Source organism: Eucyclogobius newberryi, unplaced genomic scaffold, assembly GCF_026437365.1.
Source record: "Eucyclogobius newberryi isolate DKJ021-1_F unplaced genomic scaffold, fEucNew1.0.hap1 SCAF_13, whole genome shotgun sequence".
Classification (NCBI taxonomy): Eukaryota; Metazoa; Chordata; class Actinopteri; order Gobiiformes; family Gobiidae; genus Eucyclogobius; species Eucyclogobius newberryi.
Window position 1 is genome coordinate 6,638,652 of NW_027315757.1, and position 143,917 is coordinate 6,782,568.

The window sequence follows — 143,917 nt, forward strand, 5'->3', positions numbered from 1 at the left end:
AGTGGCATTATTTTATTCATCGCAACGATTGTTCCATAATTTAACTCCTTTACTAGACAAACAATGTTCCCTCAGCGTGGTTCTCACATAAAGTCTGTCAAACATACACGCTCCTCTTAAATTATATTTACTTTCCCTCTGGGTAAACTTTATCCACAATAATTTCGGGATTTCTACGTGAATTTTAAAAGCTTCACAGCAAAAACAATATTGCTGCAACCAAAACCACAAATCCCATGCTTCTTTGCGGTTTCATTTCCGTTTCCGCACATGCGCAGATCACACTCGTGCACACGTTTGGAGCGAAAAGCATGGCGGACGACGGTGAGAGAAGCGTGAGTCCAAACACAGCTGATCCAGACCTGGGTTCGAGCAGCGAGGACGAGAATAGTAATGGGACCGGCAACGGGACCGAGCAGATCGAGAAGACCTTCAAAGATCTGGTAGGGTTTGTTTACACGGACTGTGAGCTAACGCTAAAGCTAACGCTAACAGCGTCTGACCATCATCTGCCCGTCTCTATGTAACACAACAGTATTATTATATAAGCACACATGATAGAGAAGCCTGACACTTTTCCCAAAAGTAAACCATAACATCTGCAAATAATGACTGAAGTTGAGGTTCCAAGAAAGACCAAACTTGCACACAAAAAAATCCAGAATGGAGACAAAGTGAAGTAGACCATGGTAAATTTACTATAAAAAATGACTAAATACAAATGATTTTAAGTCTTTCTAACAAAAATAAGTAACATTTATAATTTCAAGTGTGGAAATGCCTGTTTTTTGTTTTACTGTATATACGTTTGAACAAGGCTCTGACATCACTTGCATGTATCTGAGCTGTTTCATTAGACAAAACCACATTGACTTTTCATATTCTGTGATGTTCTGAAGTTAATCCCAGTTTCTCCATTTTAAATACATTATGTTCAACTTTTGCCTGCAGTCCAGAATGTTTTTGTTTACATATTGTTAAAGGATCTGTCTCTAATGTCAGCATAATCTTTGATCCCTCATATACTCAGTCTTGTAAATTAGTACTTCATATGAATGTTCCTGCTGTACAAGTGACAGTATTCTGTGCTTTGTCCCTGACAGGGGGTCACTGAGGTGCTGTGTGAGGCGTGTGATCAGCTGGGATGGAAAACTCCCACAAAGATCCAGATAGAGGCCATCCCAGTGGCTCTGCAAGGTGAGTTACTAACATGGATTATCTCTAGCGTATTTGTAGTCATGGGCTCATTTCTATACATTGTCCAACATTCACTCTTACAAATGCACTCTCATTCATTCACCAGTGGACATGGACACTGGAGGCAAGGCATGGTGGCTGAAGTGTCTTGCCCAAGGACACAACAGTACAGTTATGGTCTCCCCATTTGTATCAAAGGAAGTAGCAGCTCCTACTCAACAAACTTCAAACTAGGATGCCTTTAGCTGCCTTATATTTAGGACACCAATACACGTTTGTTATAGTTTTAGACTCTGGGAACTTCAAGCAAAGATCTTACTGAGCTTTCTGTTTGAAACATCAGATGAGGTGAAATGTAATGTTTACATTGTGAGGAACATACTGCATGTGTGATTATGAATAAAATCAGCACTACATTACATTACATTGTCAGTAAAAAACAACATACCTGTCTGAGAACACAGATTAAATATATTTATAAAACTCTTACATATTCCACTTAATGTTATCATGTCCTGCAAGTCTCCCTCTCAAAATGTATTTTCTCTCCTTCAGGCAAAGATGTGATTGGCCTGGCAGAGACTGGCTCAGGAAAGACTGGAGCGTTTGCTTTGCCCATCCTCCAGAGCCTGCTGGACACTCCACAGAGGCTGCACACACTGGTGCTCACCCCTACTAGAGAGCTCGCCTTCCAGATCTCTGAGCAGTTTGAGGCCCTGGGCTCCAGCATCGGGGTGAAGTGTGGTCAGTGTCACTATGTTCCCTCCACTAGGGCAGGATTTTAGCTAAGTAGGGCTGGTCCATAGATTGAAGCCCTTTCCCCTCAGGCTTCAGTGTTCTTGCTGAGGGGGTCTGGCATGCCCCCGCCATGCCCAAAATATGCCGTCTGGCGTAGATTACAGCGCTCGTTTACGGCACACAGCGTAACGTCAGACAGCGCACAGCGCTTTATTTTTTTAAAAGCGTCGGAAAATGCGCTGCGATATGCCGCTCCTAAGTGGCGGAGTATGATCATGTTGGCTTTCCATATCGATCAAGTACTTTTTTTGAGCGCCGCCTACGGCCACCATCCTCCAACCTCAGCCCAGCGAGAACACTGGGCTTTATAAATGGAAGTCTTATTAAAATGTTATGAGCAGGAGTCAGCAATAACTTTAAATTGTAATAAACAAAAGTGTGGAAAAAAAAAGGATTTCCTTCCAGATCAGAACAAACTTTAAGTATTGTGACAATGCCAGCCTCCACCTACTGCAAAGAGTTCACCAATGTAATTCTTTTTAATGTGCATTTTTCTATAAAATTATGTCTATTGAATTATTATCAAGACGAGAAAGAAGTGTAAAGAAATGAGTAAATATGACCATCCTTTGAATTGACCCAAGTATTCCCTTGACTCATAATATATCAATATCTTTTGGGTTATCACACTTAAGCTTATAATATTGTTGTAGTTCTTCCTAAATGTGTGGTTTAAGTATGGTGCAAATGTGAACAGACTACTTAGATCAGATTTATAGTTTTGTCTATAGATGTGTTCATTACATCTATCCACACTCCTCTCCTCCAGAGTAAAAACTGATAGTTCTATTTTATTTCTGCAGCTGTCGTCGTTGGAGGAATTGACATGATGTCCCAGTCTTTAGTTTTGGCCAAAAAACCTCACATTGTTATAGGTATGTATAATATTTATCTATTTATAAATGCCACTGACAACCTGATTCAAATCTTGCCGATGTTTGCAGCTACTCCTGGACGCTTGATAGACCATTTAGAAAACACAAAAGGCTTTTCCTTACGAGCGCTCAAGTTTTTGGTCATGGATGAAGCTGACAGGATTCTCAACATGGACTTTGAGACTGAGGTGCTGGAAACATCCTTTTCATAAAACGTAACAAGATTTTAAATATTTTATATGTCTTTTTGTTTGACAGGTGGATAAAATCTTGAAAGTTATTCCTAGAGACAGACGCACCTTTTTATTTTCAGCAACAATGACAAAAAAGGTAAAATATCTTTTTGGAAAATTAAATGTGTATATATGTATTATTTTATTGTAATAAAAGTGATTGAATTGTCTCACAGGTTCAGAAACTGGAGAGAGCAGCACTAAAAGATCCAGTGAAGTGTGCCGTGTCCACCAAGTATTCCACAGTAGAAAAACTGCAGCAGTACTACGTCTTTATTCCAGCAAAGTACAAGGTAGGACAGAAATGAAAATGTTTTCAAACTGATACAAAAACTTGTATCAAAACTAGACTTGCTCTTTTGAGCAAAATGTATTTAAAAAAATGTATCTGCACAGGATTTGATTAAGAAAGAAAGAAAAGGATAAGTATTAGTGTTCAATCAAGTTTTAGTATAATCAATTCAATAATACAACTTTCTGTTTTTAATCTTATTGTCTTTATTTATCTTTGCGTACAACTTCTGTTTTATTTTGTCCTTGAATACCATCTGTTTGTTTTTCAAGGACTGTTATTTGGTCTCCATTCTGAACGATTTGGCCGGCAACTCCTTCATGATCTTCTGTAGCACGTGTAACACTGCCCAGCGGGTGGCGCTGTTGTTGAGGAATCTGGGCATCACTGCTATTCCTCTGCATGGACAGATGGGCCAGGTAGAGATTCATCTCTCCCTCACACTTACTACTGCACATGTAGTATATAATACATTCTTGTTGTTTTCTCAGAATAAACGTTTGGGGGCTTTGAACAAGTTCAAGTCGAAATCTCGCTCGGTGCTGCTGGCGACAGACGTGGCGTCTCGAGGCCTGGACATCCCTCATGTGGACTGTGTCATCAACTACGACATCCCCACACACTCCAAGGTACTCAGAGTTACTTAAAGTTAAATGTTTGTTCAGTCACATGGACTCTTCATCTTAATACACAAAGGTTGTACTCTTTAGGCCCCAAACTCACACACATTATGCCTGTGGCTCATTCTTTTTGTCTTTTTGAGAGACCAAAATCAAACCTGAACAATATCTGAGCTATTGTAAATGGTTTATTTTGTGCAAGAAAATATTGAACTTTCTCCCCTTCTGATTCATGTAATAATCCAAAATAAGTCAAAGAAGTTATGCTAAATATTTAGTTTGTATCAGACATTTAAAATAAGAAAATCAAGATGCAGAAAAGCCGATAAACGGAAATAAATCACTGATTCAGACTTTAGGATCACACACAGTTGAACTCATTACATTTCTGTCTTTAAATATGATCCAAGTGTTGAGGACATATTTTTTTGTTCTAGTATTCCAACTGCTGTTAGCAGATAAGTTAGCGAAGCTATGCACAGTCGTAGCCCAAAAGAAAAGACTGCTTTCACTTTCCATTTTGCTGTGTAAAGTTAATGAGAGCAAAACAAACAACAACAAATTATATCTCTATTTTAATACGGATCAATATCAGTCTGGTCATTGTGGATACCTGCACTCAATGAGCAAAGCAAAAAAAAGCTGTTAAAGTGAGATGAGAGAGGTTTTATGAACATGTCGCCTGTGTCGCGGTAATAAACAAGTCTGATTGCACAGTACGTTTTGAGTTTTTTACTCGGTGTGTGAGTGTGATGGAGGGCCAGACCTGGATCCCAGGCAACAAAAACAAGAGCTCGAAATGTACAAAAACCTGGCCAGAAAAAGCTTAGAAACCCATTGGATCATGGACAGAATGTTGGTGCATAACCTTTTATTACAGAGATGAGAGGTTTTACAAATGAACCACGCAAATCCACTCTTACACTGCTTATTTTACCATAGACTTTACAAGTGGCACAACTGCTCATGTCTCCGCCCACACTGTAACCAACTCCAACCACAGCCTCTTTAAAATGTTATGACGCCACATTAAGGACATTTGTAGTGACTTTGAAATGGAACTTGTCTTGCAGGACTACATTCACAGAGTGGGCCGAACAGCCAGAGCGGGCCGGGCTGGAAAATCCATCACTTTTGTCACACAGTACGTCACGACTTCTGTTTTTGTCATCGTTCAGCTAGATAAAGTTTGAATGTAATAACGTTCATCCTGTGCGGCAGATATGACGTGGAACTGTTCCAGAGGATAGAAAGCCTGATCGGAAAGAAGCTGCCCGCCTTCCCCACGCAGGAGGAGGAGGTGATGATGCTGGTGGAGCGGGTCAGTGAAGCGCAGAGGTTCGCCAGACTGGTAAGAGCCATACGACGGGCAAAATGTGTGTTCGTACGAGATCTAAGACATCTTCAACCACTTTTCTGATGGAGAAAATGAATTGGAATATGCAGTCTTTTTTAAAAAAAAATATGAAAAAAATACATTTTTCTGACCGTTTGGAAAGATTGTATGATTTTATGTAGATTTTGGCTCTTCTTTACAATATGGTTGTTAGGTAACAGTGGTGGAATTACTTCTTCCTACATCACATCTGCTCATGTCCAACCAGGAACATTATAAACTTCTCAAATTGGGAAAAATGACCAAACGTTTTAGTAAAAATGTACACATAATAATCTCTACTTTGGTCAAATGTGTGACCAAATGTCTAACCTGTCGTAATCTTAATAGACACAAACTAATGTGGTTTTAAAACTTGTTCAAGAGTAAAATTTTGAATTCTCTAATGGGCTTCCTGAAAATGATATAAATATGATGTATGATATGTGTTTTGCCAATACTTTTTAATGTTAGAGTAGTAGTTTATGTATTACCGGTACATACATACACTTGCTGCTTTGCAAGGTGGCCTCTAGTGGGCGCTCCTGCTCTGTCCATATTAGACCGCCAGAGAGTTATTGTAAATCATGTACATCACACATTTTAGACTGGGAGCTGTTCGGGCCCCACACAATCACACCAGAAATACCATATAATAGATGCACATAATTTTTTATGAACGTTATACAACTTTCCAATGGGTTGTAAAATATCTGCAAATATCTGTTATCAGCCTCAACAGTAAGACAAACGTGAGATATTTGAGCAGTAGCACTGTATACTTGAATACTTTTATGTGCCTTTTATGAGCAGCTGATACAGATCCATTTTCATCTTCTCAGGAAATGAAGGAACAAGGCGAGAAGCGCAAGCGACCCCGAGGGGCCGACGGAGACGCCGACGACACGGAGCAGGCCAGTGGCGTGAGGAATAAAGTCAAAGGTGGTCCTGGTGGTGGGGGCAAGAAGAGGGGGGGTGCAGCCTGGAGAGGAGGCCGCTAACGCCACAGCCACAAACAGACTGTTCACAACCACAACTGAGAACTTTCCCTCTAACTTACACAGCAATGAGCTTTAACCTCCACCGGCTGAAATGAGCTGACTGCAGAATGTTCAGCTCAAGCATTGGCTCAGGTAGATCGTTCTTTTCTTTGCCTGGAAGGTTGGCAGTTTGACGCCTACTTAACTGTTTGTGTCACGGGTAAGACATTTTCACGATCACCTGAACTAATGTATAAGCCTGAATCTGTCAGCCACACCGAGTGCATTTCACTCTATGTAGAGTGTGTGCAGTATTTAACAAGATTCTACCAAGTATAATATCATTATCAAACATCTGACCATTCATCTTTTGTATTACAAAAGCATTTGTAAAACAATTGTTTTCTGGCATTGTTGATGACTGTATTCTATGTGAATAAATTGTTCTACTTAAGTTAAATGTTTTGTTTTTTCTGATGGATTCTTCATGAGTAGAGATGACATTAGAGGTGGCAGCTTCATTGCTGAAGTGAGGAGATCATTCTAATTGTAAAGAAGTTTTACAACGCACGTGCTTCTTCATAAAAGAATAAATACTTGTATTTGAATGTGTTACTACTGTACATCGTCTGACTACTCGTTTCCTGTCTGGGTGTGTGTAATGCATGCGATACATGTTTTTGGCACGGATGTAATAAAGTGCATTACTGCAAAATGACAGGATCCGTGCCCGGAAAACTCCAGCTATGCATTTCACCACAACTTGGAATCTCACCGGCCTAGCTTTTATTTATTTTTTTTGGAGGTGAAATATGTTTGGTTCCAGAGTGGCGCATTGATCCGGCTCTGGCTGGTCCTCATGTATGTGGGCACCTCGTGGGCGGGGAGCAGCGGTCAAGTTAGCCCGCGCGCGTTTAGCTTTAGGAGGGGCCCCAGAGCAGAGGCAGCGGCGCTCTGCCTGTGGTGCACTGCATACCAGAGCCGAACACATGCCTGCGTTTCAATTGTGTGGCGGAGCAGTCGAGCAGCACGCCACCACGGCTCTCTCCAGCGGGACTCCGGACTTTTCAGAGAGGACTAGGAACCAGGACTAGGAACCAGGACTAGGAACCAGGACTAGGAACCAGGACTAAGAACCAGGCTCTGACCGCCACTTCCCCCGCGTGACACCAGGTAAAGCGCCCGCGAGGACCTGGATGGTGGCGCGTGCGTGAAGGGCCAATCATTTCACAGCGCGAGCCAGCGGAGCGGACTCGAGGACAGTTTGCGGTACAACTATTACAATTGTGTTTTAATGGCGGTTTATGCACTTTTACCAACCGGCTTTTGTAATTTTGCTAAACGGACCTTATATCTACAATTACATCTTGGGCTTACACATGTAAATGCTTAGAAACACCTAATTAGTTGGTCATTAATACACCAATAAGATAAACTTTGCCGTGTTTTGCTAGCAGTGCGGGGGACTATATTGCACCCAAGTTAGCTGTACAGTGTTATGTTTATTTGATATATATAGTCGGTCTTTTTTGTGCTTTAATGCCATCTCGCGTTACTGTGTGTCCATTTCATTATAGGCAAAGCACCTGTTTGTTGCGCAGTTATATTCACTGCCAAAAATTATTCTGTAGTTCAGCACCAAGTTTTGACGCTGTTTCGAGCCCTTCTCTTTTGGGGACTCGCCAAATGCTCTGTCACGGTGCGAATCTCCATTTTTCTGCGCGTGTTGCCACCATCAAATCGTTGTGGATTTCGTATAAGAGACACGAGATGCCTTTTTTTATCGCGTTTGATGCAGTGTCTGGGGCTCCTAGGGGACGGGACGATGTGGGACGGTGCGGAGCCTGCGCATTATCCGCATTGGCGTGATCAAGTGGTCAGACTGTCCAAATACTGCCCCAGTGCAACCAAAAGTATCTGTTATTATCCTTAAAGCTGCATTACGTAACTTTTCTGGTCACCTACTTGTCTCCATGGAGGTGTTATCGCTCTACCTTACATTGATCCAATTCTTACTTTCAAAAACAGTCTTATCCTGTAACTTGTGCTCATGACGTCACTGGCTTTCCTAATGATATTGTTTGGGTAAAAATACAAAGTAGTGGCCCTAGAAATAAAGCCTAAAGAATAAAGTCTAAAGAATAAAGCCTAGAGATTATAGTATAAAGAATAAAGCCTAAAGATTATAGTCTAAAGAATAAAGCCTAAAGAATAATAATTCTAACGCTAATGATAAGATAAGATAATCCTTTATTGTCCACACATGGGGAAATTTCATTGTTAGATGAAGACCGCGCGCGGCACGAGAGGAAATGTCCCATCAAAATAAAAGAAGAAGCGAAGTTATTAATTGCGCCCCTGCTGGCCAATTGTGAAAAAGACACAATATCTGCAATGCACTTTTTTTCAAAACAAATCAGACCATGTTGAGTTTTTCACACAATGGGTAGGGGACCCATTGTGTGAAAAACTCAACATGGTCTGATAGAGTAAATTTGTTACATGGTATTAATTATTTCCACTCAGATCATAAAAACGCATTAGTGAGTGAAATATGAGCTCTGTAGATCAATACCATTAGGCGTGACTTGTTCTTGAAAAAACAGAAAATTAAGCCTTTTTTGAGGGCGTGTTACTCGGAGATGGTCAGGAATATCAACATTCTTTTGAATATTTATTAAATTTCAATGTCTCTAGATGCAAAAAGTGTTGTTTTGAGCTCGATCGAAGGAAAAACCTAGGACAAGTACAATTTTGAAAAAAAAAAGTCAAACGTGGCGGTGCCACTTTGATTCAACATGGCTGACTTCCTGTTTATCATAGAGCGATGCTGACAGGTGCGTTTTACTCGTCAAAGGTCAGAGGTCAAAGGTAGCTCTATCACTGTCCCACGTCTCATGTGCCTAGGCCAAAGATTAAGAGTTTCATGGTTTTTCTTTTTTGAACTAGTCGGCACTTTGCAACGGGCGTTCTCACAACCTCCATTTTATTGCAGTTCGGGCCGAGCCGATCGCGTCTATGACCCCAGGTGTGACATTCATCAATGTTAGGGGGTCAAAAATGCATCGGTGTTCAGGGGGTCAAAATGCCCGAGTTGTGGCAAAATGACCATGAATAATAAGAAGAAGAAGAACAAAGACTTGTCGCATTCCATTCCATTCCATGGAATGGCTCGAGCCAATTACATCTGATCTGATTTAAATGGGTATTTGCTAACGGCAATCACTTTGCCCACTAGCTCTATTTATATATTATTGAGGTATTGAGGGAAAACTTGATGTCACTGCTCTTCCATGACTCGGACAATGGGCCATAAGATAAATATAATCATGTGCAGAAGACTCTGAAGCGTGCTAGTGCCTCCTGAGGTCTCTCATCATTGGCGCGCTCAGCATCATCATATGAGGATACAGAGGTATGACTGGTGCCTGTTTATAGAGTTATCTCACACTGTGGTCTGGTAATGCACCTCTTATAGCAGCGCTCTCCAATCATACTTGGGTTAGGTCGGGCCGGACGACAAAATCACACCACATTGTTATGTTTTATCTCTGTAAGATCCACACAATTCAACAACAGAAATCAACTTAGGACTTCATTTTCAGAGAAGTATAAATATAACAAAAAAAGTATAAATATAACCAAAACTCAGTGTTTACCGGAAACCTGACTTGACTAGTGCAAAACAGATCTAGACCAAGGTTTAAACCAAGACTAAACAAACCATATCCACCTGAAAAACATGGGTAAACTATAAAGCAGGACGAAAGCAAGACTAAAACGGGACTAAAGGAGGACTAAAACAGGACTACAGCAGGACTAAAGCAGGACGAAAGCAGGACTAAAACAGGATTAAAGCAGGTCTAAAGGAGGACTAAAGCAGGACTTAAGCAGGACCAAAACAGGACCAAATCAGGACTAAAGAAGGACTAAAGGAGAACTAAAGTTGGACTAAAGTTGGACTAAAGTTGGACTAAAGCAGGACTAAAACCGGCTAAAGCAGGACTAAAGCAGGTTTAAAGCAGGACTAAAGCAGGACTAAAGCAGGACTTAGCAGGACCAAAGCAGGTTTAAAACAGGACTAAAGCAGGACTAAAACAGGCTAAAGCAGGACTTAAGCAGGACCAAAGCAGGTTTAAAACAGGACTAAAGCAGGACTAAAACAGGACTAAAGCAGGACTAAAGGAGGACTAAAGCAGGCTAAAGCCAGGACTAAAATAGGCTTAAACAGGCTAAAGCAGGACTAAAACAGGACTAAAGCAGGACTAATGCAGGTCTAAAGCAGGACTAAAGAAAGACTACGATATTTTAAAAATAAATCTCATTAGAACATTTGGTTCAAATTATATTAAAAACATTGTAGCCTACGTTAGCTGCCAAAAAAAGCTCACTTTGCTGTTTAGTGCATAAGAACAAACGCAGCTGTCGCTAGGCCACATGCACAGTATCATGCATGTTTTTGGAATTCTGTGACCTGCTGCCGCCCCCACGACCTCTATTTGTTCAATCCGCTTCAGGTCTATTAAAAGTAGCCCATACTGAGCATTGAAATACTGTAAATGGCAACATAATGAAATAGACAACGGGAAAAGGTTCTAAACCACAGAAATAATGTATTTTTTTATCTTTCCTTCCTTAAGGTGTAATATGATGTGTGTTTTATTACAATCTGACACATACTCACTGAGAAATTGGCTTCTGAAAGTGCACATGTCCCGGGACACGGTCCACCTTTCATAACCCAACCTGTGAGACAATCTGTACATCACACAGCGGTCTGACATACCTTGCACTCACACAGGCCTTTCAATCCAACCACGAAGCCCGGAAAACCCGTTGTTGGTGCCTCGCCGCATAATGTTCCTCGTTGTCGATCAGACTTCTAAACACGCGGAGCACATGGTCCTTACGCATGTTACTTTTACACCATATCATCAATGACATCCGTTATTTACCGTTATCACACGTTTTTGCTCTGTGTCGGACTTGGCCTGTTTTATAGTTTGTGTCATGGCAACATTTCTACAATTGTTGGACCGCATTTTTGGTTTGGATTTGGGTACATTTTATTGATAACAACCAGACTTAAACTGAACTAACCATTTTGTGCTGGAACTTTGTGCCAGTTTTTGTTTCATGTGAGGAGCAAACATACAGAGGTTTTAATGCAAAGCAGGATACAATCTCAGAGATTTAAAGGACTAATTCAATCATATAATTTTTAGCCTGGCCTCCTCCATCTCAGTGTTAAACTGTGGAGTGTTTCCAGTGAAATGACAATACAAGGACACCACCTATTTTTAGACTAAGGACACATTGGATGCAGTAATTGCAACGGTCAAGCCTGGATTCAAAGCTTGTTCTCTGACCTTCTATATTTGGAGAATTGCTAATGCTCAATCACAGGACAATTGTCTTCTGATATTTAGGACAGTTACAAACATGAATTTCTAATGTATTTTGACGTTCTACTTAATCAAAACATAATCGTAGTAAAATTTTAACACCGGTTTTAAGGGCTATCCATGTATCAGGACGCGTATTGTATCAAGTTTTGAGTATTGTACGTACGTATTGTATCGTGAGGTACTAGGAAATACCCAGCTCTGACTGACCGTTGATCGAAGTCAAAAGAGATGAAGCTTGAGAACATCTTTGTAGAGTAAACAGTATTAACAAAACAAATATTAAAACATTGAATTACATGTTTCTTTTGGCTGTTCTGAGTCACAAAACCTCTTCTCTCAGCTCATGTTTTGGGTCTGTGTACAGTTCAGAAAATGATTATGCAATTATTTGTTTACAATTATTACAGTAATAGACGAGTCACAAATAATCAATCAGCTAGTTTCAGCCCAAATAGTATTTTAACATGAAAAAGCAGTTTTGACTGAATACTGTAGTTCAATGTTTGACATAGCCTGTTGTCTCTTGCAGGTGTCCTCGTTGCCCTGTAGAGAACCCCCACCAGGTCAAACATGTCTCAGCGCAACGGCCAGGAAGACCCCGAGCGGTACCTTTTCGTGGACCGGGCCGTGGTCTACAACCCAGCCACGCAGGCCGACTGGACCGCCAAGAAGCTGGTGTGGGTGCCCTCTGAGCGCCACGGGTTCGAGGCCGCCGGCATCCGCGAGGAGCGGGGCGAGGAGGTGATGGTGGAGCTGTCGGAGAACAGCAAGAAGGTCCTCATCAGCAAGGACGACATCCAGAAGATGAACCCGCCCAAGTTTAGCAAAGTGGAAGACATGGCCGAGCTGACCTGCCTGAACGAGGCGTCGGTGCTGTACAACCTGAAGGACCGCTACTACTCCGGTCTCATCTATGTGAGTAATGTGCTGACAGCGAGCTCGAGAGAATGTGGACGTGCCGAGTGCAAGATGTCAGTCAAGGAGAACACTGTAATCTGAAAGGTCTGCGTAAAAAAGAGAGTTTGTATTTTAATTCGAGCAACATCAGTATAAGAGTTCATTTGATTATACAGATACATTAGTTTGAAATAATGTGGTGTGTTTTGTTTGTCAAAATATCCCCACATTGCATGAAGAACAATCATTTATTTTGCATATTCTATTTGTCAAACATGCCTTTCCAGTAAGTACACATGTCAACGTCTGCTGCTTAGGGACGGACACAGAGACACAGAAATATGACCTTGACAAGCCTCTACTGTCACACACACTCACTCTACTTTTCTTAGACACTGTATTTTGATTGTTGTGTATGCATTGTTAAGCTAAGTCCAGATGTCCTCACTGTTCCTCACTCATGGCACAGTTTAGAGGTCCTGCCGTGTTTCGAGCTGACCAAATGTCCAGCAGCTGAACAAGTGTGTGCAGCCCAGAAGTGGGCAATAGATCTAAATTTAGATAATATCGTGATTATTGTTTTGACAAAATGCGGAAGTTGAATAGAAGTTAAAAGGAAGTTGAAAGAGTAGATAGTTAATCAAAAAAACTGCAAAAAAAATAAAATTAACAACAACAACAATAAAAATTTATCAAAAATAAAAATGCTAAAAATGGCTCTGCACTTTGGTTATAGACATTTTACATTTTTTTGATGATTAACTTTTTGATAATTAACCAAAACATTTAAAGACATGTTTTAACAAAATGTTGTCTGACTATTGGTATCAGGAAACTTCTGATCTATGTAGAGATCATTTTGGTGAATATGGCCCAGTCCTACTCCAGTGCTGTGGCCCTATGGAGTCTGATATTATACTTTACTGACTTCTGAACATGATGGACATTCTAATCTGATTTATTTTCAGTTCTATTAATTTTAGATAATGCAAACATAAATACAAACAGAACAAGACACAGAGAGCAAAAAGACAAAAAGAGTAGGAGCTTTTTCATCATATTTCATGGCATCAGTGGAAAGTAGAGATGCACCGATTCCAAAATTCTTGGCCGACACCGTTTTCCGGTTTTTAAGGAGGTCGGACCTGCCAAAACCATTTTTTCCGATACAGATTTTCTATCTAGCCACTGATTTTTCCACAAACTACCCAGTAAGTTGCATGTATACAGGACACACATTTTATAATATAAAATGTAATTTATTTTGTGGAAAAATAGAAAAATGAATAACTATATATAAAAATAATATATATATACAGAACTATATACTAACTAATATATGGAGGAAAAAGGAGTCTATTTCTCCTGCAGAAGATGCAGCTCATTCATCTCATCTTCAGCTCCAGTGGTTCCAGATTGAACTCAAATAAACTATTTTCATATAGTAATTTATACATTTGTAATTTTACACATTCTTTTGAATGAGCTGGAACCCTCTGCAGGAGAGGAAGCAGATGGAACATGAGGAGAAGATCAGTTCTAGAGCGCTGCCAGCACCTCCCTCTCAAAGCTGGAGGACTCTGGCTCCAGGACCTCTTCCTCGTGGGCCTACAAAAAAACACACATTGCAATTTAGATGACACAGGCTAAAAAACAAATTGTAATCCAACCAAATGCTTTTACACCTGTGGGTGCAGCAGAAGGGCCAGCATCCCCTGAAGGAGCAGGAGCAGGAGCAGGAGCAGGAGCAGGAGCAGGAGCAGCAGGAGCAGGAGCAACAGGGAGGGCTGAAGGCAAATCCAGATCTTAAAGAACATTGTACCGCAGTTATATTTGAGCCCAGTACATTTACTGCAATATTATTCCAACTTTTACTATTATAATACAGCATATTTAATGAGGCATAAATATGTTGCCAATATCATTTTCCAATTTCATCAGCTCTTTGATGACTTCATAAACTCACTGGAAGCACAATCAGCTGTGCACTATAGATTCTAGAGCACAGCTGATTGTGTAAACATTTCTTTGAGGCTGTGGGACAATTAAATAGGCTTGACATTAGATTGTAGTCACTTATTTCGTTGTCCAAGTCAGTAATTTAAGTTTTGTATCTATTTAATGTTATCTCCAATGCATAAAAGTATTTTAAAGTGGATGAGATCTCTTGTTAGCATTAGCTCGTAGCCTGGCTCTCTGCTAGTTGAGCAGAACAACTAACTCTTCAGACAGCCCTGCTGCTGCTTCTTCTGGCCCCTTCATGTGTCCCTACTCTTCTACAGATTCCTTAACACATGAACTCGTCAAACACAAACCAGCGCAAATTATTTTGAGCGCATCAACTGTCAACACGTAGATTTTAATCGTCTCAAAGTTGTAATAACTGACCCCACAGTCCAGTCTCCTCTGATCTTCCTCCAGGCTCGGTCCTTCTTTTGTTCCACCAAAGTTGAACAAATCTGAACTTTTCTGCGACGAACGATTTTAACGCTTTGAAGTTTATGCGCCTGTCAAAGCGTCTAGAGCGGAAAACAGCAAAACGCACCCTCCGCGCCGCGCTCCACGGCGAAAAAGCAGGAATCGCGCCGCGGAAAACGCAGGAGGTGTTCGACGCGCGTTTACATAGACTTGAATGTAAACTGGACGCTTTGGCCGCCGCGCTCTGAAAGAGTCTTGTTAGTTTTTAGCTGTTTTGCTCTGGACGCGCTGAGCTGCTGCACACCGCGCATGCGCGCATGGTCAGTTTGATCGGCCGAAAACCGGCAATTACGACATGGACCGACCGGTCACCGATTCTGGCCGATTCAGCATAAAACCGGCTTTTTAAATCGGCGGCCGATTGATCGGTGCATCTCTAGTGGAAAGTGCAATGGCTCATATCAAAATCAACACTTTACAAAGGCTAAATTTGTACTAAAATATCCCAAATATTGTGAATAAATGGTTACAACATACAGTATTTCTGGACGATATGAACGAACAATTATTTTACAATTGACTTTGCAGCTTTTGCCACCCGGCAACTTAAAATAATCCCCTTGATTATTATTTCTTTCTGTCCTCGTCTGGACCGATTGAGAACACTTTGGCCTTTATACTTTGTTGTTCCACTGCTTGTGACCACACACAGGCAGACGTGTGGGCCGAGTGAATGAGTGACAGAGCTCTCTACAGATCCATAAGCAGAACCAGACTCTCTACTCCCCCCAAAGTCATTTCACCTCTGGTTTGTCCCCTTTCACCTTCCCCATACTTCCCCCTCTCACCTCTGCTCACGCCGGGGGAACACAGTCTGTTCATTTAGGGATTTATGTCAGGGATTGTCTTACAATTTAGACTAAGTGCCACCTCAGGGTTCTCAGTGACTCCGAAGTAAACCCGAGCAAAGGCAGGACTAAAGCAGGCATAAATCAAATCAAAACCTGGACAAAAATGGGACCAAAAAATAACACAAACTGGTCCAAACCAAAGCCAACGCAGGACTGAAGCAGACATAAATCTGATCAGAACCTGAACTAAAATGGGACTGAAAACAGGACAAAAACAGAGTTAAACCACAGCTACAGCTTAAACTAAAACAGGACTAAACAAGGTCAAAAACTGCTTAAACTCAGGACTGAAACAGGACTAAAACATCAACTGGGCTAAACTAGGTAAAAGTCTGGACTGAAACAAGACGTTTATGTCTACTCGTCCTGGTTTGAGCCCAGTAGACTTGATTTGGTCCTGGTTTAGTCCTGATCTAGTCCAGGTTTTGTGGAAGTGTGAATGCACAATAAAATAGGTCCAAAATGGTTCTACATCAGGTATAAACCAAAGCTAAATATTAGACTATATCAGGTCTAAACCAGGATTACAAGAGACTTTGAATACTAAACTAAATACAGTCACAATCAAGACCAAACCAGATTTAAGTGATAATCATGTCACTGCTTTAGATTAAACAGAACTATTAAATTAATACACATTTACAAAAGCAAGAAGAAAGTAAGTTGGTTAATCTTATTTCTCGTGCCTGTCCTCCTGATCTAATTGGACTACGGCAGGATCCACTCTCTGATGTTCCACTTGTTGTGATCTTGACCCATTTAGTGACACGCTTTCCAGGAATAGAATGTGGGCTGGCAATCACCTCCGAGACAGATCCGGAGACACAACCGGGTCCGGCTTATCTCTATTATTTTGTCATTCACTGTATCCACCCGCTCAACATGACCCGGGGCCAGACTACGTCCTCCTGTTGGACTCAGAATACACCTGTTGAATGACGACAGCGAGGAGCAACAGGCTCTGACGCCGCCTGTGTTTTTAAACCCGCTGTCGAAAGGACGTGCTGCTCATTCCTCGCCAGAGATGTGACAGTTTGCTCACATTTCTCAGAGCTCGGACAGATTGAAAACACATGCAGCTCTGTTGTTTTGATCAGAAAGCCCATTTTCCCATTGAGCGGTTCCCCAGTGTCTGAGGCCCGGTTTATTTGCCTTACCCCCTGTGCATGTGCTATGTCTGCTGCAGATAGCTCCACTCCAGGGAAGGATTACACTCCAGGTTTGACAATGTGCAGCGTATCATCAAAGTATTTTTATTTAGCTCTGTACTATTGACCTTTACAACTGAAGCATTAACTGTGGGTATGTATTAGTTTATTTATGTTCTGATGTTCTGATCAGAGTGATACAACTCTTAACCGACTCCTGCTCCGAACAAATTTGACGTGACCGATTAGAGTTTATGTTTTAATCTTCCTTCAAGTTCCTTCAAGTTCTTCAGAAATGAAAATGCTGTGTTCCACCAGCTGTTGTCCAGTAGTGGTGCATCTTTCTCTTGTTTTCAGAATCCCTTCATCTTCACTTTTTCAGATCATGTGAAGTCTTTGTAGCTTTAATAAACCTGATTCAGACCAGTCCATGGGTCCTCTGCTTAAAATAGTGGTTTTGTTTTAATTACTTTGATTATCTATCTAATCTACAAAGCTCCTACATACTGTGCTAAACATGTCCAAAACATCTTTGGTAAACTGACGGCATTTAATCGTATTTTTGAAAGAGAAAAGTAAAAGAAAGAAAAGGTAGCACTTGTACAGAGATTTGATGTAGTGAGGTTCGTAGGTTGTAGATTTTTTCCTATTTACATCTTTCTAATGAAGAGTGCTGCTGTGTAAAGAGAGTGTAAAGCAGCTCGATGTGTACTATATATTATGTCATTTTGAGGACATAATCAAAAGCGTTTATATTGGTTCAAAACATCTGTCATTGGTTGATCTGGACCAAAGTAAAAGAACACATCCGTCTCCCTCTGGTTGATTACCACTGTATCGCCTCATGATTATTGGTCTGGGCAAGTCCGTGTGGAGCTCTCGGGTCATTTTTCTTCTGCCCAGTGTTTGCTTTTGGCTTGACTCTTAATTATTAGATACAAAACTGGAAAATCGGTTTAAATCTCTAGTTTGCCCAGCCCATGTCAGTGGCTGTACAAATCATCAACAGTGAATTAAGATTCTATTGTAATTGTCTTGATTAGACAGCTAGTCGTCTGTCAGTAAAAGCATGTGGTTTGGAGCAGAGTTCAGACTTTGGAAAGACTGTTTTTGGTCAAAATGGAAAAGAATAGGGTCTGTATTTTTTATGTTCAGGAAGTGAAGATTGAAGAGATTTTATTTGATCTAAATCTAAAACAGTGTCAAAGATGTAAAACTCCCATAATGGTGTGCATCGTTGGTGGTGCAGTGTATAAGGGTTTTATTTCATTTATTAATGAATGTATTTATTTGGCAGGGACAGTGCATCATACATAGTTACAAAACAAAGCTTGCAGCTGATGCGATGCATACAAAGTTGATTGCAAGTGCTAATTTTCCACTCCTTGCTACTACCGCTGTGTCATGGGTTCAATTCTCGACCATGACTATTTGTTGATTGTCTCTCCCCTCTCTCCCACATTCACACTACAACTACCCAGTCAAATAAAGGCTTTGGGCCAAATGAAACATAAAAAACAAGATAAAAAACATTCCACTAATGGAAATGATGGATGCATAAATGAGTCTGAGGAAGGTACTTTTGAGGACTGAAATAATATTGGATATTTACAAAACGGAAGAAAGCTTTTATTTTGAATTTGAACTGGACTGACTTGCCAGACATTGGGAGACATATGCCAGACTGACTTTCATTAGACTACTCTTAATTTATTTTTTATGAATTGGATTTATTTAGAGCAGACTGAGAGAAGTAAAATGAGATAAGCCTTTATTTGTCCCACAATGGGGAAATTCCAGTGTTGCAACACAAAGTAGGTACAGAAGTAAACAACAAAGAACAGATAACTTATACAAAACTTTAAAAAACACTCTTAATAGAAAAGCTCTCATAAAAACTCTTATAAAAAAGTGATTGAGGCTGCCAATCTGTGCCATCAGTCTCCAAGTCGAGAAATAGATTTTCAAAGTTAGGGGCCAGGGGGGCCCCCTACCTAAAAAAGTTAGGGGCCCCCCAGCAATTTCAGGGGTCCACAAGCGCGCGCGGCATCACGGCGTCATAAGAACAAGATACATTTGTTGTTTTAAACCTCGTTATTAGCATGTAAAACAATTTAAAGTACTTTTATCTTTTATTTGATATGAAGAGCACAAATACTAAATTCCTATAAACCAGAGATCATGATCTTTAAAACTGTTTAATTTAATATAATAATGTTTCTTAGATACAAAATAAATACTGTATACGGCATTTGAGGGAGATCTTGTGGAATATGTAAAATCACAGCCTACAAAATAAACTACAAACATATATACATTGCCCCGATGCCAACAAGTCCAAAGTGGGGGGCCCTTGGGGCCCTTGGATACTTCCACATTGACACAGCTTTTGTTGCAAACAACTTTAAAAAGACTGAATTGTGGACTGAGTAGATTGACGCCCGCCAACCTAGATATCACGTTTGGGGCAAAATTAAACCTGGCATTAGCGAGTACATCCGAACAAGACCGAACGCAGCGGCCAATCAGATGCCCGTTTTCATCGAAATTAGATCACGGACACCTCTCGGCCAATGAGAAGCGAGAAGACTGCGAAGTGGCATGTCTGTCAAAACGAAACTTAAGCGATGAAAATGCCCCGAGTATCGCCAAATTACTAGTTAAATCTTGATTTTTTTTTCGAGGAATTTAGATACAGGGGCACAGCGGGCCCCCTCCTAATTCAAACCGCGGGTCCGCCGGAGATTTGACTGCTCCCCGTCTATTTCGCGGCCTGGTCTCTTCAATCACCACCATGTACACATCACATTCATACTAAGCAATGTGGATGAAGTGTCTTGCCTAAGGACACAATGACAGCTTGCTCCAGCGCCCCCTGTGGCACCTGGTGTTCCAGTGGTCTCCCACCCAAGTACTAACCAGGCCTTGTCCTGCTTAGCTTCTGAGATCTGAGATCAGGCAGTGACATTGGGCTTTTTGGTCATAAATATGGCTCAGTCAGCGTTGATTGTTGGCTGTGCTGTATCTGAGCAGTGCCTGCCCCTCAGCACACATCTCCTCCTCAGCTTCACAGGCAGGTCTTTGTGCAGTCAGACCTGCTCCAGCTGTCACAAAGCCTCAGCATTCTGCCTGCATATCGGTCTGTCTGTCTGTGGGCGCCCGCTCCATATCATTCAGCCTTTTCCCACACTGCCCTGCGCTGAGGCATGAGTCATACAACAATGTCACTGATTTCATTCAGACTTTGATGATCAACTCAAACCTCTGCCTTGTGGCTTTGTTGTGGAACATCTAGGCAAATCCAACTTTCCTCTTGTTCCAGGCCAGTTCTTTTATAATGAGGGAACGACTACAGAGAATGTTGCTTTGGAAAAATGCTTCGAGTAAACGTCGGGTGATATTATGGTTTGTATCGGAATGACAGGAAATCAAACCCCACGTACATATGACATGCCATCTAGTAACCACGCCGCCACATGAAACCCACTTCTGGATTGTGGTGCCAAAAGTCCAAATGCTTCAGGGTCAAATCTTTGGCAGTCAAGACGAGAAGTGGGTATTTTCAACTCTTATTTTGCTCAACCTCTGGTCTACTTTTCACTGTAGCGCCTTTCACAAGATTGTAGATTCCTTTGTATAATCTTTACATTTAGTGTACGCCACAAACTATGTAATTAGTAGTTGAAAACGATGGTCTGGAATACTGGAATATGTCTACTTCAACAAGAGGTACAGTAGTAGTAGTTAAAAATCTAGAGATTTTTAACTCTAGATTTTGGCCAAATGAAACATAGGTTGATAGTTTGTATTTCTAGAATCTTCCTGTGGGCCTTAACACAAGTTTGTTTCAAGCCAAACACAGTTGATGCTCCGTGTGAACACATTAAGCGTCATTATACTTTATGCTCCAAACGGATACACATGGAAGCTCCTGTCGGTCCTCTGCGTTGTTCTGTCCGTCCATGTCCTGACCTCTGTGTACACAGCACAACAGTGGAGTCTGAACTTTGAAAAATGTTTCTGGAACAAGCTGCAAAAGAATTAAATGCCACTTTTACATGTTTGTTTCTGCCATTACTCTTTATATTTGTCTTGGTCAATCCTCTCTGGTGGTCATTTAACAGAACACAGCTTTATGTTTGAAACGCTTAGAGTATAAACGTATTGACGGTTACTACGCTTGAACGCACAGATCTTTTTACCTTCAAAATAGAGCATGAATGAACTTCAGTCCATCAGAAGAGGCTCTGGATGTGGCTACACAACTGAGGTTTGTAGCTTGAAGATTGTTTCCTATTCATACATTTCTAATCAAAATTAAATGCAGCAATTGAATTTGATGTCAGTTTAGTATTTGTTTTTGGCACGACTAATCATCTGCAGGTATTATAAATCCTGTGTCGGTCAGGATCACCCAAACCAAGTCCAAAATAATGAGCCAAAAGCAGTGACCTGGTCCAGTCTGACACGAGCTTACTCAAGGGCAAGACCATAACAGCACAAAACCAAGGCCCTCATCCATAACTGAGAAGGGCCATGTTCGTTGATGAGGAACAGTTTACTTGAAATGAGATGGATATTTCAAAGTCGGTACTACTTTGTCACTACAACTCAATTTCAAAGTTAAAGTAAAACTAAAATCCAATTTCAATGCCATAATTCAAAAACAGAGAACTTCTGTACCATTTCCGTAGTGCTGTCATTATATGAAATTAAATTAAATTGAAAAGAAATCAGTAGATTGTATCATACACATTCAGAAATTCAGAAATGAATTTGACAAACAAAATCCTTTACCTTATTTCTTTACTTTTGTGAATAGATTTTATATATTAACATTCCTCAAGTGTGTGACAGCTTTATCAAAGCAAACTTTCTGAATAATAAAGTAAAGTTACTGTGACTGTGACTGTCTCTTTCCTCTGACCTGAAACTACAGACGGAAATGAACATTTAACCGTTAAAAGTCAGTTAAAGTCAAGCCAGAGCTGCTAACATACTGGTAATTGTTATCTGGACTAAACACACACTAACAATTGTAAACAATTTGGGATTTTGTTCAATACACTTCATTCGTAAATATTCTTTAATTTAGAAGGCTTCCATCATATTTCAAGATGCATTTGGTTGAAATTGCATTTAAAAAGTTTCAAGGTGCAATAGAAATAATAGTTTGACTGTCGACAACTAAAACAATTTGTTATTTGCCCTAATCTCAATTCAAATCCGATTCATTGCACAGCTCTACTTCTTATTAACATAGAGTTGGTCTGGTCTAGAATGACACTGGAGTTTCTCTGTTGTGTCTGCCCCGTCCTGTGTTGTTCAGCTGTTACCAGGCCGCCCACACCTCCTCCACACCACCTCCACTCCTCCTCCACTCCTCCCCACTCCTCTCCTCGCGCTCGCACCCCTCTGGATCGCATTACACAGTGGAAATATCACCTTCTGGTTCCTGGTTGGGCCCTGCGCTGTGGCTTCGCCTGCTGCCAGCTGTACTTTGTCCTGCTGTTGATGGATACACTACGTTTTTGTTCTCCAGGATTCCCTCCACCATTTAGCACTGACACAGGTTTAGAGTAGTCCAAAGAATGAACCAGGAGATAACAAAGTCAGTCAGGCTCATGTCGCTCGGTGTATCAGTCCCTTCTGCCCCAGTGTCAAAGTAAAAGTCCAATTTGACCATTTTGTACCTGCCCAAAGTGATTTCAGTCCAGTGCTTGACAGTCGGCTCAGTCCCTGCCATCCATTTCCTTTTTATTGCTCCTTTTGCAGCAGCCAAAAGCATATTCCACTGGTATCCACCAATCCTTTCCATTGCTGGAGTTTTACAATGAAATACATTGTTTTAAGGCACACGTATAATGCAAAAGTGAGTTTTTGTGCTTTTAACCATGTTCTAACTTTTTTACCTCATCAAAAACATACCTGGAGTAGCATTTAGCTTCATTCATGCTAGTTTGGTGAATCCTGGTTAGAAAATCTCCCCCGTCGACCATTAAAAACACAATAACTGACGTTTTTTTTGTCGATCTGTGACGTCCTTTTGATCCTTTAAAGTGTGGAGATGGTTTGCAGTGCTTCATTCATCTCAGTCCAGTATTAACTGAACAGAACAGTCCCAAAACACATGATAGTGATGAGCCACTTCACAGCCACAGTTTCTCCAAAAAACTCTATTTCCCTGTGAGTAATGTGAGTTTTGGGGATTTTGTGCTTCTCCATTGAGCTGGGCATAGATGTACCCTTACTTCATCTGTTATAACTAATCACAATGTCATTAGTTTTCCCCATTTACTTTTGATATACTAAATGGTCAAGATTATTCTGATAATGGATAAACAGGATTTTTTTGGGTCACTAATAAGGACTAACCCTCCAGTCACAGTATCAGATTTGAGTGTTCAGAAGTTTAGACTTTAGTGAGAAGAAACGTCACGATTTTACAATGATTCACTATTATTGAATTAATGACCACCAAACAACAGTGAAATTAAATCCTTAATTTACTTTCTTTCACATCATATACTCTAGCTCTCCCTTCTTCTAGTATGTGAGCAGCTTAATGAAATCAAAAGTAAAGTTAATCTGACATAAACAGTAACGTAATAAGAAACATTCTATATCGGTTTACATTTTTTGTGGTATAGTTTGACTTGAAATGACAAAATTTTTCTTCAAACATTCATAAAATTATTATTTTCAGTTCTTACGAATATATTGTTACCAAATAATCTTCTTGTCCTTCTATAATCTATAATTTAATTCCAACCTATTTAGATAAATGGTCAGTAAGCGCTTGTCCACTGACCACTTGGTTGCAGGTTCAAAGCTTTTTTTCTCTTTCCTAAAAGTCTTCAAACATGTATTTTAAGATAGTGTAGATTTTAGTTTTTACAATGTTAACCACCCCAAGCCTCTTGATGTTGCTGCTCTCGCTCACCACCTGCCTCTGAACAGCCTGTGTTTATATCCTCTGCTCCGATCGCACAGATAAAACCACATCTATTTTTCATCAGCGCTGAAAACAAGAGTGCAGTTGCAATTTCACTCCGGCCCTTCAGGTACCTCGTGTGCGCCTGGGAACGTTTCACCTGGGGTCTCCTGCATGCTTCAAACAGGGTGCTCACATAATGGCCCTCATATGTCCGCAGCGGGGTCTTCACGTTCATGACCCGCTGGACATGTTGTCGGACGCTCATCTCGGTGCCGTAAACCATCAGGACACGGGACAGAGACATGTGCGTGAAACCAGAGCCGTGTGTTTGATCGCGCTGCTGCTCCATGAAAACGTCGCTGTAATTTATGGTGGAATAGAGAAAACAGCAGCTGGAAGTACATTATGTGTTACAGTATGTGTTACACGTTCGGTCTCAAACCACCGGTCGGTCAGAGCAATTGACCAATCACAGGGCAGTGGTTTGGTGGAAGCCAAAGGCGAAGTGCCCAAACAAACCTGGTTGAGCCGACGGACATGAAGAGGCAGAGTTGAGCAGAAATACAGACTGTTAATGCTGTGTGGAGGAGCGTTCAGTGCATTTGTGTGTGGGAGAAATGTCTGAACCTTTCCCTTCACTGGATTGAACTAAAGCTGTATTTCTCTGCTGAAGCTGAAAGTATTTATCTGCAGTTTCTGCCTGTCGATTGCTTTCAACAGGACCTGTCCCAAATTGATACCGACCAAGCAGATACCATGACCAACTCCAGCACCTTCATGGTCAGACTAGCTGGAGGATTCACTTACATTTGTGCTCAGGCCACAGTTATTTTATTACTTTGTTTACAGATCCGCCGCACTTAAATTATTTATTTTTACAATACAAATAAAATAAATTATTATAATTTTTTTTTTAGAAAGTACCGCCGTCAACGCTAAATAGCTTTAAATTAAATATAAATAGCGATATTAAGTCAAAAGATAAGAGCGCGTGAAGCAATTTTTCATCAAAATCCTGCGGCATTCAAAAATCCGTAAACCAAGTAATAAAATAACTGTGGCCTCATTTTAGGAAACAAGAGCACCCAGACACAGGAAAAATGTCATGCATACTCTAGAGAGAAGAGCCATGAGAGTCTGGGAATTGAACCTAGAACCTTTTCACTGTGAGGCATCAATGAATCGATAGAAAAAAGTGAAGACCAGAAATGTATGTTTGAAATGACACTGCTAAACGCTGCAGAGAAAGGTGACCTTGGTCTTGTGTTATGTCTAGAAGGCTTATGGGAATCCCCCGCGGACTCCTCAGAAGGAAAAGGGGCCTCAGTCTCTCCTTTACTCCTCTTTCTTGGCATCTCAACCATTCATAGCTCTTATATCACTGCGACTCCTTCTGCATTCTGCTGTTGTGTCACTGGGAGAACAACTTGTGAATGAATAATGTCCTGTACACTTTGTAAAGCCAAATCTAAGTTCTTCCTTTCCCCTTGGGCTAAGACCTAACTTGTTGCTCTGCATGTTGTGTTTCCTGACAGACGTACTCGGGCCTGTTCTGCGTGGTCATCAACCCCTACAAGAACCTGCCCATCTACTCAGAGAACATCGTTGAGATGTACCGAGGCAAGAAGCGCCACGAGATCCCCCCTCACATCTACGCCATCTCTGAGGCCGCCTACCGCTGCATGCTGCAAGGTAACACCGCCGCAACACCGTGCTCATGCTGCCGTGGGAACCAGCCTGTCATGTCCGAGAGGAAGCTGTGGACGTTCTAGCTGTTGACTTTAAATGTAAAAAGTGATATTGATATGCACCACAGCAGACAGAAGAAAACATGGTGTGAGTTATCTGGAGTTCTGGACAGTTGAATCTGTCTTTTCACTTATGACGATGCTGTTTGCTCCTTCTTTTCCCGCAAGATCCTAATCATTTGGAGAGTTTTTACCAGAGCTATGCCTTGGTCCCTTTTAAGTCAATTTACGGATGCAAAGGGTAAACTACTACCTACTACTGAATCCTAAAAATAATCCGTACAAAAAGGCTTGATACCAATTTCATGAATGACTATAATATTTGTTTCTTTGATATTACCCGCTCTTAAGGTCATTAAGGATATGACACTGAGATATCACTATTTTTAAAGCTGCTCTATGTAACTTTTCTGGTCTCTAAAAGTATGTTACTGCATTGCCTCAAATGTTATATATACACTGTAGTATGATATTACAGTTGTCTATCTTACATTGATTCAATTACAGCTGTTTTACACTTGAAAAACATGCATTTACTCTGATGGACCCTACAATAACATTTATATTACAATTGCGTTTGAAAGAACAATATCATAAAAGACATTGCTATTAATAAAAAGCAGATTGAAACATGTCAGTAGTAACTAAGGCCAGGCACTTTTTGTAGAGCACAATAGATTTCAAGTGCTCTCCATAACAGGAAAGGTGCATTCACATCACAAAACAGATACAAACAGAAACAATCCTTTTTAAAATGACTTTTAACGGTCAAAGTGCTTATAAAATCCTTCCAGCCGCATGCACAGCTACACAGAGGCCTGACTCATGTCTTCAGGACAATTGTTCCAGATTTTAGATCCATAAAACTAAAAATTAATGGTTAGTATCAATAATAAGTCAAAGATGTTCATTATTCTACAACTCAGATGTTATGGAACTACAACTTACGATAAATATTGATCCCAAAAAGAATAAATGCTGCAGCTTTTTTTTAATGGAAGGAGAAGTGAAATGTTCCAGAAGCTCTTCACAAACGTTCATGTTCAGCCTCAGCCGGCTCAGATACAGAGCACTAGCTTATTTATACACACATCAGAGGTGATACTTCCATGTGTAGGTCCATGTGCAGGTCCATGTGCAGGTCCATGTGCAGGTCCATGTGCAGGTCCATGTGCAGGTCCATGTGCAGGTCCATGTGCAGGTCCATGTGCAGGTCCATGTGCAGGTCCATGTGCAGGTCCATGTGCAGGTCCACGTGCAGGTCCACGTGCAGGTCCCATGTGCAGGTCCGTGTGCAGGTCCGTGTGCAGGTCCATGTGCAGGTCCATGTGCAGGTCCATGTGCAGGTCCATGTGCAGGTCCATGTGCAGGTCCATGTGCAGGCCCATGTGCTGGTCCATGTGCAGGTCCATGTGCAGGTCCATGTGCAGGTCCATGTGCAGGTCCATGTGCAGGTCCATGTGCAGGTCCATGTGCAGGTCCATGTGCAGGTCCCTGTGCAGGTCCACGTGCAGGTCCACGTGCAGGTCCGTGTGCAGGTCCGTGTGCAGGTCCGTGTGCAGGTCCGTGTGCAGGTCCGTGTGCAGGTCCGTGTGCAGGTCCGTGTGCAGGTCCGTGTGCAGGTCCGTGTGCAGTCCCGTGTGCAGGTCCGTGTGCAGGTCCGTGTGCAGGTCCGTGTGCAGGTCCGTGTGCAGTCCCGTGTGCAGGTCCGTGTGCAGGTCCCATGTGCAGTCCCATGTGCAGGTCCATGTGCAGGTCCATGTGCAGGTCCATGTGCAGGTCCATGTGCAGGTCCATGTGCAGGTCCATGTGCAGTCCCATGTGCAGGTCCATGTGCAGGTCCATGTGCAGGTCCATGTGCAGGTCCATGTGCAGGTCCATGTGCAGGTCCATGTGCAGTCCCATGTGCAGTCCCATGTGCAGTCCCATGTGCAGTCCCATGTGCAGTCCCCTGTGCAGTCCCATGTGCAGGTCCATGTGCAGGTCCATGTGCAGTCCCATGTGCAGGTCCATGTGCAGGTCCATGTGCAGTCCCATGTGCAGTCCCATGTGCAGTCCCATGTGCAGTCCCCTGTGCAGTCCCATGTGCAGTCCCATGTGCAGTCCCCTGTGCAGTCCCATGTGCAGGTCCATGTGCAGGTCCATGTGCAGTCCCATGTGCAGTCCCATGTGCAGTCCCATGTGCAGTCCCATGTGCAGTCCCCTGTGCAGTCCCATGTGCAGGTCCATGTGCAGGTCCATGTGCAGTCCCATGTGCAGGTCCATGTGCAGGTCCATGTGCAGGTCCATGTGCAGGTCCATGTGCAGTCCCATGTGCAGTCCCATGTGCAGTCCCATGTGCAGTCCCCTGTGCAGTCCCATGTGCAGGTCCATGTGCAGTCCCATGTGCAGTCCCATGTGCAGTCCCATGTGCAGTCCCCTGTGCAGTCCCATGTGCAGGTCCATGTGCAGTCCCATGTGCAGTCCCATGTGCAGTCCCATGTGCAGTCCCATGTGCAGTCCCATGTGCAGTCCCCTGTGCAGTCCCATGTGCAGTCCCATGTGCAGTCCCCTCTGGTGCCACTGGCCAGGGTAAGAGGGCCTGCTTTTGTTTCACTTTTCTTTATTTAGTCAAGTGAGGAGATAAAGTATTATCTTCTTTTTTCTTTTCTGTACTAGCTCTGAGAAGTTAGCTGTGGCTCTGGTTTGTCATCATGGCTGTTTTACATGACTCTCCCCACGTCATACAGAAGTACTGCACAGTGCACTTAGTCTGAAATATACTATGTGCATGAGAAGTTACAGCTGCCCTTTTATCTTGTGCACAGTGTCACTTCCACCTTAGAACCACAAGAGCTTGTAATGTGCTTCTAATTTAAAGTCCTTTATTCCGCACTATCTGTGTTTCGACAGCCTTGGTCCTTATCTCCAGACTGGCTTGTTACTAGGACATCACTCAAATCCCTGTTTCACTCCCTGTTCTTCCGTTCTGTTCAGAATCTGCTTTCATTTTGTGCTGCTCCATACACAAGCCCAAAGATTGATTGATTTATTCTATTCTCTGATTTACTGTTTTTAAGTAGCTTTGTTTTAAAGAAATTGAGTTTTCATACACTTCTACTTGAGTAATACATTACTTGACAGTGTAACTCCCTTTTCTTCTTACTTACTGTCTGACTTCTTACTTGACCCGTACGAATGATTTGCTCGTACAAATCTCACACGTCGTACAAAACTAGGAGCAGAGTTTCTCACAGCTTTCTTAATATGATGTTTATAAGTCTGACTTTCAGTTCCCAGTGACAAGTTGAGGTGTTCTTGAGAAAAGGAAGCCGTACGATGGTTGTGAAGTTGGGCTTTTTCTATCTCTTCTTTAGTGCTACAGAGCTGCTGCAGAAGTCGTGGCGCTCCGGTGTCCCCCATCAACCCAAAACATGCTCCATACATAAAAATCCTCCAGCTACAGTCCTGACCCAGCAATATGTTTCTCTGTTGCGTCATCATAGTCCAGCATCTACCTGCACCAAACTACAAACTTGAATTGATCATAAAAACATCTTACTGCTGTCGTAAGAGCGATAAGGGGCACTGACCCACAGAAACAAGCGATCAACAATACTGTAATAACTTAATGTGTCTTGAGAATTTTTAGGGCCTGTGTAGGAACATTGGGTCTCTGGGGGTTTGTAGGAAGATGGGCATTGTAGGCCAGCGAAGTGCCTACAAACTTAAAGATGGGGAAATGAGCAATCATGGACTGTTCACAGCTGCTCATATGGGTCATACTGGAGTAAAAGTGTGGGTTTCTCTTCCCTCTGTGAGCAAAGTGACAACAGCGTATCCCCTACTTTTTAAATCACCATTCTACTCTCCGTATTCGTTCCCTAGTACATTTTTTGGCTCCTCTTCCCACCTTTGTCAATTGGTGAGATTCCCACATTGAAAGACATGTTGGACCAGCTCCTGTCGGCCTGGACACGACTGATTCTTCTCTCACAAAAGCCCAACAGTGACAAATGCTGTGGAATGAGGTCAGCGCTGTCCCAGGTCATGCCACACCAGGCTAAATTCTGTGCCTGAGTCAGTGTCACGCGTCATCACAGTGGTGGGACAACCCCCCCCCCCCCCCCCCCCTCGCTCCTCTTCTCCATGGAGACCTCACAGAACTGCCCACCTTCTCCAACACAAGAGCCAACTCATGCTGTTCAAACCAGTCCAGAATCTCTGAAAAACCCCTTTACAAGACTGATTATTACAGCGCATCACTATGGCTGGTTTTTGTTCACTTCCAATTCCCACAGCTGGAGTTTATGTGCCCTCTGCTGGTGCATTCAAAGTGAATCATGCACAATACCACTCCGCTGGTTCATGTTGACTCAATTGTCCAGGAATCTCACTCTGAGGTCCGAGTTCTGAGGACGACTGGAAGGCAGTATACATGTCCCCTTAGTGAGCATTAGCCCTGAGGCTCAAACACCAACTCTAACAAACATAAATCCTCCGCTGAATATTTACATGGTACGTTAAGTGACTCACTGTCTGCCACGTCATTTAGATATTCTTTTATTGTTGGATTCATTTAGTTTTTTCATAAATAGGACTGAAGGGAATTACAAGACATGCGTTGACTTGATTTAGCGCCATGATATCGCACAAAAGCTAACATTTCTAAACCGATAAAAGCCCTATATATACATAATTCTTACTTAGCGTTTGTTAGCGTCATGTCGTAGCAGTGCTGCTTTTGTCTTTTTCAATACGGTTCAATCACTCCCCACATGCGTGCCACTGGATTATAACTTAAACAAGTTTTTGTATTAACTTATACAAAAAAATTTAAGTAGTTTAAAAAGTCCCAAAAAATAGGTCTAATGTAATTGGTGTATTTCATTCACTGTGTTCACCACTTTCTTTCTTTGGTTGTTTGTCTTGAACCAAATTTTGAATCCATCGAAAAAGCTGAATGTGAACATGAACAGTGCAGCCGCAGCTCTGCGGGCGGATCCTTTCTGCTGCTCTGCTCCAGACCACAGCGGGACCACTGTGTGTGGAGTGGCCCGTGAAATGTAGAACATGAGAACCATGGCCAAGTGTCTTCATCAAACTACTATTTCTGAATATTTTAGATACTTTACTTATTCCTAATGTGTCAGATTTGTGACAGATGAAACACTAAACACAAAATTTTCACAATGTTATGATGACCCATTGTCGATTGTCAAGAGGGTTTAAGTCCATGTGACGGACACAAATCCAGCCCATTCTTCCGGGTATCGCCCATAATGAGATAAAACATTAAAACAGTGAAAACATTGCAATCTTTTTCTGTTTGAATTCACTTGAAGATATAACTACAGTAAGGTTTCAATCAAGTTGTAATAATAAAAATACAATGCAGACATTACACAGCTGTGTAAATTGGTTCTGTCATAACATAGACAAAAATGTTTGTATGACTTAATTAAAGAAGACATATTATGCCTTTTCTGCTGTATACAGACACCCATGGATTATTATTTTGTATTTTGGACATTTTAAATCACAGTATTGATTGGCAGGACCCTGCTGACGGCCCTGACTATAGAGAGATGCTGATCACGACAGATCGCTGTGGGAAAACTGGGATTTTTGGTCCAATGTTGAATGCAGTAGAATAAAGATTACTCAAACATACATAAATCACTGGAAGTACAGTTTCGAGAGGGGAATTGAGAAGAGCTAACAATAATAACACAGTTGAAGTGTTACAAATCAAGACAAACAAAATAATTGAAAGAAATCTTTAAAATACTTTACTGAAACATACTGACCATAAAGATAAAATATGAGCCCTATAAAATGTTGTCTAAGAGACAGAGGAAGTCATGCCCAAACTCGGGTTTATTCTGGGGGGAAACAGAGCGGAGGGTCCCGTCAGAGGCTGGAGGGGGGTGGGCCCGGCCAGTATTGTGCCTTACAATAGGAGCTTTGTGCTGCAGTATGAGGGGGCTGTGACCAGGGGCTGGTTCCAGGGGGCTGTGCGAGGGGTGCTCTGGGGGAAATGAGGCCTTCGGTTGGGGCAGAGGGGAGGGCACACCCAGGGTCTGAGTGACAGGACAGGTGTAGGGGTGAGTGCGTGGGTGAAGGGGGTGAGTGAGTCTGTCGGCACGCGCACAGCCCAGTAGAGGGGCACCAGGCTGGGGCAGGTGTGCGGGGCAGCTGTGGAGCTCAGCATATCTGGGTTATGGAGTCATGGGTCAGCACTGAGATGACCGTCTACTCATGCACACAGCATGGCACAGTTATGTGGAGGCGGGGCTATGGCAGAAATGGGTAACATCATATTGATTTTTTTGGAGATATGCAAATAGTATTATGGAGTGTAGTCTTAAAAAAGAAGAGAAACAACTTTAAAAAGAGCTCTGATAAAATAAAAACGATCTGCTTGTCTACATGTACATTTTACTGTTTACCTGTTGTGTTTTTTTCCCCTCAAAAATACTTTTAAAAACAGAAATATTTTGGTTGTTTGGACACAAAGCCACATTATGAAACGCAGTAGTTGAAAGAGGTGGTGTCCGCGTTGTGGTGTGATGGTGGCTGAAGGTAAAACCAGTGGGAATTGCATGTAAAAAGTGCTTGAATAATAGTTTATTTAATGGAATCATCAAACGAGGCAAATTGGATCTATTAAATGTCAGCGAGAGACACTTCTGCTCCTGCCTCTGTCTGCACCTCTCAGAAAACCTTCTCTCTGCTGCCTCCAGTGTATCACCTTCAGGGTAAGTGAGCCACAGGTGACAGAAAAGCTCCAGAGAACCAAACATGTGTGCTCCAAGCCAGTTGTCATGGAAACAACGTCTTTGGTCAGGCTCAGCTCATGCGTCTGAGGGGGCTCATGGCGTTTGTGGTGAATAATGCACGTGAACAGGACCGCCTCTCCGTAGATATGACCTGTAACTACGTCTTGTCGAAGTTTAGTCTATAACAGACTGCGGGAGGCGAGGATTGTTCTCAAGTTCTTTATTTGATGAAAACATGGAGGTAGAAAAGTTTAATACCAAACTGTGGAACATTCCTAAGGACTAACATCTCCATGGTGACAAGCACTTTATCAGAAAGGTTACGCAATTTACCTTTACAGAAGACATACTTTATGTGAGGAACTATAAAATATAACCGATTTTAGTTCACATTTTGTTCAGTTAAAACCACAAGATTGATCTGAAACATGTTCAGATGATTTTTATTATAAGTCATATGCCTGATACATATTTTGCAAATCTTCCCTCTTTTATCAATAATTGATTACATCGCCCCTTTGATCTCCTTGACAATATCCAAAGTTTATGCTCAGCTTAATTCCGTCTCATTTCACAGTGATGAACAGCACATTCTGCAGCCTTATCGGCAGACCAGTTCAATTTTTGACCTCAAATCTCCTCTGATAAGCCTTTCCTCCGGGGAGTCTGGATTCCTCTGGCGCTCGCACAGCTCAGAAGGTGCCACGGTAAACACGCACGTCCCGAACACATCACAAAGAGCCTGTGTGGAGCCAACATCTGTGAGCCATTAGCCCGCCGCCGCTGCATACTTTGGCCCTATCTCCCACTGCGTTCTCTGCCTGCTCATTGGTCCACAGGCTCCACCCAGCATGCCAGACCAGCGACTGCTTTATCCTCAATGGAGGCGACCGTTGTTTAGGTCTGTGGCAGTGTAAGCAAAAACAAAGTGGCTTTCCAGACGACAGGTTGTCCTTTATTGTGGCTTTGAGAAAAAGTACGGACACATTTGAGTTGGTACTTCTTGTTGTGTAACAAGATAATGCTTGGGAAAGTTGAAAGTTGTGGTTTCACTTTCTTTTTGAACACTTGGAGTAGTTGTGTGAGTTTGCAGACAACGGTAAAGACAGAAGAATAGAGGAAATAAGTGGTAATTGTCCACTTCCTTTCCTCCATGGCAATTGTCAACATAACGCTAACAGATAGAGACGCTATTTAGAATTATTCACAACTTTTTGGAGACTTTTGGATTAATTTATCATGTTTTGAATTACCTAAAATAATAGATGGATATAGAAAAAGAGTAATTGAGCACTTCCTGGAAAAGGCCTGCACCACATCATGACATCAGCAGGTGGAACAGACTTTTGAGCTCTCAAGAACAGGATTTCTCAAACATACAGTATGTGAACACAATATGTTTTTGATGTGGGAACAGCATCACATCATGGTTAATAATTAATATAGCATAAAATGGAACCTTTAAGTAGTATTGAATTCAAATTACATTGATTTTTATTTTTGTTTTGCTGCCAAACAGTGCAATACTCAAAACATAAGGTGATCCTATGCAATATTGTGGTTTATAACTTATAACTGTTTATCTATGTGCAGCCTTGGCTCTGCACCAGAAGTCACTGTGCCCACCCGGGCTGTATCCTGTCTCACTATCAAAGCAAACGTTTAATATGAAGTGGAACTTCATCGGGAACAGCTGTGAATAGCTCTCTGCGCTGATGGAGCTCATGGAACAAGTGATGGACAGGATGGACCAATTACAGCGGTCATAAGCGCTTTGAAAACGGGCTTCACTCAACCGTTTCTGCTGCCAGAGGTTTTACAAGTTTTTTCAAGGTGATCATTAAGTTAAACAATAGTTTGATTTTGGAGTGATTGAAATCTAGCACTGTTGTTGATAATGGTGTCGCTATACAAACATTTCAAACTGGAGTTCGATACTCAGGAAAAGGCCTGATTTTGATACCACAACTAGTTCAAATTAGTTTTTGTTTCAATAAAAGTGAAATAACTGACTTTGCAATTTGCTAGTGGTGACCATTGAAATTGCACAGGGTAACATTAAGTTTCTAGAACGATACGATGCATTTTGATGTAAGATCGTAATACTGTGTTTATACCTGATCTAGTCAGATTTTGGAATAAGCTAAGCAGGGCTGGGACCATGGGGAAAGCCAGGTGCCACAGTGATGGTTGCAACGGCCATAAACAAATACAAATAAATACATTAAATGACTTAAGACTACGCCATACAATCACAAAATCTTTTTTTTACTTTATTGGAATAATTCAGTTTGGTTTGATACAGCTCCTTTAGAAACAATATTGCAATTCAGAACTATAATTTGTGTGTGTGATTAAAACCAATATGGAGACCCTGCTTGATTTTAGAGAGATACATTGTACCAGGTTGTAGCCAATATCCACCTGTCGTCCCTGGGCAGCTGATGTTATTCATTCCCACTGACATGGGGAGAACATGCAAACTCCACACAGAAAGGCCTGATCGGGAATCGATCACAGGACCTTCTTGCAAGTTGACCATTGCTTCATAAAGACTCTTATTGACTTGTTTGCTATGGACAGTTTTAAGAGTTTGATCTTATTTCCAAGAGTCTCCCAGTCTGCCCATGCGCCTCACACTTGTCCATGAGGACCACGTCTGTCCTCTGATACCTCCGTGCAGGACCAGCGTTACGGTACAGGGCATCAGAGGCATGTGCACAATGTGCTTCAGTCACAGATGGAGACACTATAAAGGCCTCTGTGGATGAAGATCAGACATTATAAAAGACGTCCCAGGCCCGACACCAACCACATGAGGAGCGCACTATGGAAAAGGATTTACACATGACCAAACACTGTTAAAGATGCAGACTGCTGTTAAAATTATGTTGTTGTTATGCTATTTAAGAAACAACGTTAGTGAGCTTAAGCAGTATTTACTTTTCTCGCCGTCTTCTTTGGAACATGTCGTTGATTGTTTGGTTGTTTTTTTATATATTTTCTTTGTTGAAGGTTCATTCTGTCTTCTATATTTAGCAGTTTTAGTCAGTTGCTTTATATGTGATGGTGTTGTGATGTGTCTTGTAGCCTGCTTTACATGGTTTTGTCAGACACTAGGGGAAGCTTCTGCCCTTCTGTGAGTCTGTCTGACGTCTTCTCCAGGACTGCATCCCGGGTGTGTGATAAGGTGGAGGCTCCTTGGACCTCGCTCGCTTTATGGCCAGCGGTGGTATTTGTTTCTTTCCACATGGCAGACCCTTGATGTGGTTTTATCACTTGCAGTGGTCGGATAGAGCTCTCCGACTAAAATATTGTTTACCTGGTAGATATTTGTCTCAGGCCAAAGTCTGAGGTTCCCTTACTTCAGTGTCATGGAACACAGATAGCTAATTGGTCTATTATTTAGAACAAAACCACACTTCTCCCACCCCAGATTAACAGTGTTTAGCCGCACTCGTTGAGAAAATCTGTGAATGTTGTTCATCTACGTACACACTTTTTCCCTTGAACATATAAAGCACATAAAATAAATTATTGGTGTGCATAAACCTTAACCGTAGTGTGATCTCATTCCACATCCGTCACCATGTCACCAGCCCACATCTGTAGTGGTTCAGTCTATTCTGAGCTGCTGGGACATGACATCATCCACAGTGTTTAATGCTTCCCTCATGTACGAACTTTATCTGCTCTGTCTTTATCAGGGCTGTCCCACCGCACCCTCTCCAGGCTCTGCTACTGTACCACTGTCAGGGAATGGCCCTCAATAGTACTACCAGGTCCAAATTACCCCGCTAATTCAGCAGTGGGTTACCTTTGTTAAATGGTGCTGCACAAATGAATACCGGTAATTGCATGCTTAAAAGAACAAATATCCACCAAATTTATTGTTGCATCACAAGTAAAAATCCAGACTTGCCCTGTATAGTGTTTAAGTACTACATAAACCATTACCAGATTCATTCTGCAGTCAAAACAATCTCATGGCTCTATTAGGCCTCAGACCTCAGGACAGAAATGGGTCAAATGATGGCCCTCAGTATTTCACAGTATGTTCCCTGTGCCAGTAACACAGCCAGCCAGACTCCACGCCCCTGATCCCCTGGTCCCGGAGCAGAAGGGGTAAACCAGGGGGCATCTGGATTCCTCTCTTTACTGGACTGCCCAATGGCACGTCAGCTCAGCACACAGGCCTCCTCTGACTCTTCAGCAGCTGTTATGTCGGGAGCCTGGATACGCAGAAACAAACTGCATACTATAGATTAAGCCAGTAACTGCATGCTAAAATAACGCCTTTCTTGTCTAGACACTCAAAGTTGCATTTTAATATCACACAATAAAGTAAAAGCTCTTGCCCCAGTAAAGAGATATTGTAAAAGCAGTTCTTAGGGTGAAAATGAGACTTCTGTATTGTCTGCATTTAATTACATATTGTTTTATTCTCAGCTTTTTCTTAAAGTTTACCGTACTTTTTTCTACTCTGCTACTATTTTTTATTTTTTTTGCCAGCTGTTCTTGAAAAGTCTTGCCAAGGAGCCAAAAATCAAATATGCTTAGGATTCAAACTACCAATTCTGTGGTTTGTTGTTTCACCCCTTCATTGCTGCCGTCATTAACTATGTCAATTTAACACAAAAAGTTATAAAACAGTCTCTTCTTGCATAGCCAATCTCCTTTTCTCTGTAGTCCCTCCATCCCTCCATCCCTCCCTCTCGCTCCTTCACCCTTTCTCTCTGTCTTATCGTAAGTGCCCGGAAGTGTTGGGGTGACAGCTACACAGAGCAGGTACCCTCGAGCCCACACCTCCACACCCCTCCTCTGTGTGGGAATGTCAATGAGGCTTCCTGTTCTCAAGATCCTCAAGCTTTGCTACCCAGGGCTGGCTAGTTTTGATGAATTACTCCTGGATAATAGGGCTAAAGGCCTTTTAGTCTATTAGTCGACCAGTATTTTCTTTCGTCGACTCATTATTTTATTTGAATTATAAGGGTTAAAATGGATGACTGGATGACTAGTTTGAGATTTGAACGTGAATTGTGATTTCAAGATGCGTCTTTTTACATAAATAGACTGCGTACTAGTTGTGTTCTGTATAAATATTTGTAATAGCGCACTTTGGGTCAGATATGAGGTCGGATCAGAGTGCACAAGGTGTCACCCCCTTTTTGTTGATTCATCAAGTATGTGTTTAGTTCTTTAGTCAACTATAGCCCTATTGGATTTAACCACTCAAACTAAGCTTCCAGAGCCTTTTGAATTTCTTCTTTTTTAACACCACTCTTACTTAAGGCTTGGAATCAACCAAAAAGCTCCCGGAAGTATTGGGACAGAAAAAATATTATTTCAATGCCAACTTTTCGTTTCTTGGTTTTAAGTATCCGTGAACACAGCACAAACAAGGCAACCTGTGCAACGAATACACACATCAACTATCGGTACAAACAGTACGTTTTATCATAGTTCCCCATGTTCAAACAAAGCTCTGTGTATCATTTTATCTGTAAGAAGTAACAGCCGGTGCAAAGTTGCTCCTATATTAGCCTGAAATGACCGTTTTCAGTGCAGAGCCTTGTGTAAAAAGTCTGCGTGTGGTGCTTCATAAGGAATCCACATCCAGTCACAGTCTGCATCTTCCAAACTTCCCCATAATCCTGGTCTAGGCAAGAGCGTAATCTCACAGTATGTAGTGTAGTCACAATCCAGCATGGAGTGCGTCTATTAAAGATGTGTCTGCGTGAAGTTGCAGGCAAAAGGAAAATATGATCAAATCCTCTTCCACAGCCAGGTAAACACGCAATAAAAGCATAAATGTATCAAAAGCATGTGCGGTGCAGCGCTGACTGACACAATGTCATGTACAGAGAAAACAAAAGTGAAGTTTAAAGGCATGAGACACACACGTGAGCTGCTGCGATCAGCTGTGTGTCTCTCTTTCATTTGTTTGCACATTGGTTTTGAGTTATAACTGAACAGACGTCATACAAGTATGTTTTAAACACATGGACTGGCCTCCTGCTGGTGCCCAGAGTCAGGACTAAACATGGACCGGCCTCCTGCTGGTGCCCAGAGTCAGGACTAAACATGGACCGGCCTCCTGCTGGTGCCAGAGTCAGGACTAAACATGGACCGGCCTCCTGCTGGTGCCAGAGTCAGGACTAAACATGGACCGGCCTCCTGCTGGTGCCAGAGTCAGGACTAAACATGGACCGGCCTCCTGCTGGTGCCAGAGTCAGGACTAAACATGGACCGGCCTCCTGCTAGTGCCCAGAGTCAGGACTAAACATGGACCGGCCTCCTGCTGGTGCCAGAGTCAGGACTAAACATGGACCGGCCTCCTGCTGGTGCCAGAGTCAGGACTAAACATGGACCGGCCTCCTGCTGGTGCCAGAGTCAGGACTAAACATGGACCAGCCTCCTGCTGGTGCCAGAGTCAGGACTAAACATGGACCGGCCTCCTGCTGGTGCCAGAGTCAGGACTAAACATGGACCGACCTCCTGCTGGTGCCAGAGTCAGGACTGAACATGGACCGTCCTCCTGCTGGTGCCAGAGTCAGGACTAAACATGGACCGACCTCCTGCTGGTGCCAGAGTCAGGACTGAACATGGACCGGCCTCCTGCTGGTGCCAGAGTCAGGACTAAACATGGACCAGCCTCCTGCTGGTGCCAGAGTCAGGACTGAACATGGACCGGCCTCCTGCTGGTGCCAGAGTCAGGACTAAACATGGACCGGCCTCCTGCTGGTGCCAGAGTCAGGACTAAACATGGACCGGCCTCCTGCTGGTGCCAGAGTCAGGACTGAACATGGACCGGCCTCCTGCTGGTGCCAGAGTCAGGACTAAACATGGACCGGCCTCCTGCTGGTGCCAGAGTCAGGACTAAACATGGAGCGGCCTCCTGCTGGTGCCAGAGTCAGGACTAAACATGGACCGGCCTCCTGCTGGTGCCAGAGTCAGGACTAAACATGGACCGGCCTCCTGCTGGTGCCAGAGTCAGGACTGAACATGGACCGGCCTCCTGCTGGTGCCAGAGTCAGGACTGAACATGGACCGGCCTCCTGCTGGTGCCAGAGTCAGGACTAAACATGGACCGGCCTCCTGCTGGTGCCAGAGTCAGGACTGAACATGGGGAATCTGTGTTTCAGTTTTATGCAGCTCAAATCTGAAACAGTCTTCCTGAAGATGTGAGACAGGTTCTACTCTGACAATGTCATGTCTTTGTGATTCTAATGAATTATTTTCTGTTGTGTGAAGCACTTTGAGTTGCCTTGTGCTCTACAAATAAACTTGCCTTGTCTTAAGCTGCAGATACATTCAACATTTTCCATGTTTCGGGCGAATCAAGCGAGGCAAAAAATGGAAAGGGCGCGAATGACTTTTGAATAATGAACGAGGCGTTTAGCGTATAGGAATCACAGAGCAATCAATGTGAACACAGTGTTCAACATGCGACTGGACAAAATTAGTGTTTCATAATCATAAGCCAAAACTCTCTTCAAAGTCCAAGTTTGCAAGTGAATCCTGAGCTGTAAAATATCACTAATGTGCCCAGACCCACAATTTATCCATGCCATTATAAATATTTTGAATATAGCATTTACACTTAAAGGTGGTATGGACGATTTTTTTCAGCAATTTTTTTTGATCATATTTCCTCGTGGTGTGGATAAATCATTAGTCCTGCCACGTATCAATCATAAAACGCACCTACCGCTCACCTGCAGCCACGTGCGGTTTGTCCCCACGTTTCCGCGTGCCTAAGCGCATGGATCTATCATAATATAGTTCCCTCAGTGTACGGGGCAAAATGAAGACGGAGAAAGACAGTTCGAGCTGACGCAGAAGTGGACAGAAATCTACGGGAGACGAGAGATGCGATGCGCTCAGTTGCGCTAATAAACAAATGCACGTGTGTGTTGTATCAGTCCGCACGGGGGAGTGACATGTGCACTTCCGCCTGAGTTCTCAAATCGCCGAAAAATCGTCCATTGCGCCTTTAATGCATGAATTGTTTCACACATAATAATAAAAGAACATGAAATATGCATGATACAATTACAATTTTAGAGTCAGTAGAGACGAAAACATCATCGTATATATCCACAAAAGAGCCTAGATTTAATCCTCCTCTCTGTGTGTCCATTGGACCAGGAGAACTTTCACGTAATTCCATCTGTTTAGATTCTGCTCCAAGATCTTTTCCATATAGAAGCCTATCTTTGGCAGACAGTGTGTGTGCTTTTATACCTTGCGTCGATAAAACAAAAAACACATGTCTTCTTCAGGATCTCCTGAATATGAGCCAGGTGCCCTTACCCTCCACGCCACAGATATAACTCATCTCTGATTCTAGGTTTATAGATCTACGGCCAAACGTGGTCATCAGGATAAAATAAGGAGCATGTTCCATAAGTAATAACGGTATCATCCTGTGGAGTGTAAATACTGCAGCGACCAGGTAGTAAGTGCAGGTAGTAAGTGCAGGGAGTAAGTGCAGGTAGTAAGTGCGTCAAAGAAGCATGGAAGGCCTGGCATCTGGCATGTTTTGACGCATTGAGGCAAGAAAGATTTTACATTATTTCATTAAAAAAATGTTACAGTCCCTTTTAAGTTAGAATATTGTTACTTCAAAATAAAATTACTCAAGTAGAAGTACACTGGTGGTCTAAGAAATTACGTAAGAGTATGGAAACTACTACTCAAGTAAAACTCAAGTAAATGTAACTGAGTACTACCCACCTCTGCTCAGGATTTCAATGGGAGTTTTCAGTCGGTGCGTGGGTCTGGATTTCCCATGCTGCTTAAGTGGTTGCTTGGCACTCGGTAGTTTCACTGTGGATCTTTAAAAGCGTTTTTATAGAGCTAATTGTGCGAAGTGAAGTGTGGAAAAACATGTGTTACATCCTGTCGGAGACCCCAAAAGCCCGGCCAATTTTCATTTCTAACACGTTTTTGTCCCTGGCTTGAAAGTAGTGAGTCAAAGTGTTATGTAAATAGTCTGCTTCGGAGTGCTATGGGGTTAAGAGTCTTTTTCAAGACTTGATTAGTTTGCCAGATGTGTTACGTGTGCATTTAATCATGGTCTATTTGAAAGAGTTTATACTCAGTCAGAATTAAGAAGAACCATTTGGAAACAGTGGTGGATGTTTTAGACATCAAGAAAAGGCATTCTTTCATTCATTCACACATGCAGACCAAGAACATAGAAATAACAGGTTAGTGTCATGTTGACAATAGCCATGCTGCCAAGTCTTCATTTCAACATTCTTCACTCCCCACTGTCACCTGCAGAGGGCGGTAGACATCCAATCCAAGTTGTTTCTGAAGCTGAACTTTTTCTCATATGGTTTTAAGATGTGAAAAATCATATTTTTACATTTTGTTCATCGTAAATCGCAATATTATAAGACATTTCATTGTAGCAAGCCACATATCGTCATTTACATGCTTTTATTTTGGGACTGTGGCTATGGGATATTTTTAAACTATCGCTGGAGCCTCAGTTGCAGGACAATACAGGATTAACTCAAAGATGCAGGAAGGTTAAACACTCATATAAGTCAATTTTGGCATAGGGTTTTTGATCCTACTCCAAAGGATCAAATCAGTTTTACTTCTCCCTTTTGAACTCTAACCCTTTTGTCAGTTGTTTAATTGACCTAGCATTAGCTTCATGTGGCAGGTTAGATCTGTGGACAGGCAAGCGTTGTCACATGCCCAGGCAAAGCAATATGCTCTAGAAAAGTTACATGGCACCTTTGATGTTTTTCATGTAAAATTTGAATAATGGGTGCAATGTTGAGGTACAGCTGGAGGTAAAATTAGGTCATAATTATGGGGCTAACAGCAGCAGTGGAGGAGCAGAGGAGGTGGTGGAATGTGAAGAATGAGCCTGGTTTAATCCGTGTGGGGAGAAATGATTAGCAGCAGAAGGAACCCTGTGGAGAGCAGACCTTCATGACCTGCTGTACTGGACAGGACTGTGCTTTAAACATAAATAAATACAAGCCCACAGGAATAATATGTTTTTGGCCCCTAACTTTTTTCTCTCCATTTGCTCCAGTAGTATTAACATGACAAAATTAATTTAAAACAATCAAAAATGCAATGATGTTGAATAGTGTAAATGTGTTATTATTTTTTTTTAACTATTATTTTGACTTGGAATACAAATTTTAGAAAAGACAAAAATGAAACAGTCTGAAGCCGCAATTATAAGTCAGATGGACCGCAGCAGAGTTAGGAAGAAACAGTAGGTGTTGGTATGGTTGTACAAAAAAGATGAGAGCGCATTTATATGAATAAATTGATTTGCTATTGGTTGAGAGGCAAAGGTCGGCTGTGATTGGCTGACACTAGTAATAGGTAGGAAAATGTAGGAACACTGTTCTCATGTCTGGCAGACTTTACAGTGGCAAAAATTGTCTTGCCCCAGTGCAAATACTATTATACAAGCAGCTTATATAGTCAGAATGAGACAGGTGTGTGTGTGCTGTCTGCATATAAAGTGTTTTTATGTCCACGAACCAGGAAGTACACTGTTAACATGCTAGTTGTTGTTAGCTTTACTGTGATGGTAAAATTCAGCTCTGTTTGTGCAAAACGCGTATAAACTCATCAGTAATTAGGATGAAATGTGTAAGGAATGTGATGAATAATGTTTAAATGCAGTAAAAATCAGCTTGTGCCTTTAAGCTTGATGTGTATATGTCCTATTGTTGGTTTTTCTGCTGTTTGTGACTCATCTTCTTGTTATCATATATTTTGGTTTCTGCTTTCTTCTTAGACCAAATCTCGACATTATCCTTATCTTATTTATCAGGCAGTAGTTCTCAGACTCAGTCCTGAAGGCCGTGTTGTTGGGTGTCATTTGGATGTTTTGCTGGTATCATTTATCATGTGACCTGTTACAATGACCACCAAATGAATGTGTTTGTATTTCCTGGCTACATAAGCTGTGTTTGATCCTGTTGGAATGACATTTGGATTTGGTGAGGAGAACACAATGTCTGCAGATGACTCTCTCCCCATGTGCATCTGCATCATCATTTTTGTCACTGTTTGAAGAAAGAAAACTTGTTATGCGGTTTGTTGGCCATAATGTGCATCGTATCGTTTATTGTAATATTACCCATATGTCATTTAATTTAATTATACATCAGGCTGATATTTGTAAATTTTTAGACAAGTTATTGGATGTCTGCCTCATTATTCAAGCCTAGCAAAGTATTATTGATATAAGAACTAGAAGTGGGTGACAAAAATGAATAGGTCAATATCCCAATAACTGCAGTTAACTCAGAAATTTGTTAAAACATGTCTTTAAACGTATTGGTTGAGGTTTAATAATCAGACAAATGTGGAATGTCTGTACAAAAGTGCAGAAATATCACATTATTGCCCTTATTTGAAAGTTCAAACTTCGAAACAACATTCATGATATTATAGGATTTTCAATATATTGCCCACCTCTAACAAGAACTCTTTGGCGCAAGTCTGCAGAATATTTTAGACCTTAAACTGGTCCATAAAAGCCAGTTTACAGCTATACATTGGGTCACCCCCTGTGGGCAGTGGGTCTTGTAGTCCTTTGTAGTTGTTTGTAGTCCACAGGAGGCCTCTGGAGCGTAGAGGTCAGTCCCCTCAGTGGTCCAGGCTAATCCTCTGGTGATGAGAGGTGAACGAGCTCATGTTACTGCAGTAATTACACACTGCATGGATCAGGAGGAGATAGGCTGCAGACCCACACCTCAGGACTGCTCTGAGAATGTGCACGCTCAGAGACTACAACAAGAGGAGACACTGTAGTGACAGGACAGTTTCCAGTTTGCTCTCTCAACTTAAGAGATTTCGCAAAAGAACTGTCCAATCTGAACCTAAAGATATTTTATCATTTAATTAATCCATTTGCATCCATAGTTTGATATGGGATCATTGTAAGATTTAATTCAAAAAATTTCAAGTCAAATTTTGCTCCTGATATTCTACATAAGATTTCCAAAATCCCTTCTGTTTTTTTGTGTGTGTCTAATATTTCAACAAAATTAAGCAAGATATTTAAACCTGGCTCAGTTCATTTTTCACATTTACTGTATATGTTCCAAATGTGTGCAATTTTGGCCATTTTTACACATAAAATGGTAAATGGTCACATTTATACTCCGCGTTTCTGCATTACCGGGTTAATGATAATTCAGAGCTTTACAAATCAAAACAAAGTATTACATCTTTTGAATGGGAAAAAGTATTCATTCATTTATTTATTGACCTTTATTTAACCTGGCTTCTTTCACATTATTATTATGGGGTATTGTTTATAGAATGTTGAGGCAAATAATGAATTAAATCACTTTTTAGATAAGGCTGTAACAACAAAATGTGTAAAAAAGTGAAGGGATATGAATACATTCCGGATGCACTGTATATAAAGGGTTAGCTTTTTACTTTTTGAGCTTTTAGCCACATTATAATTTAGTTTCCTCAGTAAAAAAATAGAATCAAACATACCGGGATGGGATTTGCCTTTTGTTTCATCCAACATATCAAGCTGAGTTTATTACACTCTCTCTTTCTTAACTCCCAGCACCACCTCTTGATGTCATCTGGTGATAATCTCGGCTTCGGCTCTGTCTTTTAAAAGTCCATTCACCTTCTTTAGTTTTTGAAGTTGAAGAAAAACATTCCAATCATTTCAAATTCGACGTTACATTAAACATAGCTGAAATTCCACTAGTCTGTTCCTAATTGGACATAATGCATGTGTATCCATTCATTCTGTTCTGTTTTGAAGTGGACACAACAGACACATGAGCTCAGAATAAACAGACAGGATTTATTTATGATTCTCTCGTGCTAAAACCAGGAAACGTGCTGACCATATGTTTGTGCTCTCTCCACAGATCGCGAGGACCAGTCCATCCTCTGCACGTAAGTCTCACACACACCTCTACCTTTCACTTCACTCTCACTGATCACATCCATGTTTAGTTTGTTTGTTAGTCTGTTCTTTTACTTTTAAACAATTATACTGATCGTGTTGTAATTATTTGGACTACATTTTTAAATAATTTGGTCCTTGAGACATTGAAAAGTCAAAACAGCACAACACGGTGACTTCCACATCATCTTTAAGTCAAAATGGAAAAATAAAGAGCATTTTTGGAGCCCCAGAAAGACTTGATAAATTGTTTCTGACCTTTGCGCGCAGAGCTGTGGGTCGCTCAGCATGATCCGTTTCCCATAATTCACTTGTGTTGTGTTAAAACACTGGTTCCAACTACCTCTTTTTAATGTGTGTTACGAGTGTGGTCTGAGGACTGCAGCTTGTACGGCTTAAAGTAATTAGCCTCCACACGTCAGGCCCTTATTACACATTCAACAAGTCGCTTCCCGAGAATAGAGCTATTATAATGGTCTCCTTTTTCTCTCTCTCAGGAATGAACACAACAAGTAACTCTGTTTGGTTTATTTTCCAACCTTCCACTCATCTGGAATTTTGAATGTTTTTAAAGTCATAAAGCATTGCAGTTTGTCAGCAGAGGGAGTCAGACCCCTAGTCCAAGTGTTCTCAGTCAAAGCCAGACTCTGAAATAGTGACACCTTTTGCTCACATACATTATTTTGTTCTCGTAAAACATGATGCACCAGCGACCAGTCCGTGGAGAACTTTCTGGATTTTAGCCACAAGCCCGATAAAACTGCAGAATCATAATATTAAAATGTTCATTCTAAAACACAACTAAACGTAGAAAGCTTTGTGAGTGTCCAGATATAACTGTGCCTGGCCGCTTGCCTCGCCCTCTTCGTTTCGCCGCTGCATCCAAAAGCGCTCGGAGTGATGTCGTTGTAATAAGCAGCTTGGATAAAGCCACTGGCATGTGGACTAGATGCACTGTCCCTGGCCTCTTTTCAGCCCTGCTTTTCCTCCACATATGGGAGTGAACACAGCTATCATTAGATAAGTGCCCCAAAAACACAGTCAGGAAATGTGGGAGACCTGCCCAACAAACCTCAACGGACCTGCAATCTACACAGGGAAACTGGAAATGTGGACAAATGCATCTGCTTTGGACTTTTTGCTAATAGTAGTGAATTAGATCACTCAAGTTAGATGGCTTGGTTGTACACTCAATTTAAATATAATTGTCAACTAATTAAGGCAAATCATGCAAAAAGTGTGGTCACCATTCCCTTTTTGTCACAATCTCACAAAAACAGATTTCTGATGATTCTATTATGGTTACTTCTCCGAAAACTAAACGGATCTAAAAAGTGATGGCGTTTGCTGAAGTGGTCTCCTAATGAATAGTATTGGGTCTCATCAGAAGTGATCAGGTCTAATTGTTTAGGTGCACTGTGCAACTTTTCTAGAGGATGGTCTGTCACCTGCTTGATATTAAACAAGCGTGCTCATGTTCAGGTTTCGGTGCACTTTATTGTGCCCGTAGGGACATTTTTCCTCTACATTTGACCCATCCTTCAGTGCCGATGGGGCATATCATATGGAACAGGGACCCATCTCCAGATCCTGAGTTAGGCTTGGTCAGAACAACCTGGAGGATTTAACTTGTTGTGCATGTTTTGTGTTGATGGGAGAAACTAAAGGGCCCAGAGACGGGGAGAAACATGCATGTTCAAAAAGACAAATGGGATGCACTGAGCACACACTGAGGAGGACACACTGAGAATGACACAAGGGCCGCACGGTGGCAGAGAGGATAGTAGTGATGCTCAGGTCGGGTTTTTCAATGTTGGCGTTCTCTGACCCGCCCCCGCCTGCCTCAACCACACCACGGTATCTATTTTTCAACCCGCCCCGCGTGTTGTCACATATATATAAATATTGGTTATCAGCCTCAGCCGCAAGACAAATATCGGATATTATATTGGCTGCAATATCCGTATCATCTGCAAGTAGGGATGTCAGGAATATTGACTTATTTAATCGTGGTTATTTGGGTACGGACAAAAACATAATAATCATGACCTTTTTCGAAGAAAGTAATGCCTGGTCTGAACTGTGCCTCTCTCTCTCTCTCTGCTTTATTCCAGGGGGGAATCGGGTGCTGGCAAAACGGAGAACACAAAGAAAGTCATCCAGTACCTGGCCTACGTGGCCTCCTCGCACAAGGGCCGCAAGGACCACAACATTCCTGTGAGACTCCCTCTTTCAGATCTACTACTGTTTACCAACAAGTTTCTTTAATTCCACTATTCAAGTGCAACTGACCACATCTTCACTCCCAAAGCTGTGCCCTTCCACATGTTCAGATCATTTACATATTAGCTTTTTTAATCCCGCTATGATACAACTGCGCCTGCCCTATAGTTTCTCTAAAGTCTCCTACAGCAGATTATATTGTGCTGTTGCTTGTGGCTGACACGAGCTGTGCCCATCTCTAACACTTGCATTTGTTTATCCATAACAAACAGCCCGAATCTCCCAAAGCATTCAAACTGCAGGCAAGTGGATCTCCGACTCCTGTCATCTGTGTGTGTGTGTGTGTGCGTGTGTGTGTGTGTGTGTGTGTGTGTGCGTGCGTGCGCGGTGTGTGTGTGTGTGTGTGTGTGTGCGCGGTGTGTGTGTGTGTGTGTGTGTGTGCGTGCGTGCGCGGTGTGTGTGTGTGTGTGTGTGTGTGTGTGTGTGAGAAGAATGTGCACTTTTGGATAGGATATTGCATGCTTGTTTTCGCTGGCTTACTCTTCTCGCATCATGAAATTCCTATAATTCTCTCATAAACAGCTTTGGATCGTGAACGTTTTATTGGATCTTTATCTTTGCAGAAATAAAATATATTCACATTACTCCAGGTCTAGATACAGACAAGAGTGAGGTGAGATGGAGAGTTTATTGAAAATATTCACACATAATAGACCCCGACAAGTGAAGGAAAACAGTTCCTTTAAGGTCATATAAGACATAGGGTTCATAAAATGTTGTTTGTTGTGGAAGAAGTTTGAATATTATTTAAAAATGCAATATTATTATTATTAACAAAAGGATAAATTGTCTTCTTTAAGCAAGTCATTTCCACAGATAACGCATCGAATTTGTCTAGTAAAACTTACTTTATAGTCTTAATTTAACTGTGCTTTGTTATAATATTTCAAATATCCGATCATTCTTGTAATTGAAATAATTCCCATTAAAGTTGTAAAAAAAATTTCATTTAGTGCAGCTTTATTTTGACTAATTTGCGATATCTTCAATCTTACAGTTTTGCGTGAACTCGTGCTTTCTTTCAGCATGTCACTTTTAACTTGCACACATAGGACCATATGGCGCTAGACTTATTTTGGTCTGATTGCGTCATGCCGTGCAGACTGGAGGTTTTCCAGACTCAGGGAAACCAGCAGTGCCAGTCTGAAGCGACCCTCATTGCCACGCCTCTATACAGTACACAGGAATAGCATTACCACCAATGGAATGTGCAGGCACCAAAATGCTCCGGCTTCTCCTTTTTACCTATTAAACCGCTCTCTGCTGTTTGAAATTCATTTCATTTTCTTTTGCTTGTCAGAATGTCAGTTTTCTGTAACACATCTGAATTATACTTGTGTTGATTTTATTAAAGCTGAAATAATTGAGTTTCGGGAGTATAGAGTTGGAAAGTGGATCATTTTTCAGCTAAAATGTCTCAAAACAGTTCATTTCGCTGCAGTGTTGACAGTAACTTGGCTCCTGGTGTGTACTTTTGTTGACAGGGGGAGTTGGAGCGCCAGTTGCTGCAGGCGAACCCCATCCTCGAGTCGTTTGGAAATGCTAAGACAGTCAAGAACGACAACTCGTCTCGCTTTGTGGGTTTTCGACATTCTCTTTTCACTGTTTGTATCTAGATGTGGTCCAAGATAAATATACGTAGTACGTAGGTGTGTGTGTGTCCAACCTGTTAAACTCATTTGAATATGTTGAAATCTTTGAAAGAGAATTGGTGTCTGTATAAATCACTAGAAAATGTCAGCTGATGTCAGGTGACATTTTCTATAGATTTATAGCAAGCTTGGATGCAAAATAACTTCTTAGTGTAACGTCATTAAACTGATTTTGTGTTGATGGATATTAATTACATCAATCAGTTTTTAGTATAATAAGCTACTTTTTTGAGATTTTGCTAATGTTATAATGGTGTTCCCTCATAATTTGTTATTCAAAGTTATATTTTATTATGATGTAATGATCTATGTAGTTTAATACTTAAAAAAACAGAAAATCATAATAAGGTCTTCTTGAAATAAACAAAAATAGATATACAGGGAAGGACATTTTTTGTTGGATTTGTCTGGGTCAATTACATGACTGTACAGCTGATCTAGAAGAAACTCACTGACTTAAACTGTTGTTGTGATTTTTGGCCTTACAAAAATAAATTGATTTGATTTGATTTGATTAAATCTGGCCTAAAAAAATACTGGTAATTAAATGTAGTAAAATTTACTACATTTAATTACCAGTATTTTTCAGGCCAGATTTAATTTCAGAATATTTTTATGGGCCAAGAAAAAAATGTAAAAACCCAATCTCAAGGTCAGTTTGAGAAACAAAATACTGGCAGGTTTTAATTCACAAGCAATAAGCTGACCAAGATAAACAAATCTTCTTTGCATAATAAACCCTTTTGCAGAAATAAATCCCAAATATTCAGGTAGTGACTTCTCGGACATTCCCTTTCCTCTGTAAACTTTAGTAGCGGCCGTGTTTATTTACTGTAGCTCCAGTGAGGTGATAGTTTCCTGGCTCTAATTAAAAGATAGTTTAGAGCTCCACATTTTTGTGGCGCTAAAATCACCCTCAGCGTGTCGGGGTGTGACCACAGAGCTGGTCAGGAAGCCACAGCATGCCACAGATTCCTCCTGTAACCTGCCACATCCTAATATAGACATTTCTCTTCAGCAGTTTTCACCACATAAAAGACACTATGGAAGGAAGGACAGGGCATGACTGGGTTTCAGATGACCTCACAACGGCCTGAAGGTTTTAATGGATTTTAATAGGTTTTGGTTGATTTAAAATGGCAGAGGAGGGGCTACTATAGAGGTTCTACATCACACCATTTGGAATTTTAGCTGTGAGTGGCAAAGTTGTTTGAGTATTCAATTCAATTTATTTTTGTAACCCTCAAAATCACGGTTGCCTCTGAGGGCGACAGTGAAAAACGGATTAAAATGTCCAAAATACATCTGTGAGGACTTTTCGAGGACTTTGCCCCAAAATGGCAGATTAGAGATGGGCCGATAATGACTCAGTACTGCGGCATCAAGACTGCTCTTCTTTAGGAGAGGCTTTATGACCGCAGTTTTCAAAGACATTGGGAATGTTCCAGATTAAAGCGACACTATGTGAGTGAGTGGTGCTTATAAACTGTTCATCACAGACTTTAGAAATCATGTGAGTAACACATCGAATGTAGATGAATAGGTGCTGATCTCCTGGACAGTTTTGTCAGGTGCAAAGTGAGTACCAGTAAGTGTCTTGGGGGTTGTCAGTTTATTACTTGTGTTGTGGAATTTATAGCATTTTGAATGTCCTGAACTGTCAAAGACTTCAAAAATAGGAGAAAGTAAATAAATTAACTTGCCTTGGGACTTTGCTCACAGGAGCAAGCATTCTTTCTGTACTTATGTGGGTCATTTATTTTTTGTGCAATACTTTAAATCTTGACATTTTTCTCATGAATATATTAATCATAGCTTTTTAAAATAAGACGTATGCAAAAATAAAATCCACAAACTTGTATTAAAATATATGATTTATACAAGATCGCATGAATGTCAAACTAGAAAATCTGAAAATAGTGCAGTTGCTTTTGAGTAGTTCTAATCTGGTTTTCTGTTGTGTTTTTGCAGGGCAAGTTCATCAGGATTAACTTTGACGTGGCCGGATACATTGTTGGGGCCAATATTGAAACTTGTATCCTAAACTTGTATATTACTTTTAATGCATTTTCTAGACAAACTAGACATATATTTATACAAGATGTAAGGTGGATGAAGTGTCTTGCCCAAAGATATAACAATAGTATGCATTACTGCTGTCTTGCATTAGGCCTTAACCTGTGCTCAGACCTGTTGGAGAAGTCCCGTGCGATCAGACAGGCCAAAGATGAGAGGACTTTCCACATCTTCTACAGACTGCTGTCTGGAGCTGGAGAGCATCTACGAAGTCAGTCAACCTTTTCAATACGTTTCAGAAACACAATACAAGCACTTAACGAGAATAAATACTTTTCATATTTGTTTCAAATCTATATGACAATACCTCTTAAATATTTGAGCTTTTTAAAAAATATTTTGTTTTGTTATCATTTATGGAAATCAGTCACGTTTTCATAAAAGGTTTCTCACAAACACCTTCCTGCCAAGTCAAATGGTACAACAGACTGGATTAAAATCTAGTGCAATCTTCTCTATAATTTCTACCCAAATGGGTTTGTTAACACATTGTTAGGTAATGCTCCGTGGCACACAAACAAATGAACACATTTTTGACTTGGACTGTAATGGAAACATGTGCCCACCATTTGTGTTCTGCACTGTGCACTTCTACAGTGTGTGATAAATGTCTTTATTATTGTCAGCGGATCTGCTCCTGGAAGGCTTTAACAACTACCGCTTCCTGTCCAATGGGAACCTAACCATCCCGGGGCAGCAGGAAAAAGAGAACTTCCAGGAGACCATGGAGGCCATGCACATCATGGGCTTCTCCCACGAGGAGATCATCTGTGAGTGTGATGCTTACAGACCGCAATACATGTGTTAAATCTCCTCAGGGTCTCATTAAGTGTATCTCATCCTCCAGATATGCTGAAGGTGGTCTCTGCTGTGCTGCAGTTTGGAAACATCGTATTTAAGAAAGAAAGGAACACGGACCAGGCATCTATGCCCGAAAACACTGGTAACTGTCCCAGAGCGGGCACGCACACAGACAAAGGGATTACTGCTTTGCATATTTACAGACTTTAGATTTGAGAACATTTTAGATGTCTTTTTTCAGCAGAAGTGAGTATTTCCAAACTCAAGGTACATTATGTTTATGAAATTATCAATCATGTATGCTTGAAAAAATAGTACTTTGGAATTACGTACTACTTCAATTGATGGTCTACATTTATTTTAAAATGTGTGCTCAAATAAAGCCCAGATCTTTTACGGAAATTCAAATAAAAGCTTGTATTTTGGCGATATGGGTTTGAAAATTACTACTATGAGGCATAATAAAGTATTTTCCCACAGCAAAGATAGAATATCTGTAGTGTCATGTGACAGTGGCCGCCTCAGACGGCCCCATGCCTGGTATTGGGCTTTATTAGAAATGTGACCCTGTTTGGACTGTGCTTCTTTTCAGATGTCAGTGTTTGTCTCTGATCAGTCAGCATCTTATTAAACCGTCAGCTCCATCAGTGTCTCCTGCTCTGGACCACATTACAATTACATAACACACATACCACGCACTTCTCAGACATGTAGAGATGCTCGGACTGATGCTGTTTCAATGGACATTTACAAAAGCTGACATTAAAGTCGTCTTGAAATGAAATATATTAAATTCATTTTATTTGGTCTGTTCAGTGGCCCAAAAGCTGTGTCATTTGCTGGGACTGAATGTGATGGAGTTCACCCGGGCGATCCTCACGCCCAGGATCAAAGTGGGCCGGGACTATGTTCAGAAAGCACAGACCAAAGAGCAGGTGAGTCAGAAACAGCTGATTAAAAGCAATTCTTTAATTTAGTCTTCATAGAAAATATCTAAGAAAACATATGCTGAATCAAGCTTTGAATCATGTCATAATTTTAATTGATGTTCAAATACGGCTCCAATCAGTTACAAAATGGTGTAAATGACAAAAGTATAAAATAAAAGATAGCTACAAACTTCAACATAAACACAGATGATTATTAATACCTATTTTCTACCGGTTAACTTTTGACAATACATGAAAAAAAGATTTCACGTAAACCTGTCTACAATATAATATATACAATACCCAATATACAACCCAACCTAATATACAATACCCAATAACCCAACCCAATATACAACCCAACCCAACAATATAATATATACAATACCCAATATACACTACCCAATATACAATACCCAATTTACAATACCCAAATAACTAATTTATGATTTTTGTCCACATAATTGGTGCCACCTCCAAAACATCAAGTTGTATTGGTTTCTATTACTCATGCTGTTCATTTCTCAATACAAAACAGCCATTCCACCTTTTAGCACCAGAGGGCATCACCAGTCTTTGGTACGTGTAACAAAGGCACACACACTCTCCCTGATCGGTTGTTGTTCCCCTCAGGTGGACTTTGCAGTGGAGGCCCTGGCTAAAGCAACATACGAGCGCCTGTTCCGCTGGCTGGTCCACCGCATCAACAAGGCTCTAGACCGCACAAAACGCCAGGGCGCCTCCTTCATCGGGATCCTGGACATCGCCGGCTTCGAGATCTTTGAAGTATGTCACAACATTTGGGCAAACCTCTTCCAGGTTCAATCAGTTTTGAGTATTGAAGGACATAGAGCTGGGTTGAAAAAAACTATTTTCCAATTTTTAATCGATTCGCATATTAATGACCGATTATCGATTCGTACGTCCAAAGATCGCTTTTTTTTTTTTATTTAAAAAAATAAATAAATAAATACATTTTTTGAAAAATGCTCAACGTTTACATTTTATACTTCCAGTTTCAGTACTGGCAGTGTGTGAGCAGTTTTAAAATAAAAAACATTCTTAATTATTTTCAAGCATAATAATGCACTGGTTAGTGTCCCAGTAGAATCCACTGTTGCAGATGGTGACTACATCTGTATGATGTCCTCCATTTATTGTCCTGAATTATCTTTCTTGAAGGTAGATTGACCCTTAACCTTTTCATCAGTCTTCCAGCCATCAGTAACTACCAATACTTGTAAGATTTGCTGTTTAATATTGATATAATACTAGTTTGAATATGTTGCTTCTCTACACAGTCATGAAGTGAAGGAAACGGTTCAAATACATTTTTAATTTTTAATAACATTAACCCCGGATCGAATCGAAATCGGATCGAATCGGAAATCAGATCAAAATTGGATGGAATCGGATGGAATCTGAGAAAATCGGAAAAAATAGATTTTGAAACGTAAAAATCGGAATCAAATCGATTCTTGAAATTTGAATCGAAACCCAGCTCTAGAAGGACACGTATTATCCGAGCTTCGGCGATCCAGAAGTCTCCTGTTTCTTTTATTTTTTTAGTTTATTCTGGATCCACATAAGTTATTACCACAGCAATATTCATTTTCCCAGGGTCCACATAATCCTGTGATGTCTTTCATTCATCATCTCCAGACTCATTCTGAGCAATTTTGCCATTAGAAAGTTAGGCCAAGCAATCTTTTTTAATGGTAATTCTCTCTGCTGCCAGTAGATGGAGTGCTATTACCAAATCCTGATGAGAAATCACCTGACTGAAAGTAATGTGTAATTTACTTCTTGGTACTGTAAAAGATGGCCTATAAGCAGCAAAGTTTTTCACACTCTTCGAACCCTGCGGCTTTTTTATAGATTTGCATGGGGTAACGGCCTCTAGGGGGCGCTGTAGCAGGAAGCGCTCTCTCTCTCTCTTTCTCTTGCTCACATGCTACATGCACAGGAGCAGAGACAAATGTGGTAAATCAGCTCACGCAGAGAAATCAAGGACATAGGAGACAGTAGGGGGACTGTTTGGACGTGTTCTCTGCATGTGAAGCTTCAAAATGCTGTGTGTTTCATTACAATCCAACTCACATTCACTGAGAAATTAGTCTAATGAGGAACTGACACCTGGCGCATCACTGCACAGAAAGGCCCGGTCCGGCCCAGTAGTCAAACCCGTGACGTTCTTGCTGTGAGACTAGCAAGAAGGTCACCCTAATCCCTCTACAAACTGCACCATGTAATAGGTAGAGCTCAGAAGTCTCCTGTGCTGTTTTTAACTCCATAAATCATCATATTTAACTGGTATGTGCAGAATTCTCTTTTTTCCTAGAACTGATTATGTTTAAATGTTGCTGAATGATTTGGCTTTTTATCTCAAACAATGCAGCTTGATCTCTTGAGGAATGTTCTGGAAGAGGTCGTGAATGCCATGCAGAGTATAACAGACTATATTGACAATTTTGTTTCAATATTCAAGCAAATAAATGTTACCGGTAATTTAAAAAAAAAAAAAATCATGCAAATAAGACAGATTTGCTGACTCTCTTGCTGATTTTGAATATATATTCAAAACTATAACTTGCTGATTTGATAAAAAAAAAAAAAATATTAAAACAACATAAAAACTTGTTGGGGACATTTGAACCTTTCTGACCATCACTGTTTGTTCTGTTTTTAGCTGAACTCGTTCGAGCAGATGTGCATCAACTACACCAATGAGAAGCTGCAGCAGCTGTTCAACCACACCATGTTTGTGCTGGAGCAGGAGGAGTACCAGAGGGAGGGCATCGAGTGGAGCTTCATCGACTTCGGCCTGGACCTGCAGCCCTGCATCGAGCTCATCGAGAAGCCCGTCAGTCACATCTGCCTCATCTGCACTACATTATACACATTATGAAGAAGGAGTGGCCAAACCTTTTCTTTTTTTTTGAGGGCCACATTGTTCATATGATATTTTGGCAGATCATCACAGAAAGTCACATTACAGAGAACTACACAATTCAACATTTTATTTGGATTTGGAATAACTTTGATTTTTGACTCTTTTTTTTCATTCATGTTTGGGTCCTTAGCTAATGATGGTGTTTTTGGCCTAATGTCACTTGTTCCTTTGATGTGGAGTAAATGATACAGAGCTTTATGATTGAGAGGCAATACATCCGATTCAAACTGTTGCATTAGGAGCCTCTTGTCCCCTTTCTCCCATTCTAACATGAATGATAGAATGCAGTAGTCTCATATACTCACATTCATGTACAATTTGATGTAAAGCAGTTTCAGTAGGTTAAGCAAGGTCAAGGTAAAGTGTTTGCCTCAACATCTTGCACGATAAAATTGCGACAAGATTGTGCACATACCGGTAATGCTTTTTTAATCTTTCTGCCCTAAAGTCAGAGACAGACATCCAGCCCATACTAGAGTGAGTGATTGTGTGTGTGTCTCTCTGGCTCTCTGTCCTCAGAACAACCCACCAGGCATCCTGGCCCTGCTGGACGAGGAGTGCTGGTTTCCTAAGGCCACAGACAAGACATTTGTGGACAAAGTTCTCCAGGAGCAGGGAACGCACTCCAAGTTCCAGAAGCCCCGGCAGCTCAAGGACAAGGCCGACTTCTGCATCATCCACTACGCTGGCAAGGTGCGCCCGCTTCACTGTGGATCCTCCTGGGAAAGCATGTAGTCACTGGAGGCCAAATACAGCCTGAGAAAAGACGCTAATAGAATAGGGCCAAAATTATGATCGAAAAAATAATGAGACACTTACAAACTCATTGCAGTAAATAATTAGGATCCCAACATATTTTCTAGGAAAGTGAGGAATAAGTTTGGACCACTGCAAACCGTTTAAAATGAACAGTTAAAATAGTTGTTTTTAAGAACATTTACTGTTCGTAAAACCATTATTAGCCATTCTTTATCTTTAAATTAAATGACCAGGAGTAGAGCTTTGCACACCACGCTCATTCACACACTCCAATGCTCTTTAACAACAAAAGCTTTATGTTGGCCAGTGACTTCATTCTCCCCGTTCAAAGCCGTGAACACATATATTCTGCGTTCTTGAGTGTCCTGTGTTTATGGAGCGTGAGCAGGTTTTATACAGAATAAGACCCCATGGAGACTGAAAAATGTTGTTTTCTGTACAAGACCCTTTAACACTTAAATAATTGTTGTCTTTGTATGTAAGTATATTATTGGAAGCCAATGAAACCGCACTGGTGTGGGACGTTCCAGGGTAGGGGTACTTATAGATCCCATAGGCCCCATTTTGAGTAGTTTGTGAAGGGATTTTCAAAACATACCTACATTTAGTAGTCTGTTTTGATTTGTCACTTTCCAAATGCATTACAAGCATTTGCCCTATCAAATGCTTGTTGCAAGTCTGATCTGTGGATCCAGCTGCCTGTGGGTAAGAGATGAAATGCGGTTATGTAGTCTATGTTTCATGCTTAACTTTTATTCCCCTCATGGCACTTTAGTGCTTTCTTTTCTGTAGACCCGCACAAATCTCCTCTTTCACTGCAGTCACTTCTCTGAGCACTTCTTTGAGGAGTCACCTCTCCTTTTTCTCTTTTCTATAGGGCGCAGGCAGTGGGCTTGGTTAGGTTTAGAATCAGGGCCACTGGGAAAAATGACCATGCATCCTTGTACAAAATGTTGTTTATTTGATCTTAATGGTCTTCACGCAGCTGACACCCGGAAGCAGACACCGTCTGCAAAAAGACAAGCGTTTTAATTTACCTACATCATAAAACATAAGTTTAATAGTCCTGAGAAAAACTTTTGCAGCTTTTCAGTCCACAGTGCAGCGGCAGAGGGAAAGAGGAGAGGAAAGAGATGAAGATGTGAAGGGCAGACCACATCATGCAACCAAGTGAATTCACCAGAATACAGGGAATCACTTATGATTTCTTCAAAGTTTTCTCCCCGGACCACACTACCTGTTTTGTGCCTCTGTCTTTTTAGGCAAATAGCTTTGATTTTGAAGCATGTGCTGTAAATTTGTTTGTATTATATGTTCAGTCAAGAAAAAAATACAGTTTGGCCAAAATAAGCTATGAAATAGCATGAATAGCTCACAGTAGCTGACAGAGACTGGAGGCCCCTGTTCCACGGGTTCCTATCAATGCACTATTTGAAGTTTGTTAAGTCTTATTAAACCATGAACAAAAAAATTACAGTAGTTTGCAGTTAGAAGTGAGAGTTATATTAAAAATATATATCTATCGATTTTGTAGAAATGTAAAATTAGAATATCGAGATATCGAGAATATTGTCGATAACTAAAACTAACTATTGAAAATGTCTTCAAAAAGAGTCGTTTTGTGGTTCATTCACGTCACATTGAGATATTCCTAGTTGTCAATATTGCCAATCCTTACAATACAAGTACAAAGCCAAAACGTTGTGGTAAAATATTGGCAATGATTGCTAAGAGTGAAAATCAGCACTAAATATAGAGGTAAAATAAGAATTGCTATATCAAAAATGCAGTTTTTGTTGTAAATCGAATTTTGAACCCAATTTTACACTACAATTGAAAAAGGATGAATACATTTGAGGTCCGCAGACGTGCCCAGTTTGGGAGTCAGCCCTGTTAATCAGGTCAGTGGCTGGAAACAATAGTGCGGTTGTGCGCGGCCCCACATCTGCTTCTCATCACTCCACTTCAGAGCTGCTCTGCCAGTTACATAACGTACTGTAACGCTCTTCAACTTTCACCTCTGGATCCCGCTCTGCCTTCTGTACGGAGAACACCAGCCAAATTCCACATATCCCACCTGTCAATCAAAGTTGGCTAATGTTCACTTCAAACACACAAGGATTTAAGCAATGACATCCAGGTATAAAACATAGGGTGAGCAAATGTTGAAAGAGACATATTACTCCAATTAAACAATAATGAACCTGTTATAAATTCCCTGTTTAAGTTTCCATTATCAAAAGCACTAAATCCCAAATAGAGTTGTAAAAAAAAAAAATTGCGACTTTTGTTTCATAGTGATATTTACTTTATTATTGTTATCGTGATTAATGACAAATGCTTAAATAAAAACTTTTTTCTTCAAGTGCTTCCCGTTATCAAAAACAATTTATTTCAATTGAAACAAATTGTAAAAACAAAATAAAACAGAAGTGCCCCTCCTTCATTAAAATGCAAGGCTGAACTAGCTTTGCAGGTTTTCCACACAATATTCTCAGATATAATACAGTCAATTTAAGAATGGGCAGAGCTTTAGAATATGTCTTTCAACCCTCAAAAGCCTTATTCATCTCAGGCAAAAATGATAGACCCTCTCATCACTCAAACATCATGGAGTTTGGATTAGTGATGATCTAAAGCACGACAAACAGGAAGACCAAGTCCGTCTGCTGTCATGTTTCAAGCAGATCTTTTTGCTCCATAGATTATGCTTTTAAATGACCTGCTGGTCAAAATCTATAAATCCTATATTTGTCCCTACTTTGAATATGCTTCTACTTCCTGGTCTTCCAATCAAATCAAACTCCTGGAAAAGCTGCAGAGACGTGCTATACATATCATTTTCAGATACAGCTACACAAAAACCCTTAAAATATTGGACTATGCAGTTTTGTCACTCGTGCCACTCAAACATAGGAGACGTTTTCCTCTTGTCTGTGGATACAAATGACTTCACTGTGCATTGCCAAGAGATCTGGTTCAGTTCTGCCCCACTCTTCATCCAGGGCATATTTGTGAATGCAAAAGCTGGAACTGCCTGGACTCTCGTGCCCACACACTTTTGACCGATCACCTATTCTTTTTACAATTAAACTATTGAATCAGATCCCACTCTTGTGGAACTCAACATCAACTGAAGTCTTCAAAGCTTTTAGCAATGACTTTGCGGGTTACAACATTTAAATAAAGATTAATTCAAAACTACCACTGCAAAAGAATCCAAAAGAATTTTAAAATGGTGAAAACATTTTTTTCTCTTAGAACACATATTATTTTTTATAATTTTAACCATATTATATTGTTGTCCCCATAGCTGGACTTGTTTATTTTGCACCATTCTCACTCAGTTTTACATTCTCCCTGATAATTATGTCACAGATCAGTAACCCAGGTTTCAAGTTCATAAACTATCACCGGGCTCGTTTATGTGGTCAAATGTATTTATTTTTATTAACTTTTTTTTAACCAGGAAAGTCCCACTGAGATTAAGAATCTCTTTTGCAGAGGGGAGGAGCTTATTGTACATGTTTTTAGTGGTAGGGGAAACTAGAGCACCCAGAGTATGCAGACATGGCGAGAACATGCAAACTCCACACAGAAAGGCCCCATGCGCAGACGACGTTGTATTTAGCAGGAGAGGTCCCGGATCGGTTACCCCTAAATAACATAGGTGTGTTTTCCAAATGTAGACATTATTTTAAGTTAGAAAATGTGAAATGCTAACTTCCAGAAACATATTTAAAGGCCAATTAAAGCCTTAAGAATATAGAATATGTCCTGTCTAAGATTGATTTGAAGGTAATCAGATAACGTTTGATGAACTCCACATGTGGCTTGTACTGTGCTCTGCTCTCAGACTGAAGAGTTTGTCAGTCATTGATAGAGTGAGGGTCTGTTGGTCCAAAGGGCTCTCTGTACAGGGCCCGTTGGTCATGTTACCCTGCAGCACAACGTGGGGTCTCCACTGGGCCGCGCTGTCACTCAAATACAGGGGGAAGTCGGATCAAGTGTCTTCAGCTGTGGAGGAGACAGCGCTGCACTCTCATTATTACCGGCAGCTGTTCAACGCTTCACTGTGGTGGAGGGTTCGCCACCTGCTTGTCTCCATGGGGATGTTAGTGGTTTGTCTAGAATGTCTACATCTCCATCGAGGCAAACAGGTGACAAGTTACAGGTAAACTCTGTTGAGAGGCGACCCCGTTCCCAGTACAAATGTATGTTTTTCAAATATGACGTCTTATTCTGTATAAAACCTCTAATCCTGCAGTTTGAAATGTTCAGAAATGCATTGGATTCTTGGCTTAGCTCAGAAGTTGAATGTTTATGCTCCTGGGAAATGTGAACTTGGAACAGAATCCTATTAAAAACTAATTTACAACTCTAATCCTAGTCCCAATGAATATCCCCCTAAAAAAGTCTGAATGACATTGTTTTCCAAATTTGCTCTGCCTCATTTTGATTTTCTGCCTTGGATTGCCTTTTTCTCCACACACTGACCTCACATTTGGAAACTAAAGCCCATTCTTCTGCCCAAAAGCTGTCTGGAAATACCATTACAACCAGAACCAGGCCGTTTGGACACACTGACTGAATTTGTCAAAGCGAGACGCCTGGAACATTCTGTGGAACTGGAGACGCGCACTGACAGAAAGATGCATTAGCATATGAAATTGAAATAGAGAACTCGGTATAATCTCACACATGTAATGTCCTGTCTCTTGTGTCCTGTCTCTTGTGTGCTGTAGGTGGACTATAAAGCAGACGAGTGGCTTATGAAGAACATGGATCCTCTAAATGACAACGTGGCCACGCTTCTGCACCAGTCTACGGACAAGTTTGTGGCCGAGCTCTGGAAAGATGGTGAGGAAGTGTATTTAGATGTATCCATCATATTAGCCTGTTAGTGGACATGGTTTAGAGCAGATGACATCACACTATTCAGTATTCCCTGTAAGAGCTCAAAACTAAAAGGTGAAAAAGCTGCTACAGTATAATCACAAATACAAATGTCTACAACTATGCTATATATGTGTTTTGTATCCGACATCTAAGATTACATTTTTCTCTTTATGTAACATGTTTCTGAGTTTGCTTGTCGCGGAAATTAATGGACGTGGGACAAGTTGAAGTGTCCTTTATCTCCCCCCTACCGGTGCAACAATGGAGAAGCTTTGTTCAGTTTACATTTTATTATACAAAGTTAATTTTATCAAAGCAAAGATAACACTGAAAAGTTTCATGAGGATTTAAAGATTTTACAATGCAAAATATGATCAACTTAGCATTTGTTTATCAGCATTCAGTATAGTGTGATACCTGTACTGTATTTACTAGTGTGATACATGTACTGTATTTACTAGTGTGATACATGTACTGTATTTACCAGTGTGATACATGTACACTGTTCAGGAAGTAATGCGGAACTAAAAAACTTTTTTGGAACCATGCGCCAATGAGCAGCTCCATAGGTTTCAATGGCGGCCATCTTGGCTTCCGGGGGCTTGGGCTAACCTGAACGTGGTGTTCACGAAATAAATGAACCAAATCAAAGTGGAGTTATTATTTGGACTAACATTGGTAGCAGAGGATGGTTAGTAACTACAGAGTCCCGCCATCGTTTGAAGGGGAAAAACCCTATGAAAGCTGGAAGAATGAAGTCGGCATGTGGATTAGAGTCACCGATTTGGAGAAAAAAAAACAAGCTCTTGCCATGGCGTTGGCGCTATCTGGACGAGCACGGGAGACGGCTATGGAAATTCCGGTTGATGATTTAAACAAAGACACGGGAATTGCCACTCTTTTTGGGAAACTTGATAGTTTGTTCCTAAAAGAAGAAAAAGATCGGATCTATGAAGCGTACACGAACTTTGACCGGATGATGAAAAGCGGAAACGTGTCCATGGTGGACTATATTATTGATTTCGAACAGCGATATTCGCGTATGCGCAATTACAACATGGAGCTTCCCGATGCAGTTTTGGCTTTTAAACTGCCGAACACCGCGTGCTTGGATACGACGGACAGACAGCTGGCTCTAACTGCGTGCACGGATTTGACATTTGCCTCTATGAAGTCCGCTTTGAAGAGAATATTTAGCGGGAAAACGATTGCAACTACAGAGGGAATTAGTCAAGAATCTGTTTTTGCAACGGAGCAGCGACGTCAAAACAGGCCCTGGCAACAGGGTTCCAGAGCGAAAACTCCACTGCCCGGTACGAACCCGCTGGACAAGTTCGGACGGCGGTCAAAGTGTGCTGTATGCCAAAGTACGTTTCATTGGGCAAAACACTGTCCACACAAAGGTGAGAGTGTTCAAATAATTGAAGAAAAGACAAACGTGGAAGAGTGTAACATTACACTGTATACAAAAGAATCGCCAACAGATGCAGAAATATTCATGACTGAATGTTTTGGCTCCGCTATAATAGACACTGCTTGCACTAGGACAGTGTGTGGACAACAGTGGCTTGACGACTACATTAATGTGTCTGGAAAGAAAAACATAAAGTCTATGATAAAAACTGAAACACAAAGTCATAGGCCCTTCAAGTTTGGAGATGGAAAAGTGGTGCACTCTGTCAAAAAGGTTACGATACCAGCTAAGATTGGCACCACAAAGTGTAATATAGAAACTGAAGTTGTCCCTGTTAATATCCCCTTGCTTTTGAGCAAGACATCTCTAAAAAGGGCAGGAACAGTTCTGGACATGGAAAATGACAGTGCTGTGACGTTCAATCAACCCATCAAACTGGACTTTACAAGCTTGGGACATTACTGTGTGAACATAATCGACAGTGAAGATAAATGTTTTGTAAATGCTGATCAGATATTAACAACTACTGAGGAAGAAGTGCTGACAAGCACAGACAAAATGGACACAAGCGAGAAGACAAAAGTTTTAGAGAAACTTCATAAGCAGTTTGGGCATGCTTCTGCTGACAAACTACAAAGGCTTTTAAGTAGTTCTGGAAACAAAGACACAGAATGCATTGGCTTACTACAAAAGGTTGTAAGTCAGTGTGAAGCATCTCAAAAGTACTGTAAGACCAAACCCAAACCTGCGGCTGGCCTACCACTGGCTTCAACGTATAATGAGACTGTAGCTGTAGATCTGCACGAGCTTGAGCCAGGGGTGTGGTACCTACATATCATTGACCAGTTCACTCGATTTAGTGCAGGAAGTGTTTTGACCACCAAGAAATCCTCTGAGATCGTTAAACATTTTATTCATGATTGGATCAGTGTGCACGGCCCACCACGAAAGTTGTTCAGTGACAATGGTGGGGAGTTTAATAATGAAGAAGTAAGAGACATGGCTGAAAAGTTTAATATTGAAGTAAAGACCACACCAGCATACAGCCCCTGGAGTAATGGGCTGTTAGAACGGCACAACCAAACTTTAACAGAGATCATACTCAAAGTGAAAACTACTACTAGATGTGACTGGAGCACTGCCATGGACTGGGCTCTTATGGCAAAGAACTGTATGCAAAGTGTCCATGGTTACAGCCCACATCAGCTTGTGTTTGGGCAAAATCCTAACCTACCTTCGGTGTTGATTGACAGACCACCTGCTCTAGAGGGCACCACTAAAAGTGAGTGGGTTGCCAAACACATTTCAGCTCTGCACACTGCAAGGAAGGCCTTTACAGAAGCAGAATGCTCCGAACGAATACGGAGAGCGCTAAAGAAACAGATACGTCACAACGATGAGAGGTATGAACAGGGAGACAAAGTGTTTTACAAACGTGTGGACTGTCCAGAGTGGAAAGGGCCTGCGGTGGTCATTGGGCAGGACGGTGCTGTTGTTTTTGTTAGACACGGTGGCACCTGTGTCAGAGTTCACCGACTTAGGCTGAGGAAAGCCAATCAGGAACATGAGGAACCTCAGACCAGCTGTGATAAAGAAAACAATGAGGACGAACAACACTCATATGACATAAATGAGGATACCGAAGAGACAAATGCTGAAAACAATGACAATGATCCTCCACCCGCTCATGAATATGCTGGGGCAGAGAGACGGGGTGCTGGAAATATAAAGACTGGCCAAATTGTTACATTCAGAAACGCAGAGAGTGGTGTTTCACGTACTGCTAAAGTGTTAGGACGTGCTGGAAAAGCCACCGGAAAATTTAAGTACTGGTATAACTTTGAGCTGCTTGAGCCTGCTGAGGTGGCGGGAAACAATGAAGCAGTGGATCTGTTACAGCTGGAAGATCTTCAAGTCCAGGTTCAGGCTCCTGGTGGTGACACATGCGAGGATGTTTTTGTCACTAAGGATTTGTCATTTGATGAAGCCAAGTCCAATGAAATAAAAAGTTGGATACAAAACGACGTGTTTGAGGAAGTTGAGGACAAAGGAGAAAAGTGCATTCCCACTCGGTGGGTGTGCACTCTAAAAGAGACTGAGAACGGATTAGTACCAAAAGCCAGGCTTGTTGCACGAGGATTTGAGGAGCTACAAGTTTTCTGAGCTACAAAAGGACTCTCCAACCTGTGCTTCAGAGTCCCTGAGGCTCTTAGTGGCAGTCAGTTGTCAGAAACAATGGCAACTTCGTTCAATGGACATAAAATCTGCCTTCTTACAAGGACTGGAACTATCTAGAGACATTTTCATCAGACCTCCTCCAGAGGCTAATAGCACTGGTGTACTTTGGAAACTGCGAAAATGTGTGTATGGTCAAGCTGATGCCTCACTCTATTGGTATAACCGAGTGAAAAGCATAATGATTGAAGCAGGAGCTGTCATATCTAAAGCTGACCCTGCAGTTTTCTACTGGTTAGATGAGAACAAAAATGTAACTGGTGTACTAGCTTGTCATGTTGATGATTTCATTTGGGGAGGTACACAAATGTTTTCTATGACTGTCATGCCTCATCTCAGATCAAAGTTCAATGTTGGTCGTGAAGCTCAGGATAGCTTTTCTTATGTGGGTGTGGAGTTGGTTACTTTGGGTAAAAAGGTACAAATACACCAAGAGACATACATTCAACATTTACATCCCATACCTCTCACACCCTCACGTGCAGCAGAGCCAGGCTCACCCCTCACTGAAGCAGAACAAGATCAGCTCAGATCTAAGATAGGGCAACTTCTGTGGGTTGCCAGACAGAGCAGACCTGATGCCATGTTTGATGCAAGTAACTTAGCATCAAATCTTAAACAGGCTACTGTACAGACTATTAATGAAGCAAACAGAGTTGTGTGCAAACTGAAGGCTAAGTCTGTTGAGTTGAATTTCCAGCATCTTGGTAAAGACAGTAACTTAAAATTGGTTACTTTCACTGAATTGGTTACTTTCACAGATTTGGTAATCTGTCAGATGGAGGAACTCAAGGTGGGCACTTTATTGTTTTGATGGGTGACAATGGATGTTTTTCTCCTATCTCATGGCAGTCAAAGAGAATCAAGAGAATTGTTAGAAGTACACTTGCAGGTGAAACTCTAGCAATGTCAGAGGGAATTGACAATGCAATTTTTCTTTCAACATTGTTCTCTGAACTTAATGCAGGTAGCACTGAACATCCTGTACCAATAATCTGTGTCACTGATAACTTTTCTCTTGTTGATGCACTGAAGTCTACCAAGTTTGTCACAGAAAAACGACTGCGTTTAGAAATCAGTTCAATCAAAGAACTAATTCAAACTGAAAAGGTCCTTCAAGTGTTGTGGTCTGAAACTAAAGAGCAGCTTGCAGACTGCCTTACTAAAAAGGGAGCTTCCTCGGCCATGCTTCTTAAGGCTCTCCATGAAGGACATTGGACTGTTAAATAACTGTTCAACAACAACACTTACACTCATGTTATGTTGTGTTTTTTTGTTTTAAAAAGAGAGTGAGTTTGTTAGTTTCTTAAGTTTCACTTCTCTAAGTTTCACGTCACATGCCTGACAGCTAGGGGGCGATACTGTTCTGTTTACCTGTTATACGTGTCTGGGTGGGACCGAGGGAGACTTTGTTGTGTGGCTAACCTGAACGTGGTGTTCACGAAATAAATGAACCAAATCAAAGTGGAGTTATTATTTGGACTAACATGTACTGTATTTACCAGCGTGATACATGTACTGTATTTACCAGTGTGATACATGTACTGTATTTACCACTGTGATACATATACTGTATTTACCAGTGTGATATACTGTATTTACCAGTGTGATACATGTACTGTATTTACCAGTGTGATATACTGTATTTACCAGTGTGATACATGTACTGTATTTACCAGTGTGATACATGTACTGTATTTACCAGTGTGATACATGTACTGTATTTACCAGTGTGATATACTGTATTTACCAGTGTGATACATGTACTGTATTTACCAGTGTGATACATGTACTGTATTTACCAGTGTGATATACTGTATTTACCAGTGTGATACATGTACTGTATTTACCAGTGTGATACATGTACTGTATTTACCAGTGTGATATACTGTATTTACCAGTGTGATACATGTACTGTATTTACCAGTGTGATACATGTACTGTATTTACCAGTGTGATATACTGTATTTACCAGTGTGATACATGTACTGTATTTACCAGTGTGATACATGTACTGTATTTACCAGTGTGATATACTGTATTTACCAGTGTGATACATGTACTGTATTTACCAGTGTGATACATGTACTGTATTTACCAGTGTGATACATGTACTGTATTTACCAGTGTGATACATGTACTGTATTTACCAGTGTGATACATGTACTGTATTTACCAGTGTGATATACTGTATTTACCAGTGTGATACATGTACTGTATTTACCAGTGTGATACATGTACTGTATTTACCAGTGTGATACATGTACTGTATTTACCAGTGTGATATACTGTATTTACCAGTGTGACCCAACAGTTGTTACACCGCTTTACTTTTTTACATTGTTTTGGCTTATGCATTATTCAAAACCCCCTTCCTGTATCATTCATGTGTGTAAACATTCTGGTCTGGAGGTGCAGCAGATGTCTCAGGCCTGAAATAAATCAGGAGGAGCAATGTTCCCTCTAACTGTTCATGTGTCTGAGCAGACACACAAACTCCCTGAGCGGCCCCTTGACTCCCTGAGCGGCCCCTTGGACCACTGTGAGCAACCTCAGACGTGTGCACTGTGGTCACGCCAGTATCACATCTGTTCAAGCTTTAATCCACTTACAATGAAAAAGACAAACATCTTGTTCATGACCTGTGTAGCAGGAGCAGGCTGGGTGTAAAAAGTGGCCCTGGAGTTGAAGTCATATTTACACCTGGGAGTCCTGCAGGGGATCAGGAAAAATCAGGGAGGGCTATATAATGTCCTTTTAACTAGATAAATGAAAGATGAGTTTATATCATACTGTGGAACATTCTAGACAAAGCAAGAACAATTTTATGAGACAATCAGGTGAAGGACCTTCAAGTGTAGCTTAAACATCAAACATTTCACCTGAGGAGCCTATAGTTCTATGGCCTATAGTCCACTCTCTGTTTGAGAACCACTGCTTTAAACCAACTTTAACATACACAATGCAGAGTACAATTTCAAATAGGCCTAGTAATTGAGGGTTATGGCTCTCATTACTGCAATGAGACAGTTTGTGAATGGCCCATGTTTAGACAGCTCTGAGCTATAGAGACCCGCACGGGACTGTCTTTAAAAAAAATAAACTGAATTGAACTAATCCCACTGAAACAGAGGGAGAAATGTATGACTCTGAAAAGCTCCTTCACAGTCACGCCTCTCACATCGCACTCAGCCTCATTCATAAAGTTTCCCCAGCGTTGTTCTACTCACATGGTGGAAGTGTCCTGTGATAATACATCCACCTGATGCAGAGCTCTCCTCCTCCCGTCTCCACCTGCGAGTGGTCATGCACTGACACGCAATTCCTCCTGATCCTGCAGCATTTGACCCGTGGGTAATCCCGCCTGCCACAGGTCTCTAGTCAGGGCCGACACAGCTAAGGCAGGGGCCCGACAGGGCCCGCCAGTCCAGTCCAGTCCTTGCCTGTCACTGAATCACAATGTATACATTTTTATGTGTTTAGTTTATTTTCAATTCAGGGTGGATTTTTTATTTTGTGCGCAGTGCAGATTTTCTTTGCGCAGAGACCTTTGGAGCCGTGCGCGATTGCGCTCGCTCACAGCTTAGAGGGAACATTGGACTGGAGTACATTCTTTTCCTGCTGGAGTCATTGGCTCACTGCATTACATGTTTTATGGAGTGTTAATAACCACACTGAGGCTGCATTTAATCACATGGGGTTTTATTAACCCAAAGTCACTTTATTTTCCATATTCTATCATATATATAATGATCTCATTGGGGACGACTACGGTAATCGGGAAAAAATTGCTAATCGACTATTAAAATTATCATTAGTATCAGCCCTATTGTTTGTTCAGCAATGGGAGCCACGTCATATCTCCAAATGCTTAGCTACCATAGATACCATTTACCATAGATACCATTTACAATAAATAAAATGGTCCTGAGTAAAAAAACAACTTAATAGGATGACATTTAACTATATTTTGTCTGTAAACAGCTACTTGCCTAATGGTTTCCTGTAATCTTCTGTATTTCTCTTTTATTTCCTTTTAACTGTACTGTCTTAACCTATTAACCCTGTACTAACGTGTGCTGTCTGTGCTGTCTCTCTCTCTCTCTCTCTCTGTGCTTCTGCGTGCGGCTGCGTGTGGCTGCGTGCTTCTGCGTGTGGCTGCGTGCTTCTGCGTGTGGCTGCGTGCTTCTGCGTGTGGCTGCGTGCTTCTGCGTGTGGCTGCGTGCTTCTGCGTGTGGCTGCGTGCTTCTGCGTGTGGCTGCGTGCTTCTGCGTGTGGCTGCGTGCTTGGCTGCGTGCTTCTGCGTGTGGCTGCGTGCTTCTGCGTGTGGCTGCGTGCTTCTGCGTGTGGCTGCGTGCTTGGCGGCGTGCTTCTGCGTGTGGCTGCGTGCTTCTGCGTGTGGCTGCGTGCTTGGCGGCGTGCTTCTGCGTGTGGCTGCGTGCTTCTGCGTGTGGCTGCGTGCTTCTGCGTGTGGCTGCGTGCTTGGCTGCGTGCTTCTGCGTGTGGCTGCGTGCTTCTGCGTGTGGCTGCGTGCTTGGCTGCGTGCTTCTGTGTGTGGCTGCGTGCTTCTGCGTGTGGCTGCGTGCTTCTGCGTGTGGCTGCGTGCTTCTGCGTGTGGCTGCGTGCTTGGCGGCGTGCTTCTGCGTGTGGCTGCGTGCTTCTGCGTGTGGCTGCGTGCTTGGCTGCGTGCTTCTGCGTGTGGCTGCGTGCTTCTGCGTGTGGCTGCGTGCTTCTGCGTGTGGCTGCGTGCTTGGCGGCGTGCTTCTGCGTGTGGCTGCGTGCTTCTGCGTGTGGCTGCGTGCTTGGCTGCGTGCTTCTGCGTGTGGCTGCGTGCTTCTGCGTGTGGCTGCGTGCTTGGCTGCGTGCTTCTGTGTGTGGCTGCGTGCTTCTGCGTGTGGCTGCGTGCTTGGCTGCGTGCTTCTGCGTGTGGCTGCGTGCTTCTGCGTGTGCCTGCGTGCGGCTGCGTGTGGCTGCGTGCTTCTGCGTGCGGCTGCGTGTGGCTGCGTGCTTCTGCGTGTGGCTGCGTGCTTCTGCGTGTGGCTGCGTGCTTCTGCGTGTGGCTGCGTGCTTCTGCGTGTGGCTGCGTGCTTCTGCGTGTGGCTGCGTGCTTCTGCGTGTGGCTGCGTGCTTCTGCGTGTGGCTGCGTGCTTCTGCGTGTGGCTGCGTGCTTCTGCTTGTGGCTGCGTGCTTCTGCGTGTGGCTGCGTGCATCTGCGTGCGGCTGTAGACATTCAGACGTTTCAGAGAGCCTCTTTCTATGACAATGTTTCTGGGCTGCCGGAAGCTCCAGGTGAACCATAGGACCTTAAGTATGTGCTCAGTGCATTTGATGCTATCACTAATATGTTCCAATATTTCGGAAAAGTAAAATAGAAATGCATCTGTAAATTGGTACTTGATGTTTGATGGTGTACTGTCTTTTTTTCTGTCCTGCACTTTGGTAGAAAAACACAAAAATAATACATTACAAAAAGCCCATCAGTTCTACAACAACTGTCAATATGGTTTGTCACAAGCATTTTTTTTGTGACTAACTCTTTTAATTGTAGTTATTTTAACATCTAACATAATTCTGTCACTTGCAGCACATTCTTTCAAAATGTATAAAATTAAAAGATTTATCATAATTTACCAAATATGCCTATAGTACTAGTTAAATCATTATGTAACTGTCCCTTCCTAATTACAATTGTTGTCACGCCCCAAGACATCAAACTACACTATTTACATTTTTTTTTTTTTAAAGGCAAGGCAAGGCAAGTTTATTTGTAGAGCACATTTCATACACAAGGCAATTCAAAGTGCTTCACAGCAGGAAAAATGCATTCAAATCACAAATAAATTACAGAAACAGAAATACAATAAAATTAACTAAATTAAAAATTATCAATCCAACTGATTTTCTAAACTAATAAAATCACAAACAAAAGAGTGGATTTTCTCAATTACAAGTAGTAATAATTATTTATTTTGACCTGTAGCTTAGATCTTTAACCCCAGAGCTTGTCCTGGATAAACTGTGATCATTCATGTCACACTTCAGAATGCAGCATTAAACTTCGTCTATCTTTTTTTAATTTAAAGTATAGACACACCTATAGAATGTATACAGTACATATATTTGTGCTATGTCTTATGTCGTACTAAAGTAACTCTTGGGTCAGTGGCAATTTTTGAAAAAAAGTCACACAGTGACAAAAAAATTTAAACACAACTTTATGTGTAATTGTTAGAAACATTTTTGTGCACTATTGAGCTTAATTATGGAGGAAGAAATCATTATTTAAAGTCTTTAAAAGCCAAATATAGAAAACTACTGGCTAAAATTAGATTAAAACTTGATTTAGTAATCTGATATATAATTTGTGTAGATAATTTGTTATCAGTTCACATGATAATCCCTTTGGGCTTAGAAATAACATAGACAAAGACACATACAGCCACCACAATTATGAAATGTTGCTTAGAATTGTTAAATGCACTTATCTTTGCAAATGAATACAACGCTTGATACTGTAAGTGAACCTGTGCATTCTTCCCTCAGTGGACCGGATCGTGGGTCTGGACCAGGTGGCAGGCATGAACGAGACCGCCTTCGGAGCGGCGTACAAGACCAAGAAGGGCATGTTCCGTACTGTGGGGCAGCTGTACAAGGAGCAGCTGTCCAAGCTGATGGCCACACTGAGGAACACCAACCCCAACTTTGTGCGCTGCATCATCCCCAACCATGAGAAGAGGGTAAAGGCATAAGGACATAGTAAAACCTTGAGAAGTGGGTAAAGTAGCTAGAATTGTGCATAAGCAAGAATATAGATACTTCAAAATACACTCAAGTAGAGGTACAAAAGTATTGGATCAAGAAATGACCTCAAACTACTACTCAAGAGTGATTTGTTGTGTGCAAATTGCAATTGTCAAAGGACTAAACCATTTCGAAAGGGCCAGTGCAAGAAACACAAATGCCCAAATTTAACATAAAGCTTGTGTCACTCGTAGATCGAGGTGGGAATTATATCAAAGTTTATATAGTATTGTGAAACTTGTTTTGAAGACATTTTATAGTAAATAATGCAAAAAGAGCTGAAAAAAGGTTGTAAACTTTCAATTAAAGGCATATAGTGATATTTATGCACTTTTGTGATCAATTTCACATTTGTCTGATAATTAAACCTCAACTAATACTGTAAGTTTAAAGATGTTTGAACCCATTTCTGTTTGATTGACATCATATAAAAAATTATTACCGGGATCTAGTCAGCCGTTACTGACTAGACTTACCGGTACTCACACTGGTCAAGAGTGACTAAAACCTTTACTCAAGTAAAAGTGCTGGTACTTCTCGGATGGATTACATTTTATTACATCTATGTGTCTCATCTTATGTTGTCTAACTTTAACCTTATTTTTGTGTTTGTTCCGATAGGCTGGAAAACTGGACCCTCACCTGGTTCTGGACCAGCTCCGATGTAATGGAGTGTTGGAGGGCATTCGCATCTGCAGACAGGGCTTTCCCAACCGCATCGTCTTCCAGGAGTTCAGACAGAGGTGAAGCGCTCAAATGTATTTCAACTGTCCAAACGTTATAGTCACTACAAGTGTGTACACAAATGAATTACAATAAAGCATCATATATAGTCATTTATTGTTAATTATTTTAATGAATAATGAACATATGGTCATTAAGACATGTCACATTAGACATTTGTTTATGTTATGATTATAGTGATTCACTTAATAATCCTGACATCTCTTTCCTGTAAAAAATATAAATTAAATATGAAACAATTCCTGTTGAAATTTTAATAGGCAAAAGTCTATAAGTTGATGATAAAATGAGCAGTATTTTACGTAAATGTCCCAAATTAATGTTCCCCCATATGGAATGTTTATTTTTATTGAATGTATTGGACGAAGAGATGATAACGTTATTATTGTAACAGGCCCTATTATTCAAACATGTTTATTTCTGTGTGTGCTGCAGATATGAGATTCTTACTCCCAATGCCATTCCCAAAGGCTTCATGGATGGAAAACAGGCCTGTGAGAGGATGGTAGGTCACTTCTGTACTCACTAGCGCTGCAAGGCTCTCCAACTTACACATGACTTTACACAAGATTTTACCCTTTTATATTGCTAAAACAATTAGCTGAATCAGTCTGAATTTTAAATTTGGATTTAATTTTTGTTTTATTTTGGAAAAAGTTTTTTTCCCCCCTTGTAATTCAGTGAGTTAAAAAGGCCCTGTGGCCCCTGTGCTCCTATGCTCTTGTAGTTCATGGGGTGACCACTAGAGGCGCTCCGGCACCACAGGGTGTCTTATGACATCCCTGCATTCCACCCTTTACTCTTTCTCTTTACTCTTTAAAATAAAGCTACCAAAAGTGCGTCGTATCTTCTCGTCCTTTCCGATCATCCTTCCTGGCCTTAAGTAGTGCTCTGGCAGGCACTCCCGAGCAGTGACTTCTACAAACCCAGAACTAGCACCTTACAGTCGGAGTTATCTCTCCAACATTTAAGGTCAAAAACATTATCTTCATAATATAATGAACGCTTTTTTTTTTTTTTTTTTTTCAACCCTGGTCTAGTCGTTTGCTATTTAATATGTTAATAATACATTGATACCCTTGTTCCCCTATGAAAAAGCCCCTGTTCCCTGGTGTTGTAGATCCGAGCTCTGGAACTGGACTGTAACCTGTTCCGCATCGGTCAGAGTAAGATTTTCTTCAGAGCTGGAGTCTTGGCTCACCTGGAGGAGGAGAGGGACCTCAAGATCACTGACATCATCATTTACTTCCAGGCAGCGTGTCGGGGATACCTGGCCCGCAAGTACGACTACCACAGTCCCATTTGAACAGTGTGTTAGTGCGAACTGCCGGGTCATGATTTGTGTGTTCTTCAGGTCGTTTGCCAAGAAGCAGCAGCAGCTGAGTGCACTCAAAGTTCTCCAGAGGAACTGTGCGGCCTACCTGAAACTGCGCCACTGGCAGTGGTGGAGACTCTTCACTAAGGTACAGCTAAGTGTTCTCCACGTCCTCCACCTCAGCTGTGAAGCAGAGCAAGTCACCGACATTAAATAGTAAAATGTTACACAATTGTTCCAAAGCTATAACCAAGCACTGACACCTTTTGTGCCCTGAGGGGGCGTTTGCAAAACTGATACTGCTACTGACCTTTGATGATGTTGGGGTGTCCTTGGGCAAGATACTTTAAATGCATAGTTGAATTGGCATAGATCAGCAGCCTCTTCTGTTGCCCCCAGACAGCTGTAGCTACAGAAATATAGACGCTTTCCCACACTGAGTATGTTTGAGAAGCAACAAACTAATCCACAGTGGTGGAAAGAGTACTAAAGTACACATGAAAAATACTACTCAGAATGCTTATTGACATATTCTCTGAACTCTGTCCAATCAGAGCAAGCAATGTTGTGGTGTTTGTGACTGTAGGTGTCCATGCTTTAGGGCGACTTGCAACTATTCAGTACCCACTATGATTTTAAATGTAACTAATTACAATTGCATAGCTAGAATTATGCTCAATTACATAATAAGTACCAGCTTAAAAATCAACCCCCAAAAAAGTACAATGAACCGCTAACTTTATCACTGTGTGTTCCAGGTGAAGCCCCTGCTGCAGGTGACCCGGCAGGAGGAGGAGATGCAGGCCAAAGACGAGGAGCTGGTCAAAGTCAAGGAGAAGCAGACCAAAGTGGAAGGAGAGCTTGTGGAAATGGAGCAGAAGCACCAGCAGGTCTGTCTGTCTTCTGCCTCGTCTATCTCAGACCCAATGCAAACTAACGTGTGTGTGTGTTTGCGTGTGTGCGTGTGTGCAGCTGGTGGAGGAGAAGAACATCCTGGCTGAGCAGCTCCAGGCAGAGACAGAGCTGTTCGCAGAGGCAGAGGAGATGAGATCGCGATTGTCCATCAAGAAGCAGGAGCTGGAGGAGATCCTTCACGACCTGGAGTCCAGACTGGAGGAGGAGGAGGAGAGGAGCCAGGGCCTGCAGAACGAGAAGAAAAAGATGCAGACGCACATCCAGGTCTGTGAGGGACCAGGGAGGATGTTTTTTACTCCAAAAAAACCTAGGTTATTTTCAAAAACAATAAGTTGTACGCGATGTAATTACCTTGTTGACATTTTTGCTTTTAGCAGTCAAAACACGTAAACAAGGTAATTAAATCTTCTAACTTATTATATTTTAGAAGACAAAAAGAACGTTTCTGGAGTGTAGGCACATATTCTCTGGAGCCCTGAACACACTACATGATCTTTTCCCTGATTTCTCCTCGTCTTCAAGGAGGCATGACCTGACTTTGCAGCAATCTAAAGCTGCTGTGCACCTCTTGTGTGTGGTGTCTGTGCGACTCCTGAGTTACTCTAACTTGAAGTGTTGTATCGTAACCATAAAACATCACAGCTACTGCAACAGCCAATAAAACAGAGCAACAGGAGCAGATGGAACGACAGATGCGCAGAAACATGGCAAATAGCAAAAGGACAATAATTACTTGTTATACTTTTGTAAAAGCAGACACTTTTATTATTTGTATAGCATTAATGTGATATCTGTGGTGGTTGATGTAAAAACAAAACGTCATTGAACTTTACTGTATGTGGTTGTGTATGTAGGACCTGGAGGAGCAGTTAGACGAGGAGGAGGGAGCCAGGCAGAAGCTACAGCTGGAGAAAGTCACAACCGAGGCCAAAATGAAGAAGTTTGAGGAGGACATCCTGCTGCTGGAGGACCAGAACTCCAAATTCATCAAGGTTAGCGACATGGAATCTGATCGAATAAGTCTTAAGCCACGTTTTGACTGGTTTGCTTTGGAGCGGATCTGTATGGTCCAAAAGTGAACCGGCCCATTTAAGTGATCCAAAATTGGCCATGAGAGGTTTAGCTTCCAAAGTGATCTGGCTCTCTTTTGGCTCGCTTTTAAGCAAGATGATTGGACAAGAGAGAACGCAGACTGAGGTAAGAACAAGATGAGAGAAAAACAGATATAAAGAGGAAATAATCATCTTTCACCAAACCCTAACTTGATCTTGTGATAAGCCCATCAAAACAAAGCTAGCACACGTTAGCATCAGCTGTTTCCTGTTTATTTCAAAATATAGTTCTAATGCACAATATATATAACATTATCAAACCCCATGACAAAGATACATTAAACACTGTGTTGAGGCTTTGCAGAGAAGTGAATCAATGCAGAAAAAGTTGAGGAGAAAGGAGGAAGTTGTTTACTCTAGCTTTAGCCACGTCTCACAGCGAAAAACAAACTTGGAAACATTAAACGTCTTTTTGTAAATAACTGAGGTCGGTCTTATGATTAAAATGTATAATTCAGGTATGATTTCGATTTTATTTATGAAGTAAACATGTGTTATGTTTGGGTGACAGAGCCAGTACCTGAGCACGCTATTAACAGAACCATTCATAAGAACCTTCTCGTTGTAGGTGTGTGAGACGTCCACAGATCGTATTCTTGCTCAAATGTCATTTACTGGTGTTTAGGAAAAGAAGCTTCTGGAGGATCGCATCAATGAAGTGACGTCCATGTTGACAGAAGAGGAGGACAAGGCCAAGAACCTGGGGAAGGCCCGCAACAAGCAGGAGATGATGATGGCAGAGCTCGAAGGTAACTTTTAACAGCCAAATACTAGCAACTGCTTCAACAGCTTTCAACAATGTATTATGTCTTTATCACAAGACATTTGGATGTAAATTATATATTTGTGCTGCTGTATCAAGTTAATACATTTATTTTATTACCTGGAAACAAAATATTATGCATTACCAAGGCTTGATCATGTTCATGTTCATGTACGTAGAGCGTCTGAAAAAGGAGGAGAAGACTCGACAGGAGCTGGAGAAGGCCAAGAGGAAACTGGATGGAGAGACCTCGGACTTCCAGGACCAGATCGGAGAGCTCCAGACCCAGATAGACGAGCTCAAAGGACAGCTGGGCAAGAAGGAGGAGGAGCAGCAGATGATCCACGCCAGGTATGTGAAGCCACTGAGCTAGCAGAGGACTGGAGAAGGACGGGAAGATGAAGCATTTAAATATGACATCATCTGTCATATTTAAATGCTTAAACTTAGCAAATTGCTGGCAGTAATGGGCGTAAGTGATAGATAACCTGCTCATCCTGTAGTTTAGACCTCTACAAGTTACTAGTTTTGCAGTTAATGTTTAAAATGATGCTTCTTTATAGCGACTTCTTTTTTAGGAAAGTTGTTTGCAATTTTTGACAGGATCAGGCCCAAGAAAACCACAACCCCCTTTTGTCAGTTCTGTTTCACGATAACATAACTTGGGGATGGGCAATGATGACAAAAATGATTAGCACAATGTGTAATTATATATAACTATGGTCATGTAACATTATGTAATATCCAACAGAAAAGCATATTAATTAAGGTTTAATTATTAGACGACTGTGTAATGTTTGTCAAATGAATTTCTAAAGTGCAGAAACTATCCCCTTATACCCCTATTATATATATTTTTTATTTTTAATCAGCTGTTTTGTAGCATTTTTCATTATAAACAATATACTCGATATTCAGATTTTGCATAGCTTCAAAACAGCATTCACAATATTATCTGCATTTTGAACTTTGACCTCTAATAGACCCAGTAAACAGTTCATTAACGTTTTAAAGCTGTTAACTAATTTAAAATATGCGCATCTCATTAGCATTTCTTCCGGAGCAACACACAGCGTTAAACTAGTTGAAACAAGCGCTCAAATATTGCTGTGCAGCCAGTTGTTTCTACTGTTCTGAACCTTACAAATATTCACACTTGCACTTGAAAGCAGCATGTGCCTGGGCTCAGTGTGGCCTGTGTGCAGTGAGTCAGAGTGAGGTAAGTGACACATCGCAGAAGCTCTGAGTCACAGTCACACCTGCGGCAGATGGTGCATTCACCAGACGGAGCCAAGAACAGGAACTGGACAACTGGTCAGGACACCGCAATACAAGCACGTGATGGTGAAGACTGTCAAACTGTTATGTGTGGTCATAAATAATACTCACAGATGCAATACTAGTTTTCAGAAGCAAACCAAAAAAAAGACTGCCAAATTTGATTACATCCAATACTGTCCATCAAATACTACTATTACTGAATATATTTTTCAACCACCATTATAATCCATAATGTAATTAAAAGATCAGTTGCTGTGAACTAGTGCTGCCCTCTAGTGGGAAACATAAGCGCTGGAAAGCAACATTTCTGTACCTCTACACCTGGGGTGGGCAATTATTTTCCTCCGAGGGCCATATTCGAATCCAGGGAATCCAGGCAATGGTAGCGGAGGAAAAAAAATAATATCTAGAAAATTAAATTTCAAATAAAATATCACTTTTCTGTCAAATATAGGCTATTGAATCTATTATTTAATAGACAGGACACAAGTGCAGACAGATGCCTGAGGGCAAAAAAAGAAAAAAAAAAGATTTTTTATTTATTTATTTTTAAAAAAAATGTAATATTACTTGACATGTTTGGCGGGCCGGATTATAAAGACAAACGGACCACATGTGGCCCGCGGGCTGTAGTTTGCCCACCCCTGCTCTACGCCATGGTTTGACAATTACATAAACTCTTTTCTACTGGCAGATTAAATAATACATTATTTGATTCTATAAGTTACATCATAATCAATCATAAGTAAGCAAGACTTTTTTTAATAGAGCACATTTCACAGATCAAAATAACACTGCAATAATAAAAGAAAACATAGACATTTTGCCATAAAAAATAGTCTTCCATATGGTGGACCAGGGGCAGGGTGTTGCAGCTGCCTGAAAGTAGATAGTGTTTCAGGCGTTCTGAGCTGCTATGTGTGTTGCAGAGGTGAGGAGGAGGTGAGCCACAAGAACAACGCTCTGAAGCAGGTGAGGGAGCTCCAGTCCCAGCTGTCGGAGCTTCAGGAGGACCTGGAAACGGAGAGACAGGCCCGGGGCAAGGCAGAGAAGCTGAAGAGAGACCTGAGCGAGGAGCTGGAGGCACTGAAGACTGAGCTGGAGGATACGCTGGATACGACCGCAGCACAGCAGGAGCTCAGGTACTGCACTCACGGATCATACCTGTCTGGAGTACTACACAACTGTAAACTAGAGCTCATCATTAGAAATTGACCAAGGTTTTTTCATAAATCCAGTGCAACCGATGGCAGATAAGCTCCAACGCGCCGATACCCAATACGCTTAAAAGTGCAATTATCAGCACGATGTATAGTCCCAACCGATAATCGTCACCCCTCTACTCATCTTTTGATATTGATGTCACGAGCACAAGCAAAAACAATATCTGTAGTTAAGGGACCACTCATTAATAGTTAACAAAATTTGAAATGCTGTGCGAGTTTGTGGTTATTCAGCTATTAGTTTGTATTTATGAAACACTTATTAATGTTTATTAAGATGTTAGTGTTTGCACAAAAGCATCTATTGCTTATGATGCTAATGTACTGCAAATGTAATGAAAGAAAATAGTTAGTGCTGAATAAGTGTAAGTACTTTATAAAAACTATCAGATACGTATTTATTATGCCCTTATTATGCCTTTAAACAAATTTAAGTGTTACCACTAATTGATATACAAATAATTACAAATTACCTTTTTAAATATTGTCCATGACAAATATTCAAAATGACAAATAAGGTGTGCATAAATACCCAACAACCATTTTGATATCCTGTCAACAGTGGCATTGCAAGGGCCCCAAGTGAAACATCACAAAAGCTTTCCAGACAGACTCCGCCCCCTCTTCTCTGATTATCTATTGCCTTTAACCAGGATAGGCCCACTGAGATGAAGCTTGAGATGTAGGCGGAGCCTATTGTACATGTTTTTAGTGGTCACAGACCGGGGGAGAATATACAAACTCCACACAGAAAGACCCTGCGCCACCTGGGAATCTATTCCAGGACCGTTTTGTTATGAGGCGAGAGGTCCTGAACGCTGAGAACCAAAAAATAATAATTGTGACAATTTTAGAAGCAAAATACAGTCCAAAAAAATAGACCTAACTGTAAATAACTTTTTATCTGGTGGTTTTTGTCTATTAGTTTTGTAACGCTGGTCACAAAAATGAGGAATAGTAACATGTTAGACATATACTGTTACATATCATTTCATCCCTATGCCACAGTTAGTTATTGAATTTTCTGAGCCCATCACATAGGACAGTGTGTCAAAGAAATTGGGCTCACTGATGTCGTCCACCTATTATGGTCAAAGTATAAAACTAAAGTGATCAAGGGGCCCCAAGCAGTTGCCTGTCTCGCCTTTTGAGTAGCTACACCACTGCTTATTGAAGAATGTAGAAAAAATAAGATTCAATAATTAATCAATGATGACAGATTTCTGACAGATTTCACCCTGGGTGCATTGACAGATGGGTCAAATAAACTATAGAACATATAGTTAGACTAAATGATCTCGAGTCATTTCTCTTGTAGGACAAAACGTGAACAGGAAGTGACTGAGCTGAAGAAGGCCATTGATGATGAGACCAAAACCCACGAGTCCCAAATCCAAGACATGAGACAGAGACACGCTGCTGCTCTGGAGGAACTGTCGGAACAACTGGAGCAGGCCAAGAGGGTATTGTCACAGTTGTCACATTTTACATATGAGATTATGGCCCAAAATAATTGTAGCTTATTTTCCTGTTTATCAACTTCACACTAATTGTACGTAATATTAAAGGTGCATTATCTATTTTTCTGGTGGAAGGTACATCACCTGCTTGTGTCGATGGAGAGGTTATTGCTTTACCTGGAAGATACGTCTAACTATACTGCAATACTGTGGTACATTTGAGACAAAGTAATACGATTGTAAATGAGGCGTTGAGAAGGAGACCCAATCTTGCGACCTCTGAAAGGACTGTATAATTCCTGAATATATTTTCCCCAATCTTCCCAGGTTGTCCGGCCAGAACAAAGACAGACTCTTTATTGAATACTTGTGGGTGTATAAAGGAGTTGTTGATGGTTTGATGGTTTTGATTGTTTTGGTTTCAGTTTCTACAATACAGAAGTAAAGTGCAGTGAATAATGGATATTAACAAACACAATAATGCAATGAATATGGGCAGATAAACATAGAATATATAAACAGTAAATGTGTGAATAGTTAGCTACATTAAAGGAAGTTCAAATGAGACAGAAACAGTATTCAAGTAGCAACATTCACAACAACACAACAGAGCAATAGTAGAAAAAGCTTCAGTTGTAGTCATCTGGACTCAGTTTGAAAAAGTAGACGTTTCGACTCTCTTCCAAGAGTCATTGTCAATAACAGAATTTAGGTCGAGAACTCCGATATTAATACTGTTCTGTGGTAAGACCCACCCATTGGGAGGAGCCTTCCTGAAGTAGAAAGAGTTGTTGGTTTCAACAGAAACTCCCCCCTTGTATCTACCGAGCTAGCCTATTCAGAATCTTAATGGGCTGTTAAAACCTCTTTGTCTTAGTGAGACCCTGGCTCAACCACCCTGAGTACCTGATTAGCATTTGAATTCCCTGGTCCTCTACCTTTCCAGGGGTTCAGTATCCCATTATAAATAACAGGAAGATTAAACCTAAGCCCTCCATTTCTGTTTAAAGAAGGTCTTTCTTTTTTAACAAAAATAGCTTCCTTGACTCCTCTTTCAAACCATCTTTTCTCCCTGCTTAAAACCTTCACCTCACCGTCTTCAAACGAGTGATTAGAGGCTTCAAGATGGAGATGCACGGCACTCTGAGGTCCTGAACTTGTATTTCTTCTGTGCTGATAGAGCCTCTTGTGTAGAGGCTGTTTCGTCTCACCTATGTAACGTTCTTTACAGCTTTCTTCACTGCATTGGATCGAATAAACTACATTGCTCTGTTTTTGAGTCGGCAATTTGTCCTTTGGGTGAACCAGTTTTTGTCTTAAAGTGTTTCCTGGTTTAAAATAAACAGGGACTTCGTGTTGTCTAAAAATTCTCTGCAGTTTTTCCGACAGGCCAGACACATAAGGGATAGAAACACCCTTCCTTCTCTGTTCAGTTTCCCTTTTGTCCTGCTTCTTGGTTCTCTTCACTCTGTTGAGAGCCCAAGGAAAGGTAAAGGACCAGGGCATTCAAATGCTAATCAGGTACTCAGGGTGGTTGAGCCAGGGTCTCACTAAGACAAAGAGGTTTTAACAGCCCATTAAGATTCTGAATAGGTTAGCTCGGTAGATACAAGGGGGGAGTTTCTGTTGAAACCAACAACTCTTTCTACTTCAGGAAGGCTCCTCCCAATGGGCGGGTCTTACCACAGAACAGTATTAATATCGGAGTTCTCGACCTAAATTCTGTTATTGACAATGACTCTTGGATGAGAGTCGAAACGTCTACTTTTTCAAACTGAGTCCAGATGACTACAACTGAAGCTTTTTCTACTATGGAACACGCCTGGACGAATGAGGGATTACACCGACACAACAGAGCAATGATTTCCAGCCATATTCTCGCCAAAAGCTAGAAATTCCGAGCGTCCTTGAACGCATCAGCACTAGCGCCAGCGTGCTGCGAGTGATACTGGCCTATGGTCCGTGAACGCATCGTCGGCGCGGATTACGCTGCCGAGATGGAGCCAGATTAATGGGACAAACTAACTACGAGTAATGACTAATAATAACACGGTTAAAACAGACAGAGACGAAGCATTAGGAGGAATAACTCACATTCTCAAGGCCCAAACCCACAAGAAGAGCACACGAGGAGCGGGGAGCAGACGGAGCGGGGAGCAGACGGAGGCGACCGTGCCAGACGAAAGGGAAAATTACTAACTTTGCTAAAACACACAGAAGTCCCGTCAGGTGCAAAACTGTGATTGGTTGAAAGTGAGAAGACGTGATTGGCTGAACTATCGCTGGAGATCAGGTTACTAAATAGTAAATAGAAATATAAAGACTACCACTAGGAATAACCTAATAACTAAACCAGAGTGATTAACTAAATTATGAACAAACCAAACACTATATTTACATACAAACACTACACCCTTGTTAACAAAGATCATGAAGATAAAAAGGTCGTGTGCCCTCCACCAAAACAGTTATAGTGCATCTTTAAGAACATGTTTTGAATATAAATTTGTGAATTTAAGGCAAGTAAATAAAATGTATATTTGGGTACTTCCGGTTTTGGACACTGTTTTGGCTGTGTGCTTGCGCGCTCCCTGATGCAGAAACTAGCATTAAAATATATGTTGACCTTCATAATCCCTGAAAAGACGAACAAGAAATGATTGGACTAGGAAAACACAAGCCTGGTAAAACTACAAGACCAAAACGAACAACGCTGCCAACCCACGGCCCCATTAAAAAACGGCCCTTCTCGCAAGCTAACTAGGCTAACATGGCTAGCGGGTCGGACTGCAACTCTTCCCCCTCGGGAGGGACGGGGTTCCCTGAAGCAGCAGTTCTCCAACAACAACCCCGCCTCTGTGTGGAGTGGGCTCCGGCTTCTCACCAATTACAAGCCCAGAGCCCCCCTCCCTTCCGCAGGTGACCGAGGGTGTCGATAGTCGCCTGGTCTTGGCCTTCACCTCCCCCCTGCCGGACCCCCTGCAGTTCGCCTACAGAGCCGACAGGTCTGTGGACGACGCCATCAATCTGGCACTACACTTCACCCTGCAGCATCTGGACCCCCGGGAACCTATGCCAGGATCATGTTTGTTGACTTCAGCTCTGCATTCAACACCATCCTCCCCGCTCTGCTCCAGGACAAGCTCTCCCAGCTCAACGTGCCTGACTCCACCTGTGTGCCTTGGATCACTGACTTCCTGACGGATCGGAGGCAGTGCGTGCGGCTTCTGCGACTGGGGAAGAATGTCTCAGACACTATCAGCACAGGGCTGTGTACTTTCTCCACTGCTCTTCTCCCTGAACACAAACTGCTGCACCTCCAGCCATGACTCCGTAAACCTGATCAAGTTTACGGACGACGCCACCCTCATCGAGCTCATCTCGGATGGGGATGAGTCTGTCTACAGGAGGGAGGTCCATTCGGGTCCTCCCGCCACAAGAACAGTTTCCTTCCCTCTGCCGTTGGTCTCACACTGTTACTTTAACCATATTTTAAAAAATCACTGCACTGTTCACTTTCTGAGCTGTACATTTTGTGAACATAAGCCTATTTTTATTCTTTTCCTATAGCAGATTTAAATAGTTTTTCTTTTTGACTTGTACAGGTTGTTTTATCATTGTTTATTGTTTTACATTGGCAATAAACCTTTTCTGATTCTGATTCTGATCCTGAATCTCACGGCGTAATACTGCTGGAGGAAGGAGAAGAGGTGAAGCTGCACCGATTAGCGTTCATAATGTGTGAAATAAAATGCTAAATGCTGCGTGAAATGGTGTAGCTCAGAACGTTTTGCCCCATTCCGTCCGAGGTTCGTCGGCAACGAGAACCACCTGATCTGTGAGGAATTCAGGATGAGAAAACTGAGATATGGGTTCTCTTTTCTGGTGACTTAAATTCTAAGATAAATATTATCAGCCAGCTGTGAAGTGCATTTATACGAACAGAACCAGAAGCTGTGAGGAGATGGGCCTGTGTCGAGTCCGAGGGCCTGTGTGTCCGTGTCGCCTCCAGGCTTCACTTAGGGGTCACACTGCATACGATCCACACGCTGGCCTGGCAGCAGGCCTGCTCTGGAGATCTCCTTGGCTCTGAGGCGTTCCTCAGAAAAAGGGCCGTTGCACTGATTCACCGATGAGGCTGGTCTGAAAAGGCTGTTGTGGACTTGAAAAGTTGCTAAAAGGTCCTTTGCTTGATTGTGCATGATGCAGTCTCAATCACGTTTAAAGACGGGCACAGAATTCTTAGTTCTGGGAGAGAAAGTTAGCTTCTGGCTCTGGAATGTCTTTGTCCCGTAGCTCAGCTTAGCATAGCTTAGCATCGCTAGGCCAGAGATGAGCCCTCATCTCCCAAGGTTCGGTCTCATGGACCTTCCTGGTGGAACTCCGCTGGAGCTCAGATGGAAACTGAAAAGGAACTGTTCTTTGTCCCTCTCTGACTTTTCCTTTGTGGGGGTTTTTGGCGCCGCACGCTGAATAAGAGCTTGATAAGGGGAGGAGGTCTGGAAGAATGCAGCCCTTTGTTTGGCTTTAACTTTAGGCCACATAGTTACAAAGGTAAAATTATCCACAAAACAAGTTATAAAACAGTTAAATGACTATGCAGAACACAATAATGTTATGTACAGTAAATTCACTTGTGGACAAAGTTTGTAACCAGATGGTTGTTTACTAATACCACTAAAACCGCATAGCGTTTTAGCTTTTGTCTTCGAGAGAAAATGACTCTCTTTGTTCATTTTAACCCAAAATAATTCATTAGATGGACAAAGTTATTTCCAACGTTCAAAGCGCTCTCTGTTCATTCGCTCACGTTCTCTGCTCCTGCAGAGACGGCATAAATCTCCACACAGGGGTTTGTTAGTGATAACACCTCAGCCCGTATTCCTGTCACCATGGCAACATGAAGAGGTCATCTGCATATCCTACAAGTTACAACATCCCATATAAATCTGTGGATGCAAAGGATTAAAAAAGTAGTTTTTCCCAATACATTTGTTACAATCATGTCTATTCGGATTTGGTTACAGTTCAAGGCCAACCTGGAGAAGACCAAGCAGAGCCAGGAGAGCGCCAACAAGGAGCTGTGTGTGGAGGTGAAGAGTCTGCAGCAGGCCAAAGGAGAGTCTGAGCACAAGAGGAAGAAGCTGGAGGGACAACTGCAAGAGGCGACGGCCCGAGCTGCAGAGGGAGAGCGGGCCAGGGGTGAGCTGGCTGAAAAGAACCACAAACTACAGGTAAGACACTTTAGACTTCTTAGATTAAGTCATTCTTACTCACTGAATAAGAATGAATGAGTCTTCTTGTTGCAGACGGAGTTGGACAATGTGTCGGCCCTGCTGGAGGACGCAGAGAGGAACGGGATTAAGACAGCCAAGGACGTGGCTGGGCTGGAGGGTCAGCTGCAGGACACTCAGGTAATGGGACACAAGTGTCAGTGAGAACAGGGGGGAGGGGAGTCTGTGTACTGTCACTTGAAAATTGTATTACTCAATTTAAAGGGTTAAAACTATTGCTTGTATAAAATATTTAATTACCATTTTGTGCTGATATGATCAGAAAAACAATGTATCTTGCAATAGGCTACAACAAGTTGTTTTTTGTTTTGTTTTTTAATATGAGCTTTGTTGTCAACTGTTTTTCAGTTAGTCCCATTCACCTTTTGTCGAAAATCAAACAAAACCATGAACGCTCGAATTGATCACAAGCTCCTGAAAATTTCTTATGTATCTGGTTGTGTTTGCTAATGTGTCTGGTTGTGTTTGCTAATTGTGTCCACTGCAAAGTATCAATAAAACTACTGAATAAACAACTGATTTTTTATAAAGATAGTCAAGACAAAGTATGTGAGTAATTGTAAACCTTGACAGTGAGGACCTTCTCAGACTGTTTTTAACGGTGTCTGTGCAGGAGCTGCTCCAGGAGGAGACCCGTCAGAAGCTGAACCTGAGCAGTCGCCTGCGTCAGCTGGAGGAGGAGAAGAACGCTCTGCAGGAGCAGCAGGAGGAAGACGAGGAAGCTCGCAAGAACCTGGAGAAGCAGATGATCTCACTGCAGGCTCAGGTAAACACACTAACAGTCCTGCTTTAAATGGGGTTGGCTTGAAAATTCAGTTTTCCATCACTGTTGTCATTTGTCCTGTCTTTTAGCTGTGTGAGAGCAAGAAGAAACTGGAGGATGACGTAGGAACTATCGAGGCTTTGGAAGAGTGCAAGAAGAAGCTGCAGAAGGATCTGGAGATGTCCAACCTGCGCCTGGAGGAGAAGACCATGGCCTTTGAAAAGATGGAGAAAACTAAGACCCGCCTGCAGCAAGAGCTAGAGGACATAACTGTGGACCTGGACCACCAGAGACAGATCGTGTCCAACCTGGAGAAGAAGCAGAAGAAGTTTGACCAGGTACAGCACTAGGGCAGGACGAGATGGCTTAACATTTTCATCTCACGGTAAAAGAGAGAAAGTCTGTGATAATGATTTAAGTTACAACAAACAGATATGTGTGATATGGCTTTATAATATTTGTCATTTCTATCATAATGTTCCTAATTTTATATCATCCCCAAATAGTAAGTAAGTAAGTACGTAAGTCAATTTTATTTCTATAGCACCTTTCACAGACAGAGGTCACAAAGTGCTTCACAAAACACAGAATAAAACAATAAAAACACAAAAAACTTACAGTGAACAATACATATACAACAATATACAGTAAAATCAGTCCGTAAAACAAGTGCATTTAAAAGGCTTGACTAAATAAAAAGGTTTTAAGCTGACCCTTAAAAGCAGTAACTGAGTCCAGTGACCGTAGGGAGAACGCCATTATTAACCCAGTGATATGATATGACCCAGCCCTTTACAGTACCCTACACTTAAATAAGTGCTATTTAAATGTTAATGTATTGTATCCATGTTTTAAATTCTGCTGTGTTGAATTATGGATTTCAATAATCACTCATAATAGCATAGTATTGTACAGTCTTGCCAGTATTGGGTGTAACTTAGTACTTGTAATACTTAGTTACTGTAATTAAATTACAATTTTAAGTTACTAAGTAAGTTGTGAAAGGAATGTAAACCTTCCTCTGCAACAAGCGTCTGATACAGTCTAAACAAGGAGCAGATTGAAAGTGCTAAAAGTGTCAAACCCACAGATATGACTTGTACTTCTACTGTGAGGCGAAGCTCAGAGGCTGAGAAAAGCAGAATATATTTCCCATTCTAATGATGATCCTAGTGTTATGTCATTTCACACACTTTAAACAACTAATTTGTTGTGTGTCTCTGTGGTTTCTACCATCATGGCACCTCGACCATTTGCCAAATGTCACTTTCCTCTCTCTCCCCATTTCACGCTGGAGCTGTCTAATCTATTCATGCCTTTGGGACAGAAATCTCTTCTATGTTTATCTGTAGTATCTGTGTCATGAATGCAGTGGTGTAGAGTGTGTCTAAAAGAGTTGGCCGTGCTTCTGTCTTGTGCAGATGCTGGCTGAGGAGAAGAGCATCTCGGCGCGGTACGCAGAGGAGAGGGACCGCGCAGAGGCTGAGGCCCGAGAGAAGGAGACCAAAGCCCTGTCCATGACCCGAGCACTGGACGAGGCTCTGGAGGCCAAGGACGAGCTGGAGAGGCTCAACAAGCAGCTGAGGGCCGAGATGGAGGACCTGATGAACTCCAAGGACGACGTGGGCAAGAACGTGAGTCTGGAAAAGGCACTTTTTACAGATGTGGATTAGAGGCCGTTTCTACTTTTCCCTCTTATTGTTCCTACTGTCGGCATATGTTTATGAATTACAGACACCTGTCTGCCCCAATGTGGTCCTGTTATTTCAAAAGATGCAAAAGACATTTGTCATTGTATTTCTCTTTCATAGCATGTCACTATGGGATACACCCCCTCGTGTATTCACAGAAGCCCTATACCAATACGCCAGCCCTGAGTGAATGGCATTGGCAACATGGCAACGCTGGCACCTCACTATAATTGCCACGGGCACGACGTTGCCCATCATTCAAAAACCTCTTCTCGCTTCACTAAGCCAAGTTACCGCGACTTGTGTCTATAACTGCTAGCTTATCTGCTCACAGGTAAGAGCTAACACCTCTGCTACCGAGCGTTTAGTGACACGGCCTCCTGCCTCCACACAGGACGGCGTTTGCGCTGACTGGCTTTAGTCATTTTTTCCAGCTAATTGTTAATTGGGCAAGAGTTTTTTAATAAGTTGTTTCGCGAGCCCGCTGACGTCAAAAAACTGAGCCTACAAGGCGGCAGCTCTGTCGGTAAAAGTTCCAAATGTCACCTCCATGCTGACTGCTTACAAATCGGAGCTCTTTGAGGACATGGCTCACGTCCCTAAAACTACAGCATGGGACGACATTACCATTGTTACTGACATATGCCTACGTGTCCAACATTGTGCTGTGCAGGCTGTGGGTAAATGTATGGCCATGTTGGTCCTTCAAGAGAGTTGGTTGAATTTCATCTGTTAAACAAGGAAAGGGAGGACATTTTGGACACGGATGGTTCCGGGGAAATTTTTGCCTCTGTTCTTGCCTCTATGCTGTAGAAGTGCGAAGCCAAGAAGCGGGAGGACGAGGCACTCCAGGTCTGTCTCCCATGCGAGCTGCCTACTGCCTAGAAGGGCTCGAGGTCAAACATGACCCAAGCCTGATTTTAACTTGTCCTTCTGTGTCCCACGACGGCCGACGCCACAGGCCTCTGCCACAGCACCGGCTGGCCCCCAGGTGGTCAGACGCGTGTGGCCAAAGAAAGTTACGGGCCCCCCAACCACTCAGGCAGCTCCACCGCCCCCTAGTGGATCATTGCAGCCGAGGAGGAGAAAGAAGGCGTCTTAGCAGTCCACTCTACTGCTTTTGGACAAGGACGGCACAGTTCAGCTAAGAGGGAGAGAGATCTGGTTCCTGTGTTGGATTGTTCCTTGCCACACTCGAGTCTCAAAAGCACGCAGAAACATTAGTCAGAAATAAAATGTTCACTGACACATCCAGGCACAAGGCCGAAGGTGAAGTGCATTTCTTTGAAAACATCAACAGAAAAAGCCTCAATGTTGCGAGGCACATTGTGGTCTCGGATGGTGGTTACGACAGATGCCTGCCTCGTAGCCTGGGGCGGTGGGTTCGAGGGCAGACCCAGTGTCCATCATGCACGCATAATTACCTAGAGCTTATGGCGGTGGTACTTACACTGACACGTTTTATTCCGTTCTTCAGAGGGCACCATGTGCTGGTGAGGACGGACAATACATCCACGGTGACATAAATCAGCAATGGGGACTATGCACCCATAGCCTGCTTGCACTCTCTCGCAAACTTCTGTTATGGATCAGTATGTATCTTCTCTCTCTGAGAGCGACGCATGTACCTTGCGTACAGAATATAAGTGCAGATCTGCTTTCTTGGGGCAATTCCCTGTACGGGGAATGGTGCCTGAACCCCTGCGTGGTAGATCAGATTTGGATTTTGGAAGTTTTGTCGAGTCCTCTGTTCTTCTCCCTGAACGATCAACGTGCGCCTCTGGGAGTAGAAGCCCTCTCCCACGAGTCGCCCCAGGTACCACTTTTTCTCCACTGCCGTTGATTCCCTCCTCCCTTCACAGAGTGAGGGAACACAGCCTGTTGCTGATACTGATTGCCCCACACTGGCCATCCCCGCCGTGGCTGGCGGAGGTGAAACAGCTGCTGTACGGGCGCAAAGGAGCAAATATTTCATCCTCACCCCGAGCGGCTCGCGCAAACAGCCTGGCCCTTGAGTGGCTGATCCTGACCACGGCTGGGCTGACTCATAATGTTATAAATACTATTCAGAGCACCAGGACCGCATACACAAGCTCCCTCTATGACCGTAAGTGGAACGTGGGAGAGTTCCCTTTTGATTGTCCACTGAATGTCATTCCTGCTGCAACTTATTGATAAGAAGAAGGCATTCTCCACTATCAAGTTTTATTTGGCTGCTCTTTCCACATGCCATGTTTGCTTTGATGGCAAGACTGTGGGCCAGCATCCGCTGGTTTGTTGATTTATGGAAGGTGCCAGGAGATTGTTGCCTGTGTCCAAACCCATGTCACCATCATGGGACTTGGGTGTTGTGCTAAAGGCTATCACTGTCCATCCTTTTGAACCACTGGGGAACATTGACCTGACATTGTTATCACTTAAGACTGTTTTGGTCTTGGCCTTAGCCACTGCTAAACGAGGCAGTGATATTCATGATCAGTGAACGTCTGTATGCGATTTAGTCCTGATAACCTAAGGATGACCCTGCGGCCCAATCCAGCCTTTGTTCCAAAGGTGGTTGGTGCCTGTACCCAAGTGGATGAGGACGCTTTTCAGTCTCCACCCCCACACTTCTGCTGAGCAGCAGTGTTTGCACAGGTTATTTCCTGTTTGAGTTCTGAGCACCTATGTTCTAGAATTTGACATTTAGAACCAATCCAGTTTCCATTTTCCTAATCTAATTATAAAATAATTTTGTTTAATCTCTCAATAATCACAAAACCTTGTCCCCTGTGTTTTCTGGTAGGTGCACGAGCTGGAGAAGTCAAAGCGCACTTTGGAGCAACAGCTGGAGGAGATGAAGACTCAGGTGGAGGAGTTGGAGGACGAGCTGCAGGCCACGGAGGACGCCAAGCTGAGGCTGGAGGTCAACATGCAGGCTCTGAAGGCCCAGTACGAGAGGGACCTGCAGGGGAGGGACGAGCAGAGCGACGAGAAGAAGAGAGCACTCCTCAAACAGGTGCTTACATTTGTCACTTCAGTTAGCAGAGCACGTTTGAACCATTTGAGAGACTGAAATATGAACTACTAAACTAATACAAGTATCATATGCATTCATAAGTATACAGAATATACTGAGCTACAGTCTTTCTTCCACGACCTCATTGTGACAGGACTCTGCAGAGGATTTATATTTCAAGCTTTCCTATTTGTTAATTTTGGCTTAATAAAATGCATATGGAAGGTTTTCTTGCCTCATTAGGCCGCCGTTATTTTATTACTTGGTTTACGGATTTTTAAATGAAACATATTGAACAGGCGGGCGAAATATAAAATAATTTCAATTTCAAAAGATTTTTTCTTCCGGGTTTTCCTTCACAGAGATCATACTATTCATTGAATGTACGCATTTACACAGACAGCGGTCGGCAACCTTTTCAACCTTTGGCTTTATAGTCTCATACATTCTCTGGTTAAAATTCAGTTTTTGATTCACTCTTTTTGAAGTGAAGGAGAAACCACAAAAAACGGGTTATCTTATTGATGCAGAAAAATGACAAAACTTTGTTAGACATTGTCACATACAAATTTGCTATTTTCAAATTCATATTTTACATGTTGCTTAAGTGATGTGCCAAATTTGAATGTTATATCCATGTAGATACACGCTCTAAATCTGAGGATTTAAATGTTCAGAGTTGCTACCTTGCACAATATTTTTTTTGTATGGCAAATTTGAATCCTGATGATGATTATGTTTGTATGGGACAATGTCTAACAAAGTTTTGTCATTTTTCTGCATCAATAAGATAACCCGTTTTTTTGTGGTTTCACTTCAAAAAGAGTGAATCAAAAACTGAATTTTAACCAGAGAATGTATGAGACTATAAAGCAAAGGTTGAAAAGGTTGCGTACATTCAATGAAATAGTATGATCTCCGTGAATGAGCACCTAGACCATGTAGACTCTTGAAGATGTATTCTGATGATTCGCATCTATTCTGGGTGGGAGGAGACCAGAGGAGACCAGATTTCAGGTTAACTCCCACCTAGAAGCTGCTCGCCTTCTGATTGACTGAGAAATCTGCACAGTGTCTGCGAAAAGATATTCGCCCACGGCAGGGGAGGAGACGGGACGCGCGTGTGTAAGTAGATTTAGCGTGTTTTGCATTGGTAGAACTGACGCTTCTAAGTGTGCAGCCTTAGTCACGGCAAAACCTGCTGGTGAAAATGTGGTAAACGGGTTTAAAATGTGTATTTGCGATATAAAGGAGTCAGCGCTGCGCCTAGCAGACAGAGAGACGGGCGCGTGCGTCTTCTCATGCTCTCCCGGGGCCGCGCAGACTCACGCAAGATTTTGACAAAAAATTGCTTATCTTTTGACTTAATACCGCTTTTTATATTTCATTTGAAGCTAATTTGCATTGTCGGCGGTACTTTATAAAAAAAAAATTGATAATAATTTATTTTATTTTTATTGTAGAAATCAATCATCTAAGTGTGGCGGATCCGTAAACCAAGTAATAAAATAACTAAGGCCTTACATAACTTTGTTTGTTTTGTATCTGCACAGCAACAGTTGGCTAAACTAACCACAGCAAATGTTGACTTTTGTCAAAGTTTAAAACATAAAATTAACAACTAATTCAATTTTAAATTAAAGACCTATAAACTCTGGCTTCTGAAATGTTGCTCGTGATTTCAAGTAGGAAATCCGAGATGTAGAGCAGTACAAGAGTGTTCCCGTGTGAATTTACATATCCGAGGATGACTGGAACGCAGGATTAAAACACAAACTTTAACAAACTTCAAGCTAGGATAAACTAGATAAAATGTTCAGCATTATAATTATGTTAACAATATTTTAACTAAATGAATTGTCTAGACTGCATTTTAATTTGTGATCTCTGTGTCAGTATGAAAACTAGAGCTGGGGTTTCCAAATCCAAACCCAAATCCTTTTCCAGCCAGGACCCCAAAAATAACCTTGAACTGCTGATTGAAATTGGCATCTTAAATTATTTGCATAACATTTCCAAAGCAGATTTAATTTGGGTTTATTTGAGTGGCTTGTTGTTATTTGCCTTATTTCACAAACATTTACTTTTTGTTGGCCTTGTGATGAGTTGGCCACTGTCCAGGATGTACCCCGCCTAAGGCCCGCAGTCACTGGGATAGGCTCCAGTCACCCGCGACCCCGAAAGGAAACAAGCGGTAGAAAATGGATGGATTTACTGTTTCTAAATAAAAATATATCATATACATTGTCAAAATTTTTAAATCTTCCAAGTCATCTCACGACCCCCAACTCTTGGAACCCCAAACTCTTGGGACCTCTACTTAAGTAAGACATGTTTGGAATATTTTGACTGAACACATTTTTTTATCTATAAGGGACATTTCTGTTACACAGGAGCCTTGGGTATTACAATAAATATTGCAATAACAGTAACGTGGTCTTGGTGAATGTGTGTGGGTCAGGTGCGGGAGTTGGAGGCGGAGCTGGAGGATGAGAGGAAGCAGAAGGCTCTGGCTGTTGCAGCCAAGAAGAAACTGGAGATGGACCTGAAGGATGTGGATGGCCACATCCAAGGAGCCACCAAGGCCCGCGACGAGGCCATCAAACAGCTGCGCAAGATACAGGTATGCACCTGGACTACCCGCTACTGCAATCCTGTCAGCTGCTTTTGAACAAAGGAACAGTAAGCCGCACAGGTGGCCACCTATTGTTTACACTGAGATTGAATTTACACAGTTATTTCAGATGCTTTTTTTACTCAGTAGTACGTCGGTGTAATCACTCATTTGTCCCTGGTACTACACTCAAAAATAGTATGAAAAACATGCATTCTTCTTGTAAAATGGCACATTGTTGTTGTGTCATTGTACCACTTCAGCAGGAATATATGTGTGTTAGGGTTACGGTTAGGGGTGCTTTGTGGTGGTCGGAGAGGTCCAGACCTGTTCTCAAAGTTTACTTCACTGCAGTCTAATCTCTGATTTCTTGCCATGCCGCATCGGCCGCCAAAGGAAGCATCTGATGATCATTTCCTCGTGTGTTCAGGCTCAGCTGAAGGAATACCAGAGGGAGCTGGAGGACACCAGAGCTTCTCGAGATGATATCTTCTCCATGGCCAAGGAGAACGAGAAGAAGCTTAAGAGCCTGGAGGCCGAGGTCATGCAGCTGAATGAGGTATGAGATCATTTGTACTCAATATTCAAGACTTCTAACCAACATATCTGGTTGCCGTAAACATTAAGGTTTTCAAAAACATGGACTATTGTTAGTAGTATTTTTCATTATTTCGTTCTGCTTATTAAAGTACTTTTGAACACCTTAGCATTGGAATTCAAAATGTATAACTAAATAAACATGACTACACTGCTTAGAAAAACAGCTCAGACATGCCCTCTGCTGGCAACAGTGAAGAGTGTGACGCTCTTTAAATGATGCAGAATACAGTTGCTGTGTGGAAGCTGGTCATTACAGATGTATAATTCTGCCCTCGCCCTGTTTAGGACTTGGCTGCATCTGAGCGAGGAAGACGTCACGCAGAGCAGGAACGAGACGAGCTCCAGGACGAAATCTCCAACAGCACCTCTGGAAAGTACGCAGCAAATTCCTTCTTTATCTGTGCATTGAAAAGACTTTGGATGGATAAAAAGGTTTTTCATAAAGGTTTCCATTATTTTTTTTGATGTGAGGGTTATAAAACAGAGATGGAGTTTAAAAGGAGACATAATGTGAGATATTAACCTTGCTACGATACGACAGTGTTTCCTCATCATTAGTATATTCAAAGTTGTATTTGTGTATGTTTGAGTTTATCTTGTAATGTCCTGCAACTGAGGCTCGAGTGCTCCGAAAATTCTTGTGATCACCTACCCCCTATCAAACCCAAAGAACAGCACTTATTCTGCTTCCTGATTGTTGGCAGGTCGGCTCTGATGGAGGAGAAGCGGCGTTTGGAGGCTCGCATCGCTAAGCTGGAGGAGGAGCTGGATGAGGAGCAGGGCAACCTTGAGCTGCTGAACGACCGCTTCAGGAAGACAACCCTGCAGGTCAGTAGTCATATGTAGACTATGTACACAAAATTTACAGTTGAATTTACATGTAGTGCAGAAAGTGAACAATGCAGTGGGTGACTAAATGTTGGTTCAAGTGGCAGTGTTTAAGAAGTCCAACAGCAGAGGGGAAACCGTTCTTGTGGCAGGAGGTTCTGGTCTTGATGGACCAGAACTGTGATCCGACCTGTTCGTCCCAGAGCCCTGGAGACGTATAGGTCCTGCAAAGATGGAAGTCTGCAGGCGATCACCTTCTCAGCAGAGCGTACAATGTGCTGTAGTCTCTGTTTGTCCCTGGCTGTGGCTCCAGCGTACCACACAGTGATGGAGAAGGTGAGGATGGACTCAATGATGGCCTTGTAGAACTGCACTATCATCTGCGCTGGCAGCTTGACTTTTGTCAGCTGCCGCAGGAAGTGCATCCTCTGCTGGGCCTTCCTGATGAGGGAGCTGATGGTGGGCTCTCACTTGAGGTCCTGGGTGATGGTAGAGTCTACGGTGGTGATGGGGGAGTCTATGATAGTGAGGGGGGGCTGTGACATTCCTGAAGTGCACAATCGTCTCCACTGTTTTCAGTCTACTGTCTACCGCTGCACAAGGACACCAGCCGGCCCACCTCCCTCCTGTAGAGACTCATCCTCGTCCGAGATGAGCCCGATGAGGGTGGTGTCACAAACAGTTTTACGCCGTGGCTGGAGGTGCAGCAGTTTATGTTCAGGGAGAAGAGCAGAGGAGAAAAGGTTGGTACTAGTTCATATAGGGAATCGGGACGGAAGTTACAGAATCCAATATGGCGGCCCTCTTGGTGGTCCAAATCACTAACTTAAAAGACAATAATTATATGGCGGCCCTCGATACTCTTCAGACACTGTGTTAGGGTTAGGGTACACTTCTGTGTTTTGTGATTTGGACCCAAGAGAGAAAATTATTGCCTGAGCTGTATCAGCGGTCTCGGTTGCCGCCATGTTGGATTCAGTAACTTCCGCCCCGGTCGCCGCCATGTTGGATTCAGTCACTTTAGTCCCGATTCCCTATATGAACTAGTGCCGACTGAGGAGAAAATGCACAGCCCTGAGACATTCTTCCCCAGCCACACGCACTGCCTCCTTTCCGTCAGGAAGTCAGTTGCGCTGGGAGAGCTTGTCCTGGAGCAGAGCAGAGAGGATGGTGTTGAATGCAAAGCTGAAGTCCACAAACAGGATCCTTGCATAGGTTTCCGGTGAGGCCAGATGCTGTAAGATGAAGTGGAGTGCCAGATTGATGGCGTCGTCCACAGACCTTTTTGCTCTGTTGGCGAACTGCAGGGGTCAGGCAGGGGGAGGTAAAGGACTTGAGGTCGGGCAAGACCAGGCTCTCAAATTATTTCATGACTACTCACATCAGCACCACAGGCCTGTAGTCATTAAGTCCAGTGATCCGGGGCTTCTTGGGGACAGGGACAATGATGGACGACTTGAGGCAGGCTGGGACATGGCATGACTCCAGGAAGGTGTTTAAAATGTCTGTGAAGACGGGAGACAGTTCGCCTGCACAGTGTCCTAAAGTGGCGGGAGTGACACTTCCGGGGGTGGATTTCCGAAATAATCTAGTTCTGTCCAAAAAATATGTCTTTACTTGGGCCACAGTTATTTTATTACTTGGTTTACGGATCCGCCGCCCTTAGATTATTGATTTCTGCAATATAAATAAAATAAATGATTATCAAATTTCTTTTATAAAGTACTGCCGACAAGACAAAATAGCATTAAATGAAATTATTAAGGCAAAAGATGAGAGCGTGAAGCAAATTTTCCTGCGTGAGTCTGTGACGGACCCTGCGCATGGCCCTAGGAGAGCATGTGAAGACGTGCGCGCCCGTTTCGCTGTCTGCTAGGCGCCGCGCCAATGCCTTTATATCGCAAATACACATTTTAAACCCGTTAACCACATTTTCTCCAGCGCGTTTTGCCGTGACTAAGGGTGCACACTTAGAAGCGTCAATTCTACCAATGCAAAACACGCTAAATCTACTGTTACACTCACCTACGCGCCGCGTCTCTGCGGCCTTGCTTAAAATGAAAGTTGTGTGAGGTGAAAAATCTAAGGAAACCATGTTGAAAAGAAGAGCCTAGTCTAAAAGTATGGTAAGTGGATTACATTTCATTGTGTCTTTGAGCAAGTCAGTCCACCTGCCATGGCCCCAGTGTCTGTGTTCACTGATTTATAAATGTGGTTCCTTGATGTAAAGAGATTTAGTTGTAGAAAAGTGACATGACAATCAAAAGTAAATGATGTGGTTTGCCCGGTGGCTGCAGGTGGACTCACTGACCACAGACCTGAGCGCAGAGCGCAGCATTTCCCAGAAGAGCGAGAACGCCCGACAGCAGCTGGAGCGGCAGAACAAGGAGCTGAAGGCCAAACTGAGCGAGCTGGAGGGAGCAATCAAGACCCGCTTCAAAGCCTCCATCACAGCCCTGGAGCTGAAGATTGGACAGCTAGAGGAGCAGCTGGAGCAGGAGGCCAAGTCAGAGCCGTTATCACCAGTCTAGTATATGTGTGTGTGTGGGACAGGCGTGTAACAGGCGTGTGCTTACAGGGAGAGATCAGCCGCCAACAAGATGGTGAGGAGATCTGATAAGAGGCTGAAGGAGGTGTGCATGCAGGTAGAGGACGAGCGACGCCATGGAGACCAGTACAAGGAGCAGGTCTGACCACTGCACAAACTACCATTCTGTTTCAATTATTACGTTGTAGTGTTTATGATCGTAAAGCCATAGTAAATTACTTTAAAAAATGAGTACCGTTGTAACCTTCTTAAAATCAGTCACATCAAAATTCATCCATTGATTATTTTATTTAGAGTATTATCATTTAAGTGACCAAAATGTATCCCACAAACCTTTTCCAGTTTGTGATCACATTAAATCACATCATGCTATGTTACTGATGCATTGCTTGTGTGTAGCTGGAGAAGGCAAACTCCCGGATGAAACAGTTGAAGAGGCAGCTGGAGGAGGCGGAGGAGGAGGCCACTCGATCCAACGCGTCCCGGAGGAAGTTGCAGAGAGAGCTGGACGACGCCACGGAGGCCAGCGAGGGGCTGACCCGAGAAGTGCACACGCTCAAGAACAGGCTCAGGTACGACTCATGCTCAACACTCAAATGCTCAACTTAAAGGAGATTTCAAAAGTGTGTTTAAATATATTATTTCATCATCAGTAGATAGTAATCTACTGTTTTAATGCTAGATTACTATTTGCCGTTCACACCTAATGGATTCTTTTTGCTTCTGAAAACTGGGCCATTTGGGGACAAAAAAGTATATATCTATATTTATATAATATATATAAATACCGTATATATAGCAACTGACCTGATCATGAACAACAGGCAACCCATTACACTTCACTGAGCCCATTACAGAGACTCAGTGAAGTACTCTCAGAAAGTCCTCTAGAGGATGTGAATGCAGCATTAATAGCAAACAACCATCACTGAAACCAATGAGCTGGTATGCAACTCAACAGTAGTGATCCTTGAGACACAACCATGAGATGAAATACCCACCATGGAAAAGGAGGCTTGAGGCTAAAGCTACGTACAGACCGCCGCGGCCTAATCGCGCCCGATGCAGAATTTGAGTGCGTGTACACTTAAAAGGTTTACGCAACGAACGCGCGCTATCGACGCCCCGGCCACTGCACACAGGTGCGTGTACGGCGCGCTTGAGCTCTCTGCGCACATGCGCAGTAGAGGTGTTGTCGCATGAGCAGTGGAGTTGATGTCGGTGTGGCCTTTCATTGTGTAAAATGGTGGATATCGAGAGTGTTGTTTTCACGTATTTGGTTTTCAAAACTCTCACACGGAGGCGCCGGTCTCTGTATTCCACCGTAAATACATCATACAGCTCCTTTCTCCCACAAACAGCCACAATCAATCGTTCGTCTGCCATTGTTGACGAGCAAGGAAAAAGTGGCGCTTCTTGGGGAATTCCACGGGGAATACCGGAAATGCGAGGGGAAATACGTACGTACGTATGTCACTGGAGCGTCAGCTCTGATTGGCTGCTGCGGCGGCTGCTACGCTTCAACTGCCAGAGACCTCAACATATCTGGACGCGTCGCGTAAGCCGTTTTCGTCGCCTCGGCCGGCTCATACGCAAGCTCAAAGCGTCGAGAGCGTAAAAAACGCACCAATCGCGCCGCAAACGACAGGCGACGCAACGCAACGAAGAAATCGCGCCGCGGATAACGCACTACGTGCTCAACGCGCGTTTATCATAGACTTTGAATGTAAACTGGAACGGCCATAAGATCAAGACAGCTTGGAGAGAGGTGAGCCAACTGTCTGAGGCCCAGAAAGGTGCAATGCGAAAGAAAGTACTCAAGAGGTACAACCAGATGCCCATACCTGGAGCACTCGAAACTGCCAAACAAAGACTCCAAGCCTTGGCCAGCCGCCTAAAGAGGTACACAAGAGAGAATGAAGCCAGGAGAATAAACATGTTGTTCTCGTCTCTACCGGCGAAGGTGTACGCTCAATTGCAGGGTAATAACAGCAGAGCAGACCCACCAAGGCTGGAAACTGAATAGTACTGGAAAGGCATATGGGAGAGGGAAGTATACCACAACCAAGATGCTCAGTGGCTGATGGCTCTGAGAGAGGACCACAGCAATATCCCTGAGTAGAATCCAGTTATAGGCATATTGGCTTAAGAAACTCACCTCACTCCACGAGCGCCTAGCAGCCCAAATGAACACACTGCTAAGGGACGGAACTCACCCTGAATGGCTAACCGAAGGGTGTACGATCCTGATCCAGAATGATCCCTCAAAGGGCACAGTCCCGTCCAACTATCGACCAATAACCTGTGTCTCCACAACATAGAAGCTCCTGTCGGGCATAATGGCGGCTAAGATAAGTGGGCACATGGATCACTACATGAGAACTGCTCAGAAAGGTATCGCCAAAAATACCAGAGGTGCGAAACATCAGCTCCTGAGACAGAACAGTCGCACGGGACTGTAGAACCCGACACACCAACCTGAGCACTCCCTGGATAGGGTTAGGGTTAGGGTTACAAGAAAGCATACGACTCAATGCCACACACTTGGATCATTGAATGCTCTTGAGTTGTACAACATCAATGGGGCTCTAGCCTTCATAGGGGAACTCGATGAGGTTGTGGAAAACCACCCTTGAGGCCAAGTGTCCGTCATATACCAAGGTGATGCACTGTCCCCACTGCTGTTCTGCATAGGTCTAAACCCCCTCAGCCAAATAATCAACAAGACTGGCTATGGATACCGACACAGAAATGGGGCAATCAGTCACCTCCTCTACATGGATGACATCAAGTTGTATGCTAAGAGCGAGCGGGACATTGACTCCTTGATCCACACCAACAGGATCTACAGCTCAGATATCGAAATGTCATTCGGACTAGAGAAGTGTGGGCGGATGGTGACTAAGAGAGGGAAGGTAGTCCAAACAGGCGGGTCTCATTCCCAGAAGGAACAATAGCACACATTGAGGACAGTTACAAGTACCTGGGAATCCCACAGGCAAATGGCAACCTCGAAGCGGTAACAAGGAAAGCGGCTACGGCCAAATATCTAAAACGAGTGAGGCAAGTCCTCAGAAGCCAGCTCAATGGCAAGAACAAGTCCCGGGCAATAAACAGCTACGCGCTGCCAGTGATCCGATACCCTGCAGGAATAGTCAGTTGGCCAAAGAAGGAGATACAGACCACAGATGTTAAGACACGAAAGCTCCTGACCATGCATGGAGGGTTCCATCCCAAATCCAGCACCCTGAGACTGTATACTAGCTGTAAGGAAGGAGGCTGAGGACTAGTGAGCATGAGAGCCACTATCCAGGACGAAACGTGGACAAGGACAAGGACAAGGTTCCTGCAGATGACGTGCTCATGACATGAATGTCTCAGACAATGGGGAACAGGATGATGAGGTGCTGGAGGAGGGACCATCATGGGAGGACAAGCCCCTACAAGGGATGTACCACCGGAACATAACTGAAGTGGCTGATATCACAAAATCCTACCAATGGGTAGAAAGAGCCGATCTGAAGGACAGCACAGAAGCCCTGATCATGAGGGCACAGGAACAGGCCCTGAGCACCAGATCAATAGAGGCCCAGATCCCAGATCCAGACACCAGACAAGACCCAAGGTGTAGGCTGTGCAAAGGGGGCCCTGAGACCATCCTGCACATAACTGCAGGGAGTAAGATGCTGGCAGGGACATACATGGAGCGCCATAACCAGGTGGCTGGCATAGTGTACAGAAACATCTGTGCAGAGTACGGGCTGGAGACCCCAAGGACAAAGTGGGAAACGCATCCAAAGGTGGTGAAGAATGACCGAGCCAAGGTCCTCAGGGACTTCCAGATGCAGACAGACAGAATAGAAATGGCGAACCAACTTAACATAGTGGTGGTTGACAAGTTGCAGAGGAAAGCGGTGGTGGTGGACATTGCAGTACCATGGAATGGTAGCATCCGGAAAAAGGAACATGAGAAACTAGAGAAATACCAAGGCCTCAGAGAGGAGCTGGAGAACGCCCGGAGCGCGAAGGTATCGGTGGTTCCCATAGTGACCAGAGCACTTGGGGCAGTGACCCCCAAACTGGAGCAATGGCTTGAGGAGTTCCCAGGTAAAACATCAGACATACAAAAAGTGCAGTGCTAGGAACAGCAAAGATACTGAAGTACCCTCAAGCCTCCAGGCCTCTGGGCCTCTGGTAGAGGACCCGAGCTTGAACAGGGATGAATAGAGACCGCCCGCGGAAAGTGAGAAAGAGTTTTTACAGTGTTCTCGCTGGGCTGAGGTTGAAGGATGGTGGTGGGACGGAGCTCACGAAAAGTATGACGCTTGTACGGTACTACACGGTAGTGAAAAATACTACGACGCTAAGATCACCGTGCGAGCGAGCGCCGTGTGTGTGCGCAGTGCGAACGCCGTGTGTGTGTGTGTGCGCCGTGCGCATTGATTAGCCTCATCCATCCATCCATCCATTTTCGACCGCTTTATCCGGGGCCGGGTCGCGGGGGCAGCAGTCCACTTCCTCACTCCCAGGCCAGCCGAGAGACATAGTCTCTCCAGCGTGTCCTGGGTCTTCCCCGGGGCCTCTTCCCGGTGGGACATGCCCGGAACACCTCCCCAGGGAGGCGCCCAGGATGCATCCGGAACAGATGCCCGAGCCACCTCAGCTGGCTCCTCTCAACGTGGAGGAGCAGCGGCTCTACTCCGAGCTCCCCCCGTGTGGCTGAGCTCCTCACCTTATCTCTAAGGGAGCGCCCAGCCACACGGCGGAGGAAACTCATTTCGTCCGCTTGTATCCGCGATCTTGTCCTTTCGGTCATTACCCAAAGCTCATGACCATAGGTGAGGATAGGAACGTAGACCGACCGGTAAATCGAGAGCTTTGTCTTTCGACTCAGCTCCTTCTTCACCACAACAGTCCGATGCAGCGACTGCATCACTGCAGCCGCTGCACCGATCCGCCTGTCAATCTCACGCTCCATCCTTCCCTCACTCGTGAACAAGACCCCGAGATACTTGAACTCCTCCACTTGGGGCAAGGACTCCCCACCCATCTGGAGAGGGCAAGACACCTTTTTACGGTCGAGAACCATGGCCTCGGATTTGGAGGTGCTGATTCTCATCCCAGCTGCTTCACACTCGGCTGCAAACCTTCCCAGTGCATGTTGCAGGTCCAGGTTTGATGGAGCCATCAGGACAACATCGTCTGCGAACAGCAGAGATGAGGTCCCGTGGTCCCCAAACCGGACCCCCTCCGACCCCTGACTGCGCCTAGAAATTCTGTCCATAAAAACTATGAACAGAACCGCTGACAAAGGGCAGCCCTGGCGGAGTCCAACATGCACTGGGAACAGGTCTGACTTACTGCCGGCAATGTGAATCATCAAATCAAATCAATTTATTTTTGTAAGGCCCAAAATCACAACAACAGTTGCCTCTGAGGGCCACAGGGAGAAATGAATCAACAATGTCTGTGGTGGCGATGAAGTCAGACAATGTCTGTGGTGGCGATGAAGTCAGACAATGTCTGTGGTGGCGAGGGACGATGTCCCAGGGTCCTCTGTCCTTAGACTCTCCTTCTCGGCCAGGAAAAACTACAAAAAAACCTCTTTGGGAAAAAAGCGTAGAAACCTGGAGGAGTTCCAGTGAAGGAGAGATCCGACTCTCACAGACGGACAGACGGACACAAGGAGACTGGAGCTGGACCCACTCTTCAGGCAGAAGAGGGACCGTCTGAGTCGAGCTGGACCCACTCTTCAGGCAGATGAGGGACCGTCTGAGTCGAGCTGGACCCACTCTTCAGGCAGAAGAGGGACCGTCTGAGTCGAGCTGGACCCACTCTTCAGGCAGATGAGGGACCGACTGAGGCGAACTGGAGCCACTCTTCAGGCAGATGAGGGACCGTCCACACAGGGCAGGGACCACTTCACCAGGGGAGGGGCATCTGGGTCCACAGGTCCTCAGGAGTGAGAGAAAGAAAAGAAGGCGGTGAACAGTTTGCAAGTGGAATCAAACAATAAATATTGTTTGATAGCATAAGTAGTCAGAAGAAGAAGAGGATAGTGCTCAAGCTGTCATACTTCCCCCAGCATAGTTACTCCTAGGGCAGCGTAGCTGAAGCTGTGGGTTTATCTTTCTGTTCCTAACTACTCTGACCATAAGCGATTTCGAAGAGGAACGTTTTAAGCCTGGACTTAAATGAAGAGACTGTGTCAGCATATTTAACATGGGTCGGGAGCTGATTCCATAACACAGGAGCTTGGTAGCTAAACGCTCTACCTCCTACAGTACTTTTAGAGACTCTTGGCACCACCAGAAGGCCAGCATTCTGAGAGCGAAGAGCTCTGTTTGGATGATATGGTTCTATAGCATCTTTGAGGTAGGATGGGGCCATGTCATTTATGGCTTTGTAGGTCAAGAGTAGAATTTTGAATTTGATTCTAGACTCGACGGGGAGCCAGTGAAGAGACTTCAGCACTGGCGTAATGTGCTCTCTTCTTTTTGTTCCTGTTAGTAATCTTGCTGCTGCATTTTGAACCAGTTGAAAGCTTTTTATGGAGCTTTTAGGACACGCTGCAAGCAGGGAGTTACAGTAGTCTAATCTAGTCGTTACAAATGCATGGATAGGTTTTTCGGCATCACTTTTAGGCAGGATTCTTCTGATTTTGGCGATGTTGCGCAAATGGAAATAGGCTGTTTTACAAGCTTGATTTATATGAGCTTTAAATGAGAGCTCCTGGTCAAATAAGACTCCAAGGTTTCTTACAGTAGAACTGGAGGCTACACTGACATTGTCCAGTGTGACTATCTGCTCAGATAGAGCGTCTCGTAGATGCTTAGGGCCAAGCACAATGACCTCGGTTTTTTCAGGGTTAAGAACACAGCTGAACACAGCTCCTGCTCCGGTCATACAGACTTTAGGTACTCTGGCGGATCTCATCCACCCGCAAAGCCTTGCCATCGAGGAGTTTGCCAACAACCTCAGTGACTTCAGCTTGGGTGATGGACGAGTCAGCCTCCGAGTCCTCAGTCTCTGCTTCCTCTTCGGAAGACGTGACAGTGGGATTAAGGAGGTCCTCAAAGTATTACTTCCACTGTCTGACGACATCCCCATTCGAGGTCAGCAGGTCTCCACCCCATAAATGGTGTTGGTGAAGCACTGCTTCCCCCTCCTTCCAGCCCCGGGTTTTTGCCTCTGCAACAGCACAAGCTGTGGTACCCATGGCCTGCCGATACTTGTCAACGGCCTGATAGGCCTCTTTTTTCAGCCTGACTGCATCCCTTACTTCCGGTGTCCACGACCGGGTTCGGGGGTTGTCGCCACGATAGGCACCTTTGACCTTGCGACCACAGCTCCGAGCAGCCGCATCAACAATGGAGGCGGAGAACATGGTCCACTCGGATTCAATGTCCCCAGCCTCCCCCGGGATCTGGGAGAAGCTCTCCTGGAGGTGTGAGTTGAAGACTCTGCTGACAGAGGGGTCCGCAAGACGTTCCCAACGACCCTCACAATGCGCTTGGGCCTGTCAAGTCTGTTTCATCCTCCACCAGCGGATCCAGCTCACCACCAGGTGGTGATCGGTTCACCCGAGTGTCCAATACATGCGACAACAAAGTCGATCATTGACCTCCGGCCTGGTGTCCTGGTGCCACGTGCACTGATGGACACCCTTGTGCTTATTAAACATGATGTTTGTTATGGACAGTCCGTGGCCAGCACAGAAGTCCAATAACTGATCACTCGGGTTCAGATCGGGGAAGCCGTTCTTCCCAATCACCCCTCTCCAGGTGTCACTGTCATTGCCTGGCCAGGCCCCGTGGGGACACCGAACGCTCACCGTCGAGCACCCACCCCAGTCATGGCTCCAGGATGGGGCCCCTGGTATTTTTTTTTTTCATGAACACAGAAAAACAAGACCATGGACAGACGTACAGAAAAAACAGTGGAGATCCAACAAATAATTTCAAAAAAGAAGATAAAATCATGGCACATAAAACCCAAAACAAACCCATTTAGTCTAAAGTTTGTTAAATTGATCCATTTTCAGATTCAGTCCGATTGTAATCGTTTCCATTTTTTGAATATCTATTTTGTATTTTCAAAAACAAAATAAAATTGGCTATTAATAAGGCTATGAACTATACAGACTTTTAATAAGTGCCATTTTATACAAAACATAATTACATTTCTTCCTTTAAAGTCTAATTTGTGTTCCAAATCACATGATTTACTGAGGATTGGCTGTGGACTCTCCATTCAAAAACCCCAAGAATATCATTGAAGATTAGACATGGCTGCATCTCAAACTCTCAATTATTCGATTAATTGCCCAGCCCTTGTGCTAATGCTAATGCTAATGCTAGAGATGCACCGATTCCAAAATTCTTGGCTGATACCGATTTCCGGTTTTTAAGGAGGTCGGACCTGCCAAAACCGATTTTTCCGATACCTATTTTCTATCTAGTCACTGATTTTCCCACAAACTACCCAGTATTATATATGTGAAAAAGGTGCATGTATACAGGACACACATTTTATAATATAAAATGTAATTTATTTTGTGGAAAAATAAATAACTATATATAAAAATTATATATATATATATATATATATATATATATACACAGAACTATATACAAACTAATATATGGCCTGGAGAAGAGTGGGGGACACAAAGAGGAAATAGGAGTCCATTTCTGTCAGGGAATCAGACATACACCGATGCTATTCCGTAACACATCGAGAACACAATTCAACTTAGAATACGAAACGACACAGAAATATCAGACATTTGTATGGCAAGCTTGGGAGAAAACGCTGGGCTGTGTCAGCCAAGCTGTTGTAAGGAGCCTGGCTGACCCTCCTGCGTCTCACCCCGTTTTTTCCCATGCTGGTTGGTTTTATTAGATATTCTAGAATAGGCGGGTCACATTTCTCATTGGTCAGCTTCACATCAAGGCACTTGGTATTTTTCCGTAGAGATCAAGCCTTGGGTAAACATTACCCAAACTCCTCTGGGCTGTCACCCCCCCTCGGGTAAACATCCTTTGGCCCATCTTTACGACCCTTTCACAAATGCAGTTTGTCACACACCCGTTCTTCTCTTAGACTAATGATGCAGATAAAATATCACTATTATGCAGATTAAATACATGACAGAAATGTAATCATATATTCACATTTTATCACAATTTCTCCTGCAGAAGATGCAGCTCATTCATTATACATTTGTAATTTTACACATTCTTTTGAATGAGCTGGAACCCTCTGCAGGAGAGGAAGCAGATGAAACATGAGGAGGGTCAGTCCCAGAGCGCTGCCAGCACCTCCCTCTCAAAGCTGGAGGACTCTGGCTCCAGGACCTCTTCCTCGTGGGCCTACAAAAAAAAAACACATTGCAATTTAGATGACACAGGCTAAAAAACAAATTGTAATCCAACCAAATGCTTTTACACACCTGTGGGTGCAGCAGAAGGACCAGCATCCCCTGAAGGAGCAGGAGCAGGGGCAGGGGCAGGGGCAGGAGCAACAGGGAGGGCTGAAGGCAAATCCAGATCTTAAAGAACATTGTACCGCAGTTATATTTGAGCCCAGTACATTTACTGCAATATTATTCCAACTTTTACTATTATAATACAGCAAATTAAATGAGGAACAAATATGTTGCCAATATCATTTTCCAATTTCATCAGCTCTTTGATAACTTCACACACTCACTAGAAGCACAATCAGCTGTGCACTATAGATTCTAGAGCACAGCTGATTGTGTGAACATTTCTTTGAGGCTGTGGGACAATTAAATAGTCCTGACATTAGATTGTAGTCACTCATTTCACTGTTCGAGCCAGTAATTTAAGTTTTGTATCTATTTAAAGTATGTCTCAAATGCATCAAAGTATTTTTAAAGTCTCATTTCAGATGGATGAGATCTCTTGTTAGCATTAGCTCGTAGCCTAGCTCTCTGCTAGTTGAGCAGAACAACTAACTCTTCAGACAGCCCTGCTGCTGCTTCTTCTGGCCCCTTCATGTGTCCCTACTCTTCTGCAGATTCCTCAATAAACACATGAACTCGTCAAACACAAACCAGCGCAAATTATTTTGACCGCATCAACTGTCAACACGTAGATTTTAATCGTCTCAAAGTTATAATAACTGACCCCACAGTCCAGTCTCCTCTGATCCTCCTCCAGGCTCGGTCCTTCTTTTGTTCCACCAAAGTTGAACAAATCTGAACTTTTCTGCGACGAACGATTTTAACGCCTTGAAACTTACGCTTGTCAAAGCGTCTAGAGCGGAAAACACCAAAATGCACCCTCTGCGCCGCGCTCCACGGCGAAAAAGCAGGAATCGCGCCGCGGAAAACGTAGGAGGTGTTCGACGCGCGTTTACATAGACTTTGAATGTAAACTGGACACTTTGGCCGCCGCGGAATTACGACATGGCCGGCCGGTCACCGATTCTAGCCGATTCGACATAAAACCGGCTTTTCAAATCGGCGGCCGATTGATCGGTGCATCTCTAGCTAATGCCAATGCCAATGCTAATGTTGTAACTATTTATATTCATATGTTACACTGTTAATGTGTCTATGCATTATTATTTGGGAGTCATGAAAACTGATGGTACAGTGAAATGTGTTATTGTTTTATTTTGAAATACCGTAAATGTTATTGTGAAAGGTATGCAACAGGATGAAAACGTGTGTGTATCCTCCATCTTGACTAATCACAAAATAAAGGAAAAAGAAGATCACGGGGCTGCGTTGCAGCAGAGTTCAATAAAAGTTAAACCGAAGGTTACAGAAAAGATATCCGCCTCTGTCATCATTGGGAAGCTTTTACTCTGTTACAGCTAATGCTGGAGGTAATGCTAATGCTAATTCTAAAAGTAATGCTAATACTTCTGTTGTCCAGGCGTGGAGGCCCCATCTCCTTCTCCAGCAGTCGCTCTGGCCGCCGGCAGCTGCAAGTAGAAGGCACCTCTCTGGAGCTGCTCTCAGATGAAGAGCTGGAGAACAAGACCTCAGACAACAACGCCAACGAAACCCCTGCCACCCAGCCCACCCCAGAGTAACCCCGGCGACCCATCCCACTCTGGAGTGACCCATCCCACTCTGGAGCGACCCATCCCCCCCAGCCTTACTTTCCTTTCCATCTGCATGACTCCAGGAGTGATGGAGAAGAGAAGCATTTACTGTTGCCTTAAGGTTCAGATTCAACTTTCATTTGAGCCAGTTTCCTGCTTGGATCGTTTCAGTAGTTGCTACGGGTTACGGCCTGTGGACACAGACCTGCACGAGATGCAAAGTGTGGAGTGAAGCACCTCCAGTGGACCAGTGTTTTAGGGGTTTAGCCTGAGTGGTACGGCACAGGTCGCCATGGCATCATTTGGTAACCTTCAAAAAGAAATGTATTAATTTGAATTACACTTACACATTAGTGTAAGTGAAACTCATTGTTTTCTGTAACCATTCCGCTCTTCTGTTATTGCATGTGTATAAAAATAACAATGTATTAATGGGTACTTGACTTCATTCCGTTAGCACTTTAAATTACTTTTTAAATAAGGTTTTCCCACCTCCAAAATTCCATTCAATAGTGCACAATAATCTTGTATGAATCACTCATAGTTTATTCATTCAATTGTGTGCAATTTCTTTGCGTTTTTAACAAAAACACTCAAATGTCTTGCGGTGTGTAACACTTTTCTTTTAAATATGCTAGAAGTCCCTTTTGTTAGAGACAGAGGCGCTGTACCTGATTTTTACTTTTTGAAACGTGAAAAACAGAACTATTTTAAACTCTTCACAGCTCCACTTGTATCGCTCTCTTACCTAATGCATTCCCAGCATCTGAAATTTACACATGAGTTTAAAAGCACTTTTTAAGACACTGAGCTAAGGAGTTTACTGTAAAGCTAACAAACATTAGCATGCTAAGTTGCTCTGCTTCTCAGAGAATAAAGTGTCGTGGTCTCATTTTCACACAAATAGATGTTTTACAATATCTGTCCTGGGGCAAAGCAGATTTTACTTTATTACATGCAAAGAATCAGGTTCATGAAATAGTTCTGTTTCTAAACGGTGAAAGTCAGCTACAGCGCCTTTAAATAAGGCTTTTAGCATAAATATGAGAATATATCAATTATTTACTGAAATCCCACCTTTGGCTCAACTTTAAATCTGAAAAAGATATAAGATGTTTAATGCTGTAATCCAAAGTGTGTCCTGTGGAGTGACATGAAAAATGACACATTTAAAAAGACAGATACACAAAAACCAGAACAAGCTGATCTGTCATTTCTGCTCCAGGACGAGCTCTGGGGTTCAACCAGAACACATGAGCGCAGCATAATGACCCTCTGCTCTCCACACCAGGGCACAAGTAGGAAGGTGCACAACCTCCTGCACCCAAAGAAGGCCCCCCACCCTTGGCACAGAGTTCACAGAGGTGAGCATGACACAACCTGTTGTGACTCAGAGCTCAGTGATACACAGTATCCAAGTATTTGTTATATGCATTCATGCGTAGGGGCATCTCCATAATCCAACAGAGGCATAAACGTGGCCAGTACCAGACGTTTGCGGGTTTCAAGGGGAAAACAGGCTTTATTACACTAGTAAAATCCTAGTTTTATCATAAATGTTTTAAGTAGGTATGACAGGAGATGTCAGCCACTCAAAACAATGTAATGCTTGTGAAAAGCTGTCCTGACAGTTTAAAAAAAATATATATTTTGCTTCAAAGGCTCGTCACACCATAGAACAGAAAAAAGGCGTTACACCCTAATGTCCAGTACCCGAATATTTACAGAAATCACTCAGTGAGATAAAGTGTCTTGCCCTGGGCGGAGCTTCAGCATTTGTGGCTAAAGGCCAGATTGCTGATAGTTAAAGGAGACATTTTGAACTGTATGTGGCACATTTGAGTTTTTATTCACATTTTCTCTTCAACATACGTGTTTGAACTCTCCCTCCAGACACCGCTGTGCCGACCTGTACCAGACCACTCCAGAGCAAACGTCTTTTGTAGTGAGTGAGTTTGGACCCAATGTTATCATTGCTTAAATGTGTAACGTTATTATACATCTGCTTGGATATTCTTACACATGAATATAGAAATATGGTTATGCTGTTAGCAGTGGTGGAAGGTAACATAGTACTAAAGTAAAGGTACTGTATCATTGTGACATTATACCTAAAGTTTTTGAGTGCAAAATTTAGCAAATTCATATAAAAATGACTAGATAAATTAAGTTATCCTTTCAGCTTCTTTTCACCCAAAATCAGCCAAATTCTTTCTGTTTGTCGTATTTTTTTCCGCTGGTACTTTCACTTAAAAAGCCTGCACAAAGCCTGATGAGGATAGTTTTTGATAGTTTTTTTCTCTAGCCATAAGCCTCTGCTGCACTGGGCTGTGGAACCCGGAATTAATTAATTGAATGGAATTGATGAATTAAAGAATTAATTGCTAAAGTTTTTCAGAAAGTTTGCATGTTTAAAATCTCGTATGTATGTGTTTTCTCACAAATTAGATTTGTGCGTTTTTAAATTTTTTCCCCTTTTATCTATAATTAGCCCTAATTTTCATTGCAGTTTTTAATGTGTTTTCTGAGTGTTTTATTATCTGAAAGTGTGCTGTTAGAAGTGTTGGGAAAGTTCACTTTCTACATGAACTAGTTCAGTTCATAGTTCACACATTTTAAAATGAACTAGTTCAGTTCATAGTTCATAATTCAAAATTTTGAACTAAGTTCACAGCTCCAAAAAATGAACTAGTTCAGTTATTTTTTTCAATATTATGCTATAATGTTTTTGAATTATTTCCACAGCCCAAATACAACCACAGGCAGCAATTATTTTATTAGTTTAATGCTGAAACTATGTGTCAGATTTCATCTTCATATCCAATTTTTAATCCTTACACAACCAGGATTTACATTCACATTGAAGGGACAGACTTCCTCTATTTGTTGCTGTCCATTCAGCACCACACTAGCAGCAGTTGCAGCTTTCAGCCCCACAGTATATTCTCAAAAACATGAGGGAAAACTTGCTGGGCAAAGTTTGCACAGAAATATTAGATTGTTCCCATCCTCACCGACCTCATCATAAAACTCACGTAACTGGTCATAGCAGGGTGTACCGTTGCTGCTCTGTTGACTTCACGTTGCGGTCGTGTCCATGCTTTTTGTTTTGATGCGCAGTGCGACACGCGGAATCTCTGTCTGCTCTATCGGCCTGGAGCTCTCACACTTGCCAGACACAGGCTCTTTTTGGGCAACATAACTGTGTTTTTTTTTCGCCTGGAAGTCTCTAGAAATCTGACACTATTGAACGAAAATAAAAAGAACGAATTTGCCGTTCACAGACACCAGAATGAACTCGTTCATATTATCGTTCTTCAGCAGTAATACTGTTCGTTCAGTTCACGTTCACCAAAATTATGAACGCGTTCATTGAACGAAAGTTCATGAACGCATTCAGGCACAACACTGGCTGTTAGCATGCTAGTTGTTAGCTTTACTGTGACGGTAAAACTCAGAATACATGAGAAAGTGAGGAATACGTTTGGACCACTGCAAACTGTTTAAACTTTTTTCATTTGTACTTTTCTTTTTACGTCAGTATTTTTTTTTTCAATCTCGTATCTGTACTTTTACTTAAGTCACTAATTGGAGTACTTCTTCCACCACTGCTGTTTAGAATTGAAGACAGTAGGTCACTTTTGACTTGTAATCTCCGCTGCCACGGTCACTCAAACATGTATTCTTTTTCCATATCAAGCACAGTATTTTCATAAACTTTTGCCTAGTTATGAAGAACTATATATTTGTGTAAGCTTGTATAAATCCTGTCTGAGGCGATTGTTTGTTATCGGAGGGTGCTATGAATTTTCTTATGATAAACTTTTATATTTTTGGAGCCTATTGAGAGTGAAAAGATCCAGTAGACGACAAATGTATTTATGTAAACGTATGTGTTCAGATTTGCACATGCTCAGTGAGGCGCATGTACAGTGATGAGTCAGATGCATTAAAAGTCTATGGAGCCCACTCGTCTCTTCTGCTGCTTGTTTTTATCAAATGTTTTCAAAGAATTGTGAGTTAAAATTTCAGAAACTCAGCACTTCCAGCGGTCCAAAATCAAAAGGAGTAAAAATATTTTTGACCCGGTTAGCACAACTACCTTAACCTACCTTAACCACAGAACCTGTTCCTAAAACTATTTACATATTGTGAAAAAATATCTGTTTATGCCAACTAATGTCACATATCAAAAATACAGTTGCATTGCGGCTGGTTGGAGCAATTTTGTGTCTACAGGGAGTAGTGAGGGATTACTGTTGGATTCAATACATCTGAATGGACCAGCCCAGCAAAGTTCCTTCCTGGAGCGACAGAGCACTTTCAGGAGGACCTTGCCAGGAATCACCAGTGACTCAGCAGGAGCAGGAGTGGCTTCTTCTTCAACCTGTGCAGAGAGACTGGATGCAAAGGCATATAACCCCAGTAGGGCTTGTACAGAACAGGTGCAGTGAAGACAGTGTGACCTCTAGGCAACAATGAGGTTAAAGGGGAGGGCATGGGTCTCCCAGTCAATAATTCTAATGGAGTGAACCAAGCAGGTTACAGACACAGCACCCACAGGCCCTCTTCCTTGTCTCTGGTGACTTCAACCACGCTTCTCCCTCATCTGTTCTGCCAGCATACACCCAGTATGTTACTTGCCCCACCAGAGACAATAGGACACTGGACTTGTTCTTTGCCAACACCAAGGAGGCGTATTATTCTTCCCTCCTCCCTCCCCTGGGGAGCTCGGACCACAACCTTACGTACATCTGAGTCCTGTGTATAAATCCATCGTCCACAGGCCTGTGGTGCCCCATGTGATGAAGAGGTCTGCTGAGAGCGAGAAGGCTCTGAGGGACTGCTTCAGCACCACTTGTCTGGACTGAGCTTTATGACCCACATGGGGAGGACATCAACACCATCACAGAGTGCATCACGGACTACATCAACTTCTGTTTTGAGAACACAGTTCCCTCCCGGACGATGCAGTGTTTTCCAAACAACAGGCCGTGGATCAACCGTGAACTGAAGGCTCTGTTGAAGGAGAAGAAGAGAGCCTTCAGGTCAGGGAACAAGGAGGAGCTGAGGACTGTGCAGAAAGAGCTGAGGAGGAAGATCAGGCAGGCTGAAGCCGGCTACAAGAGGAGGATGGAGGAGCAGCTGCAGCAAAAGAACATTCAGGGAGTGTGGAGGAGCCTGAAAATCATCCCAGGCTTCAAAGTCCCCCCTGCCCAGACAGAGGGGGATCTACAGTGGGTGAACGATTTAAATGCTCACTTCTTGAGATTTGATCTCAGGAAGTGATGCACAGCTGCATGCTCCCTGTTCCACAGCTGGACAATGGCCCACACCCGTTCCTCTTCACACCTCTGCGCCGGCCCATCAGCTCCCCACTTCGCCTGGACTCACTCATCCCCCCAGCACACGGTCCCCCTGCCATCCACTGACTGTCACAGCAGCACAGGTGAGGAGTGAGCTGAAGAGGATTAAAATATGGAAGGCAGCAGGACCTGACGGCATCAGCCCCAGGCTCCTTAAGTCCTGCAGATGAACCGTGTGGAGTTATGGAGCTCGTCTTCAACATGAGCCTGAAGCTGAGGGTGGTAACACAGGTCTGGAAGACCTCCTGTGTGGTACCAGTGTCCAAGACACTGCGCGCCAGAGACCTCAACAGCTTCAGGCCGGTGGCTCTCACGTCCCACCTGATGAAGACACTGGAGCGGCTGGTCCTGGACCACCTCCGCTCCACCGTGAACTCAGCCATGGACCCGCGGCAGTTTGCATCGGCCTGGCATCGGAGTAGAGGATGCCGTCATCTCCCTGCTGCACCGCTCTCTCTTTCACCTGGAGAAACCTGGCAGCTCTGTGAGGATCCTGTTCTTTGATCTCTCCAGCGCCTTCAACACCATCCAGCCGCTGTTCCTGAGGGACAAGCTGGAGACGACTGGTGTGGAGTACAACCTGGCAGAGTGGATCCTGGACTACCTCACAGACCGACCCCAGTTTGTGAGAGCACGGGACTGTGCGTCTGACACTCAAACCTGCAGTGTGGGGGCGCCCCAGGGCACTGTCCTCGTGCCCTTTCTCTTCACCCTTTCTCTCTCTACACTGCAGACCTCAGACACGACAAGGACAGCTGTGTCCTGCAGAAGTTCTCTGACGACTCTGCCATCATCTGACTCATCACGGACAACGATGATGTGGAGTACAGAGGACTGGAGCAGGACTTTGCGGACTGGTGTCAGCGGAACCACCTCCTCATCAACGCGGGGAAGACCAAGGAGATGGTGGTGGATTTCCGTAGAGGCCACTCTGCTGCCCCCTCACCAGTGAACATCCAGGGATGGGACATTGAGAGTGTGTTCATCTGAACCACAAACTGGACTGGACGCACTGTACAGGAAGAGCCAGAGTCGGCTCTACCTCCTGAGGAGACTCAGGTCTTTTGGAGTGACAGGGCCACTCCTGAAGACCTTCTACGACTCTGTGGTGGCATCGGCCCTCCTGTACGGTGTGGCCTGCTGGAGCAGCAGCATCACAGAGAGGGAGAGGAAGAGGCTGGACAGAGTCATCAAGAAGTCCAGCTCCGTCCTGGGCTGTGCTCTGGACTCGGTGCAGGAGGTGGGGGACAGAAGGGTCCTGGCTAGATTCACATCTATGCTGGACCATGAGTGTCGCCCCCTGCAGGACACTCTGTCCGCTCTGGAGAGCAGCTTCAGTGAGAGACTGATCCACCCTCGTAGTGTGAAGGAGACGTTTCCCAGGTCTTTCCTTCCTGCTGCTGTCAGACTTTATAACAAACACTGTTGGCCTGAACATGTCATTTATCTTCATATTCATGTGCAATACTTTGACATGATATCAAACATCTTGGTGCAATATTTTCTGTCCATATAACAGCTTTAAATAAGAGTCTATTGTTCTTATTATATTGTATAAGAGCTTTTCTATAAGTGTTTTTTATACATTTTGTATAAGTTATGTTTTTATTATTTACTTCTGTACCTACTTTGTGTTGCAACACTGGAATTTCCCCATTGTGGGACAAATAAAGGCTTATCTTATCAAGTCGGTCTGCAAAAGCAGTCATGTGCGTTTGGGGATTTAAAAGGACTCAATGATTCGTGATCAAGTTGTGTATGGCATATGTGACAAGAGGACAAGGGAAAGGCTGTTAAGAGAGGCTAAATTAACTCTGGAGGAGGCTGAGAGAATGTGCCACGCCACTGAGATAGCCCAGCAGTATGCAAAGACTTTTAACGATTCAAATACCTTTGCATTCCATGACAGCGCCAAAATAGCTTTAATTAGAATACAATTAAGAAAAATGCAATGCAGAAAACATCAGATGAAGAAACTTACTCCTGCAGACGACGTGGTAACAGACCTGAGCCCAGGCAGTGCCCTGCTTATGGCAAAACGTGTGCAAAATGTGGTAAAAATCACTTTGCAAAACAGTGTTGGTCGAAGGGCGAGCCTAAATCAGTGAGAATAGTTGAAGAAACTGACCTCAGCGAGACTTTCTTTGTTGGGATGGTGTTGTGTAGTGCAGATACCAATGCCAGAGAGGAAAATGATAAATACTCCAATAGTGATGACGCATGGGTTGTGTCACTCCCCATAAATGGAGCACTTGTAGCAGGATTGATACCGGAGCCCAAGCAAACTTAATTAGCATGACAGACATTCATGCAATGAAAAAAGAGACCAACATAATCCACAAAAAAGTGCTCCTAAAAGACTGCAATGGAAAGGAAATTGAAAGCAAGGGTCAGTGCAGACTCAAAGTGACTGTAAAGAAAATAATTCACTATGTTCTGTTAACCATAGTTCCGAAGGGCAGAGAATCGCTGCTCAGTGGGGCCACCTCAAAAAGACTGAACTTAGTGAAAAGGGTCTACCACATCAGCTGCCAACCAGGCACACAAACAGTTGACATTATTGTACAACAATATCAGGATGTGTTCAAAGGATTGGGTTGTCTACCATATACATACAAAATCCAACTGAAAGAGAACGCATTACCAGTGATTCATGCCTCAAGAAGAGCGCCATTATGGGACGGTCTAAAGAAGGAACTTGACCGAATGTGCCAGTTACAAGTAATAACAAAAGTGGAGGAACCAACTGAATGGGTAAATCAGGGGTGTCCAAACTTTTTTCACCAAGGGCCGTATTTTGACACTTAAACGGGGCAGAGGGCCACAAACACCTTGACAATGTCGAATTTGTTGAATGACAAAGTGAATCAATCGAAATTTTGCATTTGATGTAATTGCGATGAGCCTCCACACCTTTAATTAGAGCTAGAACATTAATAATAGGTTGGTATAACATCCATATGCCAGCATTTTCCCAATTTCACAGTAAAAAGTACTAGTTTTTGTTGTTTGGGCCGACATAGCAGGAAGCTGGAGGGCCAACAAAAATTGGTTTGAGGGCCGCATTTGGCCCCCGGGCCCTAGTTTGGACATGCCTGGGGTAAATTCAATGGTTTGTGTGGACAAAAAGAACAAAAATAAAGAACTGAGAATATGCATGGACCCCGGTGATTTAAACCAAAATATAAAACGTGAGCATTACCAGATTCCAAAGCGTGAGGAGATTGCATGTGAGATGAATGGAGCCAAATACTTCTCCAAACTGGATGCAGCTCAAGGATTTTGGCAAATAAAGTTGGATGAGGAAAGCTCCAAATACTGCACATTCAACACTCCTTATGGCAGGTACAGATTTTTGAGAATGCCATTTGGGATTATTTCAGCTTCAGAGATCTTTACTCGTGCAATGGACAATCTGTTAGAAGGACTTGAAGGGGCTCGATGTTATGTAGATGATGTGGTCATCTGGGGCTCCACCCTACAAGAACACAATGAAAGACTGAAAAAGGTGCTTCAAAGAATATGTGAGAATGGACTGAAACTGAATCGTAGTAAATGCAAATTTGGTGTACAGGAAATAACATTTCTAGGAGACAAACTGTCTGTGTGTGGCATTGAGCCAGATGAGAGGAAGATTAAAGCCATCCTAAGCAGGCCTCATCCTACTGACAAAAAAGGTGTGCTCAGAGTAATGGGGATGATCAACTTTATTGGGAAGTTTATACCCAACTTATCAGCAAAAACATCAGCTATAAGAGAGCTACTTCATGATGACACAGACTTCAAATGGACTACTAGACACGAGCGTGAGTGGAACACTCTAAAGACCACTCTCACAACTGCACCTGTGCTCGCTTATTACGATGCATCAAAAGATGGAATAGGTGCGGTCTTACTACAGGCAGAAGATGAAAGCTGGAAGCCAGTTGCATATGCTTCCAGGTTGATGACTAAGACTGAGACCAGATATGCTCGGATTGAGAAAGAATGTCTTGGTTTGGCTTATGGACTTGAAAAATGTCATTGTTATGTCTATGGCCTTCCTGTCTTCACAGATGAGACAGATCACCGCCCGCTGGTGTCCATCATCAAAAAGAGCCTTAATGAAATGACACCCAGGATTCAGCGCCTCATGATGAAACTACAGAGGTATGATTTCGACCTGGCAAACATTTAATAGTAGCAGATGCACTTTCACGAGCACCTGAACTAAATCATACGAGTTCCACTGACAAAGATGTAGAGGAACATGTGAACATGATTGTTGAGTATCTACCAGTGTCTGATTCGAAGTCAAAGCAAATAAGTGAGGAAACTGCTCACGACACAGAGCTACAAACTGTCATGACACACATTCTAAGTGGCTGGCCCAAAGGGTCATGTGCAAAATATTACCACTTCAGATCAGAGCTCAGTGTGGCAAACGGACTGTTGCTGAGAGACAAAAGGATTGTGATTCCTCACAGATTGAGACAGGACATTTTACAGAAAATACATGAAGGACATTTAGGAGTCGAAAAATACAAACGACGAGCCAGAGACGCTGTATATTGGCCTGGCATCAATAAAGACATTGAAAATATGGTTGGAAGATGTGAAACGTGTCAGAAGTACCAGAGTAAACAGGCACGGGAGCCAATGATGATTCCTGATGTTCCTACTGCACCTCTGAAGAAAGTAGGAACAGATTTGTTTCATTATAATGGAAAAGACTATTTGTTGGTGATTGATTACTACTCCAACTACCCTGAAATTGCCTTGCTCACAAGTACAACTGCAACCAGTGTAATCACACATGTCAAATCTTTCTTCGCCAGACATGGGATACCAGAGACTGTGGTCAGTGATAATGGTCCTTGCTACAACTGTAAGGAGTGGCAGCAGTTTTCACAGCAGTATGAATTTCACCATGTCACCTCCAGTCCTCAACATGGGAAAGCTGAAAAAGGAGTGCAGATCATCAAGAAGCTTCTAAAAAAGACCACAGACTGCAAATCAGATCCGTATCTCGCTCTTTTGAGTGACAGAGCAGCTCCTCTTGAGTGTGGTTTTTCTCCAGCAGAACTATTGATGAATCGCAAGTTACGCACAACTTTACCTTGTTACACAGAGACCAAAAAGAGTGCAGAGGAACTGGAAAGAATGAACAATCTGAAACAGAAACAAAAACTGTATTTTGACAAGTCAACCAAACTATTATCACCACTTGCAAAAGATGACATTGTGAGGATACAAGATCAAAATGTTTGGACAAAGAAAGCAACTGTTCTTCAGGAAGTGGGACCAAGGTCGTACGAAGTGAGAACTGAAGATGGAAATGTTCTCAGGAGAAACCGTCGTAACCTTCTGAAAACTAAAGAACACTTTCAAGAGATCAGTGATGCTGAAAATGAGCACGCTATGTCACTCCCAGACATGTCACCCGAAAAGAGATCCACGGAAAATGAACTGACAAATGTTTCTTTAGCACAGCCCGATTTAAGAAGGTCTGAACGGCAGATTAGAAAACCTGATAGACTAAATTTGTGAACTTGTTAACCAGAAATTCTGTGGCTTATGTTAAAAAAAAAAGTTGAATAACATAAGCTAAAAAGTTAATTTGATGTTTACAGTATTCTTGCATTGTTTATGTATTGAATATGAATGTGTGCAATGTTCATAACTAAAAAAAGGGGGATGTCTTGATGTGTGTAACTGTATTACATGCCACCAGTAGATGTCGCTAATGAGTCATGGTGTCTGAGTGACTATATAAGAGACACAGAATAAGAGGCACTTCCTCTGTAACATGCTACATGACAACTCTGTAAATAAAAGGCTTGAGCAGCAGCTCAATTGTTCACTAAACGACGTCTCGTTACTAAGATGAACAACACAGAATCCATAGAAAAACAATATCCACTAGTATTTTTCCTAAAGTAATCAGGAAGAAAAGACGAATAAACATGTGGAAAAAAATCACAACAAAGGTCGTCCGGCGCATTTCTCTGTCCATAACAAAAGATCCGTTAAAATTTCAAGATAGTGTTTGGTATCTGTGTATTCCTCTCACTTTCAGCTACAGAATGAGACTATTCCCATGCGTTTCTGTCCACGCGTCCGTCTGGCGCAGTTTGCGGAAAAATACACGGGGCATTCCTTTACGTGCGACTCATTGATGCTTATGCGTAGCTAGCGTCCAGTACAGATGATGTAGAACATTTTGATTGCGGGATTATTCTAGCCAATGAGGTAAGCTTTCCAATGGTGGGTGGGTTTTAGGCACCGCATCCTCAGGTATCTTTCCATTCATGTGCGTAAAGGTTGTTGAACCCTTGTTGCATCCTCAGTTGCTTGTTCAGTGCGCGCCAGCACGACTTTACGCACAGCATTTTTGACCTTTTTTAGCCTTTTGGTTGCCTTTTTAGCAACAATGCCGAAAGCTAAAAGCAAGACAAATTATACCTGTGATGAGGCCCTTGCAATGATAATGGAAACGTCGTCCGAGTATGACAGCGAGTATGATTCAGAAGATGAACAACTGCATTTGGAAGGCACGGATCCACTGCAAGAATGGTGAGTACGAGTGTATTATGTTTTTGAGCATAAGAATAAGAATTATTCATTAGTTGGAACGTATTATTGGGCATTTTTCTAATTGATAAATATGAAATTGCTTTATTCTGTAATAATATTAGTGTAACTATGATAGTGATGTTGTCTTTACAGTGTTTTGCAATAGTAAGGGTTCAGAAAAAACAGTGCAGTACAGTATATTACAGTACAGTACTCTACTGTATTACTGTATATGCTGTACTGCACTGTATTGTAAAGTCGAATACAGTACAGTACAGTATATTACAGTACAGTAAAGTATAGTACAGTACAATACAGTGCAGTACAGTATAATACAGTACAGTAAAGTATAGTACAGTACAATACAGTTAAAGGTTGAATGGACAATTTTTTTGGCCCAAATCTGACTCTTATTTCCTCGTGGCGTGGACTGCCGATTAGTCCTGCCACGTATCAATCATAAAACGCACCTGCCGCTCACCTGCAGCCGCGTGCGGCTCGTCCCCATGAGAGCAGCACGGTTCCGCGTGTCTAAGCGCATTGATCTATCATCATATAGTTCCCTCAGTGTACGGGACAAAATGAAGATGGAGAAAGACAGTTCGAGCTGACTCAGAAGTAGACGGAAATCTACAGGAGACGAGAGATAAGATGTGATCCGTCGCGCTAATAAACAAACGCACGTGTGTGTTGTATCAGTCCACACGGGGGAGTGCACATGCGCACTTCCGCCTGAATTCTCAAATTGCTGAAAAATTGTCCATTGCGCCTTTAAGTACAGTATAATACAGTACAGTAAAGTCGAATACAGTGCAGTACAGTATATTACAGTAAAATACAGTACAGTATAATACAGTACAGTATAGTACAGTACAGTACATATTTGCCCTGGCAAACTGTTCCTTACATGGCAATACTGTTTTCATAGGAACTCTTGCCGAGAGGGCAGTGATGTGGATTGGACCCCACCAGCAAAGAGGTCACTCCCGTCTGCTGCGTCCAACAGCCCACCCCCAGAGGCAGCGGCACCAATTAACACCCAATCCCCGGTTGTAAAGAGAAGGCGGACAAGGTCCGCTCAACCTGCTCCTTCTCCACCCCCCACTGCTTCCACATCTTCCACTCCAGTTGGAAATCCAAATATGGAAAGATGGAAGAACATTGATGAAGAGGACATTGTGCCCACACCGCTCCCATTTCGACCCGCCAGAGAACCCGGACCACAAGCCAGAAGCAGGCGTGCTGCGTGTCGGCATTTGATTTTTTCAAGTTGTTCTTCACTGACATGATTCTAGCAACACTACTGGTGAAAATGAATGCTTTTGGATCCCGCCAACAAGAAAAGTGGACAGACTTGACCATTCCTGACTTGTACTCTTTTTTTGCCATGATTCTGTATATGGGAGCGGTAAAGTTGCCAGAAATGGCTTTTTACTGGAAATGGGAAGGTGTTTTCAGTTTTTTATATCTATCATGTCCAGGAATAAATTATTTTGCATGTGCCGCGCACTACACCTGTGCTCAGTAGAGGACGATGCACAAAACCAAGCAGTGAGGGGCACTCTTTATCTCCAAATTATTGAAGTCTGCAAAGAAAACTTTCATCCTGCTCTGAACATTGCCATTGATGAGCAAATGGTGGCCTCAAAAGCAAGATCAGTCTTGAGGCAATTCATTAAAAAATAAGCCGACTAAATGGGGCTATAAACCTTTTGTACTTGCAGACTCAAACACTGGCTACACTTGGAACTTTTTTGTAAATGAGGGCAAGGCTTCCAACACCGGCAATGGGTTGAGCTATGACTCTGTAATGGCTCTTATGGACATAGAAAAATTGGGGACTGGGTATCACCTTTATGTAGAAAATGTCTACACAAGCCCTCGCCTGGGACCTGCTTGACCTACCAATCGGGGCTTGTGGCACTATCCGCACAAATCGGATTGGATTTCCAAGAACCACCACAAACGAGTTCCGCAAGAATGAGGCTCGAAGAAGTATCGGGTGAATACGAGATTCCGGGCTTCTCTTTTTAAAGTGGAAAGAAACGCGAGAGGTCGTAATGTGTTCCACCATACACACTGTATTCACTGGACAGACAGTCACACGACGTGTGAAAGAGCAAGGTAAATGGTCTGTGGTGAATATACCTATACCAGCAGCCATACAACAGTACAATCAACACATGAGGGGCGTTGATCTTTCAGATGCTCTCAATTACGACAGTGTTCTCCACGAAACCCAGAAGTGGTATCGGACATTTTTTTTATCACTTCATTGACATTGCAGTTGTGAATGCCTTCATCTTATTCAACACAAATTATCCAGCTGTTGCCACACAGTTGACGTTCAGGGCCCAACTGATGGAACAGCTTGCAGAGAGTGGAAGTCCTTCCACCTCCACAAACCGTCCACCAACTCCAGGACCATCAATAGGATATCATGACCCAGGAAGCCTGGGTCATGATAGCTTCCAAGTGGCTTCCAAGTGCTATGAATCAGGACGAAGTTACCTCGGTTGTGCGAAATGACTTTTGCCTTATTCAGTTTGCCCAGTCACTGTATAATAGACATGGACAAGACCCCACCAAGTATGAATACATACGACAGAAACTCGGGGAAGTGGATCCCTCGTACAAAACACCTAGCCTTGCTCTTAAACTAGGACATTCTTTGCACAAGATCTGCAAAATCATTCACTGCCGGGCCTTGATGGCAGATAATGAGGAGCTCATAAAGTCCACGGAAACATTTAAAAAGCTGTATAGTTCTAAGTGGTCAGAATATGTTTCTCACAATGCTCTGAACACACTGAGTAACGTTAAGTACAATAAACCATTAGCACTGCCCTTCACTGGAGATGTTCAAAAACTACACAAGCTCTTGAAGAAGACTGCAGAAAATGCCAGAAGCAAACTTGAAGAGGCCAATGCACAGAATTATGCACAAGTTGCAAAAGTTTCCCTCACACAAATTATTATTGTGTTTAATCGCAGACGAGCTGGAGAAGTTTCGAAAATGCCCCTGAAACATTTTTTGGAGAGGGATGGGATGAGACTTCATGAAGACATTAGTTATGGACTAACTGAAATTGAACAAAGGCTCTGCAACTGTGCTGTCTGTTCTCAGAGATCCAAAGGGCTGTCACATCAGTGAAGCCAGCCATCATAAGGCTGAGAAATCAAAGCAAATCTGTTATAAAGATGTTGGCCAAATCAACTATTGAACATTCTTAAAGAATGCACTGGTGAGCTCAACACCTTAAAGACCGGAATACCACAGAAAACTGTGGTGGCGACTGAATAATTATTTCCCTGGTAAAGAAAAACCCCTTCAACAGTTTGCATTTATAAAGCTACAAATAAAATGTTATTCCTCTTTGATATATGCCCCCTGAACATGCATATTAACATAAAGATGACAATCTTCTAATTAGTGTAGCATCCCCAGTTAAAAGTAATCATTTTCTTTGCTTTAATTGTATTTACCGTATTTTGCGCACAAAAAGGCACAACCAGAATTAATCCATATATTAAGCGCACCGTATTATAAAGCGCACTGGTGGTTTTTGAGGAAATTAAAGTCTTTTAAGTGCCCTTTATAGTGCGTAAAGTAAAGGAATATATTCAAATGGGCATTAAACTATTTCAGGCTTTTTGGTGCTAGAGAGCCTTTTTCTTTCCCATATTGCTTGAAAATGGTTGTCTGCTAAATGATGTAGTGTTTCCTCAATTGGACCTGGCAAACTAATTGACACAGATGTCTGATATTTCACTTTCCCAAAGAGCCCTGAGACATCATACCATCCATGAGTTTCACCGGAAAACTAACTAGTTTGCTTTGGTCCGGACTAAACAGTTGGAATCTATCGTGTTTAAGTGTTGAAGGTATTTTTTACCTTCAACACAATGATTCCAACTGTTTAGTCCAGACCAAAGCAAACTGGTCCACTTTTCACACCAGCCCAACAAACTGCATTTGCAGGTGTTCTGCACTTCTTTTGAACTTTACCAAATGGTGTATGTGTGAAAGCACCACTTGTCTGTTACTGACCATTTCTCTGCATGCTGAACTTTGGTTATATTACATGTACATTTCCCTCCACAGATGCTCCTCAGAGGTCGAAAGCCAGAAAGCTCATGAAATGCAAACGGTGTGTGAAAAGACCATGGTCCAAGGTGGAGATCTCCGCAGTGATGCACCATTTTAAAGCACACATCACAAAGGGGAACTTGGCAACAGTGAAGGAACTGGAATACTGCAAGCTGGCAAAAGATCATGAAGTGTCTCAGAGAAGTGTCTTTGTTAGAAATCAAGGTTTAACATTTAAAAGGAATCAAAATGTAATTTAAACAAATCCCTGAAAAATCCAGAATTTTAAGAACAGTTTCTAAGTTCTTTAAGAAGAAACTTTTAGTTAGTTAGTTTTTTGCAGGTTAAGCGCTGATCGGTGAACAAGTTTTTATTTCTGTATTTGTATAGTAACTGATGTCGGTGTAATCCCTCATTCGTCCAGGAGTGTTCCATAGTAGAAAAAGGTTCAGTTGTAGTCATCTGGACGTTTCGACTCTCATCCAAGAGTCCTTGTCAATAAGCGAATTTAGGCCGGGAACTCAGCTATTATTCTGAGGTAAGCTCCGCCCAACGGGCGGGCCCTAACCCAAAGGGGGTTAGTTTCAACAGAAATGCTGCAACTACTCCACCTCCAGGACAGCCTGCAGCTCACCTCCCCCCACCCAGATCCTACGGCAGAGGAAGAGAACCAGTCACCACCCCCTCCAGGGCTCGTTGAGATCAAGGCGGAACCGGACTCCAGCCCAGTTTCTGTGTACCAGGATGAACCGCATCAGGAGGGACCGGACCCCTGCCCAAGCCCAGCTTTAGGCGCCGATGCAATCATCAATCAGCTGCAGAACCTGCGGAGGGCGTCCCAGATTGAAGAGAGTCGGACATATTCCCAGCATGCATCCAGGCCTTACTCTGGTTATTGTTACTACAAAAAGAAATGTTAAAATATGAAAAATGTTATGTTGTAAACTATTTCTGGGCCTTTGAGATGCATTTTACAGACATTTTCCATTGGTCTGAAAATGAAACGTCAACTAATACGTTTGAAGACAAGTTTTAACACATTTCTGTTGGACTGACCTAATATGTTACTGTCAAGAATATTGTGATCTATTATATCTGTCAACCGCCCAGCCCTACATGGAACTTGTTACTGTTTCAGACGACTACAAACAATAGAATGGTGTTTCAGTTTTTCTGTCTGATTGATTCAATATATGCTTTATAAATGTTATGCTTTATATAAATGAATAAAGAAAAGAAAACCAAACAGACAATTGTAAATCATTTAAATTTGATATTGGATCTTTGTCCTCTTCCAAGTCACAATAGGCCTGTTTTTTTATTGGCAAAGTAGGAGCGAGTGTGCCAGCCCTGCCCCGTCGGCGGTCACACTGTCCATGGGTGGTCACTGCAGTGGTCAAGGCTCAATACACCCAGCAGTATTAGTCACATTTTACAACCACCGATGCAGTTTGAATGAGCCTTGAATAAAACCGTCTCACGCGCACATGAATTGTAACCCAGAGACATTGGTCTTTACAGCAGTGAGTCCCAGCACAGTCAGGGTCGATAATGCATCATAATGGCATAAATGTAAAGAACACCTGTCGCGGAAAATAATAAATGGGTGATTTTAGCACTAAGGCCACTGATCGGAGGGCGCTGAGAAGAAGCACAGACAATTTATTAGAAAAAGGAGTCGACTAAACTATAGTCACAGTACTTTGTGGTTGGCTGCGCTGATTTGCTTTCTTTGTCAGAGAATAGACGGTGGCATTTCCTGTTTACAAGGCCGTGTTGCTCACCATTAGGCTGTGTTCAATTAGTGACGTCAGCGTTTTTAGATGCATAGATCGGTCTAAAGAAACCCGTTCAACTCCGGTGTAGGTCTTTCTTTAGTTATAACCTCTTGCTTTGATTGAAAATCAAGATTTGCGAAACGTTTTAACTTGGAAATGTAATCGTCCAGATTCTACATAAACAATAATAAGGAAGAAGAGAGTGAAACCTGTCCACAAACGAGCACCTGTCAGCACCTGTCCACACACGAGCACCTGTCAGCACCTGTCCACACACGAGCACCTGACAGCACCTGTCCACACACGGCCGGGCTCAGGAGCATGCACATTACATGCACCTTCCATGAGGCGCATGTAATGAAGCCTCTGAGTGAACTTTTACTGTGGTTTTATAATGAATCTCTGAGACTAAGAAATACATTTCATACATTATCGAGAATATGGAAGCACTGAGCACATCACGGTCAGGGTGTTTTATTTGTTATAAACAGAGGGAGAGAGAGTGACACATCATTTGCATTGCACCAGGTGTGCATGCGTGTGTGTGTGTGCGCGTGCGTGTGCGCGTGCGTGCGTGTGCGCGCGTGTGTGTGTGTGTGTGTGTGTGCGTGCGTGTGTGTGTGTGCTCCAGAGGCTGAGCAGCCTCCTCCCTGTATCTGAACGACAAACATCTGAACATTTTGACATTCTTATTTGACAAAATATTGTTCAAAATTGGATTCAAACGGAAAGGGCGTTTATAATACATACCAGATGACAAAATATAAATATTTTTTTTATATTTTATTCCTCCCCCCTCCCCCCTCCCCAAGATTGACAGGTGAGGCCCTGCCTCCCTCATGGATGGATGGAGTTCCCGGCCTAAATTCGCTTATTGACAATAACTCTTGGATGAGAGTCGAAACGTCTAGCTTTTTCTAAACTCAGTCCAGATGATGACAACTGAACCTTTTTCTACTATAGTAACTGATAGTTTTACTTTAATCAGTGGTGGATAGTAAAAGTACTGTACTTATGTAGCCATTTACAGTAAATATTTTATTTATTTTTTTCTGTTTGATACTGTTTGCCTGCTATTCTTTTTTTTAGTTCTCTTACATGTTCTGACAGAATTTGCCTGGAAAGTTTCTATTCTGGAAGTAAATAAAAAAATAATGAAGAAATGTTCTAAGGAAAAATGTCTTTTGTGTGTTCCATCCATCCATTTTCTGCCGCTTTATCCGGGGCCGGGTCGCGGGGGCAGCAGTCTGAGCAGGGACTCCCAGACTTCCTTCTCCCCAGACACTTCCTCCAACTCCTCCGGGGGGATCCCGAGGCGTTCCCAGGCCAGCCGGGAGACAGTCTCTCCAGCGTGTCCTGGGTCTTCCCCGGGGCCTCTTCCCGGTGGGACATACACGGCAGCGGCTCTACTCCGAGCTCCCCCCGTGTGGCAGAGCTCCTCACCTTATCTCTAAGGGAGCGCCCAGCCACACAGCGGAGGAAACTCATTTCGACCGCTTGTATCCGCGATCTTGTTCTTTCGGTCACTACCCAAAGCTCATGACCATAGGTGAGGGAGGAACGTAGACCGACCGGTAAATAGAGAGCTTTGCCTTTCGGCTCAGCTCCCTCTTCACCACAACGGTCTGATGCAGCCGCTGCACCGATCCGCCTGTTGATCTCACGCTCCATCCTTCCCTCACTCGTGAACAAGACCCCGAGATACTTGAACTCCTCCACTTGGGGCAAGGACACCCCACCCACCTGGAGAGGGCAAGCCACCTTTTTCCGGTCGAGAACCATGGCCTCAGATTTGGAGGTGCTGATTCTCATCCCAGCCGCTTCACACTCGGCTGCAAACCGTCCCAGTGCATGTTGCAGGTCCGGGTTTGATGGAGCCATCAGGACAACATTGTCTGCAAACAGCAGATATGAGATCCTGTGGTCCCCAAACCGGACCCCCTCCGACCCCTGACTGCGCCTAGAAATTCTGTCCATAAAAATTATGAACAGAACCGGTGACAAAGGGCAGCCCTGGCGGAGTCCAACATGCACTGGGAACAGGTCTGACTTACTGTCATGGAATCAGACAAACACCGATGCTATTCCGTAACACATCGAGAACACAATTCAACTTAGAATATGAAACGACACAGAAATAGACATTTGTGTGGCAAGCTTGGGAGAAAACGCGGGGACTGATCACGTAAGCTGTTGTAAGCAGCTTACGTGATCCTCCTGCGTCTCACCCCGTTTTTTCCCATGCTGGTTGGTTTTATTAGATATTCTGGAATAGGCGGGTCACATTTCTCATTGGTCAGCCTCACATCAAGGCACTTGGTATTTTTCCGTAGATATAAAGCCTGCAAGGGGGGGTGCAACTCCCCCCCTGGGGCAACATTCTTTGGCCCATCTTTACGATACCTTCACAAACAAATGCAGTTTGTCACACACCCGTCTCTTAGTCTCTTAGACTAATGATGCAGATAAAATACATGACAGAAATATAATCATATATTCACATTTTATCACACTTACTGCCGGCAATGCGAACACAGCTCCTGCTCCGGTCATACAGGGACCGGACAGCCCTGAGCAAAGGGCCCCGGACCCCGTACTCCCGAAGCACCCCCCAAAGGACACCCCGAGGGACACGATCGAAAGCCTCCTCCAGATCCACAAAGCACATGTGGACTGGTTGGGCAAACTCCCATGAACCCTCGAGCACCCAATGGAGGGTATAGAGCTGGTCCAGTGTTCCACGACCGGGACGAAAACCACTCTGCTCCTCCTGAATCCGAGGTTCGACTATCGGTCGGATTCTCCTCTCCAGTACCTTGGAATAGACCTTACCCGGGAGGCTGAGGAGTGTGATCCCTCTGTAGTTGGAACACACCCTCCGGTCCCCCTTCTTGAACAGAGGGACCACCACCCCGGTCTGCCAGTCCAGAGGCACGGTCCCCGACCGCCACGCGATGTTGCAGAGACGTGTCAACCAAGACAGTCCTACAACATCCAGATACTTTAGGTACTCAGGGAGGATCTCATCCACCCCAGGAGCCCTGCCACCGAGGAGTTTGCGAACAACCTCAGTGACTTCAGCTTGGGTGATGGATGAGCCAGCCTCCGAGTCCCCGGTCTCTACTCTTCGGAAGACGTGACAGTGGGATTACGTAGGTCCTCAATAATATTCCACCCACCGTCCGACAACATCCCCAGTCGAGGTCAGCAGGTCTCCACCCGCACTGTAAACGGTGTTGGTGAAGCACTGCTTCCCCCTCCTTAGGCGCTGGACGGTTTGCCAGAATTACCTGGGGGCCTACCGATAGTCCTCCTCCATGGCCTCCCCAAACTCCTCCTAGCCCAGGGTTTTTGACTCTGCGACAGCACAAGCTACGGCCCGTTTAGCCTGTCGATACCTATCAATGACCTCAGGAGACCTACAAGCCAGAGTGGCCTGATAGGCCTCCTTCTTCTGCCTGACGATATCTCTTACTTCCGGTGTCCACCACCGGGTTCGGGGGTTGCCGCCGCGATAGGCACCGGAGACCTTGCGACCACAGCTCCGAGCAGCCGCATCGACAATGGAGGCGGAGAACATGGTCCACTCAGACTCAATGTCCCCAGCCTCGCCCGGGATATGTCCGGCTTCCTCCTCCGCAAGCGGATCCAATTGTCAACCAGGTTAGGGTTAGGGTTGACAACTCCTTCCCTCTCTTCACCCGAGTGTCCAAGACACACGGCCGGAGGTCAGATGACACGACAACAAAGTCGATCATTGATCTCCGGCTTAGGGTGTCCTGGTGCCATGTGCACTGATGGACACCCGTGTGCTTGAACATGATGTTTGTTATGGAAAATCTGTGGCTAGCACAGAAGTCCAATAACTTAACACCGCTCGGGCTCAGATTGGGGAAAACGTTCTTCCCTTTCACTCCAATCCAGGTGTCACTGTCATTGCCCACGTGGGCGTTTAAGTCCCCCAGTAGAACAATGGAGTCCCCGGTAGGTGCACTGTCCAGTACCAAGGACTCCAAGAAGGCCGGGTACTCTGCACTGGTCTTCGGTCCGTAGGCCAACACAACAGTGACCTGTCCCCAACCTGTCCCCAACCCGAAGGCGAAGGGACGCGACCCTCTCGTCCACCGGGGTGAACTCCAACACGTGGCGGCTAAGCTGAGGGGCTATAAGCCCACACCAGCCCGCGGCCTCTCCCCGCGGGCAACACCAGAGAAGTGGAGCATCCAGCCCCTCTCGAGGAGATGGGTTCCAGAGCCCGAACTGTGCGTGGAGGTGAGGCCGACTATATCTAGTCGATATCGTTCAACCTCCCGCACAAGCTTGTGCGGGAGTTTCTTGGAGTCCTTGGGAGGGGTACTGGACAGTGCACCGACCGGGGGCTCCATTGTTCTACTGGGGGACTTCAATGCCCACGTGGGCAATGACAGTGACACCTCTCTCCCCTCCCAGCGAGGTGACATTCCATGTCCCCAGAGTTTAGCCGCATACAGAACGTTGCGGCCGAAGCGTCCAGTTTACATTCAAAGTCTATAGTAAACGCGCGCCAAGCACGTAGTGCGTTTCCGCGGCGCGATTTCTTCGTTTTTGCGGCGCAATTGGTGCGTTTTCTTACGCTCTCGACGCTTTGAACGCGCGTATGAGGCGACCGAGGCGGCCGAGGCAGTCAAAGCGGCTGGCGTGACTTGTTCAGATTTGTTCAGCTCGCGGCAGCAGCCAATCAGAGCGGACGCTCCAGTGACGTACGTGCGAATGTATTTCCCCTCGCATTTCCGGTATTCCCCATGGAATTCCCCAAGAAGAGCCACTTCTTCCTTCTTTGTCAACAATGGCAGACAAAAGACTGATTGAGAAAGGAGCTGTTCTATGTGTTCATGGTGAAATACAGAGACAGAAACAAGAACCTCGCATGGCGAAAGATCAGCGAGGAGACTGGACAGCCTGGTAAGTTTTTCCAACTTTTAACCGATACACGTGTTGATGCGCCCGAAATCATTTGCGCTAGTTTGTGTTTTGACGAGTTCATGTGTTTATTCAGAGGCCGTTTGCCGAAAGCGCTGGAAAAGTCTGAGGGACACCTACATGAGGGAGAGGAAGGAGAAAGAGAGTGGATCTGCAGCAGGGTCAGCTGCGAAATGGCGGTATTCTGCCGTCCTCTCATTCCTCGACCCTTTCATCACCCCCCGTGAAACCAGCGGGAACATGGAGAGAAGGGTCGAGGAGGCCACAGAGGACCCAGAAGAGCCTGAAGAGGCCGCTTCAGCAGGGGTCTCCGAATCAGGTATGTTGTTATGAAACTGGATAATATAGCAATGTACTGGGCTAAAATATAACAATGTTTTTTTAGAAGATGTGGATTTGCCTTCCCTCCATGCTGCTGCTACTGGTGCTCCTGCTCCTTCTACGGGGTTTCATAGCCCTCCTACTACACCCACAGGTGTGTGAAAGCATTTGGTTGGAGAAAATATGCTTTTTTAACCTGTGTCATCTAAATAGCAATGTGTGGGTTGTTTTTAGGCAGGAGAAAGCGGTCCAGGGAGCCAGACAACAGCTACGAGAAGGATTTACTCACGGCGCGTTTAAGTAGACCACCTCAAACTCCTCCTTCTCGTGTACCATCTCCAGATAAAGGCCTCCTCATGGGTCTACTTCCTCTCTTGGAGAAGTGTCCTCCTCAGCAAAAGGAGCTCGTAAAAATGAAAATGTGCAACGATTGTAGTACTTTTGTTTTGAATTTGGAGACATTGGAGCATGTCAATTAGGTGGCTTTTGTATAGTTTTTTCTGTAGTGTTTTTTGCTTGTATATATTTTTTCTGTATTGTTTTTTACTTGTATATAGTTGTAATAACCTGATGTTTTGATTATCAGGATATTTTATTTTGCATTTCATTGTACAATGTATAGGGCATTTGTAATATTATTTGTCAAAATATGCATTTTGCATTGGGTTAAAATGTTCATTCATTGTATTTCAACTTAACTATATTTTTAAGTTATATCTGCTTTTATTTTGGTTTTCTGCGCTCGTGTCTATCACACAGAGAGACTCACAGAGAAGCCACGAGGAGCACGTAGCGATGAGCTGCGCTGCGCTGCTGAGGACTGTAACTCGCTTAAAAATGATTAAACTCGTTTAGAGCTGCACGTCAATCGACCTGGTTAACTTCCCCTTGCGCCGGAGGACTTGTGTGTGTTCAAGGGAGTGAGTTTTGTACTATTTTGCCATGGACGGAGCTAAGCTAACGCTAAGCTAGGCTAAAGCTAAAGATGCTATCGTGTCTGTGCTGTTTATATCAGACCCAGTCGGGGGAGAGACGGCGTGACCACTGCAGATCTGCACTCACCTTCGTGAGGACGTTGAGGGAGTGGATTGCTGTGCCCATCTTTTCTCCTGGTTGACTGAGGACCACAGGGGTTTTTCCTGGTTGACTGGTAGGATTGAACGTGCCCGTCTTCACTGGATAAGAACTCTAACGCGCGCCAACGTTGCAAACTATAAATCGAGTGCACTCGTAGGTAATCTGGTACATTTTGACTCTGGGATTTAATGGTCGGTGAAACCAGGAGTCAAACCCACGACTTTCTTGTGGGGAGGAGAAAGTAGGGGTGGGCGATGGCAACAAAAATAGATTGATTTTGTTTTTGGATGATCTCACTTACAATATTCAGATAATATTTTAACAATGCATAAGGAATGTGCTAAAACATTGTCAAGGATCATGTCTCGCAAAAAATGTGAATGGACCACAAGATGAACCACAAAAGGGCAGAAATATCACTCTCTTTTTGAGGTATTTTTTTATCGTTTGGATTCATTTGGAATGCAAATTCCATCATATAGGATTTTGACCTCCCCCACAGCTCCATGTTGAGACATTCAGAATATTCTGAAGTCACGAGAACCCAACGTATATACCTGCAGAAAGTCCAATGAAATCTTTCTGATGGATGCGTAAAGCAGTTATCACTCTTTGATGGACCACACCAATATTTCCCCTTCCAATTCCATAATCCATTTCTCTTAGTGACAATCCTCGGGAAGCTTCCCTAATTTCATTCTTTCATTCTCTTTCATTTAGCCGGGCCTCCGACTTATGTGATTCAACTTTTTTTTTGTTTTTTTCTTTTGTTTCTTTTAACATAAGCCACATAATTTCTGGTTAATAAATTCACAAATTTAGTCATCAGGTTTTCTAATCTGCCGTTCAGACCTTCTTAAATCGGGCTGTGCTAAAGAAACATTTGTCAGTTCATTTTCCGTGGATCTCTTTTCGGGTGACATGTCTGGGAGTGACATAGCGTGCTCATTTTCAGCATCACTGATCTCTTGAAAGTGTTCTTTAGTTTTCAGAAGGTTACGACGGTTTCTCCTGAGAACATTTCCATCTTCAGTTCTCACTTCGTACGACCTTGGTCCCACTTCCTGAAGAACAGTTGCTTTCTTTGTCCAAGCATTTTGATCTTGTATCCTCACAATGTCATCTTTTGCGAGTGGTGATAATAGTTTGGTTGTGGAGTCGTCCACCGGTCGCTGCAGAATAAACTTCTTGCTCTTCTCTTCTTCTAACAGAGTCTGAGCTGTCAGCGCTTCTAGCAGCTCCGTCTGCTCCTCAGTCAGGGCCTGGAGCTGAGTGTTTCTGAGCAGCTGCTGAGCGTCCATGAAGGCGTCCAGAGCAGAGACGTCCAGAGGCTCTGCAGCACAGCTCTCCTGCAGCCGCTCCTCATAAGACTTCTTCTCCTTCTGCTCAGCGCTGAGCTCCCTCCAGAACGAACCCCTCATTCTCTGAAGAGTCTGCTCCATCTTCTGGAGGTAACTCTTCTCCAGAAGCTCCTTTATCCGGAGCTTCCACAGAGACAAAGTCCAGGTGTGTGATGTTGAAGCTGAACGCGGGGGCTCGACACATTAGGACGTCCTGGAGACCACGTTCTCATACGCAATCTTGGATTAAAAAGGAAAACATAAGCTGGCAGACCGGTGGGTTTCGACACCTTATGTTGTGGAAAGTCAAATGTCAAACTTGCCTGTGTTTCGGCTGAAACCAGAAAATGATGGACCTATCAAAACACTCCATCGCAACCACATTTTACCTCAAGTCAAAACACAGAACCAGTTCTCAAGAGAAAAATAAGGAGAAGGAGATGTAACAAATACAAAGATCATGACAAAGATTCAATCAAGGATTCTGACATATCAGAACAAGACAACAAAGAATGCACTGATTCAGAAGATGAAGACCTTGGAGTGTGGTACAATTTGCCATTCAATGATCAAAATACCAAGATGTAACTTCAGAACCATTCAGTTTAGATCTCGACATGCAACTTGTAGAACAAACAGTTGACTATGTTGACACGAGACCTGACATAGCTGAACACTCTTGACATGCAAGAGACATGTACTACTGAGAAAGAGACTCCTGTAATTCAGACTGTAGAACAAGACTCTCAAGAGGACTTGCAGACTGATGGTGAGACTAGAAAATCTCAGAGACTCAAAAAAGCTCCTTCCAGACTTACTTATGACTCACCAGGTAGTCCTAGTTTATTTTCTCCTACGGTTAAACATGTGTCATGTTTTTATAAGTGGATAAGCTCCCCTTTCATACTTTGAGTTTACTTTTCCTGATATGCTAAGTCATGAGGACATGCCTTATTTTGGTGAAGGGAGAATGTAATAACCTAATGTTTATCCTTGACAATGTTTTAGCACATTCCTTATGCATTGTTAAAATATTATCTGAATATTGTAAGTGAGATCATCCAAAAACAAAATCAATCTATTTTTGTTGCCATCGCCCACCCCTACTTTCTCCTCCCCACAAGAAAGTCGTGGGTTTGACTCCTGGTTTCACCGACCATTAAATCCCAGAGTCAAAATGTACCAGATTACCTACGAGTGCACTCGATTTATAGTTTGCAACGTTGGCGCGCGTTAGAGTTCTTATCCAGTGAAGACGGGCACGTTCAATCCTACCAGTCAACCAGGAAAAACCCCTGTGGTCCTCAGTCAACCAGGAGAAAAGATGGGCACAGCAATCCACTCCCTCAACGTCCTCACGAAGGTGAGTGCAGATCTGCAGTGGTCACGCCGTCTCTCCCCCGACTGGGTCTGATATAAACAGCACAGACACGATAGCATCTTTAGCTTTAGCCTAGCTTAGCGTTAGCTTAGCTCCGTCCATGGCAAAATAGTACAAAACTCACTCCCTTGAACACACACAAGTCCTCCGGCGCAAGGGGAAGTTAACCAGGTCGATTGACGTGCAGCTCTAAACGAGTTTAATCATTTTTAAGCGAGTTACAGTCCTCAGCAGCGCAGCGCAGCTCATCGCTACGTGCTCCTCGTGGCTTCTCTGTTAGTCTCTGTGTGCACCTGTTCTGCGCGTGCTAGACACGAGCGCAGAATAAAAGCAGATATAACTTTAAAAAAATACAATGAATGAACATTTTAACCCAATGCAAAATGCATATTTTAACAATTATTACAAATGCCCTATGCATTGTACAATGAAATGCAAAATAAAATATCCTGATAATCAAAACATCAGGTTATTACATAGTTATTTTGATTTTTACTTTTGGATATAGTTTATTTGTGTAATAAACTTACTTTTAATATTTCAAAACATGTGTTCTCTGCACCTTTTTCATATTGCTCCCATCACAATCCCGTCTGGATGTTCTTTTTAAATATATACGTTTATTTGAAGTTCTAAAGCTCGGTCTGAAGGTATGGCATTTGTTGACTGTAGGGAATATCAATGTCTATTTAAAGATGTCCCAAAATCTAAGATCATACACAAAAACAACCAAGGACAAGAACTGAGAAGCTAATCACTGTTTATTTATTTATGTAACGACAAAACAATATTACAACTGTACAACAGACTGTAGATAAATGTACCTAAAAGGACAGTTTGATTATTAAATGTCCGTTAGGCTCTTTATTGTGTAGTGGGTGGCTCTTAAAAGAGCCGTTGTGGGTCAGTCCTGTGGCGGACATGATATTCTGTTGGCTGCCATGGCACTGCTCCCTCTTCATTAAAATGGGCCTTAAACACATCCCTCACCCTCAAGGCCTCTTGGGATGCGTTGTTTGCCCCGGTCCGCCCCACACCTGGCAGTGGCTCCTCCTGTGCTCCAGCTCCCCGTGCTCCATCTCCCCACGCTCCAGGCACATGCTCCGGCGCTGTGGCTCGCATGAAGTTGAGGAGGAGACAAGTCGCCTTCACACACTTTGCTACAACTTCAGGGTGGACTTCCAGGCGCCGCAGAAACATCCTCCACTGTGAGGTCCAGATCCCAAAGGCGTCTTCAACCACCAGCCGTGCCCGAGAGGCGGTAGTTGAAGACCCGCTCTTCAATGGGGAGGCGCCCACGTCCAAAGAAGGGTCTCATCAGATGTCTTTGCAGCGGGAAGGCTTCATCTGCTACAAAAACATGGGGCTGTAGGCCTCTGTCTACAGTCCCGGGCAGGTTCTGGTCAGGGGGCAGCTGGAGAGTGCCTTCGTGCAGGGCCTGACCAAATGTGGAGTTGCAAAGGTCCCCCCATCACTCGTCCTCCCGTATCCCCCCACATCAATAACCCAGATACCGGGCATCGACCACGGCAAGGAGAACCAGCGAGTGATCCCCCTTGTAGTTGAAGAAGCTGGATCCTGAGTTGGGGGGGGCCTTCATCCGCACATGTTTGCCGTCAACAGCTCCACAGCAGAGAGGGTATTTCCATCGCTCCACGAACTCTGCTGCAACGCACCTCCAGCCCTCTGGTGTGGGCACAGCCATAAATTTGCCCACAAGACAGTCTCAGATGGCAGCCGCTACATCAGGGACGATGGAGGCGACTGTAGACACACCAACCCGGAAGCTGCTGGCAATTGTCCTGTAGGAATGACAAGATGTCTGGATCAAAAAACAAATAACTATATAGCCTAAATACAGTTTACTTGTACTTTTATCAAATATATCAAGAACATATCAAGAACAACTAAAGACTTTTTACTAACTATTACAGGACTATTTACACTGATTACTTTTATTAGTATGTTTAACAATACACTCGGTTATTATTACATCTAATGAATTACTGACCGAAGACAGATGGACAGCTGGAATCGAGCGTCTCTAGTTGGTGTCCTGGTATGTTATCCTCGCACCAATGCGGGATAACGGGTCATCAAACTGGGTCCGGGACAGACGAAAATAGCGCTGAAAGCGTTGTTCATCGAGACGCAGCTCTTGAAGCAAATGGTGGTATTCGCCAAACTCAGACCCTCTCTGCAGTATCTGGTGTACCCACGCACGTCACCGCCGAGCCCGGCGCCTCCGTGTGAGGGTTTTGAAAACCAAAAAAAACACTCTCGATATCTGCCATTTTACACAATGAAAGGCCACACCGACAAGAACTCCACTGCTCATGCGACAACACCTCTACTGCGCATGTGCGCAGAGAGCTCGAGCGCGCCGTACGCGCGCCTATGTTTGTGTGCCCGAGGCGTCGAGAACGTGCGTTCGGGCGGCAGTAGCTCAGTGGTAGAGTGCTCGTCTTCTGATCCAAAGGTCGGCGGTTCGACTCCCCGCTCCCAGAGCGGTCAGATCCACTGGCCCGCAGGTTGGTGGTGCGATCGCAGCTGCCTCATGTGAATACTGCCGTTGTGTCCTTGGGCAAGACACTTAACCCAACTTGCCCCCCAGTGTCTGCGTATATCTGGGGTGTGAATGTGTGTGTGAATGGGTGACTGGTTCCTTGATGTAAAGCGCTTTGAGTACCTTGACGGTAGAAAAGCGCTATATAAATGTGACCATTTACCATTTATAAACCTTTCAAATGTACATGCGCTCAAATTCTGCATCGGGCACGATTCGGCCGCAGCGGTCTGTACACAGCTTAAGTCTCTGTGTCCTGAGATCTGGTCGTCGAGGCCCCTGCCGTCGACATCATACTTTTAAGCCTGACTTGACTGCACGAATATTTATCGTTTAAAAATTGAAATAGTTTTATGGGGCAGAAATGGCTTTTAAACAATAGTTGATCAAAGAATACGTGATTGATCAATGTAATTATTGTTCTCCTAATTCATATTGGTCTCTGGTCTATGTGTTTATGATACTGAATTGACGTCATTGTCCCTTTAAAGTCCCTATAATTAATTGTTTCTGGTCTGTGTGTTTATAATAATGAATGTATAAATTAATGACGTCCTTGACCCTTTAAAATCCCTAGAATACTATTTTTGGTCCGAATAAACCACGGCCGCCAAGTTCTGTCGCTTGTACCAGGATGTTAAATAGACGTGATTTTTTTCAATTTTTTTCAAGTCTTTCTATCCAAGCCCCGCCTCTCTAGGACCTCAGGAACATGTAGCCCACAAACCACAACCGGACTGGTTTCACCAAAAAGGCAGGCTAAACCACAAAAATGTTTGTGCGTATCATTTTGCACCAGTATGGTATCATAATGCAGGGTGTTTTTTGTAAACACTTTGTAAGCACAATTTTTTTTAAATTTTTTATCTAAATAAAAAAAAAGTGCCATTAATCAATTTTATACCGGGTTCTATTGGGAAATTCATGGTGACACTGATGTTTACAATTTTTTACAAATTATTTTTAGCAGCATAAATATTATTTTTTATATTATTATTAATTATATTCTAATAATAATAATAATAATAATAATAATAATTATTATTATTGGTCTCCAAAACATCAAAAATGTATGTTTTATGGTCATAGGAGGAGCTAAAATTGTAGTAAAACAGTTGGCACATATTTGGATCACTTGTTCCGAATATACTTGATACAAAAAGGTCAAAAGCACCAAAATGCCTGTTCCCAGAGATCTGAAACTTTACACAGTTGTTGTCAATAAGATAAAACATCATGTAGTTTACAGCATATGCACACAATGAAGTATGTTGTGCTTAGGACCATTACAAATTGACAATATTCAGGCGAGACTAAAAAAAAAGGATGTTTTGTTTATGTTTGGGCCTCTGTAGTGTAAGTTCTGAAGCCCTGACAGTGTTTATTTGCACATCTGCAGAAACTAGAAGGCCTAAGCTTTCTAATGATGCATCACACTTGCATGTGGAACATAAGATCCTCTTTTAATAAGCAATGCCATTTGGGTATGTGCAACCATTGTGCACAGGGCGAAATAGGTGGATGGTAACAGGTTAAACAAGGTTGCAAAGCATCCTTTTGCACCCCTGTAGACCCGCACCTGTATACATTAAGCAGAAACAAGCATGTGCACTGACAGCTCAAAATCACCTACAAACCTTAACATTTAGTGACACACCATTACTATTTAGAGGGAAAGTTTGAAACGCTTACAAGAAGTGACCATGTTTGTCCTGTATGCTAATCACAAATGCTAATCACTGACTAGCATTTTATGCAAAAATTGCTGCAACAAAGCCAAATTTGCGTTTCAGAATGCATGATGTACTTTTGTACAATGTAATTTGTTGTTGGAAAGGAATGCATGAGACGTCATAAACCACACTATCATGCAAAGGCTGGAGCCCTCTACTGGACGCTCCACTACAGGTGCATGGAAACAAAGACATTACAGATTTTGTACAATAGGTCTCCTTTAAAGGATTGATATTCACCACAGCAGAAACGAGTGAGTTCAATTTACCTTTACTTACAAATACACCAGCTTTCTGTGTAGTTGTAATTACGAGGACCTCCTCAGGGCCCTTCTTTAGAAACGGTCAAATCAAAGAGATACAATGGCTGAGTTATTCCATGTCCTCTATTTCAAGCAATAAACATTTTTCTCTTGTGTATTGTTATTACCAGAGGTGAAAAGAATACTGCAAATTTGTACTCAAGAGTACGTTACACTGTTAATCATATTCTCAATTACTGCTTAATACTGCAGCAAAAGTTGTACTTATTGTTTATATGACACATTTAAGTACAACGTAGGGAACACAAATGTATTTGTATTGCACATTTGACAGACTACAAAACAAGCACATTAAAAATAGACTTGAGAATAATAAATAGATAAGTAAGCTAATAAAAAAAATACAAATATGTATATACAATTGTATATGCATAGCAACTTGGGCCCTACTTGCATAGTTTGCATATAAAAGTCCGGCTCTGGGTCGGAAAAGCAGAGCCGTGCTGCAGCTGCCTTTGCTTGAATTCCACAGACGCAGTGCAACGTATTGACGAATGCAGAGGGAAATATCCTAGAGCCCTGCAGCCCACAGAACTAGCTCCTTATCACAGAGATTTAGGAAACATCAGGCCATGTGGTGGATTGGTTTCTCTTCTTTTGCAGAGCCAGTGGGCCCTCAATAATGTGCGGTTTGGGATCATAACTAAAGGTCCTAAATACAAGGTCAAGAACCAAGAAACATTCAATGTCACTTTTCTCCTCGCACCCACGAGTCTTAGATTGTTTCTGCGAAACCTGGACTCCAAATCCAGGGGCTTGGTCTCCATTGCCTTCTCCACCCCAGGTTCTTCACCTCGACTCCCAGCTCTGTTAAGTCATCGGTATAATCTGAGATGCACCGCTCCGTCTTTGCTACACGTCTGTTCACTCCACCCAGGTCTCATGTCCACCTCTATCGCACTGAAACGTCTCTGCTCTCATTGACGCCATCTCACGAAGCAACGCATCTCCACCACTCGCTCAAACGTTATGCCCCCGCTCAAAGGCCCCTGCTCAGAGGCCGGTATCGTGTTGATTTTTGCTTACAGAGATGATGTTGAACTTTGTCAGGTTTTGTTTCATGTGGATCGGCCCAGCAACTGCAGAAATATGAACCAGGTTAACAAAACCTGATCACTGATACAGAGTCTGAGTGAGGAGGACTAAACCACCTGTGTACCTCCCTGTACCATACCATAGTTTGGGAACCACAAAGATAAGAAAGAGCGCATTTATAACTAGATAATGTGCAATGGCTGAAGCCATTGCGAGTGTCTGCGTTCTTGCGTAAAAGTACAACATGTGTGTAAGTAGTACTGGTTGTAAGATAAAAAGTCAGATTTAATTGACAACAAATCTCACACATTATGTAATCTTAACCAAAAAATAATTCAATCCGCATTTGAACCCTTTCATTAAAAAAACTTTTCAAAAATTTCAGATGATTATATAAATTTCTTTCTGGACACCCTCAATTTTGCAAAAAATTAGGAGCTAAAACAGTTTTGGAAATACAGGGCGCAATCAAAAGATTAAAATACAACAAATCTCTGGGGAGCGATGGGTTCACCTCAGAGTGGTATAAAGCTTTAAAAGACACATTTACTCTTTTCTTATTGACAACTTTTAACCAGGCGGTTGTTGTAATGTGGGACGCAGCATGAAATAATGTCCCAAAAAAGTTTTTGTGCCAAGTTCAGTATTTATTACCAAGCTACACTTGACAAACAGAAGTTATTTGAAAAGCAATGATGACTATCCTCCTGGCTACAATGCAAAGTCCACCAGCCAGAAATGCTGGGGATCCAAGCCTTATGTAGCAGGCTGCCTGATTACTGACCAATCAGGCAGGCTCTGCAATCACTGCCACCTCAACTCAGGTGTGCTTAATCAGCTCACCTGAAACAAAGAGTCAACATACAATGGACTGAGGGAGAGAACGTCAAGAAAAACTAAACATTTCAAAAAGAGGAATGAACACCTTCCTCTCCATCCAAACACCAACACTCATAAATAAACAAACTACACCATGATATTAGACTTATGACATTTCTCACCCCCTCTCCCTTTGGCTCAGGCAATGTCAGGTAATCTTGACAAAAAGTCAGCAATAACGTTTCTCAATGGTGAACTGGTATGGCTGAAGAGTAAGACACCACCTTAATATTCTGGCATTTTGATGTTGCATGGAATGCATCCACTTTAAAGCTTGATGGTCAGTTTGCAACTGAAATTCCCTTCCGAGGCGGTAGTAGCGAAGGGAGTCAATAGCCCATTTAATAGCTAGGGCCTCTTTCTCGATTGTAGCATACTTCTTTTCCCTGTCAAAACGTGTCCTACTCAGGAACAGGATGGGCCTCTCTTGGCCTGTTTCTCCTTGCACCAGCACAGCACCAAGTCCAACATCAGAAGCATCCACTTGGACAAGAAATGTCTTGGAAAAATCTGGGCTCTGCAACACAGGAGCTTGACAGATTATTTGTGAGATTGGTTAAGGGAGCAGTGATTGTAGCACAGTGGGGAATCAATCAGTCCAAGAAAATACTTCAATTGTTTTTTGGTTTGGGGAGAAGGTATCATACCCACCGCCTTCACTTTTCCCACCTGTGGCTTAGGAACTCATGAAACTGCGGAGAACCGTCACGTTATCCCGGCGGACATCATACGATTTTTATAAGAGATCTTCTACTGAGAGTGTTTTTCAAACTTCCTATAAGTTATCTGTTCTTTTCTTCTGTATCTACCTCTATATCTACCTATCAATGAAATTTCCCCATGTGGGACAATAAAGGATTATCTTATCTTATCTTAATCTCCCCCTCTCCGATCAAATACCCCAGGTAGCTCACCTCTTCTTGTGCCCAGGAGCACTTTCTTTCAT

At 43.0% G+C, this 143,917-nt stretch overlaps 2 protein-coding genes across 4 annotated transcripts; both read left to right on the forward strand.

The window, feature by feature from the left end:
• Positions 1-267: 267 nt before the first annotated feature.
• ddx47 (DEAD (Asp-Glu-Ala-Asp) box polypeptide 47) lies at positions 268-6,511 on the forward strand. The gene is made up of 12 exons (XM_072442433.1): positions 268-443; positions 1,104-1,197; positions 1,753-1,941; positions 2,799-2,870; positions 2,940-3,058; positions 3,129-3,200; positions 3,280-3,396; positions 3,668-3,814; positions 3,887-4,024; positions 5,089-5,159; positions 5,237-5,366; positions 6,233-6,511. The coding sequence occupies exons 1-12, from the start codon at positions 312-314 to the stop codon at positions 6,389-6,391; spliced, it is 1,440 nt and encodes a 479-aa protein (XP_072298534.1). The 5' UTR covers positions 268-311; the 3' UTR covers positions 6,392-6,511.
• Positions 6,512-7,299: 788 nt separating this feature from the next.
• On the forward strand, positions 7,300-113,537 carry LOC140357889 (myosin-10). 3 transcript variants are annotated; one of them, XM_072442437.1, is made up of 43 exons: positions 7,300-7,543; positions 12,308-12,693; positions 25,625-25,781; positions 45,498-45,525; positions 47,650-47,752; positions 48,031-48,060; positions 49,303-49,395; positions 51,442-51,505; positions 51,659-51,757; positions 52,173-52,316; positions 52,394-52,489; positions 53,164-53,282; positions 53,910-54,062; positions 55,966-56,139; positions 56,749-56,922; positions 61,734-61,848; positions 70,763-70,825; positions 72,080-72,273; positions 72,959-73,080; positions 73,517-73,586; positions 74,202-74,362; positions 74,436-74,544; positions 75,155-75,286; positions 75,369-75,575; positions 76,166-76,303; positions 77,049-77,172; positions 77,366-77,537; positions 79,397-79,609; positions 81,009-81,153; positions 86,178-86,384; positions 86,460-86,564; positions 87,058-87,210; positions 87,297-87,545; positions 88,629-88,841; positions 91,684-91,896; positions 94,358-94,519; positions 94,941-95,069; positions 95,396-95,484; positions 95,815-95,938; positions 98,236-98,444; positions 98,517-98,625; positions 98,886-99,058; positions 109,397-113,537. In XM_072442437.1, exons 2-43 carry the CDS (start codon positions 12,349-12,351, stop codon positions 109,554-109,556), a joined length of 6,039 nt encoding a protein of 2,012 aa, XP_072298538.1. In that variant the 5' UTR covers positions 7,300-7,543; positions 12,308-12,348; the 3' UTR covers positions 109,557-113,537. The 3 variants fall into 3 exon arrangements, with proteins under 3 accessions (XP_072298538.1, XP_072298539.1, XP_072298540.1); XM_072442438.1 differs by lacking the exon at positions 70,763-70,825; XM_072442439.1 differs by lacking the exons at positions 48,031-48,060; positions 70,763-70,825.
• The last annotated feature ends 30,380 nt before the right edge of the window (positions 113,538-143,917 follow it).

What these genes read in the sequence shown, in the direction of transcription:
- LOC140357889 (XM_072442437.1), top strand. Translation starts at nt 12,349, where the DNA reads ATGTCTCAGCGCAACGGCCAGGAAGACCCCGAGCGGTACCTTTTCGTG. An exon ending in AGCTGGAGAGCATCTACGAA is followed by an intron (nt 51,758 to 52,172) that starts GTCAGTCAACCT and finishes TATTATTGTCAG; the next exon opens with CGGATCTGCTCCTGGAAGGC. An exon ending in AGAGAGCACTCCTCAAACAG is followed by an intron (nt 91,897 to 94,357) that starts GTGCTTACATTT and finishes TGTGTGGGTCAG; the next exon opens with GTGCGGGAGTTGGAGGCGGA.
- ddx47 (XM_072442433.1), top strand. Translation starts at nt 312, where the DNA reads ATGGCGGACGACGGTGAGAGAAGCGTGAGTCCAAACACAGCTGATCCA. An exon ending in CATCCCAGTGGCTCTGCAAG is followed by an intron (nt 1,198 to 1,752) that starts GTGAGTTACTAA and finishes TCTCTCCTTCAG; the next exon opens with GCAAAGATGTGATTGGCCTG. An exon ending in ACATGGACTTTGAGACTGAG is followed by an intron (nt 3,059 to 3,128) that starts GTGCTGGAAACA and finishes TTTGTTTGACAG; the next exon opens with GTGGATAAAATCTTGAAAGT.